The sequence below is a fragment of the Chiloscyllium punctatum genome, chromosome X, assembly GCF_047496795.1.
Source record: "Chiloscyllium punctatum isolate Juve2018m chromosome X, sChiPun1.3, whole genome shotgun sequence".
Taxonomy (NCBI): domain Eukaryota; kingdom Metazoa; phylum Chordata; class Chondrichthyes; order Orectolobiformes; family Hemiscylliidae; genus Chiloscyllium; species Chiloscyllium punctatum.
This window is the reverse complement of record NC_092791.1, coordinates 24,547,129-24,691,307: the sequence shown is the minus strand read 5'-3', so window position 1 is coordinate 24,691,307 and position 144,179 is coordinate 24,547,129. Positions and strand designations below refer to the sequence as shown.

The 144,179-nt window shown below is 43.1% G+C and overlaps 2 protein-coding genes across 4 annotated transcripts in view; both read left to right on the top strand.

The window, feature by feature from the left end:
* Positions 1–13,706, top strand: part of LOC140471124 (protein Wnt-6-like) — a 16,984-nt gene extending 3,278 nt beyond the window's left edge. The window contains exons 2-4 of one of the 2 annotated variants that reach the window (XM_072567013.1): positions 160–380; positions 2,211–2,512; positions 12,521–13,706. In XM_072567013.1, coding sequence (XP_072423114.1) covers positions 160–380; positions 2,211–2,512; positions 12,521–12,982 — 985 coding nt within the window. In that variant the 3' untranslated portion in view covers positions 12,983–13,706. Of the gene's footprint in view, positions 1–159; positions 381–2,192; positions 2,513–12,520 lie in introns of both variants that reach the window. The other variant, XM_072567012.1, reaches the window with a different exon arrangement.
* Positions 13,707–23,638: 9,932 nt separating this feature from the next.
* wnt10b (wingless-type MMTV integration site family, member 10b) lies at positions 23,639–141,241 on the top strand. Of its 2 annotated transcripts, none has more exons than XM_072567009.1 (4): positions 23,639–23,925; positions 24,084–24,346; positions 30,817–31,181; positions 138,116–141,241. In XM_072567009.1, the coding sequence occupies exons 1-4, from the start codon at positions 23,861–23,863 to the stop codon at positions 138,671–138,673; spliced, it is 1,251 nt and encodes a 416-aa protein (XP_072423110.1). In that variant the 5' UTR covers positions 23,639–23,860; the 3' UTR covers positions 138,674–141,241. The 2 variants fall into 2 exon arrangements, with proteins under 2 accessions (XP_072423110.1, XP_072423111.1); XM_072567010.1 differs by lacking the exon at positions 138,116–141,241 and adding an exon at positions 35,560–36,184.
* The last annotated feature ends 2,938 nt before the right edge of the window (positions 141,242–144,179 follow it).

Sequence of the window (144,179 nt, the reverse complement as noted above, 5' to 3'; positions counted from 1 at the left end):
GTGTGAATGCCAGTGCGGTGGCGTGTGTTCCTGTGTGTAAGTGAATGTGGATTAGGGTCAATATGTGTCAGTGAATGAGTGTGTCAGTGAAATGTGTGTGGAAGGCCTCGCTTTATTCTGAAGTAACGCTGTGCCGCTGGTTTGACCCCCGCGCTGCAGGGCGGTAGGAAGCCCCTTGGTCATGGATCCCAACAGCATCTGCAGGAAAGCCAAGCGGCTGGCAGGCAGGCAGGCTGAACTGTGTCAGACTCAACCGGAGATCGTCAGCGAGGTGGCGAAGGGAGCCCGCCTCGGGATCCGGGAATGCCAGCACCAGTTCCGATTCCGCAAGTGGAACTGCACCACTCACAAGAAATACTTCAGCAAGATCCTGCAACAAGGTAGAGATTCTGACTCTGGCCTGTTTGAGGAGGATAGGAGGGGGTTTCTATTCCAACGTTATGCCAACCAACTGGAGGATCGAATGCACACCCATGTTGCAGGAGACCATGGGGAGTAGGGGCAAACACAGAGAGAGAACCCCAGACAGACGTGCGAGACTATAAAGCAGACAGGGACAGCCAAACAAAGACAGGAAACAAGTTTGTCCAATAGATTGTCAGGTAGCAGGGCGAGGAAACACCTGGCCAATCAAAGCAAACCGCAGAGAGAGAGAGGGAGCGAGGGGTGTGAGTGAACTGCTTAAACAGGGGTTAGAAAACACTGGAGTTACTTTGCCTCCTCAGAAAGCAGGGTCCCTGCTTAGTCTGGATGGATATCTCATGACTGGAATTCAGCAAAGCTCCTGCACACTGTGGAACATGGCCCTCCAGTGCGCAGCCTCAAGTCCCACTGCTGTAAGATATCTATTTATTTATGTATTTATTTACGCACGATACAAATTGATTCACGACACACAGCGCAGTATATCCAGATATCAAGCCACTGACAAAGATGCGGTTTTACACACACACAGTCCTCAGACAGATTGCAGCAGGGCAGAGCTCGCTGGCCCTGGGCATTCTGTCCCCAGCTTCCCAGGATATTGCTCACTTCTGCTGTCAGTTCCGACTCCAGCATTTCTGGTGCATTCCCAGTGTATTCCAAGTACGTTCGTGGTGTATTCATGCCTCCCCCCCCCCCGCCATCCGCTCTCACTAGTTCCCCAATCGGAATAGTCTGGTGTTATCTATGTGAACACGTTCACATCGTAGTCACTTTCAGTAAGTAATTCACTTCCTGGATGTAAACTGTTAATTGCATTTTAAAAACAACAGCCCTGGTTTCCCAAACCTCGACCCGATTCTTTTTGGGTCGCTTCATTCGGTTCCCAGTTATAAACTGCTCAGGGAAGCTGTGAAGGATCACAAGGAAGCAAACCTGACCAGCCAATGGTGACCAACCAGGTTAACTGTCTGCTTTTGAAATTCGGTTTTGGGATGTGGCTAGCACTGGCAAGGCCAGCGTGTGTTGCCCATCCCTGAACTGTTCTTGAGACTCCACAGTCTTTTGCTGTTACAGTTTGATACAACTGAATGGCTTGCTGCGCCATTTCAGAGGGCAGTTAAGAGTCAACCACGTTGCTGTGGGTCTGGAGTCACATGCAGGCCAGACCATGGAAGGACGGCAGTTTCCTTCCCTAAAGGACATTAATGAACCAAATAAAGTTTTCGGAAAACCCAGTTGTTTTATGACTATTAGTGAAACCAGCTTTTTTTATTCCAGATTTAGGAACAGGTTGCATTTACATTCCTGGACTCCCATTGTTACCTTGTACCAACCCCAAAAGTGTGGTCTCGGGTGCACAGGTTTTAGCTTGGAGTGTGACAAGGGCAGGCAGGCAGCGAAATTGGGCAAAGTTTTGATTTTGGGCTCAGTCTGCACGTGGGTAGACAATAACCCAACACTCAGAGCCGAAATGAATCCAGACAGAGAGGGGTGAATGTGGGACGCACTGATATTGGATGGGGGGAGGGCGGGGGCGGTGATGGGAGACAGTATCAGTGCAGTTCAAAAGAGAGAAAGGAATATGAAGTGATGGGTGAGACAAGAGGCAGCTGGAGCACAGCATTAACCTGAGTTTGAATGGTCTTTTACAGTGTGAATGCATTTGATTATGGTGGCATTCATACATTGTATGTAATCCATACATTGTGTATCTGGTTAATATTGTGTGGTGGCTGTTATACAATTGGCCACTTGCCATATACTAGCCCTCTTCTTCTCACCAGATATCAGGGAGACTGCCTTCGTTTCCGCTGTCACCTCGGCTGGGGTGCTCTACACGGTGAGCCAGGCCTGCAGCATGGGCGAGCTGCTGCAGTGCGGGTGTGAGCGCACCCTGAACCGGGTGCCACTGCCCCGCTCGCCCACTCCTGGCACCGAGGCCACAGCCTGGGAGTGGGGCGGATGCGGAGATGACGTGGAGTTCGGCTACGCCAAGTCCAAGCAGTTCATGGATGCTGAGAGGAAGCAAGGACAGAACGACATCAAATCCTTGATTAACCTGCACAATAACGAGGCTGGGCGCTTGGTAGGTTCAAAGTGCCATCAGAATCGGGTCTACTTTATTTCACACAAATTGCTGTGTGGGTGATTTTCTTATGAAACAAAGTATCTGAAGTATTAGTAACACTAGAGGAAGATGCCCTTGTTCTTGCTTGCCTGTAAAGTCCTGACTGCCCAAAGGCCAACTTATTCCACTGTTCAATGCACTCCTGGAACATCCAGTTACTGCTGTGTCCGAGATCAATGAACACTGCCACTCGGCACCATTCAGTGGGAGCATGTCCAGTTCTGTGGGAGGCTCACTAAAGAGTCAGACTTGCCACAGTAGTCTGCCTTTGCAATACTGGCAACGTTTTGAATTCTTACTTCCACACAGTTGGTTCGATTTTTTAAAAGAAAAGATTCAACTAGTTAAACATTTAAGGATAGTTTCACATCCAGATTTCATCACTGTCGGGTAGGTGCTGTTTCTTGTTGTTATGACCACTGTATGTATCCTTTTGACAAATCAGAGCCCCCCAGACAACTCCCTTTGCTGGAGGGGAAAATGGGCAAGTTTTAGTTTAAAAATTCACTCCCTGGCCAGGCCAGCATTTGTTGTCCATCCCTAATTGCCCTGGGTAGTGATGAGCCACCAACTTGAGCTGTTGTAGTCGTTCAGGTAGAGAGACACTCACAGTGCTGTTTGGGAGCGAGTTCCAGGACTTTGAGCAATAACAATGAAGGAACAGCAACACAGTCTCAATTTCTAGTCCTAGTTTGTATGTTCATTTGTAGGTTTGTAAGTCAGGGTGGTATGTGGCTAAGAGGAGATGGTGCTTTCATTGGAACTTGGATATGTCTTGCTCTTTGTTTTTCATGGGACTTCAGAGAGCTTAAGGAAACCATTCTGTCCATCATATCTATACTGGCTCTCTGCCAGCCCAAACCAAACCAAATCCCCTGTTCTCTCCTCTGATTATCGCCTGACAATCTATGCCTTAACTAGTCTCTAGAGCAAAGTATTTGAAGGTCTAGTTCTGGGAGAAGCAGAAATTTATTACCTCAATCCTGCAGTTAACAACCCTAATTTAATTGGCCTCTCCTCAATAAGGTGCAATTGTCTCTCTTTCAGAGCTTGATCAAACCTCCCTCCAAAATTTAAGATGAAACTGCTTCCCAACCACTCTTCTCTCCCCTCAAGACTTCCTCACCTAAAATATAGAACATAGAACATAGAAAAATACACCGCAGTACAGGCCCTTCGGCCCTCAATGTTGCGCCGACCGAAGCCTACCTAACCTACACTAGCCCAATAACCTCCATATGCTTGTCCAATGCCCGCTTAAATGACCATAAAGAGGGAGAGTCCACCACTGCTACTGGCAGGGCATTCCATGAACTCACAACCCGCTGAGTAAAAGATCTACCCCTAACATCTGTCCTATACCTACCACCCCTTAATTTAAAGCTGTGTCCCCTAGTAACAGCTGACTTCACTAGCGGAAAAAGGTTCTCACTGTCAACCCTATCTAAACCCCTAATCATCTTGTACACCTCTATCAAATCACCCCTAAACCTTCTTTTCTCCAATGAGAACAGCCCCAAGTGCCTCAGCCTTTCCTCATACGATCTTCCTACCATGCCAGGCAACATCCTGGTAAACCTCCTCTGCACTCGTTCCAATGCCTCCACATCCTTCCTTTAATATGGCGACCAAAACTGCACACAATACTCCAGATGAGGCTGCACCAGAGTCTTATACAACTGCAACATGACCTCAGGACTCCAGAACTCAATTCCTCTACCAATAAAGCCCAGTACACCATATGCCTTCTTCACAGCACTATTTACCTGGGTGGCAACTTTCAAAGATCTGTGTACATGGACACCAAGATCCCTCTGCACATCCACACTACCAAGTAGTCTACCATTAGCCCAGTAATCCATCTTCTTGTTACTCCTACCAAAGTGAATGACTTCACACTTAGCTACATTGAATTCCATTTGCCACCTTACTGCCCAGCTCTGCAACTTATCTATATCCCGATGTAACCTGCCACATCCTTCTTCGCTGTCCACAACTCCACCGACTTTCGTGTCATCCGCAAACTTGCTCACCCAGCCTTCAAGCCCCTCCTCCAGGTCATTTATAAAAATGACAAACAGCAATGGTCCCAAAACAGATCCTTGTGGAACACCGCTAGTAACTGCGCTCCAAGATGAACCTATACCATCAACTACTACCCTCTGTCTCCTTCCAGCCAGCCAATTCCTAATCCAAACCTCTAATGCACCCTTAATGCCATACCTCCGTAGTTTTTGCATTAGCCTGCCATGGGGTACCTTATCGAACGCCTTGCTAAAATCCATATACACCACATCTACTGCTTTACCCTCGTCCACTTCCTTGGTCACTTTCTCAAAGAATTCAATAAGGTTTGTGAGGCATGACCTGCCCTTCACAAAACCATGCTGACTATCCTTGATCACATTATTCCTATCCAGATGTTCATAAATCCTTTCCCTTACAACTCTCTCTAAGACTTTGCCCACAACAGAAGTGAGACTCACTGGCCTATAGTTACTCGGGCTATCCCTGCTCCCCTTCTTGAACAAGGGGACCACATTCGCTATCCTCCAGTCTTCTGGCACTATTCCCGTAGACAACGACGACATAAAAATCAAGGCCAATGGCTCCGCTATCTCCTCCCTAGCTTCCCAGAGGATCCTAGGATAAATGTCATCAGGCCCAGGGGACTTATCTGTTTTCATCCTTTCCAGAATTTCCAACACCTCTTCCCTACATACCTCAAAGCTGTCCATTCTAATTAATTGTGACTCAGTATTCACATCGGCAACAATGTCCTGTTCCTGAGTGAATACTGACGAAAAGTATTGATTTAGTGTCTCACCAATCTCCTCTGCCTCCACACACAACCTGATGAAATTACCTTTGTTTCATGCCAAACCCGGCTTGCCTACAGTCCTAACCTGTTTGCTTTGACATGAAGCATGCAGCTTCTACACATTGTGGATGACAATTCTGTACAGATGTTATATTACTAGCGAGAAATAGAAATTCATATGGAGGTGTGTTTTTTGGTTGCATAACAAATATGGATTTTTGCAGAAATCAGTCAATATTATCATGAGTATCACAATTGGTAACTTTGATGCTGTGGGCTGATTAAACTGAACAAAAGAGGGAATTGATTGTATTGAAGTAATTTCCTGCCATGCACTAAATAACAGGTGAGATACTAAGCACTAGAGTCATAGAGTCAGAGAGGTGTACAGCATGGAAACAGACCCATCGGTCCAACTTGTCCATGCCGACCAGATATCCTAACCTAATCTAGTCTCATTTGGCAGCATTTGGCCCATATCCCTCTAAACCCTTCCTATTCATATACCTATCCAGATGCCTTTTAAATGCTGTAATTATACCAGCCTCCACCACTTCCTCTGGCAACTCATTCCATACACGCACCACCCTCTGTGTGAAAAAGTTGTCCCTGACGTCTCTTTTATATCTTTCCCCTCTCACCTCAAACCTATGCCCTCTAGTTCTGGACTCCCCCACCCCAGGGAAAAGACTTTATCATGCCCTTCATGATTTTATAAACCTCAGCCTCTGACGCTCCATGGAAAACAGCCCTAGCTTGTTCAGCCTCTCCCTATAGCTCAAATCCTCCAACCCTGGAAACATCCTTGTAAATCTTTTCTGAACCCTTTCAAGTTTTACAACATCTTTCCGATAGGAAGGAGACCAGAATTGCACGCAATATTCCAACAGACTTGCATGCAATATTCCTAACCAATGTCCTGTACAGCTGCATCATCATCATCATCCCCCAAAATAACATTTTAATTTTAACTTGTGGTTTGGACTTTTGTTACTGCACCCCTTGGGAGCTGTCAGTGCTATCTTCTGTTTAATTTGGACGATCAGTTAGCTTTTAAAATAGTGGATCTCCAAGTCACTGGTACAAGCATTGTGGCATTGGGGTAGTGTCCTTATATTTGGACCAGAAGGTCCCACCTGCCCTCAAGGTATGCTGCAATATGTCCAACAACTTGATTAAAAGTAACTTTTCTTTTAGAACTCCAAGTCAATGTCACAGAGGGCTATCAGTCCCAGCAGGAGAGGTCCTGCAGTGCACTGGGTGACATCCTTGAAGAACAGTCGCGCTAGCTTGCACAATGCAACACAGGTTCTACTAGTGAAAAAGCAGAGTTGCCACAGTGCACTTCAAATGTTCTGGTTAACTTTGACTTCTTTGCAAATATTAATATATTCATGCTATCTCATTTTACCCCCAAAATATTGAGTTTGTCCATTCTCGTGCTTTTCCATGTCAAAACTAAACCTTAGTTCTCCATAAAATATAAATGTAATTCTGTTCAAAGTGTAATATATATGCACTAATCAATTTCAACACAGTCTGAAGAGGAAGATTTTTTCACCAATGGACCAAGTGTCAGCACACTCTTTAAATGTATTTGAATAGAATCATTTTGAACAAGGCAATGAGTAAGTAACATGTTACATGATCAATAAAAGATGGACATGTCAGATGCATTTACCTTTAACAGACCTAATAGCCACATAGAGCATAGCAGGCAATAGTGAGGGAACAAAGCATCCAATTTGAAAGTGAATATGGACCAATGACAATATTCCAGTACATAGTCTAACACTGGCAGTATTCAATGCTTAATCACCAGTAAAGTGCATAAGCTCTTAATACAGAGGTGCATTGGCATTCTATATATAAAGATATAGAAATGTGTGTATAGAAAGGTGCTGGTAATGTATACTATTCATTATTCCCCTATCATCAAGAGATTAACTAGATTATTGGGCAATCTCTGACTATTTAGTCAAAACATCTTTCCACTAGAACCTGGACATTCGTCCAGCATCAATACTTTCAGTGTTTAGCAGGGCCAGTGACTTTATCAATTTCATACCTGTGTTTAGTAACTGCCATGTCCTTTCACCTTCAGTACAGTTGCAATGCTGATTTAAGTTAAACTAAACAACTTTATTAAATGTTCATTTCAGCATTGTTCTAGAAATGGTGTAAAAGCATATCAATCACTGTTAATTCAAACCCTACTGTGCAAAACTGTATTTATATTCTGCATAGCTGTCGTAGAACTCACTGAAAGTTAAAACAGTGAATCACTCTATAACTTGATGAATTTTAAGGCAATCTGATTTATAGGGAACTGACCTAAACTGCAAACCTGTAAAGCTACTTTTGGGGTAGACTTTAAACCATGTCCCAGAGGTGAAAAGGCAGCGATCTCAGTAACTGTATTACTTAGTCTCTACTGAGAAACAAGATAACCCCAATCAGCCTGAACTGGATTCCAATCTGAAAGACACAAGTGACAGAGGTCTGTATTTACAAGCTGTATTAGAAGATTGGATAGGGCAGTCTCGCCATTACTGTACCATAAATAAAAGATGTCAATGAATACGCACATTCATTATTCATTTCAGGTTGTAAACTGATGGTTTCCAAATTATATTTCCTTGATAGCTTTTCAGTTGATAAGCCAGTTACTGTAAATGTTTATGCTGCTCCTTTAAATTAACTTCAAAGAAATGCAGATGGTGTAATTCTCCCCAGCTGATTTCCTTATCTCTAGGCTGCCTCGGCAATGCTAAATGAGAGAGTCAATGGTTATCACATCCAAACAAGAAAGTGAGGTTGAGGCCACAAACAGATCAACCATGATCTTTTTGAACAGGCTCTCGGGGCCAAATTGCCTACTTCTGCTTCTAAATCATAGGATTGCATGTTCACCCTCCAGGCAGTAAGCACACACATTAAAAACTACCCCAGTGTGCCTATTGTGTATCATTTTCAATCCTCATCATTGCTCTTTTGTACTAGTAGAAGGACCTTCTTCAATCTTCTTGCTGAACTAATTTTCAACATAAATAGTCACAGAACCACTTAAACTACTCAATATTCAGGCTTCAGGGTGTTGTTTTCATATCGGTACATGGCTGTTGACTGTTAACATTGAGACTTTTAATTCTAACATTAGATTAAGGTTGCCTGGAAACCACTTGCCACTGTCAAAGCCCTCCAAAGCTAAAGCCAAAGAGGAAAAGGTGAACTGAAACAAAGTAAGCTCGAGTGTAGTGCTGGAATATTTGTGCTACATTCATATGTCACCTCTGTTTTTGTAGCTCTGTCACCTATTTAAATTAAATTGGTAAACGCGAACTTGAAATTGTCATCACAGTGTGTGTCATTGAATATATTTAAAGCTGAGTTAGACAGACTTTTGATTGACAAGGGAGTTAAGAGTTATTGGAGGTAAATAGGTTGCAATCAGATCAGCCTTGATCTTACTGAATGGCAGAGCAGGTTTCTAATTCTTATGTTTTTGTGCTTTGATCTGAAGATATCAGCAATAGTAATTTCTAGGTTAAGGGCTCACTGGTAATGTAATTACTGAACATCAAAGCATTTTGCCAAATTTCTGTTTGGTGAGAGATGAGAAAAGGTAACATAATTTGTACAGTGGACTTTTTTTTTGTTTATTGGAATGTACGTAAAAATCCTGCATCATTAGTTAAATGGAGCGTTGTCATGTAGCAACTGTGTGAAATGCTAAAATTGCAGTTAAAAAATACACCCTCTGGAAGTGACTTAACGTTTGGATCATGTAACGTCCAATATGTAATTAAGATTTTACTTTTGCAAATGCTAAACAGAATTCTGGTGCACTACATGTTCACAATCCATGCCTTGAATATCTGTATCGTGCTAAATAGTTTAACTGTTTACCTGTTCAAATCCTGATGAAATATTTCAACAAAGTACACTTTCAATGAAGCAAATTCCAATTACAGGTATAGCAAACCTAGATAATCTTATTGCAAAATGCATAGCAGACCTGAATAGAAACAATTGAACGATAGATTGAAGTTGCTGATGGACCTGATATGTAGATTGAGACACAGAAAATTCATTGTCTCAGGTCAGTGCCCATGTCTGCAAAATGAGCCAACATAGAGAATTTATGATGCTCTAGAGTACTGAATACTGGTACAGTAATTTGATATAAATATTCGCAATGTTGGACTTTAAAAAGAGCCGATTGCCTGCACTGTGCTGAAGATATGTGTTTATCTGGAGCAATCTTTTGCTGTCAACTCTGAGTGTGTGGTTGTTAAGGTAGTTAACTCATGTGGGGGTCAGAATTCCTATGGGCGCAACTTGTCGTAACGTTTTGAGTGTGTTAGTGAAGATTTCCTTTGTTCAGTCCCAACGAATCACAAACATATTTTTGGAGTTCATAGCTTTAGAACATTAACACATATTCAGCCATGCAAATATTTTGGACATTTAATTGCAATCATTTGGACTACAGAAACAGAATATTTTAGAAAAGAACAAATAACATCCTTAAAACACGTGTTTTCAAATACATTTTCATGCATTCTCTTAAAACACGATCTTTTAGAACACATTTTGCAGAACACTGAACACATTATTTTACCACATACGCTTAAGAACCTGTAAACCTTTTTAGGACATGTGAACATTATTTTAGATCAAATCATTTTGAAATATTCATTTTTCACATGAGCAAAAGTGTTCTTTTAAGAGTGTGCCATTCCTTCCACGTTATATTCAGCATTCACAGAAAGCAATCACATAATGTAACATAAACACATTTCAGTACTTAAGAATACAGTATTATAGTTTGAGACTAGTTTCTGTGGAAAGTACAGAAACATCTCTTAGAGAACTTGTTCTTTCAACACATACATTTGCATTTGCAATAATTGCCAGAGGGAACTTTTGAAATTTTAAAATGTTCTTGTACAATAGAATTTCACAGGAAATAGAGTTCCGATTACTGCGTATAATACCAGCAGAACAAAAAGCCTAGATTCATTATATGTGCATTTATTATTCATTATAATAATACATTTATAATTTTACTGTAAATAGCAAGTCAAGAAAATATCTGTTTGCAATGGTACCACCCCTCTCTCACACTGTTTGCAACATTTTTGAAACGTTAATTTGAATGTGTATGAACAGTTATATGTACTGATGGTTGGTCATGGTAAGTCGTGTAGTCTTCAGGTAAAATTAGGTTGGAGACTAGGGGTAACTGACCAGGAATTCCAGAAATAGTTAAATCCCCGTTTTAAAGTGATCAATCTACTTGATTTATATTTTCCCATTATAAGCTCCTATGACCTCATTTATAATGAAAACTGCCTGAATAAACTTGTCACGAATTAATTACACCTTCCTATAAGTTATTTATTTTCACGCTTTTTCATTGAACAGCAGCATGAAGTAGTGGAAGAATTTTCAGGTAGATTTAATGTCTGACAGGGTAGCATGGACGTTGCTTTTGTATCTTTCCACTCTTCCCTTACAGAATTGTGTGAAGTCATGGGAAATATTCCCCGACTGATTAACAATCTGACAAGCCTAACGTGAGTGCTTCTTCTGTGTCCTTGGCCCCTTTTTGTTAAACCATGCCCGCCTCCACCTCACCCCCCGAGAAAGCACTGCAGCACTACCACTGGCAGGAGGGTGTCATTACAGCTTGACCGGTTCAGATTGACAATTTCCACAACAAATCTTGACATTTAGGAGACTTCATTGAAAAAAAATTTGGAAACGCAGAGTGATGATCAAAAGTAGTCTTTAGGTGTAGCAGAATTAGAGTATGTGTGTCATTGAACCAAGAGAGGCGAGTGTAATTCAATTCCATTGTAAAATCATTCTTATTTTTGTACTTTATTATTAACTCCATTGTCCACATCTACACTAGGATTGTCAATATCTCATTCCCCCACCAATGATGCCACTGGAGTATATTTACTGATGGGGATAGGAAGAGGGTACAGCTACAGTGACAAACATATAAGAGTAGCCTTCACTGCAAACATAGACAGCAGAATTTATATGAAAATCCTCAGTTACAACAATCATAATTGCAATAGTGAGTTCAACTCGAAGTTACTTCATTGGCCGAAATAAATGTTTAATATGTGTTAATCCAAATATTTGAGTGAGTTTGAACTTCTGAATAGATATGCTTCTGTCTCGAAGTACATGTGCTTGTATTTATCAGTGGCACATGTTGAGGAACCAATTAAGGCCCTTAAAAGCGGTAGTGTATTATTTGCTATTTAAATGGAAGGTCACACCTGGTCCAAACTTTCTGTCACTGGGTAGCAATATTCTCAACTATATATTCAAGTCTCCTGTGTTTACAAAACAAATTCTGAAGTCCCACCGGTTGCCTAAGAGCATACTGATAATGATGCAGAGACCAACTGCCTCAGTGTAGTCGAACTGAGGCAATTTTGAATTAACACTGACACATGAGCAAAGCAGAAGTGTCGTTTGCACCAGGATGCTTTTATTCAACATAAACATAATAAATGAAACACAAACCCTGAGAGTGTTAATTTTTTATTCACCTTTTACAAGATCACTTCTTTTAAGCTAACTTTTTACATAGTTTTACATGATAGAAAAGATTACAGGAGCCTTGTGTGGAACACAAATACCATCAACCTGTTGGAGCAGAATCAACAAAATAGACTATTTGTTCCTAATGCCGTTGCTTGGCGTGGGGAGTCTGCCGTGTGCAAAACTTGCTGCCATGTTTTCTACATCACTACAGTGAATACACTTCAAAACGTGAGAGGCTGTCAAACACTTTGAGATGGCCAGAAAAAAATGAAAGCCGCTATATAAATGCGAGTCTTCATTTAATTGTTAGCATAACCATCTGTTGCATTTCCCCTCTCACGTACAAGACTAGCATTTAAAACGTATCTCATTTCAATGCAATGTCATTCTTCATAGCAAGCGCAAAGTCAATTAATTGCTGCATAAGATCAATTTCTTGTACAGATCAAACTTCTGTCTCCTTCCAGTCAACCAGTTCAATGCGGTTTTTGTGTGTTGTTTCAATGACAATGTTCATGAAATATATTGTTAAAGTCTTGTTTCTCTCTCTCCACTATCGTCTTTAACTTCAGATAATTAAGAATTACATGCGAACTGTGTGTAAGTGTCATGGCCTGTCCGGCTCCTGTGCTGTTAAGACTTGCTGGAAGAAAATGCCCCATTTCCGCGAGGTTGGCGACCGCCTATTGGACCGCTTCAATGGCGCCTTCAAGGTGATGGGCGGCAATGATGGGAAGACATTGATCCCAGTGGGGCACAACATCAAACAGCCAGATAAACAGGACCTGATTTACTCTGCCGAGTCTCCCGATTTCTGCCTCCCCAATAGGCGCACTGGTTCTCCAGGGACGCGGGGTAGGGTGTGCAATGGTACAGCTCTGGATGTCAGTGGCTGTGATCTCCTGTGCTGTGGCCGGGGGCACCGGGAGGAGACAGTGAGCTTCCAGGAAAACTGCCAATGTCGCTTCCATTGGTGCTGTGTGGTGCAGTGCAGACAATGCGCTGTCCGAAAAGAACTCAGCATCTGCATGTAGCCAGAATGCTTCCCCATAAGACAGTATTCCTCGAACTTGCGTTAAACCGAAATTGCAAAGCAAACCATTTGTTATCCAAAGAGCAAGGATTTTGGATGGGATGAGGTGGAATATACTACTCATATCTGCGCTGCAAAGTCCCCAGGCAGGAATTCGGAGTGAGGGATAACGTATTAAAATTAGCGCACCTTGCTACTCTGAAAGATTGTAAAATGTCTTGAAAAGGAGCAATTTTCTAATTGCTCAGACCACTCTTCAGATCAATGTGACCATTCAGCGATTTTATGGAGTACACCTCATTGTGGGAGGGGATACGGGGCAGGAGGTGCATGTTGCCTGCAGCGTAGAAGCGCTATAAACAGTTAGAAGAAATATATCATTTCTGACTGAACACATATAGAGCTATTTTTGTATGTTTGTGAAAAGGTAGAGGGATTTTGCCCTGTGGGACATTAATAAAACGCTGCCCAGATCAGTGTGTTAGGAGGTCAAGTTAATTAATCGTTGCAGCATTGAGCTCCCTAATGTTGGCCCAGTTCATGTTCAATAGCATGAGATGTGAACATAGGTTATTTAAAAACGTTTGCTTCTCTGATCAAGTGGTTTATTTTTCATTTGCTGGATATCTGTGCAGGAAATATTCTGCATAATAAATGGAATGGAAAAGATCTCAGTGTTTCGTTTTAGCCCCTGGGTGAGTGTGACTGGAGAATCTATGTGTCTGCGTGCCTGAGCCCTGAGAGAGTGAGAGTGATCAGGTGAATGTGTGATTTTGTGTGTGCGTACATGTGTATTGGGTGTCTATATGCATGTGTGTTTGTGTGTACGTCCATGTATGTGAATCAGCGCGTGCATATGATGTGGTTGTGTGCACTTGCATAGATTTGTACATTAATGCGTACATATTTATGCAAGTGTTTGTGTGTGTGTGTGTGTGCATATTTATACTGCACAGTGAAATCCAACAATTCTACTTTGTTAAAACCATGAAAAGAAAAGTTCAAAGTCGTGATGGGTCGGTAACCCTGTGACACCTTACACTTGAGAGGCAATTGACTTTGGGGCTGGCCTTTAGTCTTTAGAATGAAGTCTGTCTGATGGGGTACCTTAGGCATACTTGAAGTATTAAGGTTAGAGATCGGTTTTCAATTATGATGGATGGCTCATTACTTTGGTATGGTGGTCCTCAGCAGGTATTCCAGACTTAACAAGTACATACAGCTTTTTAGGATTAAGTATGAGAGCCTTTCAGAGTTCTGATATTCTATGTTTCTGCTTTACCATCCCCGGGTCTGTAACTCCCTTTGCTTTAGTATTTGTGGAGGGATCGTGTGCATGCAGATTTATTAATAGGAGTGTATTTTCTTCCTCTTTTTGTGGGAGATGGGCATCACTGGCTAGACCATTCCTTACTGCCTACAATCACATTTCTTTGGGTCTGGAGTTATATGTAGGCTAGACCAGGTAAGAATGATATAAGACCATAAGACATAGGAGTGGAAGTAAGGCCATTCGGCCCATCGAGTCCACTCCGCCATTTAATCATGGCTGATGGGCATTTCAACTCCACTTACCCGCATTCTCCCCGTAGCCCTTAATTTCTCGTGACATCAAGAATTTATCAATCTCTGCCTTGAAGACATTTAGCGTCCCGGCCTCCACTGCACTCCGCGGCAATGAATTCCACAGGCCCACCACTCTCTGGCTGAAGAAATGTCTCTGCATTTCTGTTCTGAATTTACCCCCTCTAATTCTAAGGCTGTGCCCACGGGTCCTAGTCTCCCCACCTAACGGAAACAATTTCTTAGTGTCCACCCTTTCCAAGTCATGTATTATCTTGTAAGTTTCTATTAGATCTCCCCTTAACCTTCTAAACTCCAATGAGTACAATCCCAGGATCCTCAGGCGTTCCTCGTATGTTAGACCTACTATTCCAGGGATCATCCGTGTGAATCTCTGCTGGACATGCTCCAGTGCCAGTATGTCCCTCCTGAGGTGTGGGGCCCAAAACTGGACACAGTATTCCAAATGGGGCCTAACCAGAGCTTTATAAAGTCTCAGTAGCACATCGCTGCTTTTATATTCCAACCCTCTTGAGATAAATGACAACATTGCATCCGCTTTCTTAATCACGGATTCAACCTGCATGTTTACCTTTAGAGAATCCTCGACTAGCACTCCCAGATCCCTTTGTACTTTGGCTTTATGAATTTTCTCACCATTTAGAAAGTAGTCCATGCTTGTATTCTTTTCTCCGAAGTGCAAGACCTCGCATTTGCTCACATTGAACTTCATCAGCCATTTCCTGGACCACTCTGCCAAACTGTCTAGATCCTTCTGCAGCCTCCCCACTTCCTCAGTACTACCTGCCTGTCCACCTATCTTCATATCATTGGCAAATTTCGCTAGAATGCCCCCAGTCCCTTCATCCAGATCATTAATATATAACGTGAACAGCTGTGGCCCCAACACTGAACACTGCGGGACCACTTGTCACCACTTGTCACCGGCTGCCATTCCGAAAAAGAACCTCTTATCCCAACTCTCTGCCTTCTGTCAGACAGCCAATCCTCAATCCATGCCAGTAGCTCACCTCGAACACCATGGACCCTCACCTTACTCAGCAGCCTCCCATGTGGCACCTTATCAAAGGCTTTTTGGAAGTCTAGATAGACCACATCCACTGGGTTTCCCTGGTCTAACCTACTTGTCACCTCTTCAAAGAAGGTTTGTCAGGCACGACCTCCCCTTACTAAATCCATGTTGACTTGTTATAATCCGACCCTGCTCTTCCAAGAATTTCGAAACCTAATCCTTAACGATGGATTCTATAATTTTACCAACAACCGAGGTTAGGCTAATTGGCCTATAATTTTCCATCTTTTGTCTTGATCCTTTCTTGAACAATGGGGTTACAACAGCAGTCTTCCAATCATCCGGGACTTTCCCTGACTCCAGTGACTTTTGAAAGATCTCAACCAACGCCTCTGCTATTTCCTCAGCTACCTCCCTCAGAACTCTAGGATGTAGCCCATTGGAGCCAGGAGATTTGTCAATTTTAAGATCTTTTAGCTTTTCTAGCACTATCTCTTTTGTAATGGCAACCATACTCAACTCAGCCCCCGGCTCCCTTTAATTGTTGTGATATTACTCATGTCTTCCACTGTGAAGACTGATGCAAAGTACTTGTTAAGTTCTCCAGCTATTTCCTTATCTCCCATCACTAGCCTTCCAGCATCAGTTTGAAGTGGCCCAATGTCTACTTTTGCCTGACATTTGTTTCTTATGTATAGAAAGAAACATTTGCTATCATTTCTAATATTACTGGCTAGCCTACCTTCATATTTGATCCCCACCTTCCTTATTTCTCTCTTTGTTATCCTCTATTTGTTTTTGTAGCCTTCCCAATCTTCTAATTTCCCAGTGCTCTTGGCCACTTTATAGGGTCTCTCTTTTTCTTTGATACATTTCCTGACTTCCTTTGTCAGCCATGGCTGTCTAATCCCTCCCCAGATAATCTTTCTTTTCTTGGGGATGAACCTGTGTTCTGTGTCCTCAATTATACTCACAAACTCCTGCCATTTTTGCTCTACTGTCTTCTCTGCTAGGCTCTGCTTCCAGTCGATTTTCGTCAGTTCCTCTCTCATGCCGTCATAATTACCTTAGTTTAACTGTAACATCATTACATCCAATTTTGCCTCCTCTCTTTCAAACCGCAGACTGAACTCTACCATATTATGATCGCTGCTTCCTACGTGTTCCCTTACTTTAAGATCTTTTATAAAGTCTGGTTCATTACATAGCACTAGGTCCAAAATAGCCTGCTCCCTTGTGGGCTCCATGACAAGCTGTTCCAAAAAGCCATCCTGTAAGCATTCCAAAAATTCCCTTTCTTTGGATCCACTGGCAACATTATTTACCCAGTCCACCTGCATATTGAAGTCCCCCATGATCACCGTGACCTTGCCTTTCTGACATACCTTTTCTATTTCCCGGTACATGTTGCGCCTCTGGTCCTGACCACTGTTAGGAGGTCTGTACATAATTCCCATTATGATTTTTTTGCCTTTGTGGTTCCTCAATTCCACCCACACAGACTCCACATCATCCGACCCTATGTCATTCAGTGCCATAGATTTGTGGTGATATATTGGTGAAGCGGACTTTTTTTATTAATGACAAACAGTGATCATGTCACGATCACCTTCACTGACTTTCAGTTCCAAGTTTAGTAACGGATCTTAAATTCCTCTAGTTGTCTTGGCTGGGTTTGGTCCCACGTTGCTCTAGCCTAGACCTCTCGGCTATCAGTCCAATGATATTACCATTATGCTATCACCTTCCCATCAGATTTTAGTGTGTGGTAGTATACGTGCCCATTGTTTGAGATCATTTCATCCATGTGAATACCTTTCTCTAGTTGCACCAACCCGTTAAGAACCCAGGCTAAGAACCCAGATGGATGTCTTTAACACAACAGTTGAGAGCTATTACTTGCTTTAAGAACTATTCCAAAAAATAATTAAAATGCCAAAGTGAAGCCCGTTTAATCATTCATTATGGTTTATTTACTTGAGGGATTTTAAATTTGGAAAAACATGTTTGTTAACATTGCCTCCTGCTTGTGTGTGATACTGGAATGAAGTACTTGCTAATAACCAATGCTAAAACCTGTGCAAAAATGGACAGATCATGAGCCCTTTCTACAATGGTTAAAAGGCTGTTACCAAGTTCTTCTCTCCTTTATTTTAATCGAAGCTTGAACATGTTTAAAATAACATGCTTCCCCTTAAACAGTGGAGAAAGTAGCCTGATACAAGTATGTTAAACATTTGCATCATAAAATAAAACTGTTAACAGTAACTTCGTTCGACAATGAACACAATGGATCTTCTCTCGGTTTATTTTCGTCTGGGTATCTGCTACGTGCTACAATTGCTGTGTTATAATTTGAGATCTACTTCAGTGTTATTTTTATTCAGGGGATCTGGGCACCGCTGGCTCGGCCAGCCTTTATGGCCCTTCTCGAATTGTCCAGAGGGCAGTTAAAGTGTCAACCACATTGTTATTGATCTGAAGTCACATGTAGGCCAGACCATGTTTAAAAAATGCAAATTTCCTTCCCTAAAGGGTATTAATAAATCAGACTTTTAAAAAATGCAATGATGACATTATCAACAGCACAGCTTTTCAACTGCAGATTTTATTATGATGGTGGGATTTGAACCCATACACCCGCCTCTCCTCCCTCACGCCCCCACCCACCCCCCCAAACAAAAGCATTGGTCTGGGTTTCGGGATGATGACTCAGTGACACTAATATTACAGCACTACCTTCCCCCACTTGCGAATCCAAAGCACGTCTGACAGCACACTGAACTCGGAGCAACGGCAGGACATTACAGAACTGAAATCATTTGCAAACGCGTTACCTTCACAACTTGTTGGCTCAGAGCTTATCCCGCTGATGGCTGTCAGTTGCTGGGGAATTTCCATCGCCTGCACCTGGGGGCAACCCAAGAAACTTACAAAATAATACTGGTTGGAAATGGTTTCCACTGGGTGTGGAAGTGTTAGTCTCTTCAGCGCTCAGCCTTAGAACTCTCAACACATAGAGCTGTATGGGATAGGTTACGTGTATGTGGGAGATGTAAGGGAAGGGGTTTGGGGAGGTAGACTGGGGAAGCTGGACGGGGAGAGAATGAATGGGGGGTAAGCATATACCGGAGACGGATAATGAATGGGGTGTGGGGTATGTGGCTGTCTCTGGGGTGTTTATAGGCTGGTATGGCGTTTCATTGTATGTGTAGGTCATGTGTTCGCATCTGTGAAGAGAAGCCTGTGGAAGTGCATGGTGTGTATAAACTGATCCGTGTTCATCTGCACGAACACCTTTCAAGTTAGTAAAAACCTATAAGCTCTTGTAGTTCCGCGACGGATTGGCCCCACGTTCCACACTTCTCCCGAATGTTGCGTGGAAATTGGGCGAGATGGATTACAGGGAGAAAGTGAGGGCTGCAGATGCTGAAGATCAGAGTCGAGAGTGTGGTACTGGAAAAGCACAGCAGGTCAGGCAGCTTCTGAGGAGCAGGAGAGTCGACGTTTCGGGCATAAGCCCTTCATCAGGAATGAGGCTCATAGTGAAGAAGGCGTTTGGTATGCTTTTCTTTATTGGTCAAGAGTATTGAGTACAAGAGTTGGGAGATCATATTGCGGCTGTATAGGGCACTGGTTAGGCCACTTTTGGAATATTGCGTGCAACTCTGGTTTCCTTCCTATCGGAAAGATGTTATGAAACATGAAAGGGTTCAGAAAAGATTTACAAGGATGTTGCCAGGGTTGGAGGATTTGAGCTACAGGGAGAGGCTGAACAGGCTGGGGCTGTTTTCCCTGGAGCGTCGGAGGCTGAGGGGTGACCTTATAGAGGTTTATAAAATCATGAGTGGCATGGATAGAGTAAATAGTCAAAGTATTCTCCCTGGGGGGGGCGGGGGGGGGGGGTCCAGAACTAGAGGGCATAGGTTTAGGGTGAGAGGGGAAAGATATAAAAGAGACCTCAGGGGCAACGTTTTCGCTCAGAGGGTGGTACGTGTCTGGAATGAGCTGCCAGAGGACGTGGTGCAGGCCGGTACAATTGCAACATTTAAAAGGCATCTGGATGGGTATATGAATAGGAAGGGTTTGGAGGGATAAGGACTGGATGCTGGCAGGGGGGACTAGATTGGGTTGGGATATCTGGTCGGCATGGAGGAGTTGGACCGAAGGGTCTGTTTCCGTGCAGGACATCTCTAAGACTCGATTTACCCTCTCAACACCTCTGACACTTTTTGGTTTTCTATTTATTAACCATGCACCTTGCAAACATTCCAATGCAAACTAAAATTTGGTGCATGCTTTCGCCTGCTGAACCTTCAATAAAGCGAGCTCAGAGATAACTGTCGAAATCATTGTAAATTGGCACTGGGGAACAGGTGGAGTTGTGTCAGGGTGGCGCACTTAAGGAGGACAAACAAAGCAGGGCAAAACACGATGAGCTGCAGGACTCTGCGATGGACCTAATATCACAGAGACCTTGGTGTGCGGGTCCACCAGTTCCTTAAGGTAGAGGGATGGGTAGATAAAGTGATTAAGAAGACATTTGGGATGATTGTCTTTACTAGCCGAGACATAGAGTTTAAGAGCAGGGAGATGGTGCTGGAACTGTATAAAACGTTGGTAAGCCAGAGCTGCAGTACTGTGTGCAGTTTTGGAATCCACATTACAGAATTGTTATGATTGCACTGGATAAGCTTTGGAGGGTATTTACCAGGATGTTGGCAGGATTGGAGAATTTTAGTTATGAAAAGAACTTGGAAAGAACGAGGTTGTTCTCCTTGAAGCAGAGGGGACTGAGGGGGACCATGATTGAGAGATATGAAATTTATGTGGGGCATAGACAGGATAGAAAATTTTCCCCTTGGTGGAGAGTCACTGACCAAGGGGCATAGATTTGAGGTCTAAGGTTGAGAGGCGATATGGGGAGGTTTTTAAAAAATCATCCAGAAGAATGTGGGAATCTGGAAGTTACTGCCTGTGAGGATGATACAAGCAGAAACCCTCATCACATTCTAAAAACTATGTAGATATTCTCTTCGGATTTGAATAGTTGAGGGGTTGTTTTGACCAGCGCAGACTCGACGGACCGAAGGATCTTTTTCTGTGCTGTAGGCGTCTGCGACTCTACTGCCGAGCGACCAGGTTAGAGACCCAGGTAACAAAAACAGAAAATGACATCTGTACTCAGAAACAGAGTTAATGTTTGTATCCAGTGACCCTTCGTCTGAACTGAAGAAAACTGGGGAATGATGGAATTTATGCAGATGACAAGAGTGGAGTTGGAGAAAGAGGTTTGTTGAAGTGCATGTGCAAGGTTGGGCTGTATGTGTGTCTGTCTGTCTGTGTACGTGCGTAGTTTGTGTGTACATTTGTGTGTCTGAGTGTATTTGGGCGTGCATGTGTATATGTGTGTATTTGTGTGCCTGTGTGTGTACATCTGTGTTTGCATTTGTGTGTAAGTGTGTGGTTTATGTGCTGTGTGTCTACGTGTGCGTGTGTTTTATGCACTGTCCTCTTCCTGCACACAGACTGGGATCAACGGGTTTGACAACTCAGTCAATCGTGAATCAGTTCGGGACAATTGGCTACATGGCACTTTGAGCCCTTTGACCCCTTACCATTGCGATGCTTTGAGACTAGAAAGTTCGAATTGAGGACATTTACGGAAGAAAATTACTCACGGTACAAAGCTATAGATTCCAAAAGAACAGAAATAACGTTTGTATCCCCAGCTCTCAAGATATCACATGTGGTTTTTCGGAGATGCAGCCGGCAAACAGCAGGACATTGAAAAAGCTGCTCAAATCTTCATGAAACATGACATATCTAGCAGTTTATTGGCTCGGCCCAGCAGCCGGTGAGGAGGGCACACTAAGCACCAAAACGATCCTTAAACTGTGCGCAGACGTTGCTTATTCCCGACGCAAAAATAACGCCACTATCTATTGCTGATTTTGTCCACCTCACATCAAAGAGTGTTCCATCCCTTTTGTCCGTTGTTATCACTGCGCTGAGCAATATTGGAATCTTTAGCGCGCCTGTTTGCATATCTTGCTGGCCACAATCTCAAAATCGCACGTTTTTGGGCGCCGCTACTAACGCGGTCAATGATTTTAAAAAACACCCTCCAGCCACCCACCACTCCCCGCCTCATTTTACCTTTGCATCTACCTTTCCTGGGAATGGTGAACGCTGTGGTTGGGATCTCGGGATCAAGTAAGTACCAGGAACAGGGAATAGCGAAGCTCTGATTTGCTCAGGCCAACCCCAACTTTCGGAAGAGTCTCTTCCCCCTCCTGGCGCCAATCTGTGAGCGGTGGTCGTCCAGGTACTGAAGAAAGTCACGGTCATACTCCTGAGAGCGAGCAGAGAGAGAGAGAGAGAGAGAGAGGTGAAGCCTCCAGCAGTCTGGTCCTTTTTCACATCCAGCTGGGATAGACTGTTCTGTAGACCGACCGCAGTCTCAGTGCATTAACTAAGTTTTTTTTCACCTGGATTGAAGGAAACGATAACTTTATCATGTCTGGCGGCGACTTCAGTGGGTTCGGTCTGAAATGAGCCAGGAACTGGCTGGGGTTGGTGCCAAATACTGTCTGACCAGGCTGCACTAACCCTGTCAGTGCACACAGCCGCAAGTTAGCTCGAGATATCTCTGCAAGTGACAGTGGAGGTGTCCAGACAGGAGCAAAGCAGCTGGTACATTTTGATTCCTTCTGCCGTTTTGGAACTCGCCGGCTAGTTCTTGTTTGCCCCGGGGGCTCTTCCGCGGTTTGCAAAGCGCCTCGGTCCCCTTCCCCCCCTCGAACATACACCTTCCCTTGCTTCTGGGCGGCTGACTTTGGCCAACTTCCCGATTGTTTCACCTCCCCCCCCCCCCCAACTCCATCCCCCCTTTCAGTCTCTCTCTGCGTCTCCATTGTATATACATGGCGATATAAAAGGCTTGGATGTGCGTTGTCACGTTTCTGGGAAAGCTCTCAAAGGGCTTCGGCTGCAGTGAATCGCTTTGATTTGCAGAGGCTGTCAACGGAAATCACAGCTGTCCTGTACTTTTTTTGTGCGCGTTTTGGAATGCGCTGCCCCTGAAATAGGGTCAGTAATGGGATGTGTATAAAGAGAGCAGAATGTGTGTGTGGGTTGGGGGGGGGGGGGGACGTTGAAGCACAGGATCAGAATGAGCAATCCTTAACTACACAATGTTAATGTTAACATCATCCGTCAATATTTACTAATTATGATTAAAGACTATTACTGGTAGTGGATGGCGTGAATGTCAAATTGCTAAGAAAAAGCTTCAGGAGCAATCTTAAGAAGTGGCTGGAATTTTGGATGGGGCTGAAGGAGGATTAATGGCCCATTAACGGGACCTGATTTCCCCCCAAGTTTTCCATGCGTTTCCATTGGTGCCTTTATTGTCTGCCCCAGCGCCTCTGATTGAACTAAAGGCTGCTCGTTTATAGGAGAGAGAGAGAGAGAGATATCATAGTCCCGATGATTCGGAGAGAGAGAGAGAGGGGTGCGTTTAAAACTTGAGGTGCAGGAGGAGAGCAGGAATCAGACTCGCACCTCTCTTTCTGTCTGTCTGTCTCTCTCTCCGCATACTGCAAAAAAAAACGACCAGCATCACACTGGCTCCCTCCTTGAGCAGATGCACTTCAAATGAAGTTCAATTTTCAAAGATTTCACTTGAGTATTTATGATGATCAAAGTCTTTGGTTTCAAACAGAGTTTAGTGTTTGATCCAGGAGCGAGAGGGAGAGAGAGAGAAGCAAACGAGATTGTGGGGTAGAGGTGGGGGCAGGGAGGAGAGAGCGAGAGATCGAGAATAGACAGGGTGTGTATTGGGGGCTGGTGAGAAACAGGGGGTACGGCGTGAGAGTGAGGGCCAATGTGAAACACAGAACCAGAGGGAGCGCTCCGCAGCGTCCCTGGCGCAGCAACTTGAGACTTGACTGATGTATCTTGGTTCAATCTGCCTTTGAACTGAGGTGGGGATTCCCCACCTCCCCCCCCCCCCCTCCCCTTTCCCTCCCTCCCTCCCTCTGTCTCTGAGTGGGATTTTTGTTTTAAATCCTGACGGACTCGGCGGCAGTGAACCACAGCCGAACGGGGGCGTTCAAACATGACCCGGTGAGCACGGCATCGCACCGTACTCAACACGGATCTGAGAGCTCGGTCCGGGGGAAGAAGGGAAGACAGGACGGAAGGGCACCGGGGCAAGGGGCGGGGGTTCGTACCCGCTCATCGTCCCGAACTGTTCTGCGCCGGTTCACTCCCCCCAGCATGGCTGCTCCAAGAATCTCCAGACCTGTCCCTCTCCTCCTCGCCATCTCGCTCACACTGTCCGGGTAAGGGAGCGATAACGCGGTTCCGTTCTTACGCCTTTACACATGGGCACCCTGTGCTCTGCCAGGGAGATGCCAAAGTGCCTCTCCTTTGGGGACAGGCTGCTCATTCTATTCGAGTGTTCATTTCTTGTCGTTGTGGTTGTTGTCGTTTGCTTCAGGGTGGCCGGGAACGAGATTCTGGGCTTGAAGATCCCCCTGGAGCCCATCCTGACGGCCAACGCAGTGTGCCTGACCCTGCCGGGTCTCAGCAAGCGCCAGTTGGGCCTGTGTGTCCGGAGTCCTGATGTGACCGCCGCCGCCGTGCAGGGAATCCAAGTCGCTATTCACGAGTGTCAGCATCAACTCTGGGACCAGAGGTGGAACTGTTCGACTCTGGAGAACGGGGGCAAGGTCCTGCAGGACACGGTCATCCTGAGCAGAGGTAAGCACCAGCTGTATGGAGAGAGAGAGAGAGTTGGCACATGATAATTCGCCCAGTGGTAGACAGTGAGGACAGGGAGCAGGGTTGGTGGAGAGGAGGCAAGTTCAGTCTGATTCAGAAGGGGAGCCAGAATTCTGCTCAGAACCAGAGGTCATAGTCTCGGGATACGGGATGGGTCACTTAGGACTGAGATGTAGAGAAATGTTAAAAATCACACAACACCAGGTTATAGTCCAACAGGTTTAATTGGAAGCACACTAGCTTTCGGAGCGACGCTCCTTCATCAGGTGATTGCGTCGCTCCGAAAGCTAGTGTGCTTCCAATTAAACCTGTTGGGACTATAATTTGGTGTTGTGTTATTTTTAACTTTGTACACCCCAGTCCAACAGCTCCAAATCGTGGAGAAATGTCTTCACCCAGAGAGTGGGGAGCCTGTGGAATTGTCTGTCGCAGGAAGCAGTTGAGGACAAAACATTGAATGCTTTCAAGAACGAGTTAGATATAGTTCGTCGGGCTTAAAGCGATTCAAGGCTACGGGGGGAGAGAGCAGGAACAGGGGATTGAGTTGGATGATCGACCATGATCCTGTTGAATGGAGGAACAGAGTTGGGGGACGGGGAGTGTGCGCATAGACGGACCAGGCGAGACAGCGACCCCATGTCAACATTGGCACAAATTGCAGGTGTGATGTGAAGGTGCTTGGGAGCGATTGGATGAGTTATGGTCCATAGTGACAATGGTATTCCTGTCGGGGGGAGGGGGGTTGTAGAGAAGAGTTCTTTTTATATACAAACCGACCCCCTCCCCCTCCCCTAACACACATCTCTGGGATTGTATAATGCGACAGTGACCCGGGAAAGTATTGATGCTGTGGAGCCGGTGTTGGACTCCACGCAACAACATGTTCTCGTCCAATAGGTTTATTTGGAAGCACTAGCTGCTCCTTCATCAGGTGGTTGTGGAACAGGACCATAAGACACAGAATTTATAGCAAAAGATTACAGCGTCATGCAGCTGAAATGATATATTGAACAAGCCTATTGAACCTAGATTTGTTCAACATGTCGTTTCAGTTGGCTGACACTGGAATTTTTTTGCTGTAAATTCTGTGACTTATGGTCCTGTTCCACAACCACCCGATGAAGGAGCAGCGCTGCGAAAGCTAGTGCTTCCAAATAAACCTGTTTGCTGTGTGATATAACCTGGTGTTGTGTGATTTGTAACTATGCCCTGGAATTATTGGTAACCCCCCCTCCCCTCAGACGCACATCCACTTTGTCCTCCCCGTGTTACAGAGGTCAGCCCCCGGTGTTTGGCCTGGCCCAGCAGTAGCGGCTCATATGTCCGGATCGCTTGCTCACCTCTAAATTACGACAAGACCTTCGGCTACACAGCAGTCCGACAGCAAATGCATTTTTCCCCCCAAAAAAAGCTGCCAGAATGCACGTAGGTTTTGTACGTTTCCGTGAATTCTGGGTTCTTTGCTAAGAACCGACAGAGGAGCAGTCCTCACTTTGTGCAAGCTGGGAGCGCGAGTGTTTCAAAGCTCCAACTCCGCGGACTTCGATTTCCTCATCAACCTGTTCAGAGATGTTACTATACAGCTCTGGTGGAACTATGAACCCGGGCCTCCTGGTTCACAGATTGGGACACTATAACTGCGCCACAAAGCTCCTTAACAGGAGTTGCCCTGATATCCAGTCCCAATAAATGCTGGGCTGCAAACACAGTCCCGACCGATGCTGGGTATTCGGGTCCGAAGAGAGAGAGAAACCGACTCGGGGGTGGGGAACAGATTTCTGAGAGTACACCATATGTTTGGCGTTCATTGTGTTACAAGGAGCGATGCTTGTACGAAGTGAGTGCGACTAAAACTGTGGCTCAGTGATTAGCACTGCTGCCTGTGTCCCAGGTTCAATTCTAGCCTCGGGCGACTGTCTGTGGGTTTCCTCCCATAGTCTAAAGATGTGCAAGTTAGGTGGATTGGCCAGGCTAAATTGCCCACAGTGTTAGGTACATCAGTCAGAGGGAAATGGGTCTGGGTGGGTTACTCTTTGGAGGGTCGGTGTGGACTTGTTGGGCCGAAGGGCCTGTTTCCACACTGTAAGGAACCTAATCTTAAAAACTGCCAGGCAATGTGATTCCACCAGCGATTTCCTCAGGGAGGATGGGGCCAGATGTTTCACCCCTGGTTTGGGGGGCGGCTGGCCTGCCTCCTCTAGGAGAGTGCTGACGGGTACTCCGTGGGCTTTCAAGCGCTTGGACATGCTGCAGGGTCCATGGACATGTCAGCCCAGGCAGCGGCGTCACTGCTCTTTAATCTGCAAAAAGTTCACCAATTAACTGCAATCTCCTGCCTCGCGTGTCTGTGTCCCCTCCACCCCCCATTATCCACTGAGCCCGCCCCGTTTCTTTACGAAGAAAGGTCTTTGCAGAACCGAAGAAATGCAAAACAAAAACCAACAGATGTTCCAGCTGAATGGCAGATGTGTGCCTCTGGTTGGTTTGTGTTGACTGTGGCTGAATCGCTCCTGCACGATATGATCCCAACCGGCTCGCACCAACGCAACATCTGCAGTGAACCCAAGCCAAGTGAATAGCTGTTATCACCATAATCACCATGTCCACGGAGGAATAGTCCTACTGACGGGATATTCGGGGATAATTGCCTCACTCCAGTTCTCCAGTGGCATGGTCAGATTGAGTGATTGGGTCCAGCGGTGGCAGATGCAGTTCAGTGTGTGGGAAGTGTACAGAGAACGGAACAGGGGCTTTAATTTTTAAAATTATTTAATGGGATGTGGCCTGATGTGAAAATGTATTTGCCTTTAGCTAAATGTCTTGCTAGACCACATCAGAGAACACTGAGAAGTGTTGGAGTCAGGCTCAGGGGAGGTTTACTGGAATGAGCAGGTTGTCTTATGAAGAAAGATTGCCCAGACTGGCTTGTTCCCATTGGAGTTCAGGAGAGGGGCGGGATGACTTTTATACTATCCTGAATGGCTTTGACTAGGTGATGTGAAAAGGATGCTTCCTATTGTGGGTGAGTTCATAGCTTCCCTTTTAGGGGTTTTCCCCCCCAAGAGTTGAGCAACTTTGGAAATCTCTGCCTCAGAAAACAGTGGAGGCAGGGTCATTGAATAGTTTTAAGTGGAGGTAGATAGATTCTTCTTAGGCAGGAAATCAAATGTTATCAGAGATAGAGTCATAGAGTCATACAGCATGGAAACTGACCCTTTGGTCCAATCAGTCTAGGCTGACCATAGTCCGAACCTCAACTAGTCCCACCTGCCTGGCCCATATCCCTCCAAATATTTCTTATTCATGTACTTATCTGGATGTCTTTTAAAGGCTGCAACTGTACCCATGTCCACTACTTCCTCTGGAAATTCATTCCACACACAAATCACTCTCTGTGTAAAGCAAATTGGCCCTTGTCTTTTTACAATCATTCTCCTCTCACCTTAAAACTATACCCCCTAGTCTTGAAATCCCCACACCTGCCATTTACCTTACCTATACTCCTCATGATTTTATAAAACTCTATAAGGTCATGCCTCAACATCCTATGCTTCAATGAAAAGTGTCCCAGCCTATTCACCCTTCCTTTACAACTCACACCTTCCATTCCTGGCAACATCCTGGTAAATCTCTTCTGAACCCTCTCCAGCTTAATAATATCCTTGCTATAACAGGGAGACCAGAACTGGACACAGCATTTTAGAATAGGCCTCACCAATGTTTTGTACAACCTCAACTCCTATACTCAAAGGTATGGGCAATGAAGGCATGCTAAGTGCCTTCTTAACCACCCTGTCTACATGTGATGCAAACTTCAAAACATTATGTACCTGAACCCCTCGGTCTCTATGTTCTACAAACACTACCCAAGGCTCTACTTTTAATTGTATAAGTCTTGCCCTTTTTTTCCCCAAAATGCAATACTTCACATTTATCCAAATGGAACACCATCTGCCATTTTCCAGCCCACTGACTCAATTGATCATTCGCCAGCATCTGGCCCATATCCCTCTAAACCCTTTCTATTCGTTTCAAGTGTATTGCCCAAATTTGAGATTGTACAGTTTTCTTACAAGCTAGAAATATTAGGCAATACCTGCCTCTTACAAAAGCAAACCTCAGAGCAAAATATCCAAGGCCCTTAGTCCCTGATAATAGGATTGCTTGTTCAGTGCCAAGATTAAGCATTCTGCTTCAGCTTATGTACATTTCTGTTTAAAGGCTAGATGGAAATGTGGAATTTGAAACACAAACAGATCAGCTATGATCTTATTGAGGGTCAGGCAGGTTTGACAGATGAATGGCCTATTTCTGCTCCTAAATCATATGTTCATAACCACATTGCTGTGGGTCTGGAGTCACCTGTAGGCCAGACAAGGTAAGGATGACAGATTTCCTGCCCTAAAGGACATAAAAGTCATAGAGATCTCCAGCACAGAAAAAGGCTCTTTAGCCCACCATGTCAATGCTGGCCTGGCCAAAAACAACCACTGAGCTCCTGACAATATGAAATCAGGTAGGTTTTTACAACAATTGATTATGTTCAACATCACTGAGACAAATTTTATATTACACCAGTTACCTACTAGCCCAGTGACAATGTCCCTACTCACTGTTCCTCCTCCCCATACAGTAAGTTCCCTTCTAACTAATGAAATGCCAGAATTGTAAATGGCTACAGAGTTTAGGGAATCTGTGAGCAAAAATCACTGAAAACATTAGGAAGGTACAACAGAACAATTAGAAAGAAGAATATCTCAAGGAAACTTGAATATAACAGATGGAGTTCTGCACTCAGTTCAGGGTTCTGTATCTTAAGAAGAATGTTTGAGCTTGGAGTGGGTATAGGTTCACCAGGTTATATGTTAAAGGAATTGTACAGAAGGACAAGGTGGTATTTCCTTAAGCTTGGAGGTTAAGTAATGAACCCACTAAGGATTATTAAAGGAATTTATAGAACTGCTGGAAAGAAACAATTTCCTCAGATGGTTTGGGGGGGGGGGGGGGGGACAGGGTGGAGGGTCCAGAAGGTGGGGCAGAACTTTAAAATTCAAGCAAGGCCCCTCAAGGGAGATGCTAGGAAGTACTCCTTCACACAATTGGGAATGGAAATTTCCAACTCTCTCTTTTCCCTCCGACCTCGCACCCCAAACAGCTGTGTATGCCAGAAGCCAAGCAAAGACTCGAAAACTGCAGTGGATAGATTTTTGTTCGATAGGGTGTTCCCCACCCCCTCCCCCAGCATCAAGACGAAAACAGTAAGGACTGCATCTGCTAAAAGTCAGAGTCAATAGATGTGAAACTGGAGGAGCACAGCTGGTCAGACAGCATCAGAGGAGCAGGAAAGGCATCGTTTTGGGCCGAAACCCTTTTCAGGACTGGGGAGGGGGAGGGGAGTCCAGAAGTAAAGAAAGGGAGAAGGGTTGGCCTGGAGGAAGGGCAGGTGGGATGGTGATGGGTAGATGCAGGTCTAGGGTTATTGTGATTGGTCAGTGGGAAGGGTGGAGAGGATAGATGAGGAGGAAGATGGACAGGTTAGGTCAGGTCAGGGAGGCAAGGAGGAGGGGGGAGGGCTAGGCATGGAGAAGGCTGGGGACAGAGGGACTTTGAAGCTGGTAAAGTCAACGTTGAGGCCATTGGGCTGTCAGCTTTCCAGGCGAAATATCAGGTGTTGTTCCTCCAGTTTCCTTTTGGCCTCACTCTGACAATGGAGGAGGCCAAGGATGAATGTGTTGCCGGGGGAACTAAAGTGGATGGCAATCGGAAGGTCGGGTTGGTTAATGTGTGCATAGTGCAGACGCTCTGCCAACCGGGTCAAGTCACACTCCAGGGCTAGATGACCAAGGAAGTTGTATTCATAACATAGCCAAACAGGTTAACATTCAACCTGCAAATCCTTTTAACCCAATAGCAGGCAGTAAGAGCAGGAGAGATTCAGGGTCAGCCATGTGATGGAAAGAAATTGGACCCTCTACCATCACTGCCCATTGATCCTGACTACAACATGTACAGTATATAGAATGCAACATGTAATTGAATATGGAATTGTCATGAACGTGAAGCACATTTACGTGAAACTCAACATGTAGTTGAAATACAGTCATCTGAAATGCAACAGCCCGAGTGGTCTATAACACACCATCATAAGGGGCAGGGTGGGGAGCTGGGCTAGCAGGATGCAGATGAATGGGAGAACAGGCTGGCGGGGCTGATTGGCCTCCGTCTGTCCCCATGTAACTCCATTGGAAAGAGATGGACAGCATTCTGAAGTGGTATGTGTGTAATTTTGCAGGCGCCTGTGTTAAGCTCAGGTCTCTCTCACATAGTAATGTTGCAACAAACAGGCTGAAGGCCCATTGCTGCATCTCGGTTCAACGGCCAGCTTCGCTTAAATGTGTAAAGCCTTGGAATTGCACCTCGGTGACCCTCATGTTCTTGTGCCCGAGCAGGTTTTCGGGAAAGCGCCTTCATGTTTTCGCTGCTGGCCGCGGGGGTTACCCACTCAGTGGCGACAGCCTGTAGCCTGGGGAAGCTCCGTGGCTGCGGCTGCGACCTCAAGCGGAGGGAAGACGACCAGAACCTGCGCTTCAAGCTCCACCAGCTCCGGGTGCAGGCCCTGACCCAGGGCATCCCAGTCTCAATCCCCGAGCCCGAACAGCGTTACCCCGGCCTCCAAGACTCCTGGGAGCGGGGGGACTGCAACCATGACATCGAATTCGGGGAGAAGTTCTCCAGGGACTTTCTGGACTCCCGGGAAACCTCGAGAGACATCCATGGGAGAATGAGACTGCACAACAACAAGCTGGGAAGACAGGTAAACACATCTGTGTGTCTGGACCATTCATTGGTCAGTCTGGTGCCTGTCGTTTTGTCCAGAACCCGTGTCAGTGAAATTGATCCTTAGTATACTCTGGGATGAAAGGAAGGTCAGTTTAAAATGTTCCAATTCTATCTCGGTAATATGATCTGAGAATTTTGGAGTATTTCAGTTCTACAGCAACCAATATCCCACTAGTTCTAAATAAAAGCTGCTCCGACTTGTAGCTGAGTGTTAAACAGCGCCAGTCAGCATGTTAGCGGCGCCAAAGAGCATATTAGCGACGCTCAATTATCTTATCCACGGGGGAATTGTACCTGTGCCTGCTGAATTGTCATCTGTTTGTCTTTAAATCAGAAAGGAAGGCCGCCGATGTTTGTAGCATTAGCAGTTCAGTCCCTCAGGCTGGCAGTGAAGGGTTGTAAACCAGGTTTGGGGAAGTGCTGTCCTGTCCGAGTTGAGAGTGAAATGCCTGAATCTCGATTGAGCCAGTGTCGCTAATTATAGTTTGGGCTGTGATCCAGGCAACAACTGATCGTGTTCACAAGACACAAATGCTAAACCAAAGACTAGAGTTATGCAATCTGAAAAAAAAAGCGGGATAAGTATTTGCTTTTTTTTAAAAAAACCGTCTTGGGCCTTGCTTTTCTGGTCATTTCAACAATCCAACAGAGCCATCTTATGAGAGATGTTTAAGCCTCAGCCAAACCTGTTTCTCAAGGGCATGAAGATCAGGATAGTGGATAGAAGTGGCTGTAGTTTATATGCTAGCACAGATGAAATGTGGCGATTATTAACATAAATCCTTAACAATTTATACATCCATGTTGTCCTGAAAGCACGTTTGAATAAGCTGAGTATGCCAGTGAGCTGAATGCATGGGCACACAGTGCCAATATGGTGACTAGTTGGAACACTCATGCTTTGGCACAGGAGTGTAATGATGCCTGTGTGACCATGGCAGAATATTGGCTCAAATTGGCAAGTTTTGGTTTTGGTTTGAAGACACTCTCTGCTTTTAATTAGTTTTTTTTAATTACTACAGTTGCCCCACCTCTTACCTTTACTAACCATCTGAGAATAGTAGGCTGTCTTCTGTGATTAGGATTATGTCTGACTGGAATCTATATTGCAGTCTTTACTGATTTGGCAGCTTTCTGCTTTAAATGTATCATTTAATCCTTCAACATAGGAAGAATCCATTTTCAGTGCGTGCAGGAAGTTGATCAGGAAATCCCTGCTCACTCCAACTCTTTCTGACTGATTTCACTCATCCTCAATTTCTTAACAACAGTAATTTGAGGAAAAGCCTCCCACACTCAGTTAAACTGAAACCAGGCAGCTGTGAGTTAATAGGGCCCAGGAGGGCATACACACAACCATCACAATGAGAAATGTCCCTCCATGTACCACATTTCAATTTCTGAAGAAGAGTTTCATTCATAAGTTTTGTTAAATCTTTCAGCCAGCATCAAGGTAGTCCTTCTATATCTGGTGACAGACCTTTTTGTTTAACTATTCAAGTCTTTCCCAATGATCATTTAAAATGTGATATGAATTGAGAACTGAAGGTCCATTTCTGCAATTTTAGTGAATCGTAAATAATAGAGAATGGTAGGAAGCCATTTAGCCCCCCACACCCTTGCCTTCATTATTCATTATATCTATCTATGTCAAAACCAGTTGCACATTCCATTGGAAGCTGCTATGTAAACACTTCCTGTGAGAATTCTCACTTTAAGACGACCACATTTACTGTGAAGATAGTAGGTGGCACCATAGCAGGAATCTCAATGTTAGACCTCACTTGCTTGTCACAGTACCCTCAGTGTCTTGGAATCCTGTTGATTTATTCTCAGTGCTCCTATAGAACTCTCTCTACTGTGTGTGCATTTGATAACTTTCTTTTTCACTTTTTTTATTTAAATCTTAATATCTTGCCGACTTTCCAATCATTTTGAGTTTCCCTTCAATTTGGTCCCAGTAAGCTCCTGATTTTGGTTTCGTTTTCAACATTCTTAATCTCCTAAATAATCTGCCTTTCATCTAATTTTTTTCCATTTCCACCCCACTCTTCATGAACATTATCTTGTGTGTGTGCTTGCCTCTGCTCTGGTTCCAGACGAACTTGTCTAGTATTACCACCATTTTTGCCAATGCCAATGCCCAATGGCCACAATTGCTTTCCATCTTCACCATTGATATCATCTTCCATCACAGATACTGTGCCATCAATTAACTGTAAGCTTGCTTTTTAGCAACTGAGGGTGGTTTATCTGGAATCCTTCTTGGCCATTTGCAGGTTATCCAACGTCACAACTTACTTTGAAGGGACAGTAAAAGAAACGAATATTATTTAAATGGTAATAAAAGCAGAAAGCTGTAACACAAGGAAACTTGGGGTGTACTTGTACACAAAACACAGAAAGCTAACACACAGGGGCAGCAGTTAAGCAGGAAGACTGATAGAATGTTAGCTTTATTTCAAGGGGGTTGGAGTATAATGGTAGGTAAGTCTTACTGCAACTGTACAAGGTGCTGGTGAGACCATATCTGGAGTATTGAGAGCAGTTTTGGTCCTCTTATTTAAGAAAATATATCATTTCATTGGAGGCAGTTCAAAGAGGGCTCACTGGGATGATCCCCAGTATGGAGGGACTGCCTTATGAGCAAAGGCTAAACAGGTTGGGACTCTCATTGGAATTTAGAATAATGAGAGGTAATCTCATTGAAATATATAGGATTCCTAAGGGGCTTAACAGGGTAAATGGTAAGAGGATGTTTCCCCTCATGGGAGAGTTGAGGACCAGACGGCATAGTCTCAACATAAAGGGGAACCAATTTAAGACCGAGATGAAAAGGAATTTCTTCTCTCAGAGGCTTATGAGTCTTCAGAACTGCACATCACAGCGAGCTGTGGAGGCAGAGCTCTTGTGTATATTTAAGGCTGAGATGGGTAGATCCTTGATCAGTCAGGGAGTCAAGGGTTATGGGGAAAGGGCTGAAAAGTGAACATGAAGAATGTTGCATCAGCCATGCTCCTGTTGAACGGCAGAGAGGCTCAAGGGGCCAAATGTTCCTATTTCTGATGGTTTTGATGAGCTGAGGCAGCAACAAAGTTGAACTATATTACAGAGGTGGACATGAGTAGTCTTTTATGTAACAAATCAGCAATATATCCCACTAGAAATGCACAATCCTTTGAGAAAACAAAGCCAGCAGTTCCCAATGTTGCACTCATTGACTGATGAAACAAAACAGACACTGAAATGGTTTACAACAACAAACAAAGATTCATTACAACAAATATCATTCAACACATATCATGGCATTCCCCCAATACATCTTTTGGTAAACTTACATATGCACACAAATTGCAGCACAGGACTACAGATAAACTATCATAAGGTACAAATATCACGACCAGCAACAAATTAACTGAAAGTGAAACATTGACTGTGAGTCAAGTTGCACAGAGAAATTAAACACACAGAATGAGAGAGTAATACAGTAGGAGCCACTGTGAGCAATGTCGCAGATCTGCCAGGAATATATTATACCCCTGAAATTGGGAACTTAAATGTCCTGAGCCCATTAAACTCTCTGGGTGAGGCTGTAAATGGTGCATATTGTTCTTAGTTGGTCCTCGGTCGTAGACATAGTCATATTGAACTTTGAGTCATACAGCACAGAAACAGATCAACTTGCAAACAGTGAGAAAGCAGAAAAGAGACAGCAGCAAACCTGAGGTCCTATCCTGCTTTTTCCATGATGGGTGCAGATATGCTGCTGCACATTTCCATATTCCTAGCATTTTCCCTTTATTTTTGGAAGGGATTCTACTGCAATGTTTTGGAAGAAGAGAGGGGTATTCTTTCTGGTGTCCTGGCCAATGTTTTATTTCTCAATCAGCATCACAAAAGCAGATTATCTGATCGCATTGCCGCTTTCGAGAGCTTGCTGTGCGCAAATTGGCTGCTGCACTTCCAACCTTGCAATGGTGTTTACAGCTCGATAAGGGCCTCATTAGCATAAAGCACGTTTGGGATGCCCTGGAGGAAAAAAAAGGCGCTATGTAAATGCAAGTCTTTCTTTTCTTTCTCATTTTTCCAGTGAAGAAGCACCTCTCCCCCACTCACATCTCTGCCCTCCCAGTTATCTATGAGCAGGACCGCCAGAGATTTACAAGTATGTCATAGATTGGACTGCTCCAGGCAAGGATAGACTAGCATCTGATAACAGGGTTCCTATCAGATCATTCACTTTGATTTGTGTGTTGTATTCAGAGGGTGATGGAGAGGGGTTAGTCAGTCTGTTCATTGCTCTAGTCCTTCCTTTGCTCTTTCTGTTTGATTGCTTTTCTTCTGAATTTCAGGCAGTGATTGACAACATGAAACGCAAGTGTAAATGTCACGGCACCTCCGGCAGTTGCCAGTTTAAAACTTGCTGGCAGGTGACCCCTGATTTTCGACGGGTCGGGGCTGTGTTGAAGGAGCGATTCCAGAACGCGGTCTTCATCAAAACGCACAATAAAAACACAGGCCAGTTCAGCCTGAAGCCCAGCAGGAAGAGGATTTACAAGGACATGGTGTACTTTGAGAAATCTCCTGATTTCTGTGAGAAGGACCTTGGCACGGACTCTCCAGGCACACGGGGAAGGGTCTGCAATAAGACAAGCCAGGGGATGGACAACTGTGACAGCTTATGCTGTGGGAGAGGGCACAACATCCTGAAGCAGAGCCGCAGTGAGCGGTGCCACTGCCGGTTCCACTGGTGTTGCTATGTGTTGTGCGACGAGTGCAGGGTGAGCGAGTGGGTCAACGTGTGCAAGTAAACCATCACAACGCTCCCCACACTGGGCCAGCTTCATTCTCATGCAATACAGACTCTTTCTGTCTTTTTTTTTCCACTACATATTTTAATGGGCAAAAGGCGTACCCAAGTGTAACGTGACTGGAGGCTGTCCTTGTCACAATTGATTGACAGACATCAATTTGACATTATAGGGGAGGGGATGAAAGCAACAGCACGTCGGGGGTGGGGGGGGAGGGGGGGGGAGGGTGGACAGGTACCTCTGAGTTTCTGAGTCCTTTAAAAGCTGCCTCGTCCCACTCCTAACCTTTGGATCTATTCTTGAACTTGCACCTGATGCTATCACTGAGGTGAATGTCTGTGCCAACCCTTCCTAATGTGTACAGAGGCTCCAGCGTGACCCTGTTTATTAAGTCTCTTCCACTTTCTCGCAGACTGTGCCCACTACAGTTGGAACTGCCACTCTGCTTATTCTCTGGCCAGCGGCATTTTCAGAATGAACACAACAATCCGCCCCGCCCTGCCCCCTGCAGTGTTCAGCATATTGGTGGGATCATGACAGAGGAGATGGCTTGCTGTAAGATCTGTACGCATAGTAGCAGCATGGATCCAGGATTGTCATCCATGGGGATAACGGATGTAAAAGTGATTCCACGGCAAGGATGAGCACAGCAGAAACCTGAGCTACGTTCAGTGTCAATAGCCACCATCAACAAATATGAGGCAACACCTTGTTACTAAGTTTGTGTCCCTCATAAAAGGGCCAGTTCAGTTCTTACAAGCTGGACATGTAGCAGGGGATTGTTGGGGAAATAGAGCAGTGAGAACCAAAGGCACCTTACAAGAGAGATATTTTCAAAGTGCAGCAGGAAGGTGGAGTAGTTTTGGAAGAGAGGTGCAATGATTACAAGATCAGTCCCCACTGGTTAAGCAGAAAGAATGAAAGAGCAGCAGCAATCCTGAGCCAGAGGAATGGAGAAGTCTGGGTTGGGCACCCCCTGGAGAAGATTACTCATACACTGAGGAGAAACCATGGAGGGATTCGAAACTCAGGATGAACTCAATCCCTGGGCCACTAAGAGTTGGAAGAGGACAAAGATGGCTTTAGCGGGCATCACTAGGCAAGTGAGAGCATGGGCAAGAGAGGTTTGTATTATTTGAGGATTGAAGGGTGGAAGTGAAAGGAAAGCTAAGGAGAACACCTCAAAGTTCTGATGGACAGGCATAATAGAAAATGAAAGAAGCTGCTAATGTTTTGGAAGCTGCAGAAAGATGGAATCTCGAGCCATAGAGTCACAGAGATGTATAGCATGGAAACAGACCCTTCAGTCCAACCCGTCCTTGCCGACCAGATATCCCAAATCAATCTAGTCCCACCTGCCAGCACCCAGACCATATCCCTCCAAACCCTTCCTTATTTATATACCCATCCAAATGCTTTTTCAGGTCAGGATCCAGTAACCTTAGGACATCACTGGGTTCAGCCTGAACAGTTGCTCGGACTGAGTGCCAGAGGCAGGTAAACATTGGCAAAAATTAGAGAAACTGATGTTAGTTTTGACAGACCAAAGTGGACCGAATAGTGCAGACGTGTGTTGATCAAGGCATGTAGCTGCACAGATGAAGCATTGTGTGCGGAATGAGAAATGGAATGTTGTTGAGCTGGATTTTTACTTTAGCCAAATGCCACCCCAAGTTCTCACCTTTATGGAGGTTTATAAAATCATGAGGGGCATAGATAGGCTAAATAGACAAAGTCTTTTCCCTAGGGTGGGGGATTCCAGAGCTAGAGGGTATAGGTTTAGGGAGAGAGGGGAAAGATATAAAAGGGACCTAAGGGGCAACTTTTTAATGCAGAGGGCGGGGCGTTTATGGAATGAGCTGCCAGAGGAAGTGGTGGACGCAAGTACAAGCGCAACATTTAAAAGGCATCTGGATGGATATATGAATAGGAAAGGTTTAGGGGAATATGGGCCAAGTGCTGGCAAATGGGAATAGATTAGGTTAGGATATCTGGTCGGCATGGATGAGTTGGACTGAAGTGTCTATTTTCGTGCTGTACATATCTATGACTCTAAAGTGGAAGAAGATCAAATACCAGTTCAGATCAAACAGTGGAAGCTCATGGGGGTTGTTTGAAACACACTGTTAGCATGAAAGGAACCCAGAGACTGTCTGTTCTGCTCAGTTTTAATTTCAGAATCACTTTGATAAATCAAGTACAAAGGATTTCCTGTTAAATTACATATCACTTATTATTTAACAAATATTCTGCCTGCTTATTAACTCACATTACAGCCCAGGAGGTTCAAATCCTTCTTAGCAAAGTGTTCAGTGAGGTGGTGGCCGAGTGATATTATTGCTCAAATATTAAACCAGTGACCCAGCTAGTGTTCCACAGATTTGAGTTCAAATCCCACCATGGCAGATGGTAGAGTCTGAACTCAAAAGAATAATCTGGAATTAAGAGTCTAATGATGATCATGAATCCATTGTTGATTGTTGGAAAAACCCATCTGGTTCACTAATTTCCTTTAGGGAAGGGAACTGCCATCCTTACTTGGTCTGGCCCACATGTGACTTCAGACCCACAGCAATGTGGTTGACTTTTAACTGCCCTCTGGACAATAAATGTGGCTGAGCCAGCGATGCCCACATCCTGTAAATGAATTTTTAAAATGTGGTGGCTTGGCAGACCTTTGGAATTCAGTTCTGTGTGGTAGAGGCTGAAGTGGGTGGGGGAGGAAGTAGTGCTTGAACCTTTGGGGGGGGGGCATGGTGGAAATACAGTGTAAAGAAATGTCTTGCCCTGCCAAACCTGTGCCACAACCTGCCAATACTTTGCAAGTGATCTGCGATTATTCCCGACCCATAAAGTGCGCTTTGAAATGGAAATTGGCTGGAACAGCTGAAGAAAGATGTTGGAACTTCAAAGTCAGGTGCTGAAACTGCTTGGTGAATCAGCCTAATTAAAATTTAACAATCGAGTCGACTGCACTTGCTGCTCACAATGTGGTCTCCTCTACATTGGGAAAATGAAGCGTGGATTAGGTGACTGCTTTGCAGAACATCTATATTCTGTCCGCAAAAACAAAATCCTCTGTGTTTCCAGTTGCCTGCCACTTCAACACACACCCTGTTCCCTGGACAACATCCCTAACTCAGGCTTGCTACTGTGTTCCAATGCAGTTCAGCGCAAGCTGGAAGTACAGCACCTCATTTCCACTTGGGAACTTGACAGCCTTCTGGGCTCAATATCAAGTTCAACAAAGTTAGGGCTTGAGGCACCTTTTCCCATGTCTTTACTCCCAGCCCCTTCACACCAGGCCTTGCTATCACATGGTCTGCCAAAACACATAACTCATTGTTAGCCACTAATTGTCCATTGTTAGCTATTCATTCTCCTTATCTGATCGTTATCCACTCCTTTGCCTGTCCAACTGTTCTTCTCTCTCTTTGGGCTCTATCTCTATCAATTGTTTGCTCCTTACCTCAACCCTCCCACCCTATCTTCTGCATAAGAACCAACTTTTTCCTAGCTACCTTCAGCTCTGAGGCAGGGTAAGTGGACCTGAAATGTTAACTCTGATTTCTGTCCACAGATGTTCTCCACCTGTTGAGCTTTTCCAGCAATTTCTGTTTTTGTAATTTATTTAACATCCTGAGGCTTTCATCTGAGGAACACATGGCAAACCTCAGCGGTGTGCATATTCCAACATGGGCAATGTATGTTTAAGTGGATGCAAGTGTTTTGTCTAAGAACTTATATGTTTTAACAAATATTTAATACAATTCAATTCAACTTCCAGACTTTTGGCAGCAACCTTGGAAATGGCATTATTGACCATTAACTGTCAGCATTCTTCCTCAAGTGCTCTGTTCACCTGTATTGTGCTTATTTCATCTGGAATATACCTTCATGTTTTTAACATTTGTATTAATTGTCTGGTTACTTAAACTGCTGTATCTGGATGGCTAACTGGGAAATTTCAGCAATGCTTTGTCATCTTCAAAGGCAGGGTGCTAAGTGAAACCAATGGTATCTAGACTGGAGGTAAGCAGCAGAAACTGAACACTTGTTTGAGACTTTCCTTCCCCCTTTAAGATGCAGCGACTATTATTGCCCTGCTCTGAGCAGCACTGTATTCACTCATAGATACAAAGCGGCCCAAGCTTTCCAAATTCTTAGGCGCAAGCCTTTCCTCACTCTGTAGATATTTCCTACTCAGCCTGTTCAGAGATGTCATGACACATTTCTGGAGCAAGTGGTACTTGAACCCAGGCCTTCAGGCCCAGAGGTAGGGACACTAGCACTGCTCCACAAGAGCCCCCATTTTGTGGGCTGACTGCCATGGGAATGTAATGGTGACATATTATGTCACCAAGCCTCTGAAATTTCTCTGTCGCTCCAACTCTGGCATCCTATGCATTCCTGGTTTCCTTCACCTCACCGTAGGCCATCATTCATTCAGCTGCCTCATTCCCAAACACCAGAATTCCCTCCCTCCCCTGCCTTCAGAATATACCTCTGTCTGAAATTTTGGCCACTTTCCCTGACCTCTCCACATGAGGCTCAATGTCGAATTCTAAATGAGTGCTCTCATGTGCAGCACTCTGGGTTTCTTCACTACCTTAAAGGCGCTACCTAAATGTGACTTGTTGTTTTGCTAATGACTGATAGAAGAGTGTTGTGCCTTGAAGCTGTCAAGACCAATAAAGATTCTGGTATAGCTAATTAGGCACAGCACCAAATACAGTTATACCAAACCAGACATCTCAACCGTGTACAACTCGGCTGAGGAACTTGAGGCAATGTGCCGAACAACAGCTCATATTCAGAGAGTACAGAAAAAGTGAGGTGTGACAATTTGAGTTGAATATATCATGCTGTCATAGGTGCAATCCTGTTGGATACTCAGTGTCTTTTGAAGTTGAAAATATTATTGTTCTCTCACATTTGCAAAGTAATTTATTATAGATATACAGCTATTTGCTTTCATACATTTTGATGCAGCAAGCTGATGCCCCTCTGCTACGACCTCAGCCCACTTTGATTGCGCTTTTGCAGAAAAAGTGATATGCACCGAACGGATAGGTTCCAATCAATGTAAAAACTCTTCCCAGAGAGGAAAGAGGTGAACAATCTGGAATGCAGTGCCTGACAGTGTGGCAGAGGTGGAGCCAATCAAGCCATTCATAAGGGATTTGGATCATTTTATGAAAAGATTTGTAGGAAGTGGGTTGGTGAGGTGCTCTTACAGAGACCAACGTGGACATGGCCTCCTTCTGTGCTTTTAACTATTCTGCTATTCTCTCAAGGTAGTGGAGCCTGGAATTCTCACTACATAAATCTCAACTAAAAAAAGGTCAAACCCAGTACACAGGAAATGTCTCATTGGAATGAAAATTGTGGAATTATTATTGAAGTGGGGGACTGATTCTGTTTCTGATCATAGTTCAATATTCTTCGAGCGCAATTAAGATGTATCAACCATTGCACTTCCAAAGTTTTAAGGGCTGACTCTTATACCCCTGAATATTGTGTTAAAATGTACGGATACTGAAGTGGAACGAAGGACATCAGATTAATACAGTGAACCATGGGGCTCATTGCTGTTGTTTCATGCTGCACTCTTTGGTGTTAATACTCTACCGCCACAGTCTTAAAATGAGTCTTTATGAAATCTATTCTCACTTTGGTGCTGCATTTGAAACTTGTTCTTCTAACTTACATAGGATGATGTAACGTGAGGTGCTTTCCTTCCCATCCCTTGCTCCTCTCAACACCATGAATCACACATAGCTTTTCAGTGTAATTTTTAGCCATGAAATAGAACATTGCTATGTCTCACTTTCATGGCAGTTCATCTTTATCAGGTCAGAACTGTTATCATTCATTGTTTCATTTTAAATGAAAATATCTCCAGAAACCTGAGTCTTGGAATTTGAAAATGACATTCTGAAACTAGACACAGCTGAGAATAGCTGGCCAGAAACATTCCCAGTATACTGCACAAACACAGATTACCTCTCTGCAGATCAGAGATTAGATTACTTACAGTGTGGAAACAGGCCCTTCGGCCCAACCAGTCCACACCAACCCTCCGAAGAGTAACTCACCCAGACCCATTTCCCTCTGACTAATGCACCGAACACTATGGGCAATTTAACATGGCCAATTCACCTGACCGGCACATCTTTGTGACTATGGGAGGAAACCGGAGCACCTGGAGGAAACCCAGGCAGACACAGGGAGAATGTGCAAACTCCACACAATCACCCGAGGCTGGAATTGAACCTGGGACCCTGGTGCTGTGAGGCAGCAGTGCTAACCACTGAGCCACCGTGCTGCCCCCTGTTAAATACATAGTGCACAACCATACATTTCCTGAGTACTGTGTTCTTCCAGAATATTATGACATACAGCAGTGAGGAGCCTTTGGAGTTTAGGCCTTACACAACTGTGCAAAATCTCTGTTATGCTCCAGGTGCCAATTAGATTTTCAACACCTATGTTAATTAATGTTTCATCCAGCACATAGTTGAACCTTAAACTACCATTGACTTTCAATTCAGTTCAATTAACTGATGGTTTGCCAAGACGTACAGAGAGATATTTAAACTATTGTTCAATTGGGATTCTTTAAAATAAATGCTTCGCTTATCGCTGGAGTTTTCCTCTTTATCAGGGGGCCTCTGAACTCTCCTCCATAAAAGTAATTACCTTCTTCCCTCACCTTAACTACCCTCCTCATACCCACTTTCACACTGGCATTCACTCACAGATACGCACATATGTACACACATGTTCTCACTCACAATCATAAACACACACACATACACACTCACTAATGCACACTTGCAGATGCATACACTCAGACATATACATTCACACACACATACCTGCACATAATCACCCTACCCCATACATATGCACACATACACATATACACACTCCCAAACATACACATAAATGCACTCACTCACATATACACATGAGCACACACACAGTCACACACTCAAACACCCACACATATACATGCACACCCACTCACACATACTGACTCATGACATACACACACACTCACACATACGCACACATATATTCAACATACCAACACAAACATACACACCCACACACAGAAACACATACTCAAATACAAATGCGCACACACTCAGACACCCTTTTATATACATTCTCACACGTACATAAATACATATACATAAATACATGCAGAAGCACACACACACACAAATGCACACTCACAGTCTCACACACACGCGCACACACATATACACACTCCCAAACTCACATTCTCATACACGCATGCACATGTGGACATATTCACGCACACAAATACATACATACAGATATACATACAGGGAGAAAGTGAGGACTGCAGATGCTGGAGATCAGAGTCAAGAGTGTAGTGCTGGAAAAGCACAGCAGCCAGGCAGTATCCAAGGAGCAGGAGAATCAATGTTTCGGGCATAAGCATGATGAAGGTTGCAGAGACACTGTGAAAATACACATTCACAGAATCTTTCCATATACTGAAAGGCATAGGCATTGGCAAGAAAGTTGGGAAAATAGGGAGAGATTGGCAGTAAGGAGCTTCTTGGCATCGAGTCACCTGCATGGCTGGGCATTAAAGATTGCACTCGAGCCAGGAATCCTGGGAGATTGCAGCAATGTGCCACATTTCCACCTGTGGCAAGTGGGAAACCATGATGAGCAGGGAACCATGGGGCATGTGGGAGAAAACTCACTCATCAAAATTGACACCACCAATTTCTGGTAAAACTCAGTCCATAGTTTTGGCTGTAAGCCACTGTTTTATGATATTTAGTTGTCAAAAGCTACCCTTAATGATGATTGTGTCATTACTTTTATTGCCATGATGCTAAGCATCTGCAGGAACTTGCCATTTTCAACCTATTTAAATCAAATAGTTGTTTGGTAGTACACAATTTAAGTATTGCTGAAAAAAGACACATTTTTGTCAATGTTTTTTGTCTTGTATGCATCAGGACAATTCACAAGAATACCGGTTCAAGGGGCAACCCAACATTTATATTGCATGAGAGGAGGGCGCTGGTTGGTTAGCAAGTGAACTCCAATTGGTAGAGACATTGCCTATGGAGAATGTACTTATTAATAATGATTGACAATTAACTGCACCGCTTTGTTTAAATTTTAAATCAGGCTCTGATTGACACTGATTGGTCAGGGCATCGCCTTGAGAAATGAACCAGCAAAGGGTGTTGCCTATCTCATTGACTTGAAATAGGTGCTGTGTGTGTGTGTGTATGTGTATTTATATACTTTGTTTCTACAAAGAACACGGCATTGTATATTAATATATGTCACTTCCAATACACACAAGTGTACCACACAATGAGCCTAACTGACAATTCTAAATTTGTTGTCAGCATAATACTTTGCACAATCAGGATTATCCAGCAAATGTTGTCTAATTTCAGAATTACATCAAATGTTAGGCATTGTGTTGCAGGTTTTTCAAGTGTGGTTTGGATACAGTCAGTATCTTGCTTGTGGCAATCAGCCAAAGTGCCATGCTGTCTGATGTGACCCATTAGTCTCTAGGATTTATGGCCTACTTACCTAGCATTACACCGGCACTCAAGTTCATATATTACATTACCCATTGGTGTGATTTTAGTCTTGATGGCAGCATCCTGTCGGTGGTGAATACCACTCGTGTTGCTGATGCATAATAACAGCATGAAACAGCTTCACCTGTTGCTCAAACATTTTCCAGGGACGGCCAAGGTAGGCTGGGCACTTCTGAGCACCGAGAGAAAATGCCTTAGGTCCTTTCATGAGCATGTACAATGTACAGGATCAGGATCACCAATGTCCCATAGGATGCACCGTTTTTTGACATCAAGCTTGCACAGTGAATTAATAGTTTGGGCCTTATTTGCGAGGTTGTCAATGACGCAAACTTTCAGTCATAAGCTAAATAAATACCATATGGTTTGTGAAATCTTTGATTAAACTTAGATTTATTTTAAAATGCATGTCAGTTGGTTAACTCAATTGCCTGGACAACAGGTTTACAATGCTTTCCTGATGAAGGGTTCCTGCCTGAAATGGCGATTTGCCTGACCTGCTGTGCTTTTCCAGCACCACTCTAATCTTTACAACACAGACTGATACTAACAGTGTAGGTTCAATTCCTGTACTAACTGAGATTATTATGAAGGATTCTCCTTCTCAACCTTTCCCCTCACTTGAGGCATGGTAATCCTCTGGTTAAACCACCACCAGTCATCTCTCTCTAATGAGAGTGTAGCCCTATGGTCTGGTAGGACTGTGGCAACTTTACTTTTACTTTAAACATTGTACTGTGTTAAAGTCCAATGACAATTTGGTGTCACTGCAACACAAGAAAAATCCTTTTGAATATTTTGAAGGGGTTACAGGTCATGGGTGGAAGTAGTTAGTTAATGGGCATCCAGGGCTCATTAACAAGACCTACAGCGCTCACCAACTCCATGCTAGACAGGATAACACAAACTAAGCTTCAGAAAGAAGGCTGTTTTAGTCTTCAATTACCACACTAGCCAATTGTTTAGCTGATGATTGTATGTAAATGTCAATTGTAGAAAGGAGCCATTTGTAACGTACCTGGCAGTACATTAACATACATTGACTGTTATACATGAATATGCTGGTTTTATATCAACCTAAATGATTGCATGTATACCAATGACAAGTGAGCATTAATTAGATTTAAAACATATATACCTACAGGGATATGTTCAGTGTCTATACCAAGGTTATCTGCCACTGAATGTGAAAGTTACTTGAGGCAATAAACATCAATTCGTTCATAGATAGGTGAGGGATATTGGATTGTGCAAGTCAAAAAATACAAAGTGACAAATTCCATGTGTAATGGTTTTTACTTTAAATTATTCTGTCAATAGTATGAGTTCATTTTGTTACAGAACCACTTCTAAATGTAACAAGAGCTGCTGCAATGCAGAGATCATGCCAATGCATTTATCCATTTTTATTAATGGGTTCCACTTGTTTGTCAGAGATTTTTGTCCATCATCCTGATGATCCTGTTTGCATGGATTCTGGGAAATTAGATATGTGAATAGCTTGGCCTGGAGCTGATTAAAACTTCAATCTCTGACACTTTGGTACAGTGCAAAAAGATGTGTACATGAATATGCTAAAACTGACAGGCACACACATTCTTCCCTTCAATTACTTTCCATGTTGACATTTAAAGAGGCATCAAATCATGAAGGATAAGGTTTTGGTTAAGATGGCAAACAATTTAAAAAATAAATTAGTATTGACAAGGCAGTGCTGGACCCAATTTGCTCAAATTGTGTTAAAAAAGAACAAACTGCTGAACAGCAAAATACTATCTCTTGGTTCACATTGAAACTTTAATATAAATTAAGGTATTTAAGCATGTCAGCATTTTACACCCAAACAAACATTTGGCTCTCTGTTAGCACACATTGCTACATGCAAATCAATGTTTCCAGATGCACACTTGCTGTCGAAAGTTGCTGCTCAGCTGTAGGCATATTAATATTTCTAGCTAGGAGGACTGCTTTGTTAACGCTACTGCTTGACTATGGCTCAGTGTGTTAATGTGCACAAACTGAACATGAAATAATGTAACTGCATGCAAATGAAAACATCCAGCTTGCCTGTGTGTGCAGTCATGTGTGTTGCTATCCGCATAAGTTATCAATATACATACAGCTAAAGTAATATCAGGTGCATTGATGCATTTAACTATATTAACGGACATACTGTAGGAAACTGTTATGTTGAGGTTTACTCGTCATTTAGGGTGCAGAAATACAGCTCACTCTCCATTGGGAAACCCAGTAACATGGCTTATGGCAAAGATATCCCACCCAATGTGCCAGCTCCCTCCTCAAATGACACCCTGAGTGCATGCCGTACCTTTCCAATGAGCAGACTGTTGAGTAAGGTTGACAAATTCAGGGAGGTGTTGTGCTGGGTGTAAGTAGCAACTGAATCTGCTTGATTTCACTTCATACGGCAATTATTAAGGAACAGGTCCTCAAGGGTTATAATCTCTGGATTGCAACTCAAGCCATGTGCAAATTGCCTTAGAGATTAGAAAATTAGGGAAGTAAACACATGGCTAAAGGACTGGTGTGGGGAAGAAGGAATCTGTGAAAAGGATAAATAGGGTGGTCACTAGGACTTTAAACTAGTGAATTGGGAGGGGATGGGAAGGGGAATGTGACAAGTAGTATGGTGGTAAATAAAAAGGAAAGCAGCAGGTTAGCATGTGTGCAGGAGGGTCTAACTGCATGGTAGACTATGAAAGAAGTAAAAGGGAAGGATAACTCAGGCGATATTATTAATGGAGATGTTGGAATTCATAAAGAGGGTACAAGAACTAGCATAAAGGCACTTTACCTGAAAGCTCATAGCATTTGTAACAAGGTAGGTGAGTTAACGGCACAAATCATCATGAACGAATATGATTTAGTAGCCATTACGGAGACATGGTTGCAGGAAGGTCACGACAGGGAGTTAAATATGCAGGGGTATCAGACTATTCGGAAGGACAGACAGGAAGGTAAGGGAGGTGGGGTGGCTCTGATACTTAAGGATGACATCATGGTGAGAGATGATATAGGTTCTATGGAGAATAAGGCTAAATCCATTTGGGTGGAAATTAGATGTTTTAAGAAGAAAAAGTCACCGATAGCTATAGTCTGTAGGCCACCAAATAATCATATCACATTGGGGCAAGCAATAAACAAAGAAATAACTAATGCCTGTAAAAATGGTACAGCAATTATCATGGGGGATTTTAATCTACACTTCGATTGGTCGAACCAGGTTGGTCAGGGTAGCCTTGAGGAGGATAGTTTTCTTGAACAGTATGTAATGGAACCAATGAGGGAGCAAGCTATCCTAGAACTGGTCCAGTGTAATGAGACAGGAATAATTATTGACCTCATAGTCAGGGATTCTCTTGGAAGGAGCAATCACAGTATGGTCAAATTTAGAATACAGATGGAAAGCAAGAAAATAAAATCCAATACCAGGGTCCTGTGTTTAAACAAAGGTGACTACAATAGGATGAGGGAGGAGTTGGCTAAAGTAGACTGGAAGGAAAGACTTTATGGTGGGACAGTTCATGAATAGTGGAGGACTTCAAAGCAATTTTTCAAAGTGCTCAGCAAAAGTATATACCAGTGAAAAGGAAGGACTGTCGGAAAAGGGATAATCTGCCATGGGTGTGTTAGGCAATAAGGGAGGTTATCAAATTGAAAGAGAAGGTATACAAAGTGGCCAAGATCAGCGGGAAACTAGAAGATTGAGAAAGCTTTAAAGGTCAACAGAAAGCCACAAAAAAGCTAAAAAGAAAAGTAAGATAGTTTATGAGAATAAACTGGCTCAGAATAGACAGCAAAAGTTTCTATAAATATATAAAACAAAAAAACTAGTGGTTAAAGTAAACACTGATCCTTTAGAGGATGAGACGGGGGATTTAGCTATGAGATTTGATGAAATGGCCGAGACATTGAACAGGCATTCTGTGTCAGTCTTCACAGTGGAGGACATTAATACCATGCCAGTAATTGACAAAGAGATGAAGGTAACTGAGGACCTGGAAACAATCATTATCATGAAAGAGTAGTGTTGGGCAAGCTAATGGAGCTAAGGGTAGACAAGTCTCCTGGCCCTGATGGAATGCATCCCAGGGTACTAAAGAGATGATGGGAGAAATAGCAAATGGACTTGTGGTAATTTTCCAAAATTCACTGCACTCCGGGGCAGTTCCAGCAGATTGGAAATCAACAAATATGATGCCAATGTTTAAAAATGAGGTAACAAATGATGGGGAATTATAGACCAGTTAGCTTAACTTCTTTAGGGGAGAAAATGCTTGAGGCTATTATCAAGGAAGAAATAGCAAGACATCTAGATAGAAATTATCCAATTAGGCAGACGCAGCATGGGTTCATGAAGGGCAGATCATGTTTAACTAATCTACTGGAATTCTATGAAGACATTACAAGCATGGTGGATAATGGGAACCCAGTAGATGTGGTGTATCTGGATTTCCAAAAGGCATTCAACAAGGTGCCACACAGGAGGCTGCTGCATAAGATAAGATACAAGGTGCTACAGGCAATGTGTTAGCATGGATAGAGGATTGGTTGACTAACAGGAAGCAAAGCATGGGGATAAATGTGTGCTTTTCTGTTTGGCAATCAGTGACTAGTGGTGTGCCTCAGGGATCAGTGTTGGAACCGCAATTATTCACAATTTACATAGATGATTTGGAGTTGGGGACCACATGTAGTGTGTCAAAGTTTGCGGACGACACTAAGCTGAGTGGGAGAGCAAAGTGTGCAAAGGACTGTGAAACTTTGCAAAAGGACATAGATAGTTTAGGTCTGGCAAAGGTCTGGCAGATGGTCTTACAGAAACATAACATTATGAAGGGAGTAGATAAGATAGAAGTAGAGATTTTTGAGAAGATTTGTAGCTCAGGTTGATGATAAGTATGTGAGTCAGAGAGGATGTTTCCACTGGCGGCTGAAACTCAGACAAGAGGGCATAGCCTCAAAATTAGGGAAGCAGATATAGGACTGAATTGAGAAGGAACGTCTTCATCCAGAGGGTGAATCTAAACAATTCCGTGCCCAGCGAAGTAGTCGAGGCTTCCTCAGGAAAGGCTTTCAAAGCTCAGATAGATAATTATTTGAACAGTAAAGGAATTAATGGTTGTAGTGAGAGGGTGGGTAAGTAGAGCTGAGGCCACAAAAAGATGAGCCATGATCTTATTGAGCGGTGGAGCGGGCTCAAAGGGCCTGATGGCATAATCCTGCTCCTAGTTCTTATGTTCCTATAGAGACACCAGATATGGAAGGTCTTCATCACAGTAGTTGGGTTCAGAAATTGATTGTATTTTTATGTGATACACAGATTGAGTATTCATTAAAGCACTTGCTAATTTTTAGTTGCATTTTATAGTAATGTGTATTAATGTTTATACATTTGATATTTGTTTTAAAAATGTAATTTAAGGCAACGTTACTGTACAATTCATCTTCCCATATATGTATTATTATGGGATGCATCGTGTATATTAATATACATTACTTATCTGCCCCATGTACATTGATGTATGTTTGTGTATGCCAAATACTTTCTGGTCATTGAAAGTATTCAAATCCAGATTGTTTGGCAGTGCTCAGAATATAAGATGTGAAGAAGAGCAGAAAAAAGGTATAAATACGCTTTGAAATTATGGATTGCAATACATTGAGAACTGATCAAGTGTCAGTGAGGGGAAAGAATATCAAGATGTGTTGTTCTCTATCCAGAGGCAGACCTGTGTTACCTGAAGTGTTATATGCCCAAATAGATCAATGATGAAGTTAGCATGGAGAACAAAACCAAATGAACAGTCTGCTGTGGCTGTATTTCAAAACACATTCTCAAAATAAGTTTGAGAACTGGGCACTCATTTCAGCACATGTGACCCAAGGACATAGTGCAGTAACTTATAGATCATTACTGGAGAAGATATAATTGTAGATTGTGCTCAATAATCACTTGTGGGGACCACCAATAATCTGCTAGAAAAAAAAGGCCTTTTTAACACCTAAAATATAAATTTTCAATAGAAGTCCATTACTTTTGATGAGGGTTTCACTTCTGTGGGGAAATGAGAGAAGCTGGGGTTGTTCTTCTTCAGAGAAAATTAATGAGAGATTTGATTGGAACAAGTTTTCACAAAGTGGTCAGGGAGAAACAATTTCAACTGACAGGAGGGTTGGTGTCCAGAGGACATGAGTGAAAATAATTGGCGCAAAAAAGACTGACATGGGAGAGGGGTGCAGGATGCAAAACTTGTTTTTTCAGTCAGCAAGTTACAAAACGCATTGCCTGAAGGAAGATTCAATAGTAACTTTTCCAAAAGGAACTGAACCTCTATTTAAAAATGAAATAGTTGCAGGGTAACAGGGAAAAGATCAGAAGTCACGCGACCCCAGGTTATAGTCCATAGTTCTAGTTATATTGGAAATCACAAGCTTTCAGACCTTAGCCCCTTCATTAGGTGAACCTGTGGTTGTGTGACTTCTGACTTTGTCCACCCCAGTCCAACACTGGCACCTCCACATACTGGGGAAAGAGCAGGGAAGTGGGATTAACTGGATTGAATTGCCTCTTCTTGTGATGTATGATTCTGTGATTCTACTCAACACCAGGACAACAAAGTCTTGTGGAAATTTGACGTAAGTGCTCAAAATTCTGCAATGCAGAATTCTGTTTACAGCATAAAAGGTTCTGATGATAATGGGAAAGGATGCATCAATTCAGTACTACTGTGTGGAGATTAGTGGAAATACTTACATATAGAGAGAAGTCAGAATCTGAGACATTACAATTGTAATACCCACCAAAACTAAGTCAATGAATTAGAAACACAAACACAGAGAATGCTGGAGAAACTCAGTAAATCAGGCAGCCATTGTGGAGACAGAAGTAAAGTTAGTGTTTCAAGTCTGGTATGGCTCTTCAAAATATTTTGCATGTATTTCAATGAACTAGATAAATACTTGAAGTGCAAAACAGTTATTAATGGTAATAAAAGAATTTAGAACAAAACAAATACAGGAAAAGAGCAGGAAAATGGGATGGGATGCCAAAAGCAGAATGGGATGAATGTTCTGCAACTTTTATGATTCTATAAATTACTATTTGGTAGTACATTAAACATCAGTATGAAACAATTTATGGGTAATTGCTGAACAGAGATGTGTCACAGAATCAATCCAATTTGCACTTAACAAATCATACATGAGAATGTCAATTTTCAAATCATCACAATCATTTATAACACATGAAAAAGGGGCACTGATTGGTTGACTGAATGTTTACTGTTAGATGTAATTTTGCAGTGTGTAGAACTTGTTGAACAATCCAGAATGTGCTCATAGCTACACTGACAACCAATTTAAGATAATCAGTCAAGCTTGTAACATGGTTAATTTATAATTCCAGAGTGGCATATGTTCATATGTGGGATCTGTTCTCTGCAAACAAAGGTTGAAATCCAGGTTCAAATTTTGCAGCTTTTTTGAATTACTCGGGATGTTGGGGAGCCTATGGTTTCCTGTTGCTCTCTACATTGCTGTGCTTCAGCCAATCAGCTTCCTTTTGTCTTGGAGAATAAATTGTTGTGCTTGTTTGAGATGTGTCATTCTTGTAGTTGTCCTGATGAGTGTAAAACAAAAAGCCTTGGTAACATGTCTCTACTTTCAGCAATCTTCTATAAATTGTTTCACATTGATCTTTACTTAATCTTTCTAGACTCTACAATATGAGCTGTGTCTCAGTGGGGAGCACTCTAGCCGCTGGGCCTGAAGGTTATGGTTTTGAGTCTCACTCCAGAGACTTGAGCACATTAACTAGGCTGACATTCCAGTGTGCTACTGAGGGAGTACTGTACTGTCTGAGGTATGCTCTAAGTTAAATATTATACCAAGGCACTTTCTGCTCTAAGGTGAACACCATAGGTTCCTTGGCACTACTTTGAAGAAGAACAGGTGAGTTGTTCCCAGTGTCATGGTCACAACTAAAAACAGTTTATCTGCCCATTTATTGAGTGGCATTTGTGGGATCTTGCTGTGTACGGTGTGGCCTCTGCCTTTCTTACATTGCTGCAGTAACTACACTTCAGAAATACATCATTGGCTGTGGTAGACTTGTCTGGGGTCATGATAGATGCTATACACTAAAAACATACAGCTCTGTTTAAACTATATTGATACTGCCACAATGTTGGGGAGTTACCAAGGAAGACAAACAGGCCAAAGGGCAAATAGCATAAGATGGAAGGTCAGTTGGTGCATTGAAGTTTTTATTGATTTAGCCTTGTTCAGGGACAAATCAAGGAGCATTCCCTTGTGAATTGAACTGCGTTGGGTCGAAGCAGAGTTTGAGCAGATTGTGAAGGGAATACATTTGATGAGCCAAATGACCTTTCACTTATTTTTTTTTCTGTTCTTATGATTTTTGAGGTTCAATGATACACATGATGAGTTCCTGATTTCTTGCTGCAGGCCTCTTCATTTAAAAGAAAGCCTTGCCAGCAGATTTCCATTGATCGGCAACTGAAGATTGTTACTAAATATCACAGAATGTTAACCTTCATCCCACATTCTCAAAATGAGAACTCATTAAACTAACAAGGGGTGGAGAGGATTTTCTCCACGCAATCGATGTAAAGCAACTTTAACTATTCTTTATCAACATTTTTTTGTGATTTTGCCATACCATGTGCTCTGAAGAAATCCTTCCTTTATTGTTTGTGCACTTTTAGTCTTATTATCAAACGTTTCTTGTATACGATAAGGTAAAAGGTACAGGGAAGGGTAAAGAGAAGGCAGTCCCATCTTTCCCTCAACATCTTTTCCAAAACGCGCCATCCTAGCTTAGAAATCTACCGCCATTCCTTCACTGATGCCGTCCTGGAACTTCCTCTCTGCACCTACAGGCCAAGGACTGCAGCACTTCAAGGAGCTGGCTAACAACTATCTCCTCCAGGGCAATTAGGGATGGGCCATAAATGCTTGTCTACCTAGTGACAGTCACATCCCATGACAGAATTGAAAAAAAAGAAAACAGTCCCTTAATTATTCACCAATTAAAGGCAAAGTAACTGTATATCCTTGGGTTTGCAAGGAGAAATGGTTCTTAATCTTGGATCATGTTATTGCAGTTCAGAAAACTAGCTGTTAAAAAAAGAGAATGAAAAGCTGATCTTTGCATAATTCTATAAGAATTTACTTACAGAGATTCATTTTATAAGCATTCATGTCCTCACCAAACTGCCCCAGTTTCAGTCAGTTCTATTTATATGGGCACATGTGCAGCCCCAATTCATGTCCATTGCTTGCATACAATGATATACAATGGGTGCATGCTCTTCCCAGGTAAACTTTGATCCCATCTAGTTTCAGGGACAGATGTTCAGTCATTGGATTATCCCTTTCTTAAGTGAAAATGTTTGACCCTCAAGCTTGAGCATTCTCTGAAAGGACTGAGAACGAAAGTGAATATCAACCTTTATTTGTGACCTTGAAAAGTGACACTCCACATGTCATGGCTGATACAACATATATCTTGAGATATACAATTGTGAGATCACATGGTAATTATAGAAGAGGAAGGTTATTTAACTCTTATTAATTCATCTAGTCAAGGTGGTCCGAACATTCCCACATTATGACATCAAAACCTTTTCTTAAATAATTTTGCTTCCACTATTCTGCCTGGAAGTATATGGCCCACAACGATCATTTTCTTTGTGAGCAATTTTCGGATATCAGTTCAAAATATTTTTCTACTCAGTTCATGTGCATCACTGGCTAAGCCAACATTTATTGCTCATCCCTAATTACCCAGAAGGCAGTTGAGAATCAAGCATATTGTTGTGGGTCTAGAGTCACATTTAGTCCAGAACAGGTGAGGATGGCAGATTTCCTTCCCTCAAGGACATTTGTGAACCAGATAGGTTTTATGACAATTGATCATTAGACTAGCTTCTTATTGAATTCGGATGTCAGTATCTGCCATGGTGGGATTTGAACCCATATCCCCAGAACATTAACCTTTGGATTACTAGGGCTATTGACTTTGCAACCACATGACCACCACATGCCTTTAACTTACTTTTCATCAGTTTGTTTGTGTCTGTTATGTCTATGCAGTTTAATTCCAGTCATTATTCTATTTCCTCTTGGGATGTGAGCGTTCCTGGCAAAGCAGTCACTTACTGTCCATCCCCAGTTACCCAGCAGGAGCTGGTGTTAATGGATGTTCTTCTCTAACTGCCTCCATTCTTAGACACTGAGTTCCAAGATATTGACTGAGCTGTAGTAAAGAAATGGTGACATATTTCCAAATCAGGATGGTGTGTTACTGGAGATAAACCAGGAGCTGGCTGTATCGTCACAATATTGCCACTTGTCCTTCCCAATGGCTGCAGGTGAGGGAAGTGCTTTTGAAGTAACCTTGTTGATTTGCAGCAGTGCATTTTGTCTTAGAGTCATAGAGATGTACAGCATGGAAACAGATCCTTCGGTCTGACTCGTCCATGCCGACCAGATATCCTGACCGAATATCCCTCCAAACACTTCCTATTCATATATCCATCCAGATACCTTTTAAATGTTGCAATTGTACCAGCCTCCACCACTTCCTCTGGCAGCTCATTCCATACACGTACCACCCTCTGTGTGAAAAAGTTGCCCCTTAGGTCTCTTTTATATCTTTCCCCTCTCACCCTAAATCTATGCCCTCGAGTTCTGGACTCCCCCACCCTAGAGAAAATACTTTGTCTATTTACCCTATTCATGCCCTTCATGATTTTATAAACCTCTTTAAGATCACCCCTCAGCCTCCGATGCTCCAGGGAAAACAGCCCCAGCCTATTCAACCTCTTCCTGTAGTTCAAATCCTCCAACCCTGGCAACATTCTTGTAAATCTTTTCTGAACCCTTTCAAGTTTCACAACATCCTTCCAATAGGAAGGAGACCAGAATTGCACGCAACAGTGGCCTAACCAATGTCCTGTACAGCCACAACATGACCTCCCAACTCAATACTCTGACCAATAAAGGAAAGCATACCAAACGCCTTCTTCACTATCCTATCTTCCTGCGACTCTACTTTCAAGGAGCTATGAACCTGCACTCCAAGGTCTCTTTGTTCAGCAACACTCCCGAGGACCTTACCATTAAGTGTATAAGTCCTGCTAAGATTTGCTTTCCCAAAATGCAGCACCTCGCATTTATCTGAATTGAACTCCTCAGCCCACTGGCCCATCTGATCAAGATCCTGTTGTAATCTGAGGTAAACATATTTGCTGTCCACTATACCTCCAATTGGCTAATGGTAACCTTCAAGACATTGCTAATGGGAAACTTACTGATGGCAGAGCCATTAAAGGACAAGGTAGTGGCTGACTGTCCTCTTGCTTGAGACGATCTGGCATGGCTACCTGCATTTTGAATGCTCCCTGCCATTTGTCAGCCCAATCTTGGATGTCATCTGGGTCCTGATATGCGCTACTCCATTAATGAATAATCACAATCATCAGTGAACAGCCTCACCCTAAGCCTTGTCACGTATGGAAGGCCACTGAAGCCATTGCACTTGGTTAGGAAAGATGAATGTTTTCTATAGTCTGAGCAATCTTATAGGTCTCAAGAAGACCATCTCTCAGTGGGCTTCATTTCAGGTTGTCTCCAGTGAGAAAATGCAAAGTTGTTCATTTTGGAAGGGAAAACAAAACAGCATATTATTTAAATGGAGAAAAACTGCAGAAAGCTACAACACAAAGGGACTTGGGGGAACTTGTGCATGAATCACAGAAAGCTAGCACACAGGTACAGCAGGTCATCAGGAAAGTTAATGGACCATTGCCCCTTATTTCAAGGGAGTTGGTTTATAAGAGTAACTCAACCGTATGAGGTGCTGCTGAGACCTGTATGAGGAGTACTGTGAGCAGTTTATGCCCCTTATATGTAGAAAGACATAATTATATTGGAGGCAGTTCAAAGAAGGTTCACTAGGATGAGCCCCTGAGTGGAGGGATGGTATTATGAGCAAAGGCTAAACAGGTTGGGTCTCTACTTATTGGAATTTAGAAGGATGAGAGGTAATCTCATTGAAACATGTGGGATTCTTAAGAGGCTTAACAGGGTAAATGCTGAGAGAATGGTTCCCCTCATAGGTGATGCTAGGACCAGACGGCATAGTCTCAACATAAAGGGGAACCAATTTAAGACCGAGATGAAAAGGAATTTCTTCTCTCAGAGGCTTGTGAGTCTTCAGAACTGCACATCACAGCGAGCTGTGGAGGCAGAGCTCTTGTGTATATTTAAGGCTGAGATGGGTAGATCCTTGATCAATTGGGGAAAAGGTTAGAAAGTGGACCTGAGGAATGTTGGATCAGTCATGATCCTACTGAATGGTGGAGCAGGCTCAGGGGGTTAAATGGCCTACTCCTGTTCCTATTTCTTATGGTATTCTGGTCATCACACTTGAGGGCTAAAGACATGCCAATCCAGACGCACTGAGCGGTCAGTCACCAACGCATTTCAAATTGTAGAATGCCACTCTGAGTGTAATGTAAACAGCCTATGTAAGCTCCTCACACTGTAATTACAGCTCTCTCCAGCGGGGCACTGCTTCTTCTCACACCTCATGGTCTATGAGGCATGTGCTGCACCTACTTATGGGTTAAAATATAAAGTGTCTCCATTGTGCAATTCCTGTGCTTCTAATCAGACCCTGAAGCACATCATCATCACTGCACTCAGTAGCAGCCTGAAAAGCTATCAACCAAAGGCTCTGATTGGATATCTTCGTTAATTATACTGGTGTTGCACTTTTAGCTACTAGGAGAAAGGTTCCATTTCAGCTCCTTTAGTTTGATCCTCCTCAGTCATATTCTACTCTTTGGCTATGCGTAGCTAAACATTCATGTTGTTCTTGTTGCTTTCTGCTGTCTATTGCTTGGACATGTTTCGCATTGAGTCGAGTAGGACTGCTCAGCCATTTCCTGCAACATCCTTAGCTATTATAACATCACTCTTGAATCAAGAGCAGAATGGGGAAACAAATCAGAGCACTGAAATGTCACTCAAGAAGACAAAGGAACATTCCTCAAATTAATCTCAGATGTCCCTCGGCTGAATTGCTGGAAGCTGGTTTATCAGGAAAAATGATATGCACCCTTTCATCTCCCATGGTTAGATTCAAAATTGACTGAGGAAGGATTATTGAGGAATATTCCTTCACAATAATTCATCTTTACTACAATTCCTATACATATTCTTCAGTATATTTCTCTTTTTCTTCCCAAATGTTGGTCAGCCAAAGTTAGAAAGCTTCATGACCTTCTGACTGATATCTTAAATACATCCATGATCATTTTATTATAAGCATTACTTATTAACAATGACTACACTGTATATGTTTACTGTAACCTCTTTCTGAATAATTGAACCATGATTTGGATCTGACTAAAGCTAGCTTTCCTGGTTTGATCATTGCCATTGCAAAGTAAATCACGGGTGGCAACTGCAGGTTAAAAGGATTCAGAATGAACAAAAACTGAAAGCACCACAGAAAATGTCCAATCTGAATCTTGATATTTATTTTAATTGACATTTTTACATGTGAATTGAAGGTGAATTGCTCCATCACGTGGTTGTACAAAACTTGAGTATCGCTGAAGAAAGAGACAAGGTGTTGAAGCTTTTTACCTTGCACTCATCAGGACAGAGTTCCAAGAACACCGAGTTCTAAAAAGAAGTAATTATCTGCAAAAAATATTTACCATCCTCCCCCTGCCCACCATGACAATTTCTAGTCTAGGATACTTGTTTCAGGTGTGAATAATCTTTTTTGCTTGAGACACAAAGTTCTTCCAATAATCACCTGATGAGGTTTTGATAAATGCAGAGTGGGAGTTCTTAATCTGTTACCCCATCTGCTGTCTGAAGTAGACTAACTTTTAATTGTCAATTTCCATTCCTGATGAAAAGCTTATGCTCGAAACGTCGACTCTCCTACTCTTTCGGATGCTGCCTGACCGGCTGTGCTTTTCCAGCTCTGCACTTTTTGACTCTGATCTCCAGCAGCTGCAGTCCTCACTTTCTCCTTGCTTTTAATGGCACCCATTATGGGCAAAGTAACTGAAAACGAAATTCTCCACCAATTCCATTTAAAACAAAAATCACTCATGCACTTCCGGCTAACATTTTCCATTTTAGATCCATATGTCCACAATTTTGGTCATGATGTGGAGGTGTTGGTGTTGGACTGGGGTGGACAAGGTCAGAAGTCTTCGCTTGACAAAAGAGCAGCGCTGCAAATGCCTGTTGGACTATAACCTGGTGTCGTGTGACTTTGGACACAATTTTGGTGGAACTGATCTAAGTGGATTTGGCACAGTGCAAGCCATGCCTCCTCTTGTGGTGAAGTGACAGTACCCCTGCTTCTGAGCCAGGAACTCTGGTTTCAAGTCCCACGCCAATGGCATTTGTATTGTGGCCAAGCAGATTGACTATCAACATATAACTTCTATGGTAGGAGTCTTAATCAGCTGTGCTCGATATGAAGTGGTGCCCCCTCAAGCCAAAACCTCCAGTGACAGACTGGCAATCAATTCCAGAAATATTTAGTTTTGGAAGCAAACGTAGCCACGTGCCTCATACACCATGAAGTGTGAGAAGCAGTGCCCCACTGGAGAGAGCTGTAATTACAGTGTGAGGACCTTACATAGGCTGTTTACATTACACTTGGGGATATGTAATGGAAATACAAAATAAGGACTCAATTATATCTACTGCCCTAGTCCAATTATCCTCCAGTGTCTAACCTCAAGACTACATTTGAGCTTGACTGCTTGGATGTGAGGCCTCTGGAGATAACTAGTTATACGATAGATAGTTATTACCATCTTTGGGCTAAAATGAAGAGACTGTTGAAATGGCAGTTGTAAATAGCCTGTGTTTTTGCACTCATGGTTTGTGATATCATCTGAAACTCAATGAGATTACTGCATATAATCACCCCAGGCATCCATTACTCTCTTTGTAAACATTCTGGGCATGTCACATGCATAACAGCAAAGCCTGGTTATTATGTGCTCGGCATGTTAAGCTAAGTATAAACCTACGATCAAGCAATTTATCAACGCAAATCAGAGAAGCAGCTGATTTGAATTGGAACACACTCCAAGTGTTGTACAACACAAGGCCCATAGGCTGAATTATACCCATATATTTCTTTCATGACTCCCACTTCATACTTATACTCTGAACAATCAGTTTGCACTTGCTCCTCAACCAACATCACTACATCAGGTGGTTTACTTGTCATCATGTTACTGATGATGAGATCTTGCTGTGCAGATGTTCACTGTTGCATTTCCTACACAGCAATACTACATTCAAAAAAGAAGTCCATTTTACTGTAAAGTGCTTTAGGAAATCCTCAAGTTGTAAAAAGTGCTATATCAGTACAACTGTCTTGTTTCTTTAGAGAAGATTACTTACAGTGTAGAAACAGGCCCTTCAGCCCAACAAGTCCACACCGACTCTCCGAAGAGCAACCCACCCAGACCCATTCCCCTACATTTACCCCAACTAATGCACCTAAGACTACAGGCAATTTAGCATGGTCAATTCACCTAACCTGCACGTCTTTGGACTGTGGGAGGAAACCGGAGCACCAGGAGGAAACCCATGCAGACACGGAGAATGTGCAAACTCCACACAGACAGTTGCCCGAGGTGGGAATTGAACCCAGGTCTCTGGCGCTGTGAGGCAGCAGTGCTAACCACTGTGCCGCCCCATTTTATTGACCAGTTTTCCCTGGCCCTAACTATGCCTGCCTGAATTAGCAAGCTCATGCTCTGCAGTGAAGGTCCAAGGTGAATTTGACACTCTTGTCAAGCCCTGTGCAACATGTGGCCAGGTTGAAGTTCAGCACCAAGTTGGTGATGTGGCAACAGCTGGAATGAATACTTTGGTTACTGGCACCTCAAACACCCTTCTGATCAGACAAACAAAAGGTGGAATTTTGACTGTGTCTGCAAAACATCAGCGTGAGTGTAAAAGACAGAGTTGACACATCGCTTTCGAAACTGATGTGCCCCACAATGTCACGACAACATAGATCCCTGTCAATCTAGTCACTTAGTTTGAATCCCTGAGGCCTGTAGTAAACAGATTTCAATGAGTTTTCTGTCTCAACCTGTAGTCTGCTGAAAGATTGGAATTCAGGTCTGTGCTTGAGTTGGGAGCCTGGTTTCTCATCAAAGTAAGAAATCAGCTGATTTTGCCGGATTGGGAAACTTGTGTCCCATTAATGTATGTTTTTTTTGGCATTTAATATCAGAATATCTCCAATAAAGCACAGCAGTGGACAAGTTTGTTAACATACATCGACTTTACAGCACGGAAAGAGACCATTCAGCACAAATGGTCTATACTAGCATCAAAAGAATAAAGGGCTTGCATTTATATAATCCTTCCATGAACAGAGCACCCCAATGCAGTTTCTAGCCACAGGAGTACTTTTTTAGGTGTGATCACTGCTATATTGTAGGAAACACTGCAACCAATTTGAGAACACAGCAAGCTTCCATAAACAGCAAGCTTCCGTGAAGAGCAATGTGATAATGATCATCTGGTTTTGTGATTTTAATTAAAGGATAAATATCAGCCAGGACACTGGGTCGAACTTCCCTGTTCTTCAAAACAGAGCCATGGGATCCTTTGTATCCATGTAAGAGAGGGAGCTGGGCTTCAGTTTCACACTTCATTCAATGGTCGGGACCTCTGACAGTGCAGCACTCCCTCAGTAATGGGCTGGAGCATCAGCCTTGACTTTTGTGCTCAACTCTTGAAGTGGACTTTGAACCTAGAGACTGCAGCTTCAGAGGTGTGAGTGCTATCGACTGAGCATCGGCTGACACCTGATGCACCACCCATCCCCGCAATCTCACCTTATCAACATATCTTTTTTTTTTCTCCTTTATCAGTTTATCCGGCTTCCCATTAAATACATGGATTATGCATCGTTCTCTGTTGGAGCAAGTTCCACATTCTCAACATTGCCTGGGAATAGACATTTCTTGAATTCCCAATTGGATTTATTCGTGAATATCTGATGTTTATCTCATGACCTTCCACTTTGGGATTCCTCACCGTGACATTGCTGTCACTTTAACAAGGTTATTTTGTCTTTGGTTTTATTTTAATAGAGGTGGTAAAGGCAGAGGTGCCAAAATGTCTGCTTTAACAATGGTAGGGGAGTGGCCAGTTCTCCCAGTTCAGGTTTCTTCCAGTTTGTTAGTGACAAGCTGCTGCAGTAGAGAAAGTTTCCAAGCTTCAGCAGATAGTTCCTAACTGGCTTTCTCTCTGAAATCTCTCCTGCCTGTTAGAACCCGTGTTTGAATTTATCTTTTGCCAACAGGTGTGTTTATGGGATGTTGCAGGAATTGGAACAGCTTATTAGTTAAGTTGTTGTATCAAATTGGTTGGGTTTTCAAATAGTTAAGTTATTTTAAATTCTGTTTTCTTTTGCTCGTGTTTCAACTGTAGTGTTTAAATAAATTCTGTTTGCTTAAAGCTGAGTGGTTTGACCAGCTGCATCACTCCTGGAATATCCACTTCACATCTGCCTTATAATAAGAAAAATTAGGGTCTGGGCTACCTTCTGAAAATATTTTGAGGGGGTCTGGCCTGGTGCGTAATACTCACAAATGGAGACATCTGTTAAGTGCCCTACCAAGTCCCTTCCAAATTTGAAAGACCACCTCCCAGCTGTTTTTTTTTGAGAGAAAGGAGTCCAACCCTTTTTGGTCTTTCCCGGTAACTAGGTTATTTGGTGCCTGAGATGTGCACCAGCTACTTGCCCATGTAGAGAGCTAGCTCATTAAGAGGTGGGTGCATTTCTACCCTGAGTCTCAAAGGGAACAAAGGCATTCTTGTTATATTTTAGCGCAATCAGTTGTTCCCTTGGCCCGTTGTTCCCTTGGCCCGTGTTCCTCTCCTGAAGGAAGCCATCCACCTTCCCTGAGCTGCCCTTTCTGAGGCTGCAGTTTGTAAACATATGGTCGGTATCAAAACTTAGTCTGAAACTCTGCAGGAGATCCTGATCTCTTATCAGACTGCTATGATATTATTAACCCCATCGAAAAACTGCTGAAAAATCCCAAATGTCGCATGACTACGCACGAATGTTTCATTTTGCATTTTGAAGGCAATAAAATCAGCCACACATACGCTGGATCATACAAAGCTGCTGATAAAGGCATAGCCAGCATGTGAGCTATGTTTACTATTTTTGGAAGTTAAGGATGAGAGCACAGTTAACACAGCAGGTATACATTTTACAATTCCCGAATGAATTCAATGTTTGTTGTCTTTGTTCACTGTTTATCTGTGGGACAATAGCTAGCTGACAATGAATGATACAAAGGATGTAACAGCAACTGGCTGCCTAGTGAATGAGCACATTTCACTTTCATATCTTGACTCTGCTCTCCAGACTAATGGAATACAAACCTTTGCCCTTACTGGCTGCAAAGAATCTATACGTTCATTGCCAAGGATTCAGAGCACTTGTAACAGTTTCTTGTGGGTGCATTCCAGCAATGGAGAATTGCGTATTATTCCAATTACATTAAGTGTGAAGCTGCCATTGTCCTTTATCTAACGTACATCTGGTCAGTGACTGAGGTCTGGGTTTCTCTCCTAAAGCTGACAGGTAGTGCTTATTTCTCAACATTTCTGTCATATGTTAAATCCAGCACCAAGACCAAAAGTTGGAGATCTAATAGTCAAGATTAGAGTGCTGCTGGAAAAGCACAGCAGGTCAGACAGCATCCAAGGAGCAGGAAAATCGACAGTTCAGGTAAAAGCCCTTCATCCCTAATTGCCCTTGAGAGGCCATTTTCCTGAACCGCTGCAGTCTGTACTCTCGCAATGGTGTTGGTGGGAATTCCAGACTTTTTACCCAACAAACATAGAGTCATAGAGATGTACAGCACGGAAACAGACCCTTTGGTCCAACCCATCCATGCCGACCAGATATCCCAACCCAATTTGGTCTCACCTGTCAGCACCCAGCCCATATCCCTCCAAACCCTTCCTATTAATATACCCATCCAAATGCCTTTTAAATATTGCAATTGTACCAGCCTCCACCACTTCCTCTGGCTGCTCATTCCATACACATACCACCCTCTGCATGAAAAAATTGCCCCTTCGATCTCTTATATATCTTTTCCCTCTCACCCTAAACCTATGCTCTCTGTTTCTGGACTCCTTGACTCCAGGGAAAAGACTTTGTCTACTTACCCTATCCATGCCCCTCATAATTTTGTAAACCTCTATAAGGTCACCCCTCAGCCTCTGACACTGCAGGGAAAACAGCCCCAGCTTGTTCAGCCTCTCCCTGTAGCTCAGATCTTCCAACACTGGCAACATCCTTGTAAATCCTTTCTGAACCCTTTCAAGTTTCACAACATCTTTCTGATAGGAAGGAGACCAGAATTGCACGCAATATTCCAACAGTGACCGAACCAATGTCCTGTACAACCGCAACATGACCTCCCAACTCCTGTACTCAATACTCTGACCAATAAAGGAAAGCATAGCAAACGCCTTCTTCACTATCCTATCTACCTGCAACTCCACTTTCAAGGAACTATGAACCTGCACTCCAAGGTCTCTTTGTTCAGCAACACTCTCAAGGACCTTACCATTAAGTGTATAAGTCCTGCTAAGATTTGCTTTCCCAAAATGCAGGACCTTGCATTTATCTGAATTAAACTCCATCTGCCACTTCTCAGCCCATTGGCCCATCTGGTCCAGATCCTGTTGTAATCTGAGGTAACCCTCTTCGCTGTCCACTACACCTCCAATTTTAGTGTCATCTGCAAACTTACTAACTATACCTCTTATGCTCGCATCCAAATCATTTATGTAAATGACAAAAAGTAGAGGGCCCTGCACCTATCCTTGTGGCACTCCACTGGTCACAGGCCTCCAGTCTGAAAAATAACCCTCCACCACCACCCTCTATCTTCTACCTTTGAGCCAATTCTGTATCCAAATGGCTAGTTCTCCCTGTATTCCGTGAGATCTAACCTTGCTAATCAGTCTCCCATGGGGAACCTTGTCGAACGCCTTACTGAAGTCCATATAGATCACATCTACTGCTCTGCCCTCATCAATCTTCTTTGTTACTTCTTCAAAAAACTCAATCAAGTTTGTGAGACATGATTTCCCACGCACAAAGCCATGTTGACTATCCCGAATCAGTCCTTGCCTTTCCAAATACATGTACGTCCTGTCCCTCAGGATTCCCTCCAACAACTTGCCCACCACCGAGGTCAGGCTCACCGGTCTATAGTTCCCTGGCTTGTCCTTACCACCTTACTTCAACAGTGGCACCATGTTAGCCAACCTCCAGTCTTCCGGCACCTCACCTGTGACTATCGATGATACAAATATCTCAGCAAGAGGCCCAGCAATCACTTCTCTAGCTTCTCATAGATTTCTCGGGTACACCTGATCAGGTCCTGGGGATTTATCCACTTTTAACTGTTTCAAGCCATCCAGCACTTCATCCTCTGTAATCTGGACATTTTGCAAAATGTCACCATCTATTTCCCTACAGTCTATATCTTCCATATCCTTTTCCACAGTAAATACTGATGCAAAATATTCATTTAGTATCTCCCCCATTTTCTGTGGCTCCACACAAAGGCTGCCTTGCTGATCTTTGAGGGGCCCTATTCTCTCCCTAGTTACCCTTTTGACCTTAATATATTTGTAAAAACCCTTTGAATTCTCCTTAATTCTATTTGCCAAAGCTATCTCATGTCCCCGTTTTGCCCTCCTGATTTCCCTCTTAAGAATACTCCTACTTTCTTTATACTCTTTTAAGGATTCACTCGATCTATCCTGTCTATACCTGATATATGCTTCCTTCTTTTTCTTAACCAAACCCTCAATTTCTTTAGTCATCCAGCATTCTCTATACCTACCAGTCTTCCCTTTCACCCTGACAGGAATATACTTTCTCTGGATTCTTGTTATCTCATTTCTGAAGGTTTCCTGTGAACATCTGCCTCCAATCAGCTTTCAAAAGTTCTTGCCTAATACCATCAAAACTGGCCTTTCTCCAGTTTAGAACTTCAACTTTTAGATCTGGTCTATCCTTTTCCATCACTATTTTAAACAAATAGAATTATGGTCGCTGGCCCCAAAGTGCTCCCCCACTGACACCTCAGTCACCTGCCCTGCCTTATTTCCCAAGAGTAGGTCAAGTTTTGCACCTTCTCTAGTAGGTACATCCACATACTGAATCAGAAAATTGTCTTGTACACACGTAAGAAATTCCTCTCCATCTAAACCTTTAACACTATGGCAGTCCCAGTCGATGTTTGGAAAGTTAAAATCCCCGACCATAACTACTGTATTATTCTTAGAGATAGATGAGATCTCCTTACAAGTTTGTTTCTCAATTTCCCTCTGACTATTCAGGGGTCTATAATACAATCCCAATAAGGTGATCATCCCTTTCTTATTTCTCAGTTCCACCCAAATAATTTCCCTGGATGTATTTCTGGGAATATCCTCCCTCAGTACAGCTGTAATGCTATCCCTTACCAAAAATGCTATTCCCCCTCCTCTCTTGCCTCCCTTTCTATCCTTCCTGTAGCATTTGTATCCTGGAACATGAAGCTGCCAGTCCTGCCCATCCCTGAGCCATGTTTCGGTAATTGCTATGATATCCCAGTCCCATGTTCCTAACCATGCCCTGAGTTCATCTGCCTTCCCTGTTAGGCCCCTTGCATTGAAATAAATGCAGTTTAATTTATTAGTCCTACCTTGTCCCTCCCTGCCCTGACTGTTTGACTCACTTCTGTTCTCAGCTGTACCCGTCTCAGATCGATCTCTTTCCTCACTATCTCCCTGGGTCCCACCCCCCCTCCCCCCCCTCCCCCCCCTCCCCCCCCCACACACTTTACTAGTTTAAATCCTCCCAAGCAGTCCTAGCAAATTTCCCTGCCAGTATATTAGTCCCCTTCCAATTTCGGTGCAATCCATCCTTCTTGTACGATGAAGGAATAGTGAGTTGTATCCAGGACAGGATAGACTCAGACATTTACAGCACAGAAAGAGGACATCATGTCTACACCAGTCAATAAAATTCTGACTATGCTTATCCCCTTTCCCAACTTTTGTTCCATAACCCTGGAGGCCCTGGCAATGCAAGTAAATATCTAAATACTCCTTAAATATTATGAGAGTTTCTGACTCAACCACCCTTTCTGGCTGTGAGTTCCAGATTCCATCCCCTCTCTGGTGAAAAACGTTTCCTGAACTCTTCTCTTCGCCTTCTACCTCTCACCGTAAATCTACACTGCCTGGTTATCGACTGCTCTACTAATGCAAAAAGTAACCTCCCAGGCACCCTTTCTTTCCCCTCATAATCTTACATACCTCTATCAGGGCCTCTCTCAACCTTTACTGCTTCAAGGAAAACACCCTTTGTCTATCCAATCTTTCTTCAGACTCTCCAGCTTAGGCAACATCCTGGTAAATCTCTTCTGCACCCTTTTGAGTGCAGTCACATCCTTCCTGTGATGTGGTGACCAGAACTACACACAGTACTCCAGTTGTGATTTAACCTGTGTTTTATACAGTTCCAGCATAACCTCCCTGCTTCCGTATCCTCTGCCTCAGCTAATAAAAGCAAGTATTCCATATGTTTTCTTAGCCACCTTATCTACCTTCCTTGATACCTTCAGGAATCTGTGGAGATGCACTCCAAGGTCTATTTCATCCTCATTTTTTGCCAGGGTTCTACCATTCATAGTGAATGTCCTTGTCTTGTTAGCCCTCCCCAAGTGCACCTACCTCCTTGACCAGTCTGCCGGGTGGGATCTTGTCAAAAGTTTTGCTAAGGTCCAACAGATCACATCGAATATAGTTCCTTTGTCAACAATCCTGGTTACTTCATCAAAAAATTTGATTAAATTTGTCAAATGTGACCTTCCCTCAACAAATCCAAGCTGAATATCCCTGACTAATTTGTGTCTCTCCAAGTGCAGATATATTCCACCCCTCCCTTGGAATTTTATCTCATAATTTCTCCACCACTGAGATCAGACGGACCATTGTTATTGAACCAGGTCAGTGAAGTCTTCTATAGGCAAACATGACTCAAGTGTTGTCACGTGGTCTCCAGAATTGCTGACATGACCTGTTGAATATTGCTTCTACAGATCAACACCTTCAGAAACGAAGCAGAGTTGTGGCTTGGCAAAAGTTTACATTTTACCATGAAATTCCCTTAACTCTGAAATATCTTTACTTTTGCCAGGCCATTATCCCTGACTAATTTGTGTCTCTCCAAAAGACTGGTAAAGGACATTGTGAGATAGAGGACCCCGTGTTAAATCTCATGCAGGTAAATGGGTTTCGAGGAGTGAAAAGAATATCCGTTTCACCTGACTTTGGTAAGCCACTGAAGAAACACAGTTCACCCACAGGCTTCCCCTTTCAACACCGGTGTCCTGTTCAGACTGGGAATCTACATGGAATTTGGAGAAGGGCTAAAAATAAATCCAGAAACAATTTTGTATCATTGATCCCATTCAGCCACCTTCATTACGCTTGTGAGGTAACTCAAGAAAGTGTGTGTTAAATTTTCCACAGGTCTCAAATATATGAATTGAATTGAATTTATTGTCATGTGTACCAAGGCACAGTGAAAAGCTTTGTCTTACAAGCAATACAGGCAGATCACAGAGTTAAATAGCATAGATAGTAAATAATAGGTAAACAGCAGCAAAAACCAAAACACAGGTACAGGCGAATGTGAAGAGTTTGTGAGTCCATTCAGTATTCTGTGTATTTGAGGTGAAAATATAAGGAAAGTGTCAAGTTTCAGAAACCAGTTGTGGGTTAAAAGTTGAGAGAAAAGAGAAAGACAGACATCAATAAACAGTGTGAGATGAATGGAAAAAAGAGAAAAGAGGCACCAATAGATAGCGTAAGTAAGCGAGAGATAGCAATAATCAAAGACAGCAAAAAAAGTCCCAATCTCACAATGAGTTCTAGATGAAACCACTAGCATTAAGGCATAATTTACAGCTTTGAAGTATTCTGTGATGGATGGAATACACTATTTGTACAAGGCTGTCTTTGAGAGCAACATGAAAGGTTTGTTTAAATTAAAGTGCTTATTCCACAAGGTGTATTTTATTCGTCTATTCCTGATAGATTCTGAAGAAATGCGTTTCAGTGATAATTTGTATTTTTACGTAACATTTTGCCAATTATTTTTTAACTGTGACATTTACTCTTGATTCCAAGAGAGAGAATTGAGGCTAAATATTAATTACCAGTGGGTCAAAAGATCACTTCCAATTATTGTCAGACATCGACAATTACAGTCAACACTTCAGCTTTATTTTTATTAGCTGACTAATATAATTGGGCCCAGGATTGCGAACCCTTCAGGAGTCCCAGAATCTCCAGGAATTGAGAGATTAATCTCTTGGGCACAGCTGTGAGCAAAGCTCAGGAGAAAAAAAATCATGAGGGCAGTAAAAAATTTTAAATTTTCTTTTCCCAGTTTTGGATGATTTATTAAAATATTGGAAAGTGGATAAACAGGCTGCTTTGCTGGACAGCCTGTTGGATTTGAGAGGTGTCATGATGAAGCCCACACACTAACCAGACTTGGCTACCTTTCCTGGCACTACATACAATTCACTTCAGATGTTGATGAAAATTAGGCCTTGCTAAATTATTATAAGAGGATTATGTAGCTGGGGAAGGAAGTCTTATTTGTACGCCTCCCCTCATAGATAGGAGGTCCTGTCCTAAATCACATCCTTCATTATTTTTTCAAAGACATGACACATAATATTCGTCATATTACTGCAAAGTCACCACAGTCCTAACAGACCATAGGGCTGCTCTCTCATTAGAGAGGCAACTGGTGGTGGTTAAACCTGAGGGTCCCCATGCCTCAAATAAGGTTGAGAAGGAGAGTGCTTCATGGGAACCTCAGCCAGTGCAGGAACTGAACCCATACTGTTGGCATCACAAATCAGCCTTTCAGCCAATTGAGCTAATTGGATACTTCTGCATTTCCTGTTCCAATCATGTCAGACACCAGTGCATTGCCCTCTTACTCTGCAGCTTGCAGAGTGAGCGAAGGTCCCAAAGGGACTCTCCTGAAGACTTTGAGTAGACCATTCTTCGCAATTACTTTCTCTTTGTTTTCCACGTGCAGACAGAAGAATTGAACACTAAGAACTAGATACAGCCTGTGTGGCTTTAGTAACAGTTCAGATATGTTCAGTAACCAGCCATGCAGAGTGTGGTGCCATGGTTTGCAAAGTCACCAGCTGGAAGAAAAGAGGAAGACTTGCATTGCGATGGCACCTATCATGACCCAGGACATCTCAAAGTAAGTATTTTGAAGTCCCATCACCGTTGTATTGCAGGATGTAGAAAATGGGCAAATATTGGTAAAGGAGGAGAAAGTGAGGACTGTTGATGCTGGAGATCAGAATCAAGAGTGTGGTTCTAGAAAAGCACAGCAGGTCAGGCAGCATCTGAGGAGCAGGAGAGTCGATGTTTCGGGCATAAGCCCTTCATCAGGAATGAGGCTTGTGGGTCAGGGTTGAGAGATCCTTGTAGAGAGAGGAGGAGAGATTCTTTAAGGTAGGCATCCTTGGAAGAGGCTTCACAGTCAGGTTATAATCAACTAGGAGAAAGTGAGGGCTGCAGATGCTGGAGATCAGAGTCAAGAGTGTGGTGCTGGAAAAACACAGCAGGTCAGGCAGCTTCCGAGGAGCAGGAGAATCAACGTTTCAGGCATAAGCCCTTCATCAGGGAATGAGGCTTGTGGGTGGGGGCTGAGAGATTATTGTTAAAGGCTTGGATACGATTAATAGCTACCTTTGTGTGCCTATTTTTTAAAATTCACTCATGGGACATGGGAGTTGCTGGCTGGGCCAGCATTTATTGCCTGTCCCGAGTTGCCCTTGAGATGGGGGTGCTGAAAAAAACTTTACTTTGACAACGGTGTCACAGAACATTGTCACCGTGTTTGTGCTTCTTGCCTCCATTTCTATACTCAACTGAGCTGTTGAAGGAGCACCAAGCAACATTCCCAGTGAGAGAAAGGAAAAGTTAGGGTGTACTTCCTGACCATCCATTCCAGTGGGCCATGGCAGATACCTCAAAGCAGGATGCTCACTGCTTGCTCAACCAATGCACAATATGTGACGCTGTGGGAGCTACCAGATATCTGCATGGGCTAACAAGTCAGGAAATAAGATAATTGTGGCAGCAGTGAGAAGCTTTTATCGGCAACATTTCCTTCCAGTAGCATGAGGAAATGTTGAATCTAATTTCCATATGGACTGCAGAATGTTCCTCAGGAGTTAATAATGTGCTTCTCTGATGTTGCGTTGAATCAACGTTTGCTTCGGTTATTATCTGATCTGGTGGCTTGTGACAGAAGAAGATGCAAAGCATTTCAGAACAACAGCACTCCTTTTGAAATGACAGAAAGAAAGGAAACTAACAGGAGTGGGTGTTAGGAAGCCGGAAATTTGGAGATGATCTTCCTGTGAGCTCGAGACCAGTGCTGTTTTTAATTAGATCCATTTGGAAATTGCACTAGAATTCAGTGATAATTCCAGCGTGTGGGACTCAGGACAGACTTTGCAGGAAATGAACATTATTGTGACTCAAACTCTGGAAATTAAAGAAAAAAATACGCAGAGACCAATTAGCTGAGGGTGTACTCAACATGTGTGAGCTTATTAGCTCGGTATTGGAACAGTATCATCAATACGTACTGCCATCTGCTGCAGACTGGTTTGCTGAATAATTATGTGTCCTGACATGAAATAAAGTAAGGACAGGGTCAATTTAAAGCCCTATTAATCATTCCCTTGGACTGTTCCAACAGATTTATACATCAAACAGCATAAGTCATGAGAGCCTCTTTTAAGAAAGCTCAAAATAAAGACAAAAGGAGCTTGAATTTCATGTATATTTTATAGAAAAGCAATGACAAATTTTATCCCCTTTACAAGATGATGAATTGAGTTAATGCACAGTCATATAAAGTCCAGTACATCCACATGAAGAATGGCCATTAATGTATAATTTATGGACAACTTTACTTCCATTAATGCTGAAGAGAAGACAACCAGATGTGATTAATCCACGTGAAATTTACTTTTGCCCTATCACTCGGTTCATATCTCACTATCTTGAAATGTAGTTGGTTGGGGCAGCGATAAAGAAAAAACTCTACTGGTTGTATTAAAACTGGGAAGTCCTCTGGAAGTGAGGTGAGACTGCCTTTGACATCAAGGCAGCATTTAACCGGAACCCTTGTAAAAGTAAACTCAATGGGAATCGGGGAAAATTTCTCCATTGGTTGGAGTTATATCAAGCATACAGGAAGATGGTTGTGATTGTTGGAGGTCAGTCAGCTCAGCTCAGGACATCTCTGCTGGAGTTTCTCAGGGAAGTGTCCTAGTCCCAACCACTTTCAGCTGCTTCAGTAATGATCTTCCCTCCATCACAAGGTCAGATGTGGGGATGTTCGCCGATGATCAGCACCATTCGCGGCTCCTCAGATACTGAAGCAGTCCATGTTCAAATGCAGCAAGACCTGGACAATATCCAGGTTCGGGCTGACAAGTGGCAAGTAACATTCATGCCACAGAAGTGCCAGGTAATGACCATCTTCAACAAGAGACAATCTTACCATCACCCTATGACATTCAATAGTTTTGAAACAGTATGACCACTGAAGGCCAAATTGATTACTACTCTGCTCTAAACATGCCTTCAAGAAGAAAGGATTCTTGTCAGCTCATCTTTCAAGTCTCAGTGGATTGCTCATCCTCCTAAAGCTGTAAATCAAGCACAGGAGGCAAACCCTCCATCCTAAAGGAACACAATGGTGTAATGATTGGAATGAGGTTGGCCAGGTGGACCTCATAGAATCTGAGTTCCCTAATTGGGGCTGTTAACCTGGTCCAATCAGGGAGCCCTGGCTGACAGATAGAAACAGGAGGGTCACTTTGACAGCTGGCTCTGAGGGAGCTGGATCAGTGTCAAAGACTTTCCACCTGTAAATAAAGGGTGATGGGATACTGACTTCTGTGGAATTATTTTAAATGGTTTTTTTATGTGACTTACACCAGTGCAGGAGCTCCTCAAAAAAACCACCCCTCGGTTGCATTCAGCCAATAAGCTTTGTCAGTCTCTAATTGCCCAAATGTCTCCATTTCTAGGTGTTCATATTGCTTCCTAACCATTTTGGTATGCTTGAACCTTTCAGGCTGTAGGCTTGATTATTTCCACATAAATCTTGAATTGGAAAAATACCAAAACCTAAGAGTATCAGCAATTTGAGATATATGCAGATGAATGATAAGATGGCTTCCACATTACATGGGGCTAGTGAGGTTCCTTGTGTGTGGCCTGCCAAGACATAATGCTTGAGCACAAAGGTAACAAAGGCAGTACCAGATGAAGGAACACATTTGTTTCATACAGTGCATTTCTCTATGGAAACCCACTGGACATTTGGATGCTCTGAAATTCCAAGCACGGTTTATCAATCATAGATTCAATGGCAATTGTAAAGATTATTATTCTACCTTCACTGGAGATTAAATTGCACTGACTATCTTTGGAAAAGCTGATGTAGCTAGTAGGACCCCTAACAAACCAATAGTTATGGTATGGGTGCCTGAACTGGGAAATTGATGACAGGGATTCCCTGTTAAGTTCAAAGGCCAATTTTACAGTCTCTTATCAAACAGAAAGATGTGGTTTTGAAACAATATGAAAATACTTACTAGGATTATATAGTATTTAATATTTGTCTTTTAAGTCCAACTGGTCTTTAGTTATGATTCTGGGCACCAACAGTTCTTGCCCTTGGTCAACCTATTTAGGGAATTATCTAGCCAACGTTTTTGGGATAGCAATCTCTGGGATACTGCTAGACTTTGGATTAGTGCCCAAAAGAGAACAAGGTGTGTCTGCTAAATTCTTTGCGCTACTAGGATTTTGCCATTCACGGGAAAGGTCGTCTCTCTCTTCATGCTTTTAAATTTGTGTGCACTAATCCTGAACCAGCTTTGCAATTGTCTGATCACTGTGATTGTCGGGATGGTGTAGCAAGACAAGTGGTCTTGTTAGTTTGTCTTCAAATGCCAATGAGATGGTATAACATTGTATATGGGGAAATCTGTGCAGCTATACGGCAGTTGGTAAAGTCAATATCCTGTGGCCGGATACAAGGAAGTGTGAAAGTGAAATTTTACAAAAATAATGATGTTGAAGCCATCATTTTTTTTCCTCCACGTACTTGTTACATCTCTCCAATATCATCACTAATCCTGGGAACTATAGCCTAGTCTTGGCTGAAATAATTTGTAGTCCTTTCCAGTAAATATCGTGACCTGGACATTATGTTCTGGAAGTCAACCCCAGCAGCAAAATCACTTTTGAAACTGAGAATTCAAACGCTTATTATCATTATAAGCCTTTAAAGCTCTCTGGAGGTGCATGTCCACTGGCAAAGCTATTGGAGGCGGGGGATAATTGGCTGAAGGGGATGTGCGGATAAGGGGTTGTTGCACAGGATCTTAACTGGTGAAAAATAGTTCAGATTCTAGATTGAGTGGTTAGTATTGAGCTAATAGAGAGAGAGGGGGGGAGAGAGAGCAGTGAGTCCCCCAACTCTATCATGGAGGCTCCACCCTTTACAAGAGCAAATGTGAAAACTTTTTAAATTTATGACGACCATGCATGTTTTCACTTGTAGTCTCTGGTATTTAGAGCAGTGATGGGTGGACTGCAGTCTCCTTTGCCTTTATCAGTCGTGGTCATTAGATTGTAAGGACAGGGAGGTCATGTCGGAGATGTACAGAACTTTGACTGTGCCACAGCTGGAGGACTGTGTGCAGTCTGGTCATTACACTATAAGAAGGATGTGATTACACTGGAGGGCACACAAAGGTGATTCACCAGGATATTTCCTGTGAGTAAGGATTTCAGGTATGAAGAGAGGCTGGAGAAGAGAAGGTTGAAGGAGGACTTGAACAAGGAGCATAGGATTATGAGGGGCATGGACAGGGAGAATAGAAAACAGCTGCTCACCTTAGTTGAAGGATCAATAATAAGGGGGCATAATTTTAAAATGTAGAAAAGGTGGTTTAGAGGAGATTTGAGGAAAAACATTTTCACCCAGAGGGTGATAGGGATATGAAATGCACTGCCTGGGAGGGTGGTAGACACGTGACACCTCACAACCTTTAAAAAGTACTTGGATGAACACTTTTACTATCATAATATTCAGGGTTAGGGGCCTGGTGCATGTAAGTGGGACTAGTGTAAGGATCTTTTTGGTGGTACAGATTCGATAGGCTGAAGGTCCTGTTCTGCATTATATGATTCTGTAATTCCTTCATGGTTCTTTGCCTCAGTTAGGGTTATTGTTTGCATATTTTGTTTGGTTAAATATGAATGCCCTCTGGGAGTTTTTCTACAATATTCATGCTCACTCAATAGGCTTGACTGTGCTATTGAGGTTGAAACAATGGTTTAAAAAAAAACAGAAATTGCTGGAAAAGGTCTGGCAGCACATGAGTTCTAAGGAAGGGTCACCAGATCTGAAACGTTAACTCTGATTTCTCTTCACAGATGCTGCCAGACCTGCTGAGCTTTTCCAGCAACTTCTGTCTTTGTTTCAGATTTACAGCATCCAATTTTTCAATTGGTTGAAAAACGGTTGCTCTTATTGTGAATTGTGGAAACTTGACATTGTTAGAAGGAAAATTGGCAATGAGAGATTTGAAAACATATCTTGTCTAATTCCAGGGTAGACTGGTACGCTTTAGCAGTTCTGAGATTAGTTGCTCTTTAAGTACGTAAACTTTGGTTTCTTGTGATGAATGAATGGGAAGTGTAGATCGATTAGTTCTTTTGAATGTATAACTTGTGAATCTGTCATATCACTGCTCATGACGCTGCACTGTTTGAATAGGACAGTAGTGTAATCCTATATAATGCAGAATGCATTATACTGCAATGGCACTGTTCCTTCAAAGCCACAAAGGGTGTTATTCAGTACATACAGTTTGAGTTAAATGAAGATTTATCTGCTCCTTGAACAGTAGGATACTGTTATACCCTGGTATTCATTCGTAAGAAAGTGTGCATTGACATAACTATCAGTCAATCCATTACACATATGGCAGGACTGATAGTGTCATAGAGCTGTACAGCATGGAAACAGACCCTTCGGTCCAACTAATCCACACCGACCAGATATCCTAAATTAATCAAGTCCCATTTGCCAGCACCCGGCCATATCCCTCTAAACCCTTCCTATTCATATACCCATCCAGATCCCTTTTAAATGTTGTAATTGTACCAGCCTCCACTACTTCCTCTGGTAGCTCATTCCATACACGTACCACCCTCTGTGTGAAAACATTGCCCCTCAGGTTCCTTTTATATCTTTCCCCTCTCACCCTAAGCCTATGCCCTCTAGTTCTGGACTCCCCAACCCGAGGGAAAAGAACTTGTCTATTTATCCTATCCATGCCCCTCATGATTTTATAAACCTCTATAAGATCACTCCTGAGCCTCCAACGCTCCAGGGAAAACAGCCCCAGCCTATTCAGCCTCTCCCTACAGCTCAAACCCTCCAATCGTGTCAAACTTGACGTACTCTTGGGAAATAAGGCAGGGCACGTGACTGAGGTGTCAGTTGGGGAGCACTTTGGGGCCAGCGACCATAATTCTATTCGTTTTAAAATAGTGATGGAAAAGGGTAGACCAGATCTAAAAGTTGAAGTTCTAAATTGGAGAAAGGCCAATTTTGACGGTATTAGGCAAGAACTTTTGAAAGCTGATTGGAGGCAGATGTTCGCAAGTAAAGGGACAGCTGGAAAATGGGAAACTTTCAGAAATGAGATAACAAGAATCCAGAGAAAGTATATTCCTGTCAGGGTGAAAGGGAAGGCTGGTAGGTATAGGGAATGCTGGATGACTAAAGAAATTGAGGGTTTGGTTAAGAAAAAGAAGGAAGCATATATCAGGTATAGACAGGATAGATCGAGTGAATGCTTAAAAGAGTATAAAGAAAGTAGGAGTATTCTTAAGAGGGAAATCAGGAGGGCAAAACGGGGACATGAGATAGCTTTGGCAAATAGAATTAAGGAGAATTCAAAGGGTTTTTACAAATATATTAAGGTCAAAAGGGTAACTAGGGAGAGAATAGGGCCCCTCAAAGATCAGCAAGGCAGCCTTTGTGTGGAGCCACAGAAAATGGGGGAGATACTAAATGAATATTTTGCATCAGTATTTACTGTGGAAAAGGATATGGAAGATATAGACTGTAGGGAAATAGATGGTGACATTTTGCAAAATGTCCAGATTACAGAGGATGAAGTGCTGGATGGCTTGAAACAGTTAAAAGTGGATAAATCCCCAGGACCTGATCAGGTGTACCCGAGAAATCTATGAGAAGCTAGAGAAGTGATTGCTGGGCCTCTTGCTGAGATATTTGTATCATCGATAGTCACAGGTGAGGTGCCGGAAGACTGGAGGTTGACTAACATGGTGCCACTGTTGAAGTAAGGTGGTAAGGACAAGCCAGGGAACTATAGACCGGTGAGCCTGACCTCGGTGGTGGGCTAGTTGTTGGAGGGAATCCTGAGGGACAGGACGTACATGTATTTGGAAAGGCAAGGACTGATTCGGGATAGTCAACATGGCTTTGTGCGTGGGAAATCATGTCTCACAAACTTGATTGAGTTTTTTGAAGAAGTAACAAAGAAGACTGATGAGGGCAGAGCAGTAGATGTGATCTATATGGACTTCAGTAAGGTGTTCGACAAGGTTCCCCATGGGAGACTGATTAGCAAGATTAGATTTCATGGAATACAGGGAGAACTAGCCATTTGGATACAGAACTGGCTCAAAGGTAGAAGACAGAGGGTGGTGGTGGAGGGTTGTTTTTCAGACTGGAGGCCTGTGACCAGTGGAGTGCCACAAGGATCGGTGCTGAGTCCTCTACCTTTTGTCATTTACATAAATGATTTGGATGTGAGCATAAGAGGTACAGTTAGTAAGTTTGCGGATGACACCAAAATTGGAGGTGTAGTGGACAGTGAAGAGGGTTACCTCAGATTACAACAGGATCTGGACCAGATGGGCCAATGGGCTCAGAAGTGGCAGATGGCGTTTAATTCAGATAAATACGAGGTGCTGCATTTTGGGAAAGCAAATCTTAACAGGACTTATACACTTAATGGTAAGGTCCTAGGGAGTGTTGCTAAACAAAAAGACCTGGAGTGCAGGTTCATAGCTCCTTGAAAGTGGAGTTGCAGGTAGATAGGATAGTGAAGAAGGCGTTTGGTATGCTTTCCTTTATTAGTCAAAGTATTGAGTACAGGAGTTGGGAGGTCATGTTGCAGCTATACTGGACATTGGTTAGGCCACTGTTGGAATATTGCATGCAATTCTGGTCTCCTTCCTATCGGAAAGATGTTGTGAAACTTGAAAGGGTTCAGAAAAGATTTACAAGGATGTTGCCAGTGTTGGAGGATTTGAGCTATAGGGAGAGGCTGAACAGGCTCAGGCTGTTTTCCCTGGAGTGTCAGAGGCTGAGGGGTGACCTTATAGAGGTTTACAAAATTATAAGGGGCAAGGATAGGATAAATAGACAAAGTCTTTTCCCTGGGGTCGGGGAGTCCAGAACTAGATAGTATAGGTTTCAGGTGAGAGGGGAAAGATATAAAAGAGACCTAAGGGGCATTTTTTTCACGTGGAGGGTGGTACATGTATGGAATGAGCTGCCAGAGGAAGTGGTGGAGGCTGGTACAATTGCAATATTTAAAAGGTGTTTGGGTGGGTATGTGAATAGGAAGGGTTTGTAGGGATATGGGCCGGGTGCTGGCAGGTGGGACTAGATTGGGTTGGGATATCTGGTCAGCATGGACATGTTGGACCGAAGGTTCTGTTTCTGTGCTGTCCATCTCTATGATTCTATGGACACTTTTCAAGGCATCACTATTTATTTCGCCAAGTTCCCCAGCTTCCATGCCCTTCTCCACAGCAAATACTGACACAAAAGATTCTGGTCCATGAGGGCTGTTGCCTGTGAGGGCGGCGTGGTGGCTGAGTGGATAGCACCATGACCTCAGAGTGCCAGGGACCCAGGTTCGATTCCAGCCTTGGGCAACTGTTTGTGTGGAGTTTGCACATTCTCTCCATGTCTGCGTGGATTTCCTTTGGGTGCTCCAGTTTCCTCCCACAGTCCAAAGATGTGCAAGTTAGATGAATTGGTCATGCTAAATTGCCCATAGTGTTCAGGGATGTGTAGGTTAGGTGTATTAGTCAGGGGAAATGGAGTGCAATCGGGTAGGGGAATGGGTCAGGGTGGATTTGTTGGGCCAAGTGGCCTGTTTCCACACTGTAGGGGTTCTATGATTAGATTCCCTACAGTGTGGAAACAGGCCCTTCAGCCCAACCAGACCCTCTGAAGAGTAACACACCCAGACCCATTTCCCTCTGACTAATGCACCTAACACTATGGGCAATTTAGCATGGCCAACTCACCTGACCAGCACATCTTTGGACTGTGGGAGGAAACCGGAGCACCCAGAGGAAACCCATGCAGACACAGGGAGAATGTGCAAACTCCACACAGACAGTCGCCCGAGGTTGGAATAAAACCAGGGACCCTGGTGCTGTTAGGCAGCAGTGCTGGCTACTGAGCCACCGAAGATTGAGTATCTTCCCCATCTCCTGTAGTTTCCCACATCTGGGTTCCCCACATAGGTGGCCTTGCTGATCTTTAAGGTGCGAAAGTGAGGACTGCAGATGCTGGAGATTAGAGTGTGGTGCTGGAAAAGTGCAGCAGGTCAGGCAGCATCCGAGGGGCAGGAGAGTCACATTTTGGGCAAAAGATGAAGGGCTTTTACCCGAAACATTGATTCTCCTGCTCCTTGGATGCTGCCTGACCTGCTGATCTTTAAAAGGCCCTATTGTCTCCCTCATTACCCTTTTGTCCTTAATGTATTTGTAGGATCTCTTTACATTTCCCTTAACTCGATTTGCCAAAGCTATCTCATGTCTCCTTTTTGCCCTCCTGATTTCCCCTTTAAGTATACGCCCACTGTCCTTATACTCCTGTAAGGGCTTGCTTTTCTTCCTTTTTTGTCCCAGGGACGCAGACAGTGGGATCGGCAGTGGACTCTTTAAGATGGAGGTGCCAACAAGGCAGCATCTGCAGTCGAAACAGGACACTTGGTGCTGAGGTGGCCTGGCCTTTGCATTAACAGGAACCCTACTGTTTCTGAACTCTTGTTATCTCATTTTTGAAGGTCTCCCATTTTCCAACCATCCAGCCTCCCCCAGTCAACTTTTGAAAGTTCCTGTCTAATATCATCAAAATTGGCCTTACTCTAGTTTGGAACTTTAACTTTTAGATCAGGTCTATCCTTTTGCATAACTATTTTAAAACTAATAGAATTATGATCACTTGCCCCACTGACATCTCAGTCACTTGCCCTGCCTTATTTCCCAAGAATAGGTCAAGTTTTCCTCCTTCTCTAGTAGGTACATCCACATACTGAAGAAGAAATGTTTCTTGTCCACACTTAAATTCCTCTCCATCCAAGTTCTTAACACTGTGATAGTCCCAATCTATTTCTGGAAAATTAAAATCCCCTACCATAACCACCCTATTATTCTTACAGATATCTGAGATATGATTCTATGATATCCTTACATGTATGCTTCTCAATTTCCTGCTGATTATTGGTGGTGATGGTGGTGGTGGTGATGGTAGGGGGGGGGGGGTGTCTATAGTACAGTCCCAAAAAAGGTGATCATCCCTTTCTTATTTCTCAGTTCGATCCATATCACTCCAGGACTCATGGAAAACAAGGTCCATTTACTCAGCAAGCAGAGTCTGTTTACTCAGCAAACATCGGAATCTATTCACTCAGCGCATGCCAAATTGGGTATATTTTCTCAGTAAACAGAAATTACAATTTATTTACTCAGCAATAAGCAAACAGAGTCTATTTATTCAGAAAACACCAGATTCTATTTACTCAACAAACAGAAAACAAAATCTATTTACTCTGCACACACCAAAGCAGATCTATTTAATAAGCAAACAGAATCTATTCACTCAGAAAACATCAGAATCTATTTATTCAGCAAATAGAGTCTATTCAGCAAACAGAATCTACTTACTCAACAAACAGAATCTACTTACTCAACAAACAGAATCTACTTACTCAACAAACAGAAACTATTTACTCAGCAAACAGAAACGATTTACCCAACACAAAATTTATTTATTCAGCAAACAGAAACCATTTACCCAACACACGGAATCTATTTACTAAGTAAACAGAAACCATTTACTCAGCAAACAAAACTATTTACCCATTACAGCGGAATATTTACTCAGCAAACAGAAACCATTTACTCAGCACACAGAATCTATTTAATTAGCAAACAGAAACTATTTACTCAACACACAGAAACTGTTTACCCAACACACAGAAACTATTTACTCAGCACACAGAAACTATTTACCCAACAAGCAGAAACTATCTACTCAGCAAACAGAAACTATTTACCCCAAACAGAATCTATTTACTCAGCAAACATATCTCACAAACCTGATTAAGCTTTTTGAAGAAATATCAAAGAGGATTGATGAGGGCAGAGCCGTAGATATGATCTATGTGGACTTCAGTAAGGCATTCGACAAGGGAGACTGGGGAGCAAGGTTAGATCTCATGGAATACAGGGAGAACTTGCCATTTGGATACAGAACTTGCTCAAAGGTAGAAGACAGAGGGTGGTGGTCACAGAATGGACGCCTGTGACCAGTGGAGTGCCACAAGGATCGGTGCTGGGTCCACTGCTTTTCATCATCTATATAAATGATTTAGATGTGAGCATAAGAGGTATAGTTAATAAGTTTGCTGATGACATCAAAATTGGAGGTGTAGTGGACAGCGAAGAAGGTTACCTCAGATTTCAACAGAATCTTGATCAGATGGGCCAATGGGCTGAGAAGTGGCAGATGGAGTTTAATTTAGACAAATGTGAGGTGCTGCATTTTGGGAAAGCAAATCTTAGCAGGACTTATACACTTAATGGTAAGGTCCTAGGGAGTGTTGCTGAACAAAGAGACCTTGGAGTGCAGGTTCATAGCTCCTTGAAAGTGGAGTCACAGGTTGATAGGATAGTGAAGAAGGCATTTGGTATCTTCATTTATTGGTCAGAGTATTGAGTACAGGAGTTGGGAGGTCATGTTGCGGCTGTACAGGACATTGGTTAGGCTACTGTTGGAATATTGCGTGCAATTCTGGTCTCCTTCCTATGGGAAAGATGTTGTGAAACTTGAAAGGGTTCAGAAAAGATTTACAAGGATGTTGCCAGAGTTGGAGGATTTGACCTATAGGGAGAGGTTGAACAGGCTGGGGCTGTTTTCCCTGGAGCGTCAGAGGCTGAGGGGTGACCTTATAAATGTTTATAAAATCATGAGGGGCATGGATATGATAAATAGACAAAGTCCTTTCCCTGGGGTGGGGGAGTCTAGAACTAGAGGGCATAGGTTTAAGGTGAGAGGGAAAAGATATAAAAGGGACCTAAGGGGCAACTTTTTCACGCAGAGGGTGATGCATGTATGGAATGAGCTGCCAAAGGAAGTGGTGGAGGCTGGTACAATTACAACATTGAAAAGGCGTTTGGATGGGTATATGAATTGGAAGGGTTTGGAGGGATATGGGCCGGGTGCTGGCAGGTGGGACTAGATTGGGTTGGGATATCTGGTCAGTATGGACGTGTTGGACCGAAGGGTCTGTTTCCCTGCTGTACATCTCTATAACTCTATGACTCTATTTTGCATAGAACCCCTCTCCGGTGACACCAGAATTGGGAACAAAAAGGATACTCTTGACTTATATCCGAATGAACATTCTCGTCCCTTGCAGAAAAACCCCTTCTTAAAATTTATTTTATTTCAATATCCCAATGCATTGAGAATCCCAGCACATAGGAATGCTCACAGCTTTTAACCTCTAGCTAATTGTTATATGATGGAACGCTCTTTAAAATAAGCAGGTTAAGGTTTGCATTAACATATTGGCCATGGGAACGCCTAACAAACATGTCGAATGTTTATCCATTGATAACCTTTGGTTTGAAGGTTTATGGGCATTGATAAAATTCACAATGAAATTCACCTCAATATGTGTAACAACTTATATTTCTAATAGTGCCTTTAATGTAATAAAATTTCCCAGAGCTCTTCATAAACTGGTTATTGGACAAAATGTAACTCCAAGTCAGTCACATGAGGATACATTAGATCAGACAACTGAAGGCTTGATCAAAGAGGTTGATTTTAAGAAGTACCTTAAAAGATGAGAGAGAGGCAGTGAGGTTTAGGGAGGGAATTCTGGAACTAAGGGCCCAAGCAGCTGAAGGCACAGCCACCAATGGAGAACTGGATGCAACGTGCCAGAATTTGAGGAGTGTAGATAACTTGGAAGATCGTGGAGCTGCAGGAAATAAATGGAAACAGGGAGGTGGGGGTGTTGTGGGCTAGAGGGGAACCAAGGTAATGAAGGGAATATAATACAAGGATGAGAATTTCAAGATCAAAGCATTGCCAGAACAGAAGCCAATGTAGATCAATGAGCACAAGGGCCAATAGGGCAATGGGATGACAGGATTTAATATGGACAGCAGAGTTTTTGGTGAACTCAAGTTTATGGTCTGTGTGGATAATAAAGGGCGAGGAGCATTTTGGAATATAAAGGCATCAAACATCATCATCCATACAAGGCTCTCTGGTTCCATGATCAAGCAAGTTTTAAATGTGCATTTTTCCTCCCTGCAATCACTTAATTACAAATAGATGGCTGATGTCCTGCATCCTACAAGTGCATCCTCAGAAGTTTACTCTAACTTCTCCTGCATGAGGTCATGGGTTCAAGAGGAAAGTGCAATCTTAGAATCATATCAAGGACATGCAGTGAAATAGAAACTCAGACCAGTCAGTTTAATTTGCGTATATATCAGTCCATTCTCAACAAATTCAATTCCATGCAGTGTATCAGTGAGACATGATTTTGCAGTTAACTTTGTACTGGGGACATTTTTCAAAGGCTAATATATGTGGAGATTATAAGGCCAGTTGTTCGGTGTGTAGAGGCTGTACATGAGATTTTACTTTGGCATTTTAAGATTGTTTCCTTGGTAGGCTGGAAAGAGAAAGACTCGAATTTACATAACACCATTTGAGGCAATGTATTTTTATCCTTTTTTTTGTGAAGAAAGGTTGAGTCAGAGGTTAAGAGCAGTCTGCTTAAAGCCAATAAATTAAAAAATCTTGTGAGGACTTGTTGCTTTTTCTTTTAAAGTTGGAACAATAGAAGCAGCCTGAATGGGTGGTGTCAAGCTCCCACAGAACCAGGATTCTCAGTTTTACCTTTCAGCAGTTGCTGGGGTCTTGAAGCTGGATGTGGGAGGTGTTTGTCCTCTCTCTGTTACAACTAAAATCTGCTGCTTGAATTGCATGTGAAACAATCTTATACTGAATTTGCCTTTGCTAAGGGTGTGTTTATTGGATATCACTATATTGGAGAAGTTAATTAGTAGCAGTTATTATGGCGAGTCATAGATTCATTGTATATTATTTTGTCAAGCATCTTGAGTTACAATTAAGAGAGGGTGGGGCTGGGGAGAAGGTAGCTGAGAGTGTAATAGGTGGATGGAGGTGGGGTGAAGGTGATAGGTCAGAGATGAGGGTCGGGTGGATAGGTGGAAAGGAAGATGGACAGGTGGGATGGGTCATGAAGGCAGTGCTGGCAGGATAAGGTGGGGCGAGGGGAAGTGAGGAAACTGGTGAAGTTCACATTGATGCCCTGGGGTTGGAAGGTCCCAAGACAGAAGATGAGACGTTCTTCCTCCAGGGTCGAGTGGTTAGGGAGTGGCGATGGAGGAGGCTCAGGACCTGCATGTCCTTTGCAGAGTGGGAGGGGAAGGGGGAGTTGAAGTGTTCAGCCACAGGGCGGAGGGTTTGATTGGTGTGGGTGTCCTGGAGATGTTCTCTGAAGTACTCTGCAAGTAGGGCCTCACCTCCACCACCACCCCCCCACCACCTCACCTTCGTCCAAGGCCCAAAAGGAGACTTCCACATCCATCAGAGTTTTACCTGCACTTCCACATGTCATTTACTGTATCCGTTGCTCCCGATGCAGTCTCCTTTATATTGGGGAGACAGGATGTCTACTCGCAGACACTTCAGAGAACATCTCAGGACACCCACACCAACCAACCCCACCACCCCGTGGCTGAACACTTCAACTCCCCTTCCCCTCCCACTCCGCCAAGGACATGCAGGTCCTGGGTCTCCTCCATCGCCAAACCTTAACCACCTGACGCCTGGAGTAAGATGAGACATTCTTCTGCCTAGGGACCCTCTAACACCACAGCATCAATATGGATTTCACCAGTTTCCTCATTTCCCCTCCCCCCAACCTTATCCCAGTTCCAACCTTCCAGCTCAGCACCTCCCTCATGACCCGTCCCACCTGTCCATCTTCCTTCCCACCTATCGGCTTCACCCTCCCTTCCGACCTCTCACCTTTACTCCCACTTCCATCCACCTATCGCACTCGCAGCTACCTTCCCCCCAGCCCCACCCCGTCTCATTTATCTCTCCACCCCTGAGGCTCCCAGCCTCATTCCTAACGAAGGGCTTTTGCCCAAAACGTTGATTCTCCTGCTCCTCGGATGCTGCCTGACTTGCTGTGCTTTTCCAGCACCACACTCTTGATTCTAATCTTCAGCTTCTGCAGTCCTCACGTTTGACTAGTTGAGGGGTGTCAGTGTTGGCTGGGACCCCATTAATAACTCCCCTGCTTTTGTTCAGAGAGTGCCAAGGGATGTTAGAAATCTGCCTGAGGGTACAGACTGGGGTGTCTGCTTAAACTAGCTCACCCAAACAACAGCAGTTCAAATCGAGCAGGACTCCCTCAGCACTGCAATTGGATGTCAATGTGGAATTTAGAGCCCAAAGTCTGGAGGGCTACTTGAATTTGAAACAATCTGAATCCAACACAAGAGCCATATCAAAGTAGCTAAAGCTGACTCTGAAGGCAATATACACAGAATTTCTTGTTAATTGAAGTCACTTATAGTGAGACAACAACAAAATGAATGCTGGCTGCTTCGTCCTGCATAATTTAGTTGGCTGTCTGGTTTTTGTGGATACTCCGTCGAGTGGAACCTGAAATAGCCCTGGAATTCTAGCCACATAGAAGTCAAATCTAATCACCGGAACAGGAGACAGACAGAGAGAAAACATGACATTTGTCTGCTCCTAATTAATTTTATTTCTTTCCTTTCATCCAAGTTGGAGTTTTCTTGTTCAATGGCTGGGCTGCAAACCTCTTCTTATGCCGTTGTCAATGAAATGCCACTGGGGAATCTCTGTCTTGATGTGGTTCTCAGTTCTTCCTCAGTATGGGGGCACACTCCTACTATGCTTGGCACAGGTTCCTGGTGGTCTGCTGCCCTGATGTCTTAAAGCCAGCGTCAGATATCAGCTCAAGCAAAAACTAAAGCAACTGCTAACGGCACTGACCCCTTTGGATTCTTGAGGGTCTCGTGGAGTTTGAGGACCATGGGATAAAGCCAGCTATGTGGAGCAGCTTGAGGCAACAGGACCATCAACGGACTCCCTGTCCTGGCATTTTTCACTCTGCACTGCGCCTGTGGTAATTCACTGTGTGGAGAGTCCTGGCCATGCATCCTGCCTCCTGTCGTACAATGGTAAACCGCATTGGAAGTCACAAAACAAAGTAATGTTGGCTGAAAATGAAAGACAAATTTGCACATGTGCTAACGCAGAACACTAAATCAATATCTACTTTTGGCATTGTTTGCAAATGCCCTCTGAGATGAGTAATACAAAATAGAATTGGCCAACCCAAATCGGTACTCTGTCAGGTAAGGTTTCAGGTTGTACAACACACTGATAAATAATTAGGGCAATACTGACAGAATCTGTATATACTGTCTACTTCATTTCAATTGAGCATAACAGTGAAGAGTGTTAATAGTTGACCAGTGATAGATTCATCATGGACCCGAAATGGAAGTAGAGAAAGTAGGAAATGCAAGTAAAAGGGAAGTTCTACTTGGTTCCAGAAAACGCCATGAACAAAAGCACCTTTTAGCATCTTCCAAACAAAGATTTGGAGGTAGACATGATTCCTGTTTAACGGTGCTGATTTATGGATCTAGGAAGTCCAGTCCTTTTTTGTTAACTGGTCAAACCTTTTGCGTCATGTATTCCAAGGGAAGGCGTGGATAGTCATCAGACACCATCTATTTTCACCCCTGATGACATCAACCGATTTCAGCCAACTTCAGCTGATCAGCTGCTGAAACCATCACCTATGCATTTGTTGCCTCCAGACTTAACTATTCTAATTAATCTCTAGCTGGTCTCCCACATATGCAAGTCCCCCACACATGGCCTCATTCCCTCCCTATCTCTAGAATCTCCTCCAGCTCCACCACAACTCCTCAAGATATCTGTGCTCCTCTAATCATGGTATCTTGTTTAAACACTTCACCTTTGGTGGCCATGCATTAAGCTGCTGGGGCTATAATCCCTGGCATTCTCTCCCTAAACCTCTCCTTAAGACATCCTTAAAACCTGTCGCTTTGACCAAGTCACTTGCCCAAGTTTTGCATGGTGTCTCATTTTGTTTTATGCTGTTCCTTGGGACATTTAGTTAAATTAGAGAGGCTTTATAAATATAATATTGGTGTTCACCCAATATTTTGTTCCAGGAGTGGACAACTATCATTTCACCTTTCACACTGTTAACAATCATGCTTATGGAGCTTCTCAATCACCAGTAAAGGTAACCATGCAGTATCTGGTGAAACTTCAAGAAAATGCTAAGGCTAACCAATGTGGGCGGTACGGTGGCACAGTGGTTAGCACTGCTGCCTCACAGCACCAGAGACCCAGGTTCAATTCCCGCCTCAGGCGACTGACTGTGTGGAGTTCGCACGTTCTCCCTGGGTCTGCATGGGTTTCCTCCGGGTGCTCCGGTTTCCTCCCACAGTCCAAAGATGTGCAGGTCAGGTGAATTGGCCATGCTAAATTGCCCGTAGTGTTAGGTAAGGGGTAAATGTAGGGGTATGGGTGGGTTGTGCTTCAGTGGGGCGGTGTGGACTTGTTTCCACACTGTAAGTAATCTAATCTAATGGACTCACTGATAATATTTGACCTTCTCCAGAGAGAGTCAACAACCAAGTTAGTTGTACAGTGCTGGCTCCAAGGATTGATCTTGATGGGCCAAATGGCCCTTTCTCATTTCATGCTTTCTTGCTTCATTTGACAATGTTCCTACCTTTTTCTTCAGGAGTACTGAAACATAATAGCTAACCTCAACATTAAATCTTCCCTCACCCCATTGCAACCAAGCACAAAACAACACTGGAGCTGGATCTGAAATGAAAAACAAAGTAGACCAAAGTTCTTATGGATGCATTACCTTTGCTGAAAATGTTTTAACACTCTGTTTTATCCGATTCAAATGCCACCAATTCCCAAACCACAATAAGTGTTCAGGCAGATGCAGTTATTCAAGTTGAGCAGTGAGATAAATCTTGCCCCACCCAAACATCAAATAAACCATTTCTGAGCACACTTCACATATAAAACCTGTTGGATTTGATACATCCCCAAGCCAGGCCTGGAGCTGCAAATTTCATTGAAAATGACAGTCAACTCTATTATGCTGTCTGAAAGCTGGCTGATTAAAAGTCAACCTTCAAAATCCTTTCACCCCAGAGACAGAGGAAAATCCCTTAGCAGTAAAATTAGTAAAAAAAAATTCATGAACAACATGCTCAGGAATAAATTTATCTTGGCCAACCAGAGATAACAAGCAAAACATCACAACAACTTTGTAGTTTTTTTTATTTATAAAGAGATTAATTGTCTCACTCTGAAAGATTATGAGAGTGAATTTATTTATCTTTTTCTCGCAGAGCGAGTGGCTCTCTCCAACCTATTTTGTAAAGCAAAAAGTGCCCCTCTACTCCAGTCAAATGAATGTTGTACACTATGGAGTATGGGCAGCTAAGAGGTCACATGAGTGACTTTTCCAGGGACTCCATGCAAAGTCACTCCGAAATCTGCTGCTGGCATTTTGACTTATTTTCCAGGATTTCCCGTCTACCCTAGTCTCCAGTTCGTGCCTCTGGGCAGCTGAGATGAGGAATGGAACATGTGGACCATTCAGTTATGCCACCACTCCACATTTTGCCAACCACCACAGGGTGCATTGTTGCCTTCCCATTAGGATCACTTTGAGGAGGGATTGGGAGCAGGAAGATCTGACGATGGGCATCATGTACATGAGCTGTTGGAAAGTTGGCCGTTTCTGTGTCCAGCTTGTGAACATTCCCACTGTCCTTCCCACTCTGCCCTCCACCTGTGACACTGTGTATCACCCAGGCAGTGAAGACAATGACCTAGTCTGTATTGCCACTCCACTCACCTCTTCAAATACATCATGTTTTTCATCATTAGATTCCCTACAGTATGGAAACAGGCCCTCCAGCCCAACAAGTCCACACTGACCCTCCGAAGAGTAACCCACCCAGACCCATTCCCCTCCCCTATATTTACCCTTGACTAATGCACCTAACACTATGGGGCAATTTAGCATGGCCAATTCACCTGACCTGCACATCTTTGGATTGTGAGAGGAAACCGGAGCACCCGGAGGAAACCCACGCAGACACGGGGAGAATGTTCAAACTCCACAAAGACAGCCACCCGAGGCAGGAATTGAACCCGGGTCCCTGGCACTGTGAGGTAGCAGTGCTAACCACCGTGCCACCCCTTTAATGTTTTAAAAAAAACATGACTGGAAATAGTGCCACAAATAATCAGCTTTGGAAAGAAGTGACCCCAATGGAATTGAACATTGGATGACCTATCTGTTAGAATTAATCTTAATTATGTCTTTCTCATAAGAAAATAACAGCATATATATTCTTTTGTTCTCAGGATTTGGGCATCACTGCCTGGGCCAGCATTCATGGCCCATCCATAATTGCCCAAAGGGAGTCAACCACATTGATGTGTGTTTGGAGTCACATGTAGGCCAGGTCAGGTAAGGACAGCAGACTAAAGGACATTAGTGAAGCAACTGGGAGGTTTTACAGCAATTAACAATGGTTACATGGTCACCATTGCGCCAACTCTTTATTCCAGTTTTTTTTAACTGAATTAAAATTACACCATCTGCCACAGTAGGATTCAAACCAATGTCCCCAGAACATTGACCTCTGGATCTAGATTACTAGCCCAATGACTTTACCACAGTAGAAGCATCTATCACTCTGGGTAGGGTCTGCCCTGTATCACCAAAAACAGGCTTTCTGGCCATTTTTCACCTTGCTGTTAGAAACATAGAAAATAGGAGCAGAATTAGGCCATTCATGCAGGCCATCCACCTGCTGATTATCCAACTCACCAGTCTGTTCCTGCTGTTCACCCATATTCCTCGAATCCTTTTCGCCCCAAGTGCCTTATCCAACTCCGTCTTGAAATCATTGAAAGTTTTAGCCTCAACCACTTTCTGTGACCGAGAATTCCACAGGGTCCCCACGCTCTGGGTGAAGATATTTCTCCTCATCTCAGTCCGGAATGGTTTACTCTGTATCTTTCGACTGTGACCCCTGAGTCTGGACTCCCTGGTCATCGAGAACATACTTCCAGCATTTATCCTGGCTGGTCCCATTGGAATTCCAAAGGTTTCCATGAGATTCTCCACCGCCCCTCATTTGACTAAACTTGGGCAAGTATAGTCCTAATCAATTCAACCTCACCTCATACATCAGTTCCTCCTTCCTCAGGCTACAGTCTGATAAGCCTTTTTGCATGTCTCTATCACAAGAACATCCTTCCTCAGACAAAGACAACCAAAACCTCTTTATTCCTGCTCTTTATTTCTAGCCTGCCAATCAGTTTTCTATCCATTTCCACATACTATCCCCAATCCCACAGACTTTAATTTTACATGCTAATTTCTTATGTAGGACTTATGTCAAAAGCCTTCTGAAAATCCAAGTAAAATACATCCACTGGCTTTCCCTCATCAATTCTACCAGTTACATCCTTGAAGAATTCCAGTAGATTTGTCAAGCATGATTTCCCTTTTGTAAATCCATGCTGGCGATGCCTAATCCTGTTTTCCAAGTGCTCTGCTATTAAATCTTTTATAATTGACTCGAACTTCATCCCCACTACTGACATCAGGTTGACTGGTCTCTAATTTGCTGCTTTTTTTCCCTCTCTTACCCTTTTTAAACAGTGGGGTTCCATTAGCTACCCTCCAATCCATAGCAACTGTTGAAAGATGACCCCCGATGCATCTACTATTTCTAGGGCCACTTCTTTAAGAATTCTAATGCAGATTATCAGGCCCTGGGCATTTATTGGACTCCAATCCCATCAATGTCCCCAACACCATTTCCCAACGACAACCGTGTTCCCCAATATTTCTGACACATTATTTGTGTATTCCTTTGTGAATCTGGAATCAAAATACGTATTAGTCAGTCAGCCATTTCTTTGTTCCTCATTATAAATGCCCCTCTTTCTGACCATAAAGGACTTTGATTCGTCTTCAGTGTATTTTTGTATCTCCTCACATACTCATAGAAAATTTTACAATCAGTTTTTATATTATCAACAAGCTCACTTCTATTCTATTCTAAATATTCTATTTTCTCTTTCTTAATCGATTCCTTTGTCTTCCTTTGCTGAATTCTAAACTGCTCGCACTCCTCAGGTCTGTTGTTTGTCTCTGCCCAATGTATATGCCTCTTCCTTGGATCTAATGCGATCTGTACGAGCTTGCTGTGCACGAGTTAGGTGCTGTATTTCCTATGTCACAACAGTGACCACACTTCCCCTTTGGGACATTTGCTTATACTGTGTGGAAGGCAACAATGACTTTATCCCCATTGGTCAGGTTTTCATGTTGAGCTCACCAACTATTGTGGAAGCCGAAATTTGGATAAGCCAGAGCTAACACGAGAGTTCGAACCATTTCATACAACCATCGCCCTTGCACACACACTAGGATCCCAGAATTGTTATGGCGCAGAGGGATGCCACTCAGCCCATTGTGTCTGCCAGACCTTGAAGTGAGCATCATTATCCAGTGCCAATCTCCAGCCTATTCCTCATATCTTCGCACACTATTTCTATCCAAATAACCATCCAATCCCCTTTTGAATGCCTCACTTGAACCTGCCCTCGCCACATTACCAGGCAGTGCCTTCCAGGTCCTAACTACTTACTGGGTGAGAAAGGTTTTCCTCACATCACCCTTGCTTCTTTTGCACCTCACTTTAACGTTATGCCCCTCTGATTTTTGTTTCTTTAATGAGGAGGAACAGTTTCTCCCAAATTATACTGTCCAGCTCCCGCTCATGATTTTCAAAAACCTCTATCAAATCTCCTTTCAGTCACCTTCTCTCCTGGGAAAACAATCCCAACTCTTTCCTTGTGCCAGTCTTCTTTTCAGGGTGGAGCTGGTATCTTAGGAATAGGAAGCTGGCACTCCTCAGGTGATTGGGCATGGGAAGGTGGGGACGGAGTTGGTGCTTCTCAGTGGGGCCAGTATCTGTTGATGCAGCGTATAGTCCCATTCTTCTGACAGCCAATCATCAATTGTATCCATGATTTAGATGTGATTTACAACAACAATTTACACTTCCATAGTGAGTTGAGAAGATTTGTAACTCAGGTTGAGCTGAGCTGGAAGGTTCAAAAAGAATGGGTACCCAATGGACACAGTCTGCCGATTTCTCAGCAACAAACCCAAACAAGCAGCCAAAACACATCCAAAAACCCTAACCACTCTCCCCTACATCAAAGACATCTCAGAAATGACTGCCAGACTACTCAGACCCCTTGGCATCATGGTAGCCCACAAACCCACCAACACACTAAAACAGCAGCTAATGAACTTGAAAGACCCTATACAGACAACAAGCAAAACTAACATCATTTACAAAATACCGTGCAAGAACTGCAACAAACACTACACTGGACAGGCAGAAAACTAGCCACCAGGATACATGGACACCAATTAGCCACAAAACGACATGACCCTCTCTCACTTGTGTCTTTACATACAGATAAGGAAGGACACCACTTCGACTGGGACAACGCATCCATCTTAGGACAACCCAAACAGAGACACACACGAGAATTCCTCAAAGCATGGCATTCCAACCAGAACTCTATCAACAAACACATCGAGTTAGACTCCATTTACCACACCCTGAGAAAAAGAACAGGAAATGGCAACACCACAGGAAATGACATCACCACTAGAAATGACATCACCAACCCAAAGAAACTCAAGCACATAAATAGAAAGCAGGAATCATGTACAGTGATTCGCCTGAGGCCCACTGAAGATGTTACTGAGTAGGGTGATGAAACATCTGGAGCAAACCTACATCCATTACACTTCCATAGTGCTGTCAATGTAATTATGAATATACGGACGTGCTTCACAGGAACATTGTAAAACAAAATTAGAAACTGAACCACATAATGAATGCTATTTTATCCTGGATACATATTCGCCTGCATTTCAGCCACAAGTTATTTTATAGCCTAAGTAACTAGGTTAAAAATATACAAATATGTAACACCAATGTAGTAACTAAAACAAGTACCTTCAGCAGGGAACAGGGAATGAATTATTAAAGGAAAGAATATTGAATTAAAACCATTGCCTTTCCTTCACTGTCACTGGGTCAAAATTCTGGAATTCCCTCCCTCAGGGCATTGTGAGTCAACCTACAGCACATGGACTGCAAAGGTTCAAGAAGGCAGCTCACCCCCACCTTCTCAAGGGCAACTGAGGATGGGCAATAAATATGGAGCCTGGACATCGCTGCCTGGGTCAGCGAGTGAACAAATAAAACTCAAATTGCAAAGCAGTACACAATTCTGACATAGCATGCATCAAATTACATATAGTGTTCATCACTTATGTACATTATCAAGGACTCTCAACAAGTATGCAATAGGACCGTATCAGCACCTTTCCATCCTGCATCTTACAGGGTTGAGTACAGTTGAATCGCTGAGTTGTCTTGATTGGACCAGGATGTGATCGTGCGAACCATCTCTGAAGTTGGGGCGATCGCATAAGGGATTTTCCAAATGTAGTACCATCATGAACCCTCTAGTCTGCTAATTTTCAATCTTTACGGCATGAAGGGCATTGTCATATGACTGGGAACCTAAGGAGCTATAAGTGGAGGTAATCAAATGCTTGATCAAAGAATTGGGTATTGAGGAGGATGAAAGTGAGGTAAGGAAGTGTAAGGAGGGAATTCCAGAGCTTGAGGCCTGGGCAGCTAAAGATATGGTCACCAATGCTGCAGCAACTCAAATCAGGATGACCAAGAGGCCAGAATTAGAGGAGTGCAAATATCTCTGAGAGCTGTGAGGCTGAAGACGTTCACAGAGATAGGGAGGGGGGTGGGAAAGGCTTTGCATGGATTTGAAAACAAGAATGACAGCTTTCAAATTGAAGCCTACTCTCATGAAACATTAACCCTGTTTCTCTCCATAGGTACTGCCTGCCCTGATACATTTTTTTCAACTTCAGATTCCCAACATCTGTGGTGTCTCATGTGGAATCAGGGCATGGCTTAATTGGGAGCCAGTGTAGGGGGTCAGAGGGCCTGCTTTGATTTGATTTGATTGGCATGAGACGGGGTGGATAAAGGGTGAACAGGACTCAGTGACTGTTAGGAGATGGGCAGCAGACTTTTGGATGAATGTGGGAGACCAGCCAGGAGTGTGTTACAGAGTTGAATCTGTCAGGGAAGCCAGCCTTGCAGTGTTGCCTCTTCACAGTAAAAATACACACTGATGTGCCCCTGGAAAACCCAGTGCTTGCCATTTTGCCAGTGAAAGTATTTCCTGCATGTTGCCTTGATGTGGCAGACCTTGCCTGTGGTGGATCAGAAGGATGTGGTAGCTAGAACACTTTATGCCCTGCTAATCTTTTCTTTCGGCAGTGTTTCAAATATTCCCTGCAGATGTTGTCTGCAGATTATCCTGCAGGAGAATATAGAACTCTGGGACTGCTGATCCTTTGACAGAAGGTTCTGGTGTGCTCTCTAACACCATCCTCTGGACTTGGCACAGAGAGGGAGAGGGAGAGAGAAGAAAGTCAACGGATCTCCTTTTGACTACTTAACCCCAGGCTGACTGATCCTGGCAGCTCTCAGCTGCCTTTGGAAGGGTCATAGGATAGGTACCAAAACAGAATGCAAGAACAAGCTTTACAGAAATGCCCTCTGCTCCCTCCATTTGTGGGCAGCATCCCCTGCGTTCTTTCTGCTTCACTTCCATTCACAACTGAAACCTAATAAAACGCCAATGTTGTTTGCCAGGAAATTTTATCCTGGGATCAAAATTATGCTTGGATCAGGCTTTCGATAAAAGCTTCAGTTAAAGATAGCCAATTTGCAAATCTTTGTACCACAGCCCATTTAATCATTCAGCAATTCAATCGAAGCAAAACCAACATCAGAATACTTTTAACAAAAACATATTTTACACAAAAGTGATTAGACTCTTGAACTGTGCTGCTGTTTCTGAATAAAATTTGGCACTGGATAGGTTACACTTAGTCTGCTGAGCATTAAAAGCATATGGTCAAGCAATATTTTATGCTCAGGAATTGAACCCTATGAAATGAATTGGGACACAGTTTGGTATATTGGAATTTTGCACTTCAGTTAGGTATGTGTGGAATTGAGTTCAGTGGTCCTTCTCCGAGTTAGTAGGGAGACTCCTGCACTAATAACCTGTGGTGAGTGGAGAGACATTTGTTATCATGGAACTGGGCTGTATCTAAAGAAGACTACCATGTTGAATCCAAACCCACCCAAGGGACTTGAGCACATATGAATTACAGCTCTAGTTCAGTGCTGAGGCAGTGCTGCATTCTTTCAACAGAGACATTAACTCAAGACTCCATGCTCCCTTCATGTCAAGGAAGAGTTGGGGAGTTCTCCCAATATGCAGGCCAACATTTATTCCTTATAACAAACATTAAAGTGAATGATTGGGTCATTTATTTCATTTTCTCAGTGTGCACAAAATGGCTGCCATCCTTTTCCAGCAGCACAAACAACTTGCTTTGTGAAAAAAAAGCCTCATCTTTCTTGTTTCTTACGTTAATTACATTGAATCTATGGCTTCTGAAGGAAAATTATTGATAAAACCAATGATTTCAGGTAAAAGAAAATAATTCCAAGAGATTCCTTTGCTTATAAGCTACTTACTGCTGTACTGAGATCACTGTTTCTGAGTTCTTTGCATTTCCATAGTGCTTTGTCATGGTCACAAGCCATTCCAAAGCGCTTTACAGCCAAATGAAGTACTTTTTGAAGAGTAGTCACTATTGCAAAGTATAAAATGCAGCAGGCAATCTGCACACTGCAAGATCCCCACAAGCAATGTGGTCCTGACTGAGGCCAACAGCTAATACAACTTTGGATATTTTAATGGTAGCCACACCTTGGGTTGAATTGGCCTGGCATCCAATATTAAGCAGCCCAGCTTTGGAAACATATCCATTTGCCCACTCGTGCTACACATTCTGAAACTGGTTTGTTAATGGCTTTGCAGGCTTTGACTGACAATCATTAATATTCGCAAATATGACACAGATAAAAATAAATGCCATTCACTGCAACAGATATAAAAATACTTGCTTTTATAAAACTCCTGTTTTTTTTACTTAGAGTAAACAATTCAGAATAGTGAAAACATTATCAATGTTGCGGCTATACAGGACATTGGTTAAGTCACTTTTGGAATATTGCATGCAATTCTGGTGTCCTTCCTATTGGAAAGATGTTGTGAAACTTGAAAGGATTCAGCAAAGATTTACAAGGATGTTGCCAGGGTTGGAGGATTTGAGCTACAGGGAGAGGCTGAACAGGCTGGGGCTGTGTTCCCTGGAGTGTCAGAGGCTGAGGGGTGACCTTATAGAGGTTTATAAAATCATGAGGACATGGATAGGATAAATAGACAAGGTCTTTTCCCCGAGGTGGGAGAGTCCAGAACTAGAGGGCGTAGGTTTAGGGTGAGAGGGGAAAGATATCAAAGGGACCTAAGGGACAACTTTTTAACGCAGAGGGTGGTGCGTGTATGGAATGAGCTGCCAGAGGAAGTGGTGGAGGCTGGTACAATTACAGCATTTAAAAGGCATCTGGATGGGTATATGGATAGGAAGGGTGTAGAGGGCCAAATGCTGGCAAATGGGCTGTTAGGTTAGGATATCTGATTAGCATGGATGCGTTGGACCAAAGGGTCTGTTTCCATGCTGTACTGATCTGTGACTCTATGATCATAGTTTTAATAATTTCATGGTTATAAATGCACCTCCAGGAAAACTTTATTCAACTATTTTTCTTTTCCTTTGGCAAATTTAAAATACCAGGAAAATAAACATAACTGTTGTGCACTGGAGGTTAGAGCTTCAGGCTCCCCTTGAGCAGTTCAGTGCAAAATCTACAGCGCAGTCCTGAGGGAGGGCTGCCTTGTCGTAGGTGCCATCTTTTAGTTGAGACGATAGACAGAAGCCTCTGGCTGTGTGGGTGAATGCAAGGATGACGTTATTTGAAGTGGAAAGGAGAAATGTCCTTGCAGCTCACTGCTGTGGGTATGATCTTGCTGTGTTCAAATTAGTTGTCCCATTTGCCTGCATCTTAACAATTCCACACTAATTATTGGCCTTACAGGTGTCTGGGAGATCCTAAGGGCATCCTGAAGTGTTAAAATGCAAAGCTCTGTCTCTCTCTTAACATTTCAACTCTCACAAGGTCAGGAGAGGTTACTGCTGTTCTGGGCTAACCCTTTGTTTGCAGCTTATATGTCCTGTGACACTGCAACAGATGAAATTGAGATGTTGTGAATATCTTCATCCATGCAGCATTCACCCTCAATTATAAAAATGGCCTTGCAATGCAATTTTAGTGAGAACAAAAGCACCTTTTCTTTTTGCTTATCCTGTTTCAGTTAATGAGGGGCAGATTTTGGACAAATCAATTGAGGTACATTATAATAACTATGATAGTGATCAATAATGCATTCCTTTAAAATCAGTGCTAAAGGAAAATGTATGCTTCATATAATCAGAGACCAACACTGCTGCATTGTCGTAAACAACAGAGTTGATTTACACACCGCAATCTCCCACAAATGATGTAATAGTGACAGGATCGACATTGTTAAGCTGCTGGTTGAAGTATTACATGTTGATCCATAAACTGGGAGATCTTAGCTGTCCTTCTTCAGACAATGAGATCTTTTATGATTAGAATAGTGCTGGAAAAGCACAGCAGGTCAGGCAGCATCTGAGGAGCAGGAAAATTGATGTTTCAGGCAAAAGCCTTCATCAACTCATTCCTGATGAAGGGCTTTTGCCTGAAACATCAATTTTCCTGCTCCTCAGATGCTGCCTGACCTGCTGTGCTTTTCCAGCACCACTCTAATCTTGACTCTATTCTCCAGCATCTGCAGTACCCACTTTTGCCCAATGAGACCTTTTATGCCTAAGTATCACAACTCAGTTCTTTTGACAAATGACATTATACTGCAGCAAGCTAAATATTTACAGTGTTTACAAAGACATGGTTCAGCAGGACTCTATTAAAACCTCTCCCATCAGGTCCCTGCTCCATGTTGATTTTTGAAAAAAAATCATTGGGCATGGATATTTATTGCCCAGAGGGCAGTTGAGATTCAACCACATTGCTGTGACTCATTGCAGGCCCAAGTGAGGATTGCTTTCACGAAAAGGCCTTTAGTGAACCAGGTGGGTTTTAAATTACAGAGGTTATAATTAGATAAGCAGATTTCTTTAAAACCGAACTCAAATTTAACCATCTTCCACAGTAGGATTCAAAATCACACCCACAGAATGTTAGAATAAAGCGAAGAATTGCAGCTGCTGGAAATCTGAAACGTAAACAGAAATTGCTGGAGAAACTCAGAAAGTCTGGCAGCATCTCTGGGAAGAAAGCAAAGTTAATGTTAGTCCGGATTCTAGATTACTAGGCTAGTGTCATACCACTGTGCCACTGCCTCTGCTTAACTGACATATCTATTGAGGTATACTATTAGCATAACAGCAATTAACCCCCTTATGCTATACTTTATGCCTACCTACAATTATTGACAGTGAAGAGATGTCCAAGTGGCTAAAGGAGGATATTCACAAAGAAATGTATTCACCATGTAAACTTGAGTGATGGTTGGTCTGATGTGAAAGTTGACCCCTGATGTTTGCCCAAAAACTCAATTTGTTTTTCATATACAGCATGTGAGTGTTAACCACTGACTTTGCCAGAAAATCCAAGCTTCTTGTACTTGCCATCTGCCTGCTGCTGAGGTCTCACTCTCCCTGATGCAAACCTACTCAAAAGAATTGTAGCTCACCATTCAAGATGCTGTTCAGCTCCTCTTGCCTGTGCATAGCCGAAATGTCGATTCTCCTGCTCCTCAGATGCTGCCTGACCTGCTTTGCTTTGCCAGCACCACATTCTCGACTGTGATCTGCAGCATCTGCAGTCCTCACTTTCCCCTCCTGAATGCATTAGAGTTCAAGAAACCGAAGAAGAACGTTGGACTTTGGAGAAGCTCTCTACACAGTTTAGGCAGATGCTGAAGAATAAACCTGCAAACAGTGGAAAACCTAGGGTGAGAGGGAAGTGATGGGAGCAGGGGGGTTACATTCTCTCTCTAATGTTACTACTTTTTTTTAATATAGATATTTTTATTGAAAATTTAATATGTTTTTACACGTTTACAAAAGAAAACAAAAAAAAACCCAAGTATAAACATAGATATCCAATTAAATCTTAAATAAATAATAACCAAAATCTATCAAACAGAAAAAAAAGAAATACTGAGAGAAAAAAACCTCAACTAACTACTCATCTAACCTACAACTAACCAGAGGGTATGATTAAAACTCTTACATTATTCATGAGAAAAAAAAGGTAACACAGAAATTGAGTAGTGTTAGCATCAGATCACGACAAAACCCGTATTCGTGCGGAATTCCTCTCCTAAGGGGCCCTGCACCAGCCAGGTTCACCCTCTCAATTAAATAAAGGCCCTTGTTAGGATGACTGAGATATCTGTATTTGTGTAATTCAAGAAGGGCTGCCATATTTTATGGAGTAATTCGTTTTTTTTTGGTGCACCATATTTGTAAGGAAGTCATGGGGAGTATATTCCATAATTATTCTGTGCCAACTCGAAAGTCCATGAGGGCCCTCAGCCACCCAGTTTAAAGAGAGAATGGAAAATAATCTCTTCCCTGTCGTAATTTCAGGTGTTCTTTATCCAATAAATGTGTCTCCTATAGGAGAGCTATATCAACCCTTTCTTTCTTGAGGTTTGATGACATCTTCTTCCTTTTGATTGGTGAATTACTCCCCGTGACATTCCAGGTGCACCATTTAATCGACCGATTACCCATAATCCCCGGGCAAGTCCGCGACGCCTTGGGAGAAGAAATTCTATCCAAAACATCCCGAGCATAGACCATATAAAATTCACAAAAATAAAGGCTCTTTAATACACTCATCAATATAATAAAAAACTATTTCTAAATAAAAAAATATAAAATATAAAACATATTTAAACAGAGATCTTCCCCCTTATTCCCAGGAGGCATCACTTCCTTTCCAAAAACCCATCATAACCTCTCCCAACCAGTGCCCTACCCTTAACCCAGGCACCCCACAATAGGATAAAGAAAATTTAAATATACAACCGAGCTAGAATTAACAATGAGTACCCTACGCCCCCACCGCCCCCCCCCCCCCCGACCCACACCAATACCTGGATATATTTGGTAATATTAATACCACATAAGAACATATGTGACGATAAAATTACAGTCTCAGCTCATAATAATTAAATATAGTAATACAGAATAACAGGGGAAAACAACCCCGCTCCTAAAGACAGAGATAATATAGGATAAGGTAACCACCTTCCCCCCCATCTACATTAACTAGACCCCCTGGCCTATATATATATGGGGAAGAAAATCGCTAAGTGAAGAATAAATAAATAAACCCCCCTTCCCACCCCCCCGGAGATAATATTAAACAGTAAGGTTATGAAAGGAAAAAAAGGGGGGTAAACTGGGGTGGGGGGAGGGCAGAACAACATCCATTAACTCTTACAATTTATTTAAGAGAGTCCAAAAGTTCCTTGGCCTTCTCCGGTGATCCGAAGTTATACACGGACCCTTCATGGCTGAAGCGTAGCGTAGCTGGGTAGCGCAAGGAGTACTGAATGTTTAAGTCCCTTAAACGCTTCTTCCCTTCGTCAAACGCCTTCCTCTTTCGGACCAAAGCTGGGGAAAAGTCCTGAAATAACATAATCTTGGATCCTTTATAAATCATGGCTTGGGGATCTTTCCCCAGATTTCTGGAAGCTTCCAAGAGCATCTGCCTCTCCTTGTAGGCCCATTCCACCCTTACCTGGCCTGATCCAGCCTCCAGATTTAACAGCTGTGGAAGCCACTGTTTGAGAAACGCTATAAGTTGCCTTCCTCTTCCCGTTCGGGAAGGCCCAGCAAACAAATATTTTTTCAACGACCTCGATTTTCAAGGTCATCAATGTGATTCTCTAAAGTCCAGACTTGCTGTTCGAGAGTCCGGACCCGATCCACGGCCAATTCTGCTATAATCTGGGAGGTCGCGGCCTTTAGCTCCGCCCCTCCAACTTGGCGCTCGATTTCCTCAATGTCTCGGCCGTGCTTTTGTAGCGCGGCCGAGAGTGAATTCCATAGGCTTCGGGACTCTTTGATGAAGGAGTTGACTTTCGCATCGAGTTTAGAGATTATTTCCACGAGGCTCGCCACCGTAGGTAAGTCCTCCGGGGCGGCTGCGGACACCTCTGCTGCAGCTGGGGAGGGTGGGTGAGGGGCTCCTTCCTGCTGAGAACTGCGGGCTCCCTTCCCCCTAGTCATTTTTACAGGAGACTAGACTGTTTAAATTTAGTACTGAGCAACTAATTACATTGAGTAAAAACTATTTTAAATGATTTGGTGAGTGTGGTGGAGGCAGGTGGCTCACTTTGCCCAAGTCTTGGGAGAAGCACTATAGACTCAGACTTGCTAAGTCACTGCCATCTTGGATCTCACTAATTTTTGACTGAATAATTGTATTCAAAACTTGACTTGGACTTAAGCAGTATGAAAATGTATCTCATCACGTATAAAAATGGTAACTGTCAAGCAAAATAGTGTAACTATTCACACACATTGTATGCACTTGGTTCAACAGGTAGCACACTCAGCTCGAAGGTGAAGATTAGGAGTTCAAGCCATGTTCCAGGATTTCAATGTAACAATGCAGGTTGAAGGCGAAGGCATTGAAATACTGGGCTTTTCACTGGATCTAGACTATCTCGTGGCACCATATCAAAGATGAGCACAGGAGCTTGTCCTGATCATATTTATCCTTCAATCAACATCACTAAAATAGATGACCTGGTCAATCATAATGTTGCCTGTGGAGTCTGCAATTCCTATGCTACAACATGGGTGGCATGGTGGCTCAGTGGTTAGCACCGCTGCCTCGCAGAGCCAGGTTCGATTCCAGCCTTGGGCGACAGTCTGTGTGGAGTTTGCACATTCTCCCCATGTCTGCTTGGGTTTCCTCCAGGTGCTCCGATTTCCTCCCACAGTCCAAAGATGTGCAGGTTAGGGTGAATTGGCCATGCTAAATTGCCCATAGTGATAGGTGCATTACTAGGGAATGGGTCTGGGTGGGTTACTCTTTGGAGGGTCAGTGTGGACTTGTTGGGCCAAAGGGCCTGTTTCCGCACTGTAGGGAATCTAATCTAATCTAATCTAACATTGGCTGTCCTTCAAAAGTAAAACATGTGGTCTGTCTGGTGGAGGTGCTCTATAAATACTAGGAAATGACCATCTCCGATAAGAGACCATCTAAACATTGCACTTTGACATTCAATGGTATCACCATCATTGAATCAATCCCCCACTATCAACGTTCTCGGGGTTAAGTATTTACCAGAAACTGAACTGGGCCAGCCACGTAAATACAGTGGCTACAAGAGCAGGGTCAGAGGCTGGGAATACTGCAGTGAGCAACTCACCTCCTCACTCCCCAAAGCCTCCACCATCTACAAGGCACAAGTCAGGAGTGTGATGGAATACTCCCCACTTGCCTGGATGGGTGCAGCCCCAACAACACTCAAGACACCATCCAGGACAAAGCAACCTGCTTGATTGGCACCACATCCATAAATATTCAGTCCCTCTCCCACCAACACTCAGGAGCAGCAGTGCATTGCAACTATAAGATGCACTGCAGAAATTCACCAGGCTGCTTATACAGTGCCTTCCAAACCCATGGCCACTTCTGTTTAGAAGGGCAAGGGCAGCAGACACATGAGAACACCACCACCTGCATGTCCCCCTCCAAGCCACTCACCATTCTAACTTGGAAATATATCATCGTTCTGTCTGTGTCAAAATCCTGGAATTCCCTCCTTCAGGGCATTGTGGGTCAACCTACAGCATGTGGACTGCAGCGGTTCAAGAAGGCAGCCCACCATCACCTTCTCAAAGGCAGCTAGGGATGGGCAATAAACACTGGCCCAGCCAGCAATGCCCACATCTCAGGAAAAAGTCTGAATGGTAGGCTGAGAGAACAAGACAAGGTTGGTTCCAAATCAATAAGCTGCTTTATCCCTCAGCAAGGAACCAGTTTCTAATTTCAAAAATATACTTTATTCATAAAATATCTTTCTATACATACATAGCAAGTTTTGAGAAGATTTGTAGCTCAGGTTGAGGTTCTGGATGTAAATTTGCACGCTGAGCTGGGAGGTTCACTTTCAGACTTATCACCAGTGAAGTGCTGGTGTTATGTCCCGCTTTCTATTTATGTGTTTAGGTTTCCTTGGGTTGGTGGTGTCAGTTCCTGTGGTGATGTCATTTCCTGTTTCTTTTCCCAGAGGGTGGTAAATGGGGTCCAAGTCAATGTGTTTGCTGATAGAGTTCAATTGGAATGCTATGCTTCTCTGAATTCTTGTGCATGTCTCTGTTTGACTGGCCCTAGGATGGATGTGTTGTCCCAGTCGAAGTGGTGTTCTTCCTCATCTGTATGGAAGGATATTAGTGCTAGCAGGTCATGTCTTTTTGCAGCTAGTTGGTGTTCATGTAACCTGGTGGCTATGTTTCTGCCTGTTTGTCCAATGTAGTGTTTGTTATAGTTCTTGCAAGGTATTTTGTAAATGATGTATATAAATATACATACATAGTTACTAAAGCAGTTCAGTTCTGTACAGTAGCATATGAAGTAACAAACATTGGAGTTTGACACTATCCGGCAAACAAACCAAAAGCATTTCTTACTTGTACAAGACTATATTTGCATACAATTGAGGCACTGGGAGGGTCTGTTAACTGAACAGACTCCCATTTAACTTCAGCAGAAAGGCAGCAAGGAAGTGTGCAGAAGTAAAGCCAACATTGGGCTCACTCAGTTGAAACAATACAGCTCGTCTGCACATTCTCTTTTCCACTAACTTTTAAAGTCAACGTGGCCTCATCCAGTCTTATCCATCCAGACACCAGAGTGAGTTCAAAATAAGTGCAACAATGTAAATTGCTGCATTTGAAATGCCTTTCTGATGAAGGGCTTCTCCACCTAGAAATCACAGTTGAGAACAGTTGCATTGATGTGAGGGGCTCTTGTGGTACAGTGGCAATGTCCCTACCTCTGAGACGGAAGATCCCAATTCAAATCCTACCCACCCTGGAGGTGTGCCTGAACAAGTTGATTTTTAAAAGTATATTTTCTAGCATTGGTGTAACATTCAACTGTCTGGTATTTTAGCACAGCCATGAATTAGCCTGTTTGTTTCAAATGGGTTGTCTCCCAGATTGTGCAGAATAAACTGTGGAATGTGCCCAGTTTCTAACATCATCCATTGTCACCTGCGCATTTCAAATTTGGAAGTGCAAACCTAGAACTATTAGATCGGGGCATTGCGGCTCCATCATTATCGCTCACCCCACCCCTTAATGTTCTTTGAGCATAATCAATAATGCAACTAAAAAAATCCCCAAACTGTTCTGAAGTGAGCCAGCCCATTCCTGCCTACCCCCCACTCCTCAGTTCCACGATATTTAAAGGATGAAACGCTGTTCTTTATAAAAGAACTCTCAGCCTCTGTGCACTCTAACACAGTCTGCTTATGTTTTGTTCTGTTTCTGGATTCTGTGGGTGCTTAGACCAGTTTGAAGAATAGTCGATTTGCATATAATTGGAGCTCATGATGAAGAATGTAACCTTTGAAATATAACAACACATTAAAAGAACAGAAAATGAAACACATATAATTGCTAGAGAGAAAAGATGATTTTCTCTTTTAAGTGTGGAACATTTCTTAGCTTAAAATTCACTTTGGAGCTTTTAATATTCCTGTTATTTGAAGCAAATTTTACTTCACTTTGATCGGAGCTGTGCATATTGTAAAAATATGCTCCGACGCATATTTTTGGTAATGAGGCAAATTCTTCGCAGTATTTTGTTGAGTGAACTGAGATAAACAATACCTACAAATCCCCAAAATCATTATTTTAAAAAGTTAATTAGCCAACAGTCATTTACAGATTATGCGGCTTTCTTCCCAGAAGATGAGAAGGCTACAATGAAAAATTAGAAGGCAATGAAAAATGTTTGTCCCACTGAGCAACCACAGTTTTATCAGATGTTCCTGTTCCTTTGAGGAGTAATCATCCAACACCAAAATTAGAAACAGATTTAGGCTCAGGCAGAGGTTTCAAACCACAACACAGAACATTTTGCTCGCGTGCCAAGTCTGCACCATATAAAGTGATGGCCTCACCATGAAGGAACGGTGACCTCATTATTAACTGGATTCAAGCTCTGCGTAGGTATCCTGAGCTGACCCATATCATCACTTTTCACTAAAGCAAAGCAAACCAACACCCAGAAGGTTCCCTGTAAATGGCAAGAGCATGCAAATTTGCGATAGGTCTCCTTCCTAATTAAATGCACTTTTGCATTATTTGAGGGGACAACTGTCCTTTCTCAAGGCCTGTGAAGGAAGGTGAAGGTCAGTGGTTTGGTAGCATATCACAGGTTGTGTTTTTTTCCTAGAGGTATTAATAGGCAGGTCAATGAAAAAAACATATGATTAGATTCACTGACAGACAATTGCTCATTCACATTAAAGTCAGACACAGGTAGAATGCACTTGGGAGCTTCAAATGGATTGGAGCTCTGTGCCCATGTTCTACCTAGCATTAGGGCACCTCCTGGCGCTCGCCAGATTCATCATGCCTGGCTTAGTCACATTATCACTCTCAGCTAGAAAGTAGAACCAAGAACATTTTAAGAGACAGAGGTTCACTTTACGCAACTTCCAGTGGCAAATCATAAATTAACACTGGCAACGCCTTTCCAATTATATTGTACTAATTCAATTAATGGGCAGAAAACAATACAATGTAATTAGGGAATACAAAGTCACTTTTATCAAGACATACTTCTCTAATCTTCTCTCTCTGGCTGCTCCCCGACCTCAAATCTGTTCTCCCACTTGTTCTTTCCTCTCCCTAACTCCCAACGAAGGGAAGATTCCTTACTCTGTCTCTTTTGTCAGGACTAAGTTCACAAAATTTCAAGGTGTGCTCGATTGAACCTCCCAGAGACTGCCCACGAATTTCATTTTGGAACCTGTCCAGTGTTCAGAGACTGTTATGATCCTCAAAACTCTCTGCTAACTTTATGATCCCAGCTGATGATTGTGTTGAGTATTTGAAGGGGTTTTTTTAGCGTGAAGCCTAACAAGTTCTCTCAGATATCTTGCCGAAACCCACCTCATTAACTACCTACAGTGCCGCTGTAGCATTTCTCAGTTCCAGTTTCCATCTCTTCTCACCATGTGCTGATCTCAGTACAACTCGCTATTCAGGAGAAAGTGAGGACTGCAGATGCTGGAGATCAGAGTCGGGAGTGTGGTGCTGGAAAAGCGCAGCAGGTCAGGCAGCATCCGAGGAGCAGGAGAATTGACGCTTTGGGAATAAGCCCATCTGCTCCTCGGATGCTGCCTGACCTGCTGTGCTTTTCCAGTACCACACTCTTGACAACTCACCATTCAGTGAATATCCTGGAATTCACTGGCATCTCATGTACACGTGCCATCTTTAAAAGCCTGAAGTGCACACAGGAAAGTACTGTTAATCTGGAGCTCCTCTAAACATTTGCCCCAAACATGGAAGAAAGAGGGAAATCGGCACCCTGCTTTGTGGGCAGGGTTCAGAAGGTCATGCTGGATAGTGTGGTACATAGGTGGGACGTTGTCTTCACCCAGCAGTGGAGGACACAACACCAGACCATGCCCAATCTGATCCAAAGGTACCACCCAGCTCAGTGCAGTCTCTGAATCTGGAGAAATGCTCAGCGCTGTAGGAAGAAGGTCAGTGACCTTCCCCACCCGCCAGTGTAAGTGCTGCCATCTTCTCTCTGATACCTCACACTCTCACTGTCTCTCTGCTCCTGTACCCACCTCCCACTCTCACTATTGGTGTAATATCTTCCCTCACTCACTGTTATCCACCCCAACCACCTGACATCGCTAACCCTGCACGTCCTCTGCACTGCCCACTCACTCACTGAGGACACCTCCTCATCTGGCACTCACATTCACCTCCTCAATACCTCCCTCTTCCTGGAGGACAACAGCCTGCAATAGGGCAGAAATGGTCAAGATGGGTGGTGTGCTGCCTGTCATTTGACTCCTCACCCCTCATGTGGACAGCATCCTCACTCAAACTGCCCTAAGCAAGGCATTGACTAGTAGTGGAGACTGCCCTTGACTTATTGTGCTGGAAATCCCGCCTTTGTATCTACGCTAAATGGCATTGCTGGACAGCAGTAAGAGAACATGATATGTCTGATGGAGGGAGCAAAGTGCAAAAAGGCAAGGAAATACAAGATGCTGTGAGCATCCAGGTAAGCTCAGAGTGAGTGAGTGCTATGGCAACAAGTGGAATAGCCAGAGATGCAGTCTGGTCCAGTTCATTATCTCCATCTGTCTCCCCTGAACACACAGTGTCCTTGCTGCAACATTACAATGATAATTTCCGGTGCAGCCCAAGGTGCAGTATTCAGGGCTCCTGCCTGAAACATCGATTTTCCTGCTCCTCGGATGCTGCCTGACCTGCTGTGCTTTTCCAGCACCATTCTAATCTTGACTCTAATCTCCAGCATCTGCAGTCCTCACTTTCGCCTTCCCCTTGATGAAGCTGTGCTGACTCAACCCTATTTTACCATGCACTTTCACGTACTCCACAACCTCATCCTCAATAATAGACTCTAAAATCTTACCAACAACTGGGGCCAGGCTAATTGGCATATAGATTCCTTTCTTCTGCCTCCCTCCCTTCTTAAATAGAGTGTTACATTAGGCATTTTCCAGTCCTCTGAGACCTTCCCTGACCCCAGTGATTCCTGAAAGATCACCACCAATGCCTCTACAATCTCCTCAGTTGTCTCCTACAAACTCCGGGGTGTAGTCTGTCTGGTCTGGGTGATTTATCCACATTCAGATCTTTCAGCCTCCCCAGCACCACACTCACCTCTGTCCCCTGACTATCTTGAAGTTCTGGTATGCTGCTGTGAAGACTGATGCAAAGTACCAATTCAGTTCCTCCACCATTTCTTTGTTCCCCATCAATATTTTTGCAACCCCATTTTTCAGTGGTCCAATGTCCACTCTTGCCTCTCTCTTACCTTTGAAACATATAAAACAAACTCTTGTGATCTTTTATATTATAAGCTAGCTTACCTCATATATCTTATCCCACCCCTTATTGCTTTTTTAGTTGTCCTCTACTGGTTTTTAAAGGCTTCCCCATCCTCTGGCTTCCCACTAATCTTCACCACATTGTATGATTTTTCTTCTGCTTTTATGCTGTCCTTGACTTCCCTTGCCAAGCATGGTTGCCTCATCCTCCCCTTAATATGTTTCTTCTTCTTTGATGAGTTTTTGCTCTGCCTCCTGAATTACCCCCAGAAACTCCTGCCATTGCTGCTCCACCATCTTCCCTGTTGGGCTCCCCTTCCAATCACCTCTGGCCAGCTCCTCCCTCTTGCCTCTGTAATTACTGTACCTGTACTCAATTATAGTACTGTTCCATCTGATTCTAGTTTCTCCTTCTCAAAGTGCAGGGCGAATTCTATCATTTTCTGGTCACCATCCCCAATGGATTCCTTCACCTAATCAAGTCTGCTTCGTTACACATCATCAAATCCAGAATTGCCCGTTCCCTAGGGGGCTCTATCACAAGTTGCTCCAAAGACTATCTTGTAGACATTCCACAAATTCCTTTTCTTGAGATGAAGATGAAGCGAGATGATCTCAACATCGAGATGGGGGCTTCCTGCACTTGTTGCTTGATCCTACTACACATCCCAACACATCTGACATCACTCAGACCCTTCTCAGGTTCTTCAGTTTTCTTTTTCTCTTTGTTTGCTGTGGTGGTCAGTCAATGGAAATATTCACAAGAGGCTGCCAATGTCCTTTTAACAACATAGCATAAACATTTATTATGCAAAAGAAAATCCAACCATATCACTATTCAAGAACTATTTCAACAATCTCATTACAAAGTCAGAAAGAAAAGTTCACTCTTTTTATGCCAGCATTGACCTCACAGAAAGTCAAACCTTACCTCATCTACGTGCGGACGTTCTGGATCAGCTGGCACAGCTGTGATCAATTTCCTTTCAGCAAATTGCTGCGCGTTCACTCAAATGATATTTTCTTCAGTCGACGTTTCTCCAATACCCTGAAAATAAACCAAGAGTGCAGCTCACTTATTACTTAATATGGGCTCCCAAATTCAAATCTTAAACAGCCTTGTATGATGTCTCTGTTCTAGACAGCTCCAGAGCCTTCTGTTCCTGGAACTTTCTCCTCCCTGACTTCCAAGTTCTCAGGACATCTCCCCAAACCCGACTGCTTGGAGACTGCTAACAATAGCCCTTCTGCTCACGGTAACCTGCTTCTGGTCCTTTCATCCCCCCCGACTCCTCTCCCTCTCTCTGGCTGCTGTAGAACCTGAGTCAGCAAATGCCTCCCAGGTGGCTAGCTGGTCACTTGTCTAGAATCACATGACTTCTTGTCAATGCAGTTTTATGCACAGTGTTCAAAATGACTTTCTGACTCTTAAATAAAATGTCTGAACTTTACAGAACTGAAAAACCAAATCCATTTTCCTCCATTTTGAATGCAACCTCTCAGATAATATTAAGTATTGTCAACCTTCACAACATAATGTTAACAGTTACTCAGCACGAGACTGCCAGGGTCTGGTGCATTAGGGAGGCAGCAGTATAATGGTCATGTCACTGAACTAGAAATCTAGGCTCCAGGTTAATGTTCTGGGGACATGGGATTTGAATCCCACCATGACAGATGGTGAAATTTGAATATGATAAAAATATGGAATAAAAATGGTAACACTGGTGATTATCATGAGAACCCATCTCTCATACCTTTCATGAAGGAAATCTACTGCCCTTACTTGGTCTGGTCGACATGTGACTTCAGGCGCACAGCAATGCAGTTGACACTTAAATGCCATCTGGGCAATTAGGAATGGGCAGTAAATGCTGCTCTAGCCAGTAGTGCCCACATCCCATGAACAACTTAAAAAAAAGGTCCTAATTTCTTCACCAAAAAATGCAAATACATGGAGTAGGAGTAGCCCCTTGAACTTGCTCTTCCATTTAATAAGATCATTGATCAGTTTGTGTCTTCACAACTCCACATTCACCTTACCTCCAATGGACTTTCTTGTTGTCAAGAGTCTAACTCCTTTGATCTTTGAAATATTCAATGACCCTGCCACTGGGAGCTATCAGTGTTACAGAAGTAATTAATAAACTGCAATGACAGTTAACCCTAACTATCTCTGGAATCTTCTCCAGCCCCACCATAGCACTCCTAGATAGCTGTGCTCCTGCAACTTTGGTCTCTTTAGTATTGCTGATCTTAATTGTTCCACCATTGGCCGCTATGTCTTCTCCTGCCTCATCTCTAAACTCCAGAATTCCCTCCCTAAACCTCTCAACCTCACTACATTGCTTACCTCCTTTAAGACACTCCTTAAAACCAACCTCTTTGACCAAGATTTGGTTACCTGGCTATCTCCTTACGTGGCTCAGTGTCATTGTGAAGCACCATGGGATGGTTCATGGCATTAAAGGTGCCATATAAATATAAGTTGTTGTTGGTTTCTCATCAGGATGGTCGCAATGTACTGGATGTTTTGAAACTTCAAGTCTGTCTGGCAACTAGACTTCAAATCATTGGATATTGCAGCTCTCCGTCTGCTTTGTAAAAGAGGAGGGTGAGCTGCCTTCCAAAGTGCAAAAAGCGAATATGGAGCATTTTCGTCTTTGCCTTCAGGACCTTTTCAAAGCATTTCAGCTTCTTGTGCATGTGATACAAAACACAGCATTTTCCAAAATGATGCTGTGTTGCACAGAGGCCTTCGGATCTTTTGCTAACTGTATGAGGCACAGAAAGAGGGACATGCAACAGTCGCCATTTTTGCCTGAGTTGCCTTCAAGAAAACAACCCATCAAATTATGACAAGTCTGACAGTGGGGGAGAACTTCATACTATTCAAAGTTCTTGGTTTTGGCAAAATTCTGAATGTAGGTTGCCCCATCATGACTGTAGATTAAAGCTCTGGACTGTATAACAGAGCAAGATATTAAGTTGGGAAAAACACTTTGTTTGCCTTCAAAAACGATTAGGGCCTTTCTTTGGATCTGAATGATTCACCTTTGACAAAGTTAGTGAGATTTTGCTCCACAACACTTTCTACGTTCACTACTCAACATGCTTGAGAATGTCCAAAATGTATTCAACACAAAAATATCCAACACATTACCTTGAAATAAAGGCCACGGTTAATCAATTAAAAATGGCTGCCAATCTCAGAGGTGACAGCAACACGCTTGTGGTTTCTCAGCAAAAGAAAAGAATTAATTATACCTACATTCCAAATCAGAAACTTCCACTTCAAAGTTATTGGAACATATGAACAGGAGTTGGCCATTCAGCCCATCAAAAGTCTGCCTTGCCTTTCCAGTACAATCATGGCTGACAAACACATCAATATCTTTTACCCACTCCATCCCCATAATCCTGTAAACCACTGGTAATCAGAAATGTATCATCTCCACCTTAAACTTACTCAAAGACTGAGCTTTCACAGCCCTCTGTGGTAGAAAATTCCAAAGGTTCACAGCCCTTTCAATAAAATGCTTTCTCCTCATCTCTGACCTAAGTGGCATGAACTTTATTTTTAAATTGTCACTCCTGGTTCTTGTGTCCCCAACAAGGGGAAATATTTTATCTGCGTTTACCCTGTCTATCCCTTTAAGTCTTTTGAAAGTTTCAATGAGATCACCTCTCATTCTTCAAAACTTTAGAGAATACAGGCCCTGTGTCTCTTCATAGGATAGTCTGACCATCCCAGAATAAGGCAAAAGTGAGGACTGCAGATGCTGGAAACCAGAGTTTAGATCAGAGTGGTGCTGGAAAAGCACAGCAGGTCAGGCAGCATCTGAGGAGCAGGAAAATCGACGTTTCGGGCAAAAGCCCTTCATCAGGAATAGAGGCAGGTAGCCTCCAGGGTGGAGAGAAGGTAGCAAAGAGTACAATAGGTGAATGGGTGTGGGGATAGAGGTGATAGGTCAGAGGGGAGGGTGGGGGAAGGTAGCAAAGAGTACAATAGGTGAATGGGGGTGGGGATGGAGGTGATAGGTCAGAGAGGAGGGCGGAGCAGATAGGTGGGAAGGGAGATTGGCAGCACTGAGGACAGTGCTGAGCTGGAATAGGAAAATTGATGTTTCGGGCAAAAGCCCTTCATCAGGAATAGAGGCAGGAAGTCTCCAGGGTCACCAGCTCAGCACTGTCCTCATGACCTGTCCTACCTGTCAATCTCCCTTCCCACCTATCCACTCCACCCTCCCCTCTGATCTATCACCTCCATCCCCACCCCCATTCACCTATTGTACTCTTTGCTACCTTCCCCCACCCTCCCCTCTGACCTATCATTTTCATCCCCACTCCCATTCACCCATTGTACTCTTTGCTACCTTCCCCCACCCTCCCCTCTGACCTTTCACCTCCATCCCCACCCCCATTCACCTATTGTACTCTTTGCTACCTTCCCCCACCCTCCCCTCTGACCTATCACCTCCATCCCCATCCCCATTCACCTATTGTACTCTTTGCTACCTTCTCCCCAGCACCCCCCCCCCTTCCCCCCCACCCAATTTATCTCTCCACCCTGTAGACTTCCTGCCTCTATTCCTGATGAAGGGCTTTTGCCCGAAACGTCGATTTTCCTGCTCCTCAGATGCTGCTTGACCTGCTGTGCTTTTCCAGTACCACTCTGATCTAAACCCCCTTCCCAGAATCAGTCTGTTGAATGTTTGTTGCTTCCCTCTATGGCAATGACATCTTTCCTCTGAAGAAGCAGTCACTGTGTATCTTTTTTTAAAATTGAATCAAATTCCCTAGTCAAACTATGATGTCTGGTACCAACTTCACAGGAAGAAGCCACAGCTTGAGTGTTAAGCCCTTATTAATGGAATAGTTTTTACCTCAGATGCATGTTCATCAACTTCATGGTTAGCTCAAAATAGGCCCAGATTGTCAGCGCTTTTGAAAAATCTGCCAAATAGACTGTGGACAGCTGAACCCAAACCAATAACAGAACCGTGAGCAGGTTCTGCTGAGGGAAACATACAATTGGACACTACAGTAAGCTTTGACTAGTGCAAATCAAAAGGCACAGTGTGGGTCGTTGAATAGATTCAAGGCTGAGTTAGACGGTGTTTTGGTTTTCAAGGGAGTCAGGGGTTATGGAAGTTAAGGCCACAATCAGATCTGCCATAATCTTCTGAATGGGAGAGTAGAAAAGGGGCACTGACCTGTTCCTCTGAAACAGGCTGGCAGACAGCGTTCCATTGCACTGGGATTGTTGGAAAATGAATGTTTGTCGCAAGTTTTAAAAGAAGAAGCCACAGCGAAAGACTTTGTCTACCAGTTCAGAAATGTTCCCTAATTCTCTAATAAATGCTAACTGTTTAACAGGTTTGTCACTTTAACCTTTGGTGGTGCTTTCGCCTACACAAGACAGAATGCCATGTTTGAACAAGGATTAACCCACTCAGGGATGGTGGGGTCCAGTGTGCACAATACTTTGCTAAGGCCAAGACTGATGAATGAGGTGGTGTATTTGCACTCTCAAGTTAGGACTGGCTCCCACCTCTGAATTTTATGAACAGCATTTTACACTTGTTTAGCTTGAAATGTCCAAAGATGAGTCAGTAAAGCAACAAGATGCTTAATGAAGGATAGAGAACTTGGGCAAATAAACAGAGATATCTTGAAAAGTGTCCATATTACAGAGGAGGAGGTGCTGGACGTCTTAAAATGAATAAAGGTGGATAAATCCCCAGGATCAGATCAGGTGTACCTGAGTACTTTGTGGGAAGCTAGGGAAGTGAATGTTGGGCCTCTTGTTGAGTTATTTATATTATCAATAGCTGTGACTGAAGTGCAAGAAGACTAGAGGTTGGGTAACATGGTACTATTACTTCAGAAAAATGGTAAGGAATAGCCAGAGAACTATAAACTGGTCAGCCTGAATCAGTGGTGGGCAAGAGTTGAAAAGTGTGATGCTGGAAAATCACTTCATCAGCCTGTCATAAGCCCTTCCTGAATGAAGGGTTTATGCCTGAAACGTTGATTCTCCTGTTCCTTGGATGCTGCCTAACCAGCTGTGCTTTTCCAACGCCACACGTTTTGACTCTGACTCTCCAACATCTGCAGTCCTTACTTTCTCCGTCAGTGGTGGATAAGTTGTTGGAAGGGATTCTGAGGGACAGGATTTACATACATTTGGAAAGGCTAGGACTGATTAGTGATAGTCAACATGACTTTGTGCGTGGGAAATTGTGTTTCACAAATTTGATTGCGCTTTTTGAAGAAGTGACGAAGAAGAATGATAAAAGCAGAGTGGTGGACATTGTCTCTATGGGCTTCAATAAGGCATTTGACAAGATTCCTTGTAGTAGACTGGTTAACAAGGCTAGATCACATGGAATACCGGGAGAACTAGCCATTTGAATACAAAATTGGCTTGAAGGTAGGGGACAGAGGGTTGCTTTTCAGACTGGAGGCCTGTGACTAGTGGTGTGTCACCAGGATCGGTGCTGGATCCACTGCTTTTAGTCATTTATCTAAATGATTTGAATGTGAATACAGGAGATATTGTTGGTAAGTTTACAGATGACACCAAAATTGGTGGTGTAGTGGATGGTGAAGAAGGTTACCTCAAAGTACAATGGGACCTCGATCAGATGGGCCAATGGGCTAATGAGTGTCAGCTGGAGTTTATATCTAGATATATGTGATGTGCTGCACTTTGAAAGGCAAATCAGGGTAGGACTTATACACTTAATGGTAAGGCCCTGGGGAGTGTTGCCAAACACAAAGACCTTGGAGTGCAGATTCATAGTACCTTGAAAGTGGAGTTGCAGAGAGACAGAGTACTGAACAAGGCATTTGGTACACTTGCCTTTATTGGTCAGTACATTGAGTATAGGAGTTGGGATGTGATGTTGCAGCTGTATAGGACATTGGTTAGACTATTTTTAGAGTACTGCATTCAATTCTGATCTGCTTGCTACAGGAAAGATGTTGTGAAACTTGAAAGGGTTCAGAAAAATTTACAAGGATGTTGCCAGGGTTGGAGTGTTTGGGCTATAGGGAGAGGCTGAACAGGCTGGGGCTATTTTCCATGGTGCATCAGAAGTTGAGGGGTGACCTTATAGAGGTTTACAAAATCATGAGGGGTGTAGATTGGGTAAATAGACAAGGTCCTTTCCCCAGGGTAGGGGAGTCCAAAACTAGAGGGCATAGGTTTAAAGTGAGAGGGGCAAGATTTAAAAGGGACCAGGGGGCAACTTTTTCACACAGAGGGTGGTGCGTGTATGGAATGAGCTGCCAGAGGAAGTGGTGGAGGCTGGTACAATTACAACATTTAAAAGGCATCTGGGGGATCTAAGATGGCGGCGATCTGAGAAGATCACACTGCAGAGCTTCGCATCGCAGCAGGAGCAGGACGGTCCTTTAACCTGCCCAACCCAGGTCATCAGGATTTCTTGGGGCGTTGGAAAGATTGTGGAGCCCCAAGAAACATTTAAAAATTGACTGACCTTTATTTTCAGCTGTCCAGAAATGCCTAAAAAGGGAGGAGGAGCATCTGAGGCCGGGCCTGCAGCTCAGCCTGCAGCAGCCTCAGAGCCGATTACTCTCTAGGACATGGTGAACCAGCTCTCGAAATCTCATGAGATGTTGCGGAAACAGATTGAAGAGAAGTTGGCTCCAGTCTCTCTCATGCTGCAGAAGCATGAGCAGCAACTGGGAGACCTGGAGAAGAGGACGGATGAGGTGGAGCACAGGGTCACAGTGGTGGAAGCTGATGCCAGTTCATTCAAGGATGAGATCCAAGACCTGAAGACGCAGGTTCGTAATTTGTGTGACCAAGTGGATGATCTTGAGAACTGGGGCAGGAGAAAAAACATTCGGATCATCAGTCTGTCTGAGGGTAAGGAAGGTGAGCGGCCTGCGGGATTTGTTGAAGATTGGCTTCTGAAATTCCTTGACTTGGAGACTGGTATGAGAGGATTGAAGATAGAGAGGGCTCACCGGGTCGCAGCACGGAGGTCGGGTCTGGGTCAATGCCCTCGTCCTTTCCTGGTGCAGTTCCATCATTACCAGGATAAGGAGAGAGTCATGGAGGCTTCCAGACTCCAGGGGAAGGATCCAAAGGCCCTAATTTATGAGGGGTCTAAGGTCATGTTTTTTCAGGACTTTTCAGTGGCGGTGATCCAGAAACAAAAATCGTATGATGGTGTCAAGAGAAGATTGAAGGAGCTTGGGATTCAGTACTCCCTGAGATATCCGGCAGTGCTTCGGATCACCTTAGATGGATCCATGCATCTCTTTGACACATCGGAGAAGGCAAGAGACTTTGTGGACAAACTAACCTAATTTAAACAACTGTAGTATGTATAAATATTGTTGCTTGGGTATGCGTTTATCATTCTGTAAAAGAAATGGAGGAAATCCGGTTGGAGCTTTGTTTTTCCCCCTTTTTTTACCCTCTATTGATAATGATTTGGTTCAAACTATGTCTGGCGGTGGTTAAGATGTACATTTTAAATTTCTAAGTTAGGACATACCAAAGGATGGGTGGGGTATTTATTCCCCCTTTTATTGATAAAAGAATGCTTTTTTATTCATATTGATATTCTATGGGGTGTTTATTCTTTTTAGCTTGTGCTTGTGATGCGACTGTAGCTGGGAGAAATGAAGGTGGTTGAGATGGTTAGATGTCTATTTATGGGCAGTTCGGGATGGGTAGTTGCCCCCTCCGGGCAGGGGGTGAGTTCCCCTACTCAGCGCTATTGGCGCTGTATATGTTGGTTTGTTTTCTGGTTTTTGTTGTTTTTTATTTTTAATAATTTTGTATGTTTGTTAAATGTAGTGGTTTTAGTTTATGTAGTTTTTATATTTGGTGGACCATGTGGCACTAAGGCTCAGCAATTTGTTCGGGTTCCTCCTCTCTGGAATTTAAATGTAATTGCAGAAGATTATGGCTAATGATTTGATTAAATGGTGTACCTGGAATATCAAGGGAAGTCACCCACCAATTAAGAGGAAAAAGGTACTCTTGAGTCTTAGAAAGGAGAAGGTGGATATTGCTTTGTTACAGGAGACACATTTGGATGACAAGGAGCATCTGAAATTACAACAGAATGGCTTTGACCGAGTTTATTTTTCATCATTCAATACCAGCAGTAGGGGAGTGGCTATATTGGTTAGGAAAAATCTCTCATTTAAATTGTTGGAATGTATTAAAGACACATACGGGAGGTTTGTAATTCTTAAAGTCTTGATAAATGGGGAAGAATATGACATTTTAAATATTTATTGTCCCCAGCTCATCCTCTTAAATTCTTCGTAGATGCTTTTTCTAAACTGATAAGTCTCAAGTCTCAGCACATCATTATAGGGGGAGATTTTAACTGCCTCATGGACCCCACAGTAGACAGGTTGCCTAAAGGTCCCTCGATACCCTCTGCACAAACTAAACAGTTATTGGGTTTGTGTGGGGAATTAGGGTTGGTGGACGTCTGGAGGTGTCTCCACCCTACAGGTAGGGATTTCATGTTTTCCTCCAATCCGCATAGATGTCACATGAGGATTGATTTTTTTTCTGACCCCTGCGGTAACCCTGGATCTGGTGGCACCCTGTATGATTGGTAATATTGCCATCTCTGATCATGCTCCAGTGTACCTCCTGGTTAAGATTAAGGATGTTACAGTGGATTCAGGTTACTGGCAATGGACCCCTTTATTCTCATGGACAGTAAGTTTGTGGAGTATTTCTCTAGGGAATTTCGGGCATTCCTAGGCATCAACATAGGCTCGGTTGATAGCTCATCTGTTCTCTGGAAAACTGCCAAAGCTTATGCCAGGGGGTTAGTTATTTCATATTCCACCAGTAGGAAGCGGCAGAAGGGTGAGCAGCAACGTCTCCTTGAAGCACAGTTGAAGGCAGCCAAGAAGGCCTATTTGATAGGCCCTCGTTGGTCAAACTACAGAGGATTACGGCACTGCGGTCTGCACTAAATTCCGTGCTCACGCAGACAGCAAAGAAGGAGCTGGCTTTTGTAAAGCAAAGGTTATTACAAGCATGGTGACAAGCCAGGCAAATACTTAGTATACCTTGCCAGAAAGAGAGGTGCCCCACAAACCATTACAGTGATTAGGGAAGGGTCTGGGAACCTAACCTGTGATTCTAAAAAGATTAATGTGGCGTTCCAGAGATTCTACTCTAAGCTATATCAGTCTGAGAATTGTGAGGAGGGGCAGGCCAAAATGGAATCCTTTTTTAGAGATCTGAAGCTCCTGGGTGTGACTCCCGAACAACAGTCCTTTCTCAATGCCCCATTATCAGAGCAAGAAGTGCAGGAAGCTGCGAGGCAGCTTCAGAGTGGAAAGGCGCCCGGTCCTGATGGACTTCCCAGTGAATTCTATAAGGAATTTGTAAGTATACTGTCAGGCCCAATGCTGAATATGTTTAATGATTCATACAGTCATGATTGCCTCCCACCATTTCTGAGAGAGGTCAATATTTCAGTTATCCTTAAAAAAGGGAAGGACCTGGAAGACAGGCCCATCTCGCTCTTAAATGTTGACTTTAAGATCCTCTCTAAGGCTCTTGTGTTAAGGTTGGAGACTGTGTTACCCTCTATTATTAAAGAGGACCAGACAGGCTTCATAAAGGGTCGCAGATCCTCCAATAATGTTAGGAGGTTGCTTAACGTAATTCAAGCATGCCAACAGCAGTCAAAACAGGGATTGGTGATTTCTTTAGATGCAGAAAAGGCATTTGACTGAGTTGAGTGGCCGTACCTTTTCTATATTCTAGACCGGTTTGGTCTGGGCAAAGTTTTCATAAGATGGGTAAAGGTTCTCTACAGTGTACCTCTCGCTGTGGTCATTACCAACAGGGTACGATCAAGCAATTTTAATATTTCTAGGGGCAGCCAGCAGGACTGTCCCCTTTGACCATTACTTTTTACGTTGGTGATTGAACCGTTGACAGAGGCCATTCATGGGGATCTCAATATATCAGCTCCAGAAGTGGGGTCAAAATTACATAAGATCTCGCTGTATACAGACAATGTTCTAATTTTCTTGACAAATCCAGCAGTCTCTGTGCCTTGCCTGATACAATGCATTCACGCGTTTGGCGCTTTTTCAGGGTATAAGATTAATTTTGCTAAATCAGAGGCTATGCCTATGGGTGGTCTTACGAAAGAGTTGGCTCTTGAGAGTGACTATAGATTCCCATTTAGGTGGTCACAGGGGGGTTTTGTGTATTTGGGCATATTCATTACTCCAGTTCTAGATTGGCTGTTCAAAGCCAATTTTACTCAATTGTTTGAAAAAATTAAACAAGATCTCCAAAGATGGGAGGCACTTCCAGTCTCATGGTTGGGTTGGATAGCGCTTATTAAGATGAATATTCTCCCCTGTTTGCTATACCCTATACGGATGCTCCCCGTGATTTTCAATAAACAAACATTCAGGAGACTGAACAGTTGGTTCAGCTCCTTTATCTGGCACCGTAAACGGCCCCTCATTAAATTAGCCAAACTGCAGTTGCCTCTCAGATTGGGGGGAGTAGACCTTCCAGACATTAAAAATTACCAATTAAGCTCACTTTTGACCTACGTGAGTGATTGGGTTTGTGGGGACCCTCTTTCAATTTGGCTAGATATCGAAGCCTCCCAGGCAAGGTGCCCCCTTACCAGTTTGCTGTTTTTGGACAAGGTGAGGACAGTTAGGGAATATTGCCATAACCCAATAGTCATCAATACTGTTAAAGCATGGAGGGCAATTCGGCAGAGGGAAGGTAATATTGGCAAAACATCTTTGTTTACACCTTTAGTGGGTATGCCGGGTTTTCAATCGGGGATGATAGATTCAGGATTTAAACGTTGGGCAGCAAGGGGTATATCTTGTATGGGTGATTTATTTGAGGGAGATATAATGATGTCCTTTGATCAGTTAGTACGGAAGTACGAGTTACCTAATAGAGACCTCTTTCGTTTTTTTCAAGTTAGGGATTTTATTCAAAAAAAGACCACACTTTTGACTGATCCCTACAAATCTGACATAGAAAGAGGGGTACTAAGGGCTAAGAGCACACTCTCTGTCAGTACTCTATATCACCAATTGGGGGGTGCCACCTCAGATGAGTCTGATCGACTCTGCAAGATGTGGGAAAGAGAGCTGGGTGTTGAAGTTTTTTCAGAAGCATGGGAGAATATTTGGGAGAATGCAAGGAAGATATCAATTTGCAATAGGACCCATGCTTTACAGCTGAAGATTCTTCGAGGAGAAAGTGAGGACTGCAGATGCTGGAGATCAGCATTCCTGAAGAAGGGCTCATGCCCGAAACATCAATTCTCCTGCTCCTTGGATGCTGCCTGACCTGCTGCGCTTTTCCAGCAACACATTTTCAGCAGTTGAAGATCCTCCATAGGGTCCACTTAGCCCCAGACCATTTGTCAAAATTTAAATCAGGGGTATCTTCAGCATGTCCCAAGTGCAAGGTCTGTACAGGTACTCTTACCCATTGTCTTTGGTCTTGTGACAGGCTTCAAACATATTAGAGCGCTGTGGTGGGTGCAATGGAGAGGATTTTAGGTGTAGGGGTGGAGAAGGACCCTATTTCTCTCCTTTTGGGCCTACCCATTGTATTTCCTGCAGACGCGCAAAAGAAAACACTTTTCAATATTCTTACATTCTGTGTAAGGAAGAATATCTTGCTAGGTTGGATATCCGAAAAATCCCCCAGGCCTGTCGGGTTAGCGGAAGGTTGTTATGGAGTATATTCCCTTGGATTTTCTCACAAATATGGTACACCACAAAACTGAGAATTTTTACCAGACGTGGCAACCCTTTTTGAAATACCTGGACACAGATTTATCTGCCACACTAACAAGGGCTTTTATAGAGCCGTAACGATTGTGTTTCATGAGTCCAGTATCCAGGGAGGGGGAACTGTGAATGTATGAGTGTTTTATTTGGCTGGGCTGAGTTATTACTATTTATTTGTTTGTTGTTAGGTATTTATTTATTTAGTTAAATAGCTGGTTTAGGTTTTTTTTAAATTTTATACTTCTCCACATATGTTTATACATTCGTATGGGAGGGTGGGTTGGGGAATTTTTTTATTATTTGGGTTCAGTTTTGTACTGTTTTTGTACTGTTTTGAATTGCATTGTTTTGTATTTGTTGTAATATTTAAAAATCTATTTTTTAAAATAAAAATATATTATTAATTTTTTTTTAAAAAAGGCATCTGGATGGGTATATGAATTGGAAGGGTTTAGAGTGATATGGCCCAAATGCTGGCAAATGGGACTAGATTAATTTCGGATATCTGGTCAGTGTGGATGAGTTGTACCGAAGGGTTGGCTTCTGGGCTGTACATCTCTGACACAACCTTCCCAAGGGAAATAGAAATGGGTCATAAATGGTGACCTAGCCAGTGACATCCGCATCCCAAGACTGAATAACAAAAACCTACTGAATGACGCATGCCATCTAATGGACAACATCAATGTCTACATGATTATTCCTGAAACTATCACAAATTATTTTGGCATCAGTGAGCTTTCTTATCTCAGTTTTGCCATTGAAATTCATATTGCCCATCTTTAGCTGGACTTTTCTTTTGGCCCCAGGTTATGTTGGGTATCTTTGCATCATGTCACGGTAAATGGGAAATCAGTACCTGCAGAAAGCACAAAGGGCCACATTTGATCCCTTATCTGTGCCCTGGAAGATTATTCTCTGGAATGAGGCAGACAGCTGGAACCCAGGGCCAGTCAGCGTATGCAGCAGAGGGATGGAGGCAAATTGAAGACAAGTGGCAAAGATGGGGCATGAATGTCAACGTTGGATCAGCTGAAGGGATACGCCTTCTTTTCAGGATATCATCTGCATTACAAAAACAAACCCCTCAGCCAGCCAGGGATACATTACAAAGTGTGAGTGGATACTTCATTGAATTTGAGCTTGTATGAGCACTTGTATTTGTCCCATCAATGTCCATAATGGCCCCAAACCATCTTTGGACTGAATGCCTCTCTGTAATCGACTCCTGACTAGTGGCCATCTCTTGTTGTCAACACCTTTAATGGCATTGAGTGTTGTACTCACAGGGTTAATATTTTAAGTCTAAATGTCTCCCTTTGAAGCTGGGAGTGAGTAATGGAATGCCATAAACATGACACATGGGGCCCCAGAGGCTGTTTCAGCTCTTCCAGCTGTTTGATCTTTCAAATTTACCTGTGGTTAGGATCAGGCTCACACAACTGTGGGAATGCCATCACACAGCCTGCTGGATATGAATACAAATTGCTTTTGATTATCAGAGGGGGAGAAGGTGGTTAAAATGTGAATTTCAGCCCTTTGTGTCCAGCCAGCCCCTTCTGCATTTTAATGCTTGCTGTCAGTTTTTGCAGGAAGCTTACAGATCAGAATCTCCTTCCCATTGCCCTGGAACACTCAGATTGTGTTAATAATTAAAACTAATGCAGGAAGGACTCAGCATACATTTAATTACATCAAAATCCAACCTATCACTCTTAACACAGAGTTAATAGCACTTTAACAGGGCTCATATCTTTCCAGTGATTGATGTTATCTCGCATACAAACTTGCTGTCTTTCAAGACCATAAGGAATTATACACCCTCTATATCTAGCTGTTTGACTGATCAATTGCCCAGTGTCCCACATCTTCTGCTGTTGGACCTCTGCATTCCTCCCTCTGCAGATTCTGACCAATGAATCACCATTCTATCCAAATGAAATACAGGTCGTTCTATTATAACGTGCATTTTGTTAACACAAATTCGCTATAACATGATCGACGAATTGGGGGCACTGTTTCTATAGAGCGAACTTTTAAAGTGTATGTTGGTTATAACACCATTCTGGCCCATTAGTTTAAATGGTGCTGCTATTATACAATTTTCTTACAACACAGGATTGCACGAGAACGAAACTACAGCGTTATAGCAGAACTCACTGTACGCAGAAACTGCTTTTACTTTGAAAGGCATGTTGGGGATTACTTGAAAAGGGGCAATTGTGGCTATGAAGAAAGAATGAGCCAGTGGGGCTAATTGGATAACTCCTCCAAAGAACTCCTCCAATGGCCTCCTGCAGCACTGTATCATTCTGTGACACAATTAGTTTATTTTAAACAGTTTCACCTATTTCATTTTATCTCAAAGAATGCCTTTACAGCACTGTCAATGGGATTTCAATGCAGTCTAATATATAGTTGGCTCACTATTTTCTCATATGTTTGCTGATAGGTCAATGACGACTGAACTCCTGTAATCATTGAAGTGCTTTGAGACATGATGAAGCATTTGTGTAAGCGAAAACTCTTTTTTCTTGTTCTACTGAAAACAACCTGAACTTCTTCTCCAGATTCTGAAGAAAGCATTTGGAAATTCCTAACAGTGGGTGATGTGCTGGCAGATGCAGAGATAGGAGCAATTTCAGTTAATTAACCAAGATTACAAAAGAACCACATTGATATAACATCAAAGTACAACAAAGTAATTTCTTTCATAGTATATATCTTCACCTTACAACAACACCGGTTGAAAGGAGCATGATAACTTTGAACAAAGCTTATTTAGTATACAAAAACAGAAATTGCTGGAAAAGTTCAGCAGGTCTGGCAGCATCTGTGGAGAGAAATCAGTGTTAACATTTTTGGTCGAGTGACCATTCCTTAGTATAACTTGATTCAGAATTCTCTACTTGTGAAAACATTGGGGATTCAAGTCCCACTAAAAGTTGTTGAGCACTAAATCCAGGCTGACCCTCCAGTGCAGTAGTGAGAGAGTGCTGCACTATCAGAGGTACTGCCTTTTGTAAGAAACATTAAAACTGATGTCCCTGTCCCTTAGACAGAGATGCAAAAGATTTCATGAAGGTTCCAAGAAGAGAAAAGGCCTTCTCCCCGGTCTCCAGGCCAATATTTGTCCCTCAATCAACATCAAAAAAACAGAATATGTGGTCATCATCACATTTGTGGAGCTCGCTGTATGCAAATTGGCTGATGTGTTTCCTACATTAAAACAGCGACAACACTTCAAAAGGGGAGAGGCTGAACAGGCTGGGGCTGTTTTCCCTGGAGCGTCAGAGGCTGAGCGTCAGAGGCAGATTGATATCCTAGATCTTACTTTCCAACATAATGCATAATGTTCCACAGTCCATGGAGAGCTTTTTGACTCCAACTGGACATCTCGAATTGAGAGATGAATCAGGCCCTCATATCACTCAATAATTATCTGTTTAACATTGTTATCTTTAATATTGCTTAAAAAAAGACACAAATTCAAAACTTTTCATTGGACACAAAAAAATTAAACTTGAAAGAGAACACCAATTTATATCACATGAGAAATGGGTGCTGATTGATTGGATAATGACTGGCATGGAGATGTAGCAGGAACCGTTAACAGTGAATCTTACCCTATTAAACACAGGCCAGGCAAATCAAAACCCAACTCTGCCTGGTCTTATTCAATCATCAATGATTAATCCCCACTCAAACTGCCTGCCAACTGTGATGCAATGATTTGCAGGTTGATACTTGACCTATTTGGCTGCGTTATGAGTGCATCTGCCTGGGCTGTCAAGTCCTGGAGTTCGACTCAATCCCATAGCTTCTGGCTCAGAGGCACATCTTTCCAAATTATACTGACCATACATGTGCATAACCCTACACAATCAGGCACTCAGTCATTTTACAAAGTAGCCTCAAAGATGTGAAGAAAGGAACTGCTCTGTCATTCCATGGTAAAAGGTCAGAACAGAATATGATCATTTCTGTGATAAGAGCAGATATGCCACAAGGAAAGCATTTGAACTTATTCAAGGGATCTTTTCAGTTATTACATACTTTGTGTATGTGAATATAGCTGTAATTATTTACTTATCCCTTACACAAAAGTACAATGGACAGTGGAAATCGGAAGTAAAACCAGAAGGTGCTAGAAATCAGCAGCTTTGCCAGCATCTGTGGAGAGAGAAAAACAGAGTTCACGTTTCAGGTCAATGACCTTTCAGTGACACCCACCAGAACTTTCCCATGGCAAGTCACAGACCTGAGACGTGAACTCTGTTTCTCTTTCAACAGACACTTGCAGACCTGCTGAGCATTTCAAGTAGTTTCCATTTTTACACCCATTGCCCTTGTCTTCAAGGTGGAGGTGGTCATGGGTTCAGAAGGTGCTATCGGAAAAGCCTTCATGAGATTCTGTAGGGAATTTTGTCTGGTATACGCTGTTGCCACTGTGTGTAGGTGGCGAAGGGAGCTGATAGTTAAGTAAGGCTTTCTCTTCATAAATTGCACATCCTTATAAAGGATTAACTGAATGAATGTAATGGGTCTTTCCGTTCACTGACCTCCTCATATTAAATTACTGTATTATCCTATGCATTATGAAGCATTTCAGTTTTATATACTCACATCCAATGTGAAATGATTGCCTCATTTTGACCTTTGGTTACAAATTCAGAAACCTGGTCACTTCAGGTTGCATGATGTCGACAGCAATCAACCTCTATGACTACAGACTCAGGAAAGCCTAAATTCTTGTGTCGGTCCAGTCACCTCTTTTTCAAGATAAATTCTAGTTTCTCAAGTCATGCGCTGTAAGTGAATAGGTGGGGATTATCTCTTCAAAAATTTCCATTACTGCAGTTCTGACATAACCCTAAGAATGTTAGCCATATTTCCTAGAGACTTCAAATATGTCTATTGTGCAACAATTCACAACTGTCGTGAATGTAGCACTTTGACATTGCTTTTCTTGTATTCAATTCTACACAGCATGCACACAATGGCTTGAGCTCTCTTCTGACCCTTTCAACTCTGACCTTTTAACCTGACACCCACTTCTTGCTCTTCATTGCAGGGGTATATGATCATTTCTGTCCCTCCGATAAGGTCACATCTCACAGTGACTCACTGCCACCTTCACAAGGGCATCTAGGGATGGGCAATAAAAACTGGTCTTGCCAGTAAGGCCCACATCTCATGAACTAGCTTTTATTTTAAAATACAAAATGACACAAGGTGATACATACACATCTTTAAGTAACTTAATGCACTCAAGTGGATCTTGTTCACTAAATCAATCTCTTGTGGAAATACTTCTTTCCGGTCTGACAGTTTTTAACTTTTGAGGGTCCACTAAAATTATTATAAAACATCTTACATTTCACAACGACCAGAATTTCTATGCACTTTACAGCCAACAAAGTACTTCCTGAAGTGTCGTTAGCTACTGATGTTATGTCGGAATTGTGGCAGCCAGCATTGGTTGAGCATTCCTATTACTCCTGAATTGAGTGGCTCACTCAGCCATTGTAGAGGGCAATTAAGAGTCAACCACATTGCTGTGGGTTTGGAGTCACATGTAGGCCAGTCCAGATTTCCATTCCTAAAGGCATTCTTTGCATTCTTCTGAAGTTTTGGTTGTAGACTGTTTTAAAACCAAGGTTTGTGGAAGGGATTGCTGCACCATTATTAAAAAGCAAATTACTGAAACTCATTGCAAATGGTGTCTGCCCTGTTGTTTTGCTCAAGCAAACAGGCTGGCACTAATTGGTTGACACACAGTGAGATTTAGCTGGCAACAAGTAGCTGATTGGTTGTGGGACCTGTGACCAGGTGGAGATGACAAAGGCCATGTGCCTACCAACAATGATATGATTGGCTCCTGAGTAACTGAAGAGCATGTCTGTGAGAACAATATTGCCAGGAGCCTTTGGAAGGGAGGGGGTGTGTTTCTGCAGTAGAAGATATCTGAAGCCCAAAGCAAGCCAGTTTATCTTCCCTCACCAGTTGTTGTAAAATTTTGCTTTTACCCAATGTCAGAGACATTGTCACTTGTGAACCAGTCACTCTGTATCTCATGAAAGGAAGTAAAAGGTACTTGGAGAAGAGCCAATGATCACAAAAGGATGATCTCAGTGAACCCTCTCGACAGGAACCATTGCCTTACCGGCTTTTGCCTCCACCCATAACAGCAATTTTTTTGTCTGTCTGTTTATGTCTTTGTGTGTGTGTGTATAAAAGGGTTAGAGTATTAAATAGTGTCAACGGTTCATAGACAGTTACTTATAGCTTGAACATGTTTATTTGTTAAACTTGTTTGTTTGTTCTTGTTAAGTACAGAAATCTAGTCCATATTCTGTTAACCTGGGTCTACAAAGAGAGATAAATTGAGGACTTTGTATCTTTTGATAAAATCTTTTAACTTTTGTGAGGACTAGGAAGACTTGATTTCTAGCATGCTGCCCCAGTGAGGCGTGACAACAACAATTAATGATTGTAGTCATGGTAACCATTACTGAGACTAGCTTTTAATCCCAAATTTATTAATTAAATTTAAATTCCACCAGCTGCTACGGTGGTATTTGAACCCATGTGCCCAGAACATGAGCTTCGGTCTCTGGGCTATTTCCTGCAGCAACATCACCACTTTGCCACCTTCTCCTCAAAGAGCAGCTAATCTGATTTTGTTATTCGAATGAGGGATAAGTACTGACCTAGAAACTTGCAAGAACTCCACTGCTCTTCTTGGCATTGTGCCATGAGCAGGCAAACAGGTTAAATGAAGTGTATGTCCTCATAGCAACAGCCATACACGATACAGAATGGATCAGCGCCATAATTGTGAAGAAGTCACTGGACTCAAAACGGTAACTCTACATTCTCTTCACAGATGATGCCAGACCTGCTCAGTTTCTCTGGCAATTTCTGTTCTTGTCTGTTTCAGATCTTCAGCATTTGCAGTTATTTATTTTCTTATATCAACATGATAGGAAGTGACGAATCACCACCCTGTAAGATATTAAAAGTTACTCTGTATGCCAGCTCCTTATCTGGGCATCAGTGTGACTCAGAACCCATGTCAGAAGCTACACACTTTAACCACTAGAAGAAGCTTTTAAAGCTGTAGATTTCCAACATGCTTTGTCTGTGTACAAGACCAGAGAAGGTCCAGGTGTGTCTCATGAAAGGCTTGGTGGTGAGCAGAATTCCTGGGTGGAAGGATCACCCCTGACAACAGCTGACTGAGTAATGTGTGAGAAAGTGAGGACTGCAGATGCTGGAGATCAGTCGAAAAGTGTGGTGCTGGAAAAGCACAGCAGGTCAGGCAACATCCGAGGAGCAGGAGAATCGATGGTTCGAGCATAAGCTCATTTCTGATGAAGAGCTAATGCTCAAAACGTCGATGCTCCTGCTCCTCGGATGCTGCCTGACTGGCTGTGCTTTTCCAGCGCCACACTCTTCGACACTGAATACTGGGTGAAACAGGGTGAGAATGTCATGGTCCAGGGAACCAACCCAAAATAGAACATGTACATGAAAACCGAAAGAACTACTGATGCCGTAAATCAGAAACAACATCAGACATTGCTGGAAAAGCTCAGCAGGTCTGGCAGCATCTGTGAAGAGAAATCAGAGTTAATGTTTCAGCTCCAGTGACGAGAAAAGGTCACCAGACCCGAAACATTATCTCTGATTTCTCTTCACAGATGCTACCAGACCTGCTGAGCAACTTCTGTTTTTGTTAGTGTTCGAACATGTCCATGAATTGTTTAGAATCCCTACAGTGTGGAAACAGGCCATTTAGCTCAGCAAGTCCACACTAACTCTCTGAGCAGCATCCCACCCAGACTCACACCCCTACTCTAGCCCTGTACCTCTGCATTTCCCATGGCTAATCCACCTAATCTACACATCCCTGGACACTATGGGCAATTTAGCATCCACCTGACCTGCACATCTTTGGACTGTGGGAAGAAACCAGAGGAAACCCACGCAGACACAGGGAGAATGTGCAAACTCCACACAGACTGTCACCTGAGGCAGGAATCGAACTCGGGGCACTGTGAGGCAACAGTGGTAACCACTGAGCCACTGTGCCAACAGGATAGGTTTGGAGGGATATAGGCAGGGAGCAGGCAGGTGGGACTAGTGTAGTTTGGGATTATATTTGACTGGTTGGACCGAAGGGTCTGTTTTTGTGCTGGATGGCTCTGTGTGGAAACAATCAAGAGGTGTTTTGGAGTATTACTGGATGAACATTTGTGGGACAAAGTGAGTTCTGCAGTTTTCCTCACTATATTATTGGGGTTGAGTAGAGTCCCTGATAACTTATGATTGGTCTTTGCACAACTCAAATCCTGCCATGGCAGGTGATGGAATTTGAATTGAATAAAAAAGGAAACTGGAATGAAGAATCTAATGATGATAATGAAATTGTTGCTGATTGTTGGAAAATGCACCTGGTTCTCGAATGTCCTTTAGGTAAGGAAGCTACTATCCTTACCTGATCTAGCCTATGTGTGACTCCAGACCCACATCAATGTGGTTGACTCTTGATTGCCCTCTGGGCTATTAGAGATGGACAACAAATGTTGGCACAGCCAGTGACGCCCCCATCTCGTCAATGAATTAAAAAGAATGTTTTCTGAATAAGCTGAAGACATGGTTAGAGGACGCAGTGGGTCAGAATATTGACCTTTTACCTCAGGGATCTGGTTTCCTATAGTTAAAGTTTTCCCTGGCAACTTGAAGCAACATATATTGATAGATTCAGAGATTGATAGATTCTTATAGATTCTTGTTGTCTCGGGGAATTAAGGGCTACGGGGAGAATGCGGGTAAGTGGAGTTGAAGTGCCCAGCAGCCATGATTGAATGGCGGAGTGGACTTGATGGGCCGAATGGCCTTACTTCCACTCCTATGTCTTATGGTCTTATATCTGTTGGCCTGCTGTCTGAGCCATTAAAGGGAACACAGGAACAAAAGAAGGCCATCAGCCCCTCAAACCAGTTCTGACATTCAATGAGATGATGGCTGATCTGTGCCCTAACTTCATGTCTTTGCACCCCCCACCCCCCTACCATATCTGTACTATCTGCTGGGTATTACAGAGGTGGCAGTGTATAACCAGTCAGATCACTCTGCCATCTCTGGGGCAAGAAAGAAATAATTTGAACTTGGGCTCTTTCAACATGTTGTGCAGTAAAAATTGCGACCGCGAATGCTTTTAATTGGACATACACTTTAACCCACAGAGAAAATATGTAAAAACCCTGCCAGAACCACCAATGTTTATAAGGGTGACTAACCAAAAACTAAAGGCATTCAGCATTTCTCTGCAGAATAGCCAGCACATTATTCTGACTAGAGCAGTCAGGTTGCAGTCTGAGGAAGGGTCACCAGACCCGAAACATTAACTTTGATTTCTCTGCACAGATGCTGCCAGACCTGCCGAGCTTTTCCAGTAACGTCTGTTTCTGTTTTAGGTTGCTGTCTGCTTTGACTAATGTTCAGCCTGCAATATAATAACACCCCGTTGAAACAGACCTGTGAATTTCAATGGATTTCAATGAATTTCAACAGCGCAGAGTAGGTGTATCATTTAGTGTTGTGACAATCACGTGAATTTTACAAGGAAACACTTGAACTTAAAGTAAACTAAAATCATTTTCTGATAGACTTGCAGGAATTAATTTTCCAGCTCCAAATGATTTCCAATGATCGAGAATGACCAACTTTAGTCAAATCCATTACCTAGCAAACTATATGCTGTAACTTGGCATTGAAGATGCCCAGTTAGGCCTTTTGTGCTATGCAATACAGAAATCCACAAACCTCATCCCAGAATTCAACTTTTAATTGCCCACCTGATTAAATAATCCCCTTAACCCAGGTTGTTGCTGGGATTTTCTCTCTTGATCTTCTTGCCAATGATCGGAATCACACTTGGAATCACAAAGAGGTCGAGATATAGAAACCAAAAAGGGCTTGCTGTTGTTCCTCAGGTGTCCATTCAAGTTGGGCCTACCAGTCCTGGTGAACAGAACATTGGCCAAGTTGTAACCAGTGATGTCAGCAGTCAGAAACTTTAAGAAATAGTAAATAAAAGCAAAATACTGCAGATGCTGGAAATCCAAAATGAAAACACAAATTGTTTGAGAAACTCAGCAGGTCTGGCAGCAAATGGGGAGAGAGAAACTGGGTTAATGTGTCGAGTCCAATGTAACTGAACAGCCAAACAAGGATCATATCGGACTGGAAATGTTAACTCTGTTTCTCTTTCCATAGATGCTGCCAGAGCTAGAGAGCAAGAGAGAGAGAGCATTGGATCCCTTAGACATCAAAGAGGTCATCTTAGTGTTGAACCTCAGGGAGAGATATTAAATGAATATTTCATGTCAGTTTTTAGTGTGGAGCAAGAAATGGAGGCTACAGAACTCAGGGAAATAAATTTTGATGTTTGAAACAGTTCACATTACGGAGGAGGAAGTTCTGGAGGTGTTAGAAAATATAAAGGTGGATACATCTCCAGGAGCTGACCTAGTGTATTCCAGGTCATTGTGGGATGTTAGGAGAAATTGCTGGGCCTCTTGCAGAAATATTTGTATCATCTTTAACCACGGGTGAGGTGCCGGCTGACTGGAGAGAGGTTAATGTGCCTTTGCTGAAGAAGGGATGGAAGGAGAAGCCTGGGAACTGTAGACCTGTGACTCTGACTTCAGTGGTGGGTAAGTTGTTGGAAGCAATTCTGAAAGAGAGGAATTATATGCAATTGGAGAGATAAGGAATGATTAGGGTTGGTCAGCATGGTTTTGTGTGAGGGAAACCGTGTCTCACAAACTTGATTAAGTTTTTTGAGGAAGTAACCAAGAAGATTGATGAGGGCAGAGCGGTAGACATTGTTTACTTGGACTTTAGTAAAGCCTTTGACAAGGTTCCACATGCTAAACTAATTTGTAAAGTTAGATCCTATGGGATTCATGGTGAGCTTGCCAATTGGATACAAAATTGACTTCACGGCAGGAGACAGACAGTGATAGTGGAGGGTTGTTTTTCAGACTGGAGGCCTGTGACCAGTTGTGTTCTACTGGGATCGATGCTGGGCCCACTTTTGTTTGTCATTGAGATAGACGACTTAGATGAGGCTTGGTTAGTAAGTTTGCAGATGACACCTTAATTGGTGGTATAACACAGACTATAAAGACAGATAGCAAAAGTTTCTATAAATATATAAAATGAAGAAGAGTGGCTGAAGGAAGTGTTGGTCCTTTAGAGGATGAGAAGGGGCAGTTAGTTATGGGATATGATGAAATGGCTGAGGCACTGAACAGGTACTTTGCATTGGTCTTCAGTGGAGGATACTAATAACACGCCAGTAAGTGACGAAGAGACAAAGGTAGGTGAGGACCTGGAAACAATGATTATTACGGAAGAGCTAGTGTTGGGTAAGCTCATGGAGCGAAGGATAGATAAGGCTCCTGGCCCTGATGGAATGCTCTAAAAGAGATGGAGGGAGAAATAGCAGGTGGACTGGCAGTAATTTTCCAAAATTCGCTGGTCTCTGGGGCAGTCCCAGCAGATTGGAAAATAGCAAATGTGATGCCATGGTTTAAAATGGGAAGTAGACAAAAGATGGGAAAATATAGACCAGTGAGCTTAGCCTCTGTAGTGAGGAAGATGCTGCAGTCTATTATCAAGGAAGAAATAGCAGGGCATCTTGAAAGAAATTGTCCCATTGTACATGAATCTATGCTGCATCTGAAGGGCAGGTCATGCTTCCCAAATCTTTCGGAATTCTATGAAGACATTTCAAGCAAGGTGGACAACGGGGACCCAGTGGATGCGCTGTACCTAGGATTTCCAAAAGGCCTTGGACAAGGTGCCTCACATGAGGCTACTGCATAAGATAAGGATGCATGGTGTTACGGGTAGAGTATTAGCGTGGATAGAGGATTGGTTGACTGACTGGAAGCAAAGAGTGGGGATAAATGAGTGCTATTCTGGCTGGCAATCAGTGAATAGTGGTGTGCCTAAGGGATCGGCGTGTGGACCACAATTATTTATAATTTATATAGATGATTTGGAGTTGGGGACCACGTGTACGGTGTCAAAATTTGCCGATGACACTAAGATGAGTGGCAAAGTGTGCAGGGGACTGTCAAACTTTGCAGAGGAACATAGATACATTGAGTGAGTGGGCAAAGGTCTGGCTGATGCAATACAATGTTAATAAATGTGAAATCATACATTTTGGTAGGAGTAACAGCAAAGTTGCTTATTACTCGAATGGTAAAAAGTTGCAGCATGTTACTGTGCAGAGGGACCTGGGTGTCCTTGTGCATGAATCACAGAGGGTTGGTCTGCAGGTACAACAAGTAATTAGGAAGGCAAATAGAATGTTGTCCTTCATTGCGGCAGGGGTTGAGTTTAAAAGCAGAGAGGTAAGATGCTGGTGAGGTCACACCTGGAGTACTGTATGCAGATTTGGTCTCCTTACTTAAGAAAGGATGTACTGGCATTCGAGGGGGTGCAGAGGAGGTTCACTAGGTTGATTCCAGAGTTCAGGGGGTTGGCTTCTGAGGAGGGACTGAGTAGATTGGGATTATATTCATTGGAATTCAGAAGAATAAGGGGAGATCTTATAGAAACATACAAAATTATGAAGGAAATCGATAAAATAGAAATAGATAGGATGTTTCCACTGGTAGGTAAAACTAGGAGAAGAGGGCATGGCCTCAAGATAAGAGGAAACAGGTTTAGAACTGAACCGAGAAGGAACTTCTTCACCCAGAGGGTTGTTAATCCAGGGAATTCCTTGCCCCAGGGAAGTAGTTGACGCTACATCAACAATCGCTTTTAAAGCTAAGGTAGATAATTCCTTTATTTTTCAAAAAAGTAAGGGATATGGTGAAAACGCGGGTAAGTGGAGCTGAGTCCATGAAAAGATTAGCCATGATCCTATTGAGTGGTGGAGCAGGCTTGAAGGACCGGACGGCCTACTCCTGCTCCTAGTTCTTATGCTCTTATGTTCTTATAGTGGGCAGTGAAGAAGCTTATTGAAGATTACAAAGAGATCTTGATCAATTGGGTCAATGGGCTGAAAAGTGGCAGACAGAGTTTGATTTGGATAATGTGATGTATTGCATTTTGGTAAAACAATCAAGGGCACGAGTTATACAATTAAAGGTATGGGCCTTAGGTAATGTTGGAGAACAGAGAGACTTAGGGGTTCAGGTACATCATTCTTTGAAGTTTAGAACATAGAACATAGAAAAGTACAGCACAGAACAGGCCCTTCAGCCCACGATGTTGTGCCGATGATTAATCCGAATCTAAAATAAAATAACCTAACCTACGCACCCCTCAATTCACTGCTGTCCATGTGCATGTCCAGCAGTTACTTAAATGTCCTTAATGCTCTGCTTCCACCACCACAACTGGCAACACATTCCATGTGTTCACAACTCTCTGTGTAAAGAACCTACCTCTGATGTCTGCTTTATACCTTCCTCCTAACGCCTTAAAACTATGACCCCTCGTGCCAGTTAATCCTGCCCTGGGGAAAAGTCTCTGGCTATCGAATCTATCCCTGCCTCTCATTACCTTGTACACCTCGATCACCTCTCTTCCTCCTTCTCTCCAGCAAGAAAAATCCAAGCTTAGTCAACCTCTCTTCGTAAGACAAACCCTCCAGTCCAAGCAGCATCCTGGTAAACCTTCTTTGCACCCTTTCCAAAGCCTCCATATCTTTTCTATAATAGGTAAACCAGAATTGGACACAATATTCCAAGTGTGGTCTCACCAGGGTTTTGTAGAGCTGCAGCAAAACCAAGCGGCTCTTAAACCCAATTCCCCTGTTAATGAAAGCCAAAACACCATATGTTTTCTTAACAACCCTGTCCACTTGGGTGGCAACTTTGAGGGATCTATGCACTTGAACACCAAGATCCCACTGTCCACCACACTGCCAAGAATCCTGTCTTTAATCCTATATTCAGCATTCAAGTTCAACCTTCCAAAATGTATCACTTTGCATTTATCCAGGTTGAACTCCACCTGCCATTTCTCAGCCCAGCTCTGCAGCCTGCCAATGTCGCGCTGCAGCCTACAACAGTCCCCGATACTGTTTACGGCACCTCCAACCTTTGTGCTATATAAATGCAAGGTTTTTTTAATAGTCCTGACACATGTACATACAATGTGTGTATACATACATACACTCGCTGCATATACACACATGCATAGTACGTATAACCTATGGTTTTGCAAAAATAAATAGACAATTCCTGCATCTTAAATCACATGGTATATTATTCTAGTTTGGATTTTACAGTGGAGATTCCTTTTCCTCCATTTGTCACAACTTGACTCTATCACATAACTTTTACCCAAAAATGAGCTATGAGTTTTTTTTAATATTCAATTTATTATTGGATGTTTGGAAAAAATTAACTGCAAGAGTACATTGCATGAAAACAAGTGTTCTCAAACTGTTCAAACTTTAATCCTAGACTCTTTCTTGATAATCAAATTACTTGGTGTGTGCTGGTTCCTATATACTATATTTACATCCTTGTATGTGCAAAGGCAGATAAACAAAACCCTCATTACACTTTCTCGAGTGCATAGGACTGAACCATTTCTCTGCACAGAGCTGTACTCCTTGCATGCAAACAGGTATTACAAGATTACCAAGTGCACTACTTACTTCAGTCTCTGGTTGACTGCCCAAAATATTAAATCCCACTTAATTACTATCTCGCCCTTGGAAGATAATAGAGTCTTCTTATTTTATGTGAAATTGAGAGAGAGTTAAACATTCAAATATTTGACTGATGTTTGGCTCACTGGCGTGCCTTGTGTCAAACATGGAGAGTTGGAGAATCCCAAGGTTAGTGCAATGTTGGGGGAAACAATGGAGCTCACTGTCTTGAGTTGATGTCGGACAGTGGGGAGCAGCACTATATAACAGCCATTGGCAGACAGGTATGAGTGAGCAGCACCTTTTCCTTCAGGCTGCTAGTATTCATGCACTCTGCCTGACCCTGAGAGAGACTGTCGATGGCTTTAGGGAGACTGCCTCTGCTCCCAAAGAACAAAACGAAAATGGTTTGTTAAACATTAACAAGCAAGCAACTCTTGAAAACAGACAAGCTGCACAGCTCAATAAATCCAGGGTATTTCAGATCTGCAATGCTGGTTCCTCCACTGCTACTCTCCTTATTGTTAATGTTAATCTTGAACATTGTTCTGCACATGGCTGTTTACAGTGGTTGCCAATCACACTCTGATGGTGTAATAACTTGTGAGGGCTTGAAACATGTGCCGTTCAGATTGTCAAATTTATGGGTGCCATATTCATTTGAATATAAACGTTGATCATTGTGGAAAAGTCAGAACCTTTTGATCTTGCACTTATCAGGATAAATACAGGAAGGCCATATTTCAAACAATTTATGCAGGAGAAAAGGGTGCTGATTGGTTTGTACATTGGCCTATAGGGGACCCGATAGTTTCAGAGTCATAGAATCTTACAGCACAGAAACAGACCCTTCAATCCAACTTATCTGTGCCAACCAGACACCCCAATCTGACCTAGTCCCATTCGCCAGCATTTGGCCCATATCCCTCCAAACCCTTCCTATTCATTTACCCATCCAGATGCTTTTAAGTGTTGTAATTGTATCAGCCTCCACTACCTCCTCTGGCAACTTGTTCCATACACGCACCACCCTCTGTGTGAAAACGTTACCCCTCAGGTCCCTTTTATGTCTTTCCCCTCTCACCTTAAACCAATCTCCTCTAATTTTGGACTCCCCCACCCGAGGAAAAAGCCCTTGTCTATTTACTCTAACCATGTGTCTTATGCTTTCATAAACCTCTTTCAGATCACCCCTCAGCCTCCAGGGAAAACAGCCCTAGTGTATTCAGCCTCTCTCTATAGCTCAAACCCTCCAGTCCCAACAACATCCTTGTAAATCCTATCTCCACCCTCTCAAGTTTAACAACATCCTTCCTATAGAAGGGTGGCCAGAATTGTATGCTAAAAGTGGCCTCACCAATGTCCTTTATAGCCTCAACATTATATCCCAACTCCTATGGTCAATGTTCTGACCAATGAAGGCAAGCATACCCAACGCCTTCTTCACCATCCTGTCTACCTGTGACTCTACTTTCAAAGAACTGTATGCCTGCACCCCTCCTTTGTTCAGCAACACTCCCCAGGACTCAACCAGTAACTGTATAAGTCTCCAGTGGCAATATCTTGGGCCATCACAGAGTTAACATCATTGTAAACTGATCGAGTGACCGGTGAGCAGTTTAATATGAAACAAATATGGTTTCAGATTTATCATAATCTGCCTTGAAATTGCAAATTACTATTTTATATTTTCTCATACCAACTCAGTCATACCTTATTATATTAACAAAAAGCTGCTCTCATCTGTTCTTTCAGAAGTATTTCCAGTAACTTAACATGACAGGCCTTGATCCAAATGACATCTCGTTTTTGGGCCACTCTCAGGCAGCATTGCAACACCCTACATCATGTAATACTGGGATGCAACTGTCAGTTTCATTCTGTCACAATTATCTTTTGCAGATTCCCCACAGGATGAGGGCAACATTGCCAGGAAGCAGAGGTTTTTGTTTTAGTTGCTGTCATTTTCATCGGGCCTTTTGCTCACTCTGTGGATGCTCAGAGGACCCTGTCACCAAGCAACATTCCCTTTTCACATTTTGCCGGAAGGGAAGACGAAAACAAGGAGGCATCAACTTAAATCAAAAGCAAGACAATTCAGGGGTGATGCTGATTAAACATGATATTTCTCACAGAAATAAAATCTGGAATACCCTCCCTCAAAAGGTTGCTGGTACCAGGGCAGGAGAGTACAAGGAAACTTTAAAACTGAGTTATAGAGTCATAGAGATGTACAGCATGGAAACAAACCCTTTGGTCCAACCCGTCCATGCCGACCAGATATCCCAACCCAATCTAGTCCCACCTGCCAGCACCCGGCCCACATCCCTCCAAACCCTTTCTATTCATATACCCATCCAAATGCCTTTTAAATATTGCAATTGTACCAGCCTCCACCACTTCCTCTGGCAGCTCATTCCATACATGTACCACCCTCCGCGTGAAAAAAATGCCCCTTAGCTCTCCTTTATATCTTTCCCCTCTCAACTGAAACCTATGCCCTCTAGTTCTGGACTCCCCCACTTCAGGGAAAAGACCTTGTCTATTTATCCTATTCATGCCCCTCATAATTTTGTAAATCTCTAGAAGGTCACTCCTCAGTCTCCGATGCTCCAGGGAAAACAGCCCCAGCCTGTTCAACTTCTCCCTATAGCTCAAATCCTCCAACACTGGCAACATCCTTGTAAATCTTTTCTGAACCCTTTCAAGTTTCACAACATCTATCCAATAGGAAGGAGTCCAGAATTGCATGCAATATTCCAACAGTGGCCTAACCAATGTCCTGTACAGCTGCAACATGACTCCCAACTCCTGTACTCAATACTCTGACCAATAAAGGAAAACATACCAAACGCCTTCTTTACTATCCTATCAACCTGCGACCCCACTTTCAAGGAGCTATGAACCTGCACTCTCAGGTCTCTTTATTCAGCAACACTCCCTAGGACCTTACCATTAAGTGTATAAGTCCTGTTAAGATTTGCTTTCCCAAAATGTAGCACCTCGCATTTATCTGAATTAAACTCCATCTGCCACTTTTCAGGCCATTGGCCCATCTGGTCAAGATCCTGTTGTAATCTGAGGTAACCCTCTTCGTTGTCCACTACACCTCCAACTTTGGTGTCATCTGCAAATTTACTAACTGTATCTCTTATGCTCACATCAAAATCGTTTATTTAAATGACAAAAAGTAGAGGGCCCAGCACCGATCCTTGTGGCACTCCACTGGGCACAGACCTGGTGGGTTTTTATTAAGTAAGGATATGGAAATAAGGCAACTGAATGGATTTAAGATGCACATCAGTCGTTGTCAAGCAGAACTGAGAACAGGCTTGAGGAGCTAAATAGTATTCTCCGAAGTTTCTATAAATCCTAGTTCCACGTTTTCATACCACGGCCAGGCAGACTGTGAAAGGCATGGACTGGGAGCAACATTGCTGTCAACTGAAGGACAATATGAAGAAATGGACTTGCATGCCCTTTGTGTTAACAGATTCTAAAAAGGGATTGGTCAAATAGTGGCCAACAGATATAGGCTCTGATTTTTATTCCCAGATTGGGTGCATCATGTCAGGAGAAATCCTGGCTTCCCGATCCCAAACTACAATGCTCTTTCCTGGGAGCAATGCCTGACCTGTATGGGATCTCAGTCGTATACCCATAAATGCATCAGGACAGTGACCGATGCAAGATCACACCAGGGTTTGCTTCCCCCCATGACTGGTCAGTGCTGTAGTCAGTGAAGTAGGATTCAGAAACATACAGGTGCAGGGTGCCATTGGCTGCAAGCACGTGGCACTGAGAAGGCCATATCATCAACAAGAAGGGGTTCCATTCCACTCCATTCATGTTATAGAGTCATAGAGATGTACAGCACAGAAACACACCCTTCGGTCTAATTCGTCCATGCCAACCAGATATCCCAACCTAATCTCATCCCAATTGTCTGCACCCGGCCCATATCCCTCCAAACCCTTCCTATTCATATACCCATCCAGATGCCTTTTAAATATTGCAATTGTACCAGCCTCCACCATTCCTCTGGCAGCTCATTCCATACACGTACCACCCTCTGTGTGAAAACGTTGTCCCTTAGGTCTCTTTTATATCTTTCCCCTCTCACCCAATACCTATGCCCTCTAGTTCTGGACTCCCCCACTCCAGGGAAAAGACCTTGTCTATTTATCCTGTCCATGCCCCTCATAATTTTGTAAATCTCTAGAAGGTCACCCCTCAGCCTCCGACACTCCAGGGAAAACAGCCCCAGCCTGTTCAGCCTCTCCCTATAGCTCAAATCCTCCAGCCTTGGCAACATCCTTGTAAATATTTTCTGAATCCTTTCAAGTTTCACAACATCCTTCCAATAGGAAGGAGACCAGAATTGCACACAATATTCCAAAAGTGGCCTAACCAATGTCCTGTACAGTTGCAACATGAACTCCCAACCCCTGTACTCAATACTCTGACCAATAAAGGAAAGCATACCAAACACCTTCTTCACTATCCTATCTACCTGTGACTCTACTTTCAAGGAGCTATGAACTTGCACTCCAAGGTCTCTTTGTTCAGCAACACTCCTCAGGACCTTACCATTAAGTGTATAAGTCCAGCTAAGATTTGCTTTCCCAAAATGCAGCACCTCGCATTTACCTGAATTAAACTCCATCTGCCACTCCTCGGCCCATTGGCCCATCTGATCGAGATCCCGTTGTAATCTGAGGTAACCTTCTTTGCTGTCCACTACATCTCCAATTTTGGTGTCATCTGCAAACTTACTAACTGTACCTCTTATGCTCACATCCAAATCATTTGTATAATGATGAAAAGTAGTGGACCCAGCACCAATCCTTGTGGCATTCCACTGGTTCAAGTGATCTGTGACTCCTACATCCTGGAGCACTCCCATGTACTTTGTGTTTGAGGATCCAGGAGCATTGCAAGACAGTTGCAATGCTGTCCATGCTGTGACACCATGGTTGTGGTGGAGCATGCAGGTGATGCTGAAGATGCCATTCTGCAGTTTGGACACTCGGGGGAGTTGGTGGGGGTGGGGGGCTTCAGTATGGACCAGACAGAGTATGTTGCATCATCTTGGTGTGCTGTGTTCCACATACTTGGAGCAGGCATCGAGGTGATGTGATGGGCAAAACTGGAGCAGTCTTCTGAGGAGCAGGATGAGGACATTGGGGAGGAGGAATCTCTCCTCGTCCAGGACAGAGCTCAGCTGCATCAGGCACTGTAAGCCAGACAGGGCCTGATTGACACCCAGTTCCAGTAAATGAGAGCTGGGTGCAGCAGTTCATCGTGGAATATAAAATAGTCATTAATCATAATGCCAACATTTGGTTTGCATTGTGGGAGTGGATGGAAGCCTGTATTGGTTTTGTTTGTGTTCTCTTTTTCTCTTGTAAATAAAAGCTTATGTTGGGAACTGTCTTGTCTGTGATGTTGCCTGTGTGTGATGTTCCCTTTCTTGACATCACAATATGCAGGTCTACAGTGAGCATAGGAAGCAGAGTAGTGGTCACTTAGACAGGGTGTTTAGATGGAATAAGGACAGGTCAACTGTGTGGCCAGGTGGTTAAACAGGGACGTGGGTGAGAGCATGGGGTTGTACATGCGAGGGAGTGTTCATATACTGCGAGCAGCATGGCTTTGTGGCTGCTGTGCCATCATGTTGCTGGTGAGGGGCAACACCAGATCACCAAAACTTGTCCAGGAGCTCAGTGGCCTTTTAAAGATGGCACGTGCAGATGAGATGCCGCTCTTTCAGTGGATATCCAGTGAGTGGCAAGTTCTTCTTTATAAATAAGTGTTTTTAAAATTATTATCCTGTTTGAACACATTATCACACATCTCCAGGGCAGGTGGAACTTGAAGGAATTTACTACCCCAGAGTGCAGTGGATGCCAGGACATTGAGTAAATTTAAGGAGGAACTGATGAAGGGCTTTTGCCCGAACCATCGATTTTCCTGCTCCTCGGATGCTGCCTGACCTGCTGTGCTTTTCCAGCACCACTCTAATCTCAAGGGCTAAATTGCCTACTCCACTTCCTAATCAAAAAGGAGATAATGCACTCCCAGCTCCACATGTCTCCAAAAGCTTTAAGGGATAGATATTTTCCATTGACCTGCTTGGAGATGTTACGACATACTTCTGGAGTAGCTGGGACTTAAACTTGGGCCTCCTGGCTCAGATAATGGGACACTACCACTGCACCACAAAAGCCCTAGGCTTCAAGAGATTTCACAATGCATTAATTAATCAATCAACATCCATCATCTGTTTCCCACTAACCTTAACTACTTGTTACATGAACACTAAGGATTCTGTGATGATGCCACTTCTTGGGGTAGCCATAACAAAGGCCACTGCCGGAAGGCTTCTACAGTGAGGGGCTAGAGCTGAGATAAACACCTCAGACTGTAGAATGTCTGACATCAAATTTAAATGTATGTTGTAAATATAATCTGTAATGGCAAGTGTGAAATGTACAATATTGAAGGAAGCGGATCTGTTTTGCACTTTCTGTGATGTCAAATTTGAATGGAAATATACATCTACAAATTTAATGAATGTGGTGTTTTTTTTGGGGGGGTGGGGGTGGGGGAAAGAAAAGAGTGCTACTGTCCTACAGATAATCACTTCAATTACCTCAGCAGCTGTATCCTCATTCCTTCATTTCAAAATTTGGAGTGACTCTCACTGGAGCTATCCTTCACAAACAATCATCAATTCTCTTTGTAGCTTTTTTATTGACTTTACTGATACCACTTCAAACAGGCTTTTGAAGTTCACATTTTAAAAGCGACAACTGCAATAGGAGTGTGAAGATTGAAAGTAGGAATTGTCTTGGTGGAGGGGGAATTGTGGCAAATCATTTATCCTCTGCGAGTTTAAAGCAAAATTTGGACAATCTTTTTCTTGTCACAACTCATCATGATAAAGAGTTGCTTTTCAAATGAGCTGCACCGCTCGACAAGATCGTGACCACTATCCTCGAAGTGCTAGCAGAGATGTAGGCGATCTCGAATTCCATTTCTGTTCCCCTAGCTGCTGAAGCCTGTAACAGGTGGAGGAGTTGCCTTCAGTTCTTTTTTTAAACTCATGCTGCGCACTGGATGGCCTTTTGGCCCATTGGCACCCATTTTGGAACTGGTCCAAATGTTTTACATTGGTCATTGAATGTAGGCCAGCAGATTCTATAAACAATTGTAATGATCTTGATGCAGATTTCTAACTCTGAACAGTGATAGTCACAAGGTTTAACGTATGTACAAAGCAGGATATTGCTAAGAAAAGACAGGCTAACCTCTGCAATCGTCTTCAAGAATTGTTTATCCAAAAAAAACACTTCAAAAATCCCCAAAATAATAGTCTCATATATAAGTGGCAAGAAGATATTGGTTTCAATGTTTGTTGCTAGCTTACATTTTCTTGAAGGAAATGAGAAATAAAATAAAAGCATCATATGAACATGTTTCTTTGAGCAGGACAAAAAAACTGAATGTTCAAGTTACTGCTTTTCATTTCTGGGAATATTACTCTTGAGCTTTCGATCAATTTTGAGAAGACAATTTTGGAAAGTGATTTGTGTTTGGCTCGAAAGTTATTCTTGGCAGAGTGGACAGTATCATAACGGTGCATCAAGATAGATTCCAACTTGGTTGGCTCTTGCCTGGGATTATCATGCCTCCTGTTCAGCTGTTTGGTTTGATGTACCTTTTGAATGATTTATTTCACACAAAAAAAAATTGTTTCTTGCTGTTTGTTCCAGGCACACAGTTCTGAACTGGATACTGTTAGGAATCAATTAGATTAGATTTTCTACAGTGTGGAAACAGGCCCTTCAGCCCAACAAGCCCACACCGACCCCCCCGAAGAGTAACCTACCCAGATCCATTTCCCTCTGACTAATGCACCTAACACTATGGGCAATTTGGCACGGCCAATTCACCCTAACCT

Excerpts from the sequence above, each read along its gene's own strand:
- wnt10b (XM_072567009.1), top strand. The coding sequence starts at position 23,861 with ATGGCTGCTCCAAGAATCTCCAGACCTGTCCCTCTCCTCCTCGCCATC. Across the intron at positions 23,926-24,083 it reads ATCTCGCTCACACTGTCCGG|GGTGGCCGGGAACGAGATTC; the intron begins GTAAGGGAGCGA and ends CGTTTGCTTCAG. Across the intron at positions 24,347-30,816 it reads CACGGTCATCCTGAGCAGAG|GTTTTCGGGAAAGCGCCTTC; the intron begins GTAAGCACCAGC and ends GTGCCCGAGCAG.